Source organism: Cajanus cajan, chromosome 5 (genome assembly GCF_000230855.2).
Source record: "Cajanus cajan strain Asha chromosome 5, NIPB_CcT2T_4, whole genome shotgun sequence".
Lineage (NCBI taxonomy): Eukaryota > Viridiplantae > Streptophyta > Magnoliopsida > Fabales > Fabaceae > Cajanus > Cajanus cajan.
In genome coordinates, this window is record NC_138521.1 from 3,428,719 (window position 1) to 3,572,897 (window position 144,179).

The 144,179-nt window shown below is 36.7% G+C and overlaps 9 protein-coding genes across 12 annotated transcripts; 4 read left to right on the top strand and 5 right to left on the bottom strand.

The window, feature by feature from the left end:
• Nucleotides 1-10,842: 10,842 nt before the first annotated feature.
• ELF7 (hydroxyproline-rich glycoprotein family protein) lies at nucleotides 10,843-15,102 on the top strand. The gene is made up of 12 exons (XM_083074749.1): nucleotides 10,843-11,948; nucleotides 12,144-12,212; nucleotides 12,310-12,417; nucleotides 12,502-12,682; nucleotides 12,762-12,838; nucleotides 12,946-13,065; nucleotides 13,240-13,345; nucleotides 13,769-13,855; nucleotides 13,958-14,026; nucleotides 14,188-14,259; nucleotides 14,366-14,509; nucleotides 14,597-15,102. Exons 1-12 carry the CDS (start codon nucleotides 11,149-11,151, stop codon nucleotides 14,732-14,734), a joined length of 1,971 nt encoding a protein of 656 aa, XP_082930875.1. The 5' UTR covers nucleotides 10,843-11,148; the 3' UTR covers nucleotides 14,735-15,102.
• Nucleotides 15,103-18,194: 3,092 nt separating this feature from the next.
• On the bottom strand, nucleotides 18,195-20,317 carry LOC109809199 (uncharacterized). The gene is made up of 4 exons (XM_020372441.3): nucleotides 19,984-20,317; nucleotides 19,692-19,811; nucleotides 18,860-19,610; nucleotides 18,195-18,561 (listed from the first exon to the last, which is right to left on the bottom strand). The coding sequence occupies exons 1-4, from the start codon at nucleotides 20,236-20,238 to the stop codon at nucleotides 18,341-18,343; spliced, it is 1,347 nt and encodes a 448-aa protein (XP_020228030.2). The 5' UTR covers nucleotides 20,239-20,317; the 3' UTR covers nucleotides 18,195-18,340.
• A 724-nt stretch (nucleotides 20,318-21,041) lies between these two features.
• LYK3 (protein kinase family protein / peptidoglycan-binding LysM domain-containing protein) lies at nucleotides 21,042-29,210 on the bottom strand. The gene is made up of 11 exons (XM_020370818.3): nucleotides 28,202-29,210; nucleotides 26,932-27,009; nucleotides 25,622-25,924; nucleotides 24,791-24,936; nucleotides 24,620-24,709; nucleotides 24,412-24,517; nucleotides 22,668-22,819; nucleotides 22,480-22,577; nucleotides 22,233-22,380; nucleotides 21,794-21,901; nucleotides 21,042-21,514 (listed from the first exon to the last, which is right to left on the bottom strand). Exons 1-11 carry the CDS (start codon nucleotides 28,806-28,808, stop codon nucleotides 21,350-21,352), a joined length of 2,001 nt encoding a protein of 666 aa, XP_020226407.1. The 5' UTR covers nucleotides 28,809-29,210; the 3' UTR covers nucleotides 21,042-21,349.
• Nucleotides 29,211-48,527: 19,317 nt separating this feature from the next.
• LOC145957700 (uncharacterized) lies at nucleotides 48,528-50,150 on the top strand. Its single transcript, XM_083074116.1, has one exon. It carries the CDS (start codon nucleotides 48,528-48,530, stop codon nucleotides 50,148-50,150), a length of 1,623 nt encoding a protein of 540 aa, XP_082930242.1.
• Nucleotides 50,151-61,526: 11,376 nt separating this feature from the next.
• Nucleotides 61,527-65,491, bottom strand: LOC109809283 (auxin-responsive protein IAA18). Of its 2 annotated transcripts, none has more exons than XM_083074750.1 (6): nucleotides 65,359-65,491; nucleotides 64,494-65,245; nucleotides 63,419-63,690; nucleotides 62,638-62,827; nucleotides 61,917-61,981; nucleotides 61,527-61,829 (listed from the first exon to the last, which is right to left on the bottom strand). In XM_083074750.1, the coding sequence occupies exons 2-6, from the start codon at nucleotides 64,865-64,867 to the stop codon at nucleotides 61,810-61,812; spliced, it is 921 nt and encodes a 306-aa protein (XP_082930876.1). In that variant the 5' UTR covers nucleotides 64,868-65,245; nucleotides 65,359-65,491; the 3' UTR covers nucleotides 61,527-61,809. The 2 variants fall into 2 exon arrangements, with proteins under 2 accessions (XP_082930876.1, XP_020228128.2); XM_020372539.3 differs by having other exon boundaries at nucleotides 64,494-64,975; nucleotides 65,062-65,439.
• Nucleotides 65,492-67,003: 1,512 nt separating this feature from the next.
• LOC109809282 (hexokinase-1) lies at nucleotides 67,004-78,568 on the bottom strand. Its single transcript, XM_083074751.1, has 9 exons — nucleotides 77,978-78,568; nucleotides 77,295-77,445; nucleotides 76,975-77,145; nucleotides 76,729-76,803; nucleotides 76,451-76,606; nucleotides 76,236-76,334; nucleotides 76,023-76,153; nucleotides 67,985-68,066; nucleotides 67,004-67,755 (listed from the first exon to the last, which is right to left on the bottom strand). The coding sequence occupies exons 1-9, from the start codon at nucleotides 78,238-78,240 to the stop codon at nucleotides 67,420-67,422; spliced, it is 1,464 nt and encodes a 487-aa protein (XP_082930877.1). The 5' UTR covers nucleotides 78,241-78,568; the 3' UTR covers nucleotides 67,004-67,419.
• A 2,826-nt stretch (nucleotides 78,569-81,394) lies between these two features.
• Nucleotides 81,395-86,532, bottom strand: LOC109807903 (nuclear poly(A) polymerase 4). The gene is made up of 12 exons (XM_020370613.3): nucleotides 86,010-86,532; nucleotides 85,812-85,889; nucleotides 85,199-85,306; nucleotides 84,894-84,956; nucleotides 84,643-84,804; nucleotides 84,344-84,457; nucleotides 84,183-84,245; nucleotides 83,715-84,044; nucleotides 83,452-83,616; nucleotides 82,528-83,316; nucleotides 82,008-82,084; nucleotides 81,395-81,917 (listed from the first exon to the last, which is right to left on the bottom strand). Exons 1-12 carry the CDS (start codon nucleotides 86,121-86,123, stop codon nucleotides 81,890-81,892), a joined length of 2,091 nt encoding a protein of 696 aa, XP_020226202.1. The 5' UTR covers nucleotides 86,124-86,532; the 3' UTR covers nucleotides 81,395-81,889.
• A 36,047-nt stretch (nucleotides 86,533-122,579) lies between these two features.
• Nucleotides 122,580-128,050, top strand: LOC109815506 (uncharacterized). Its single transcript, XM_020380254.2, has one exon. The coding sequence runs from the start codon at nucleotides 122,580-122,582 to the stop codon at nucleotides 128,043-128,045; it is 5,466 nt and encodes a 1,821-aa protein (XP_020235843.2). The 3' UTR covers nucleotides 128,046-128,050.
• An 11,046-nt stretch (nucleotides 128,051-139,096) lies between these two features.
• LOC109808887 (protein IQ-domain 26) lies at nucleotides 139,097-141,919 on the top strand. 3 transcript variants are annotated; one of them, XM_020372056.3, is made up of 4 exons: nucleotides 139,097-139,195; nucleotides 139,968-140,373; nucleotides 140,865-141,071; nucleotides 141,169-141,919. In XM_020372056.3, exons 2-4 carry the CDS (start codon nucleotides 139,993-139,995, stop codon nucleotides 141,760-141,762), a joined length of 1,182 nt encoding a protein of 393 aa, XP_020227645.2. In that variant the 5' UTR covers nucleotides 139,097-139,195; nucleotides 139,968-139,992; the 3' UTR covers nucleotides 141,763-141,919. The 3 variants fall into 3 exon arrangements, with proteins under 3 accessions (XP_020227645.2, XP_020227644.2, XP_020227646.2); XM_020372055.3 differs by lacking the exon at nucleotides 139,097-139,195 and adding an exon at nucleotides 139,209-139,575; XM_020372057.3 differs by lacking the exon at nucleotides 139,097-139,195 and adding an exon at nucleotides 139,595-139,689.
• The last annotated feature ends 2,260 nt before the right edge of the window (nucleotides 141,920-144,179 follow it).

Consider the following 144,179-nt stretch of genomic DNA (forward strand, 5'->3'; position numbering starts at 1 on the left):
AAGGTCTCATACCAATGTAGTATGTATGTACTTTATAAACCCATGGTTCTCTTCCTTTTCACATGATGTGGGACTTTGATTCCACTTTCAACAAGGTTATAGGGTTAAAATAAATCTATGTACAACTACATGTAGAAGGCCACATTGAATGCACATTTTAAACACAATGAGGTAAGCACGTTACACCCATAAATGAAAGTGGAGACTACAAATTAAATGAATTGATGAAAGTTAATTTTCTAAATCCTAAAATTTCATTCTTACCATTATGTATTCAATGAAGAAACAAATTTTGGTTGATGAATATAAAAACAAAATGTTGTTCTTGTACATGGACCCATCATTGATGTGAAAAATAATGACCCATCATTAATGTGAAAAATAATGCAAAAACATTAATGCTAGCAAAAACACTCTAAGACATTCATTTTAATGGGTTGAAATTTATTTGAAAACATAAAAGTTGGTAGGTCTCATACCCTACTTAATGGCACTTTCTTTTGATTTTGTGATTTTCAATAAATTTTAACAAATGAGAAAGAGATTATTAAGAGAAGTTGATAAATGTCCATTTTACTTAGAAATTATGACTATTTTGACACTTATCTAACTATGTTTAAAAGAAATATATATTTTAACCACTAAAATATTATAAGAATCAAAATGATGTATAAAAAGGGTACTTTATGAAAAGTTGATGGATTTTTAATTGATGAACCCTTGTTTTCAGGTAAATTTGATAAAGTTATAAGATCCCAAGATTTCTCAAATCAGCTCAGCCGTTTAGAAAAGGCTAAGTGGATTGGGTTCAAAGAAAAGTTAAAATTTTTATCCTCAAGGACTCATCAAATTGGCATTGACTTGGTTGATGGAGCTTTCTTCACTATACAAAGAATTCAAAAATTTGTTCAACCGTTTGGAAATAGTTGAGCGAGTTTGTCTCTTTCATGCTTGCTCTATTTTTTTTTTTTTTACATATTTAAGGGATCAAGAGAGAGAAAATTAACAAGAGCTAAAATAGAGAACATGGCGAGAAGTATAGCTGAAGGAAGAAACTCTAAAAGTCATATGGGAACAAGGATTCTGTGTTCATTTTCTTCTTTTACACTTTTTATGTACATGGAGATTGCTCTCGTTACTATGAGTAACTAATCCACTCTTTTTGTTGAGATTGAATGTAATTCCATTAAAATTCTTATGTAATCCTTTTGATTTATATATATGATCGTATATTATTTAGTATTAGTGATTTGATTCTATTCTTAATGCTTGAAGTGGATTCATCACTCACCTTTTGATTTTTGATTTAGGTTTTGGTTGAAAAACATTTGTTAAATCCATTTTGAATCAAATCACCTAATAATTCTAAAGGCTAGGAAAAGATTTAAAGTCATTAGTTGAACAAATTCTTGTACTTAATACAATGTGTACTATCCGTACCGCTATGCCGAGCTCGAGCTCGGCATCTCAGCGCAAAGTGACCTCGGACACGCGCTGGGCGACGTCAGCTCGTTATTCAAATAGGTCATAACTGATCTCGGGCCCAAGGCCCAAGAAAATCCTAATTCATACTCAGGTACGTGCATTACTTATACGGGACTCATACATCCACAAACACTAACTTTAGCATCGGAGTCTCTTTTGCAGGTACCACCCCCATCTTGGAGCAACCAACGTACTAGTGAATGAGGCTCATCGATCTTACCCAGCGAATCGTCCCCTACGACCGATCTCCGGTAAGAACATTTGGCGCCCACCGTGGGGTATAATCAACTCAAGGTCGAGTTCGAACCTTGGCATAATCAATCCAAGGTCGAGTTCGAACCTCGGTATAATCCATTCAAGGTCGAGTTCGAACCTTGGCATAATCAATCCAAGGTCAAGTTCGAACCTTGGTATAAACAACTCAAGGTCGAGTTCGAACCTTGGTATACTCAACTCAAGGCCGAGTTCGAACCTCGGTATGATCCATTCGAGGTCAAGTTTGAACCTCACTGCGAAACATCTCAATTTCTCCCAAGGTCAAATTTGAACCTTGGAACAAATCACTTTGCTCTAAAACTAAGTTTGAGCACCACAAAGTACAAAAATACACAACAAGTACTGAACGTGTTTTTCAAAACGCGCAAACAGGAAAAAATCAAGCCTAAAGCGTAAACGCGAAATTAGAGGTCCAAACAAACTCATCAAAAGTGCAAAGGCAAATATATACACAACAATGTTTGCAGAGTTCAACACATGAATTCAAAGAGAAAAATAAAGCAAAGAAAAATAAACTAGGCTATTACAAAGGCGGCCTAGGCGGAGGCATTTTCACTATAGTTGTCCTCGAGGTCGTCCTCCTTCACTAGCTTCCCAAAGCGGACCTCCTTCTCCACGTGCATGGCGGAGAAGTCAAACCCCGGTGCGAGAAGCCTAGCCTGGTGAGCTGCCTTGAGGAACCCCCTCTTGTGCTCAAACACGACGGCCCGCTCAATCTCCTCGAGCTTCCTCTCCAGCCCCGCCTTCGCCTCCTCCAACTTCGCCATGTCCACCTTCAAAGCAGCATTCTCCTCTGCTTGGCCACCGAGAAGCACCTCGTCACAAAGACATTTCTCGGTCATCGCCACCAGCTCGGCCTTCTGCACGGTGACCTCATCCTCCAAGGCGCGCACTCGTGCCCGGGAAGAGCTGGAGAGTTCCTACAAATCACGAACCTGAGCAGCATAAGTCTCGTTAGATCTCAGAGTGATCTCCAAAGACTTCCGAATCCTCTCCACCTCCCTCCGAGTAGCTTGAAGCTTAGCCTCGTTCTGTAGCTTGGCGTCCCTGAGAGCGCCCGCCAAAGCCCGGTTCTCATCCTTTAAGGCTTTGTTCTCCTCCCTCAAGGCCTTGGCTTCTTCCTTCAAGGGCTGAACTCGACCCTTCAAACTGACCAGGTCCTCCTGCTGCTTGAACCACTTATGCTTCCAGTGGTCCACAATGGCCATAGCCCTCTGCAGAAAGACCTGGGCAGCGTCAAGACCTTCCACGGGCCCGACCTCTTCGATCATCCCCTGGTCCTCTAAGCTCAGCGAACCCTTGGGAAAGAACTTTTCAGCGGTCACCCCCACACTCCACAGCGAATCCATGTCAGCTGAGGCACTCACATGGTCCAATCGCACCTCATAGCGGTCCTTCTCGAAGCGGTGGGCAATGTATCAGCTCCGGGAAACCCCCTGTGATGGACCAGATGACGGCGCCGAAACTGCAAGCGTAGCTGTTGGGACCTCGGAACTCGACCCCTTGCCGCGAGCCCTGGCAGCAGTAGAAGCGGCAACAGGCATCCCCTGCTCAGCAACAGGAGCACCTGCCTCGGGCACCTTCGAGCTTGGAGCCACCGGGGTCTCGGCAGCGTCCCTTGCCTGTAGAAAACGACCCTATGTCAGAAGACAAAAGAACAAAAAAGAAGATAGGAGAAAAAACAAAAAGCAAGGTACTCACCACGGCGGCCTGGGTCACCACCTCGGCAGCCTGAGCAACTTGCTCAGCGGCCTGAGCCATCTCCTCGGTGGCCACTTGCGGAGCCTCCTTGGCTGGCAGACTCCCAGTGAGGTCCACCGCGCCAGCATCAGCAGCTTTGGAGGTTACCTCCTCAGCATCCCGAGGGGCGGAGGTCCCCCCGACCTCCTTCCCCCCCTCTTCCTTTTCCTGTTCGTCTTCAGGGGGAAACCTCCTCCTCTTGAGGCTCTAGAACCTCGATCTCGGCGATGTTGTAGCGGTGCTTCAGCTCACGCCATTTGTTTCTGCCCATAATGCCTGCAAACACAAGAAATCAAATGCATCAGCAAAAGAAGCTTTTTCAAACCCTAACAATCTAAGAAAGACAGGATACTCACACTCTAAGCCCCTCTCCTTGTACGCCGAGTTCGCAAGCGACAAGACGAGCTTGCAATCCAGCGGGCGAGGAAGTGCTTCAAGATTTTTAATGGGGGCCGACTAGGGATGGCAAATATACCCGTACCCGCGGGTAATACCCGAACCCGTTCCGACTTTGACGGGGAATACCCGGTTTGACCGGGTACGGGTACGGGTAAAACCCGATATATTAAATCGGGTACGGGTATGTACTTACCCGCCCCGTACCCGTACCCGTCCCCGTTCTCATTTTTAATTTAATATTCACTTTCAATTTAATTATATTAAAAAAATTTAATATTTTTTTATGTGTGATTATTTATTATAACATGAGATAAATAAATAACCTAATTATAATTATAATATAATAAAAAAAATAATTTAAAAATATCATTTTTTTAAAAAAAATAAAAATAAAAAAATTGATGGGTACGGGTACGGGTATACACGATACCCGACGGGGACAGGGATGGGGATGAAAATCTATACCCGACGGGTATGGGGACAGGGATGGGGATGAGTTTAACTTGCGGGGACGGAGATGGGTATCATAAAACCCGTACCCGCCCCGCCCCGTTGTCATCCCTAGGGCCGACTCTGAAGTCGTCAATTGCAACTCCCCCACTCCGTGAAACCTAGCAGGGACCGGCTGCCAGTAGAAGGGGAACTTCGGCAACTCACCGAAATAGAATGCCCCATCCTCTAACGGGTCGACGTCCACAAGCGCCACCCAGAAAAACTCTTATTTAAAATTTTTATACGACTAGGAGTAAAGGGAAAAAAGACCCCCAGCCTTACTCCCATTCAGGGACATCAAGCCATAGGGAGGAACGCCCATTTTTAACTGGTAAAAATGAAGAAAAACGGGCAGAGACACCTCTATCCCCAAGGCCGAACACAGGACTTGGAAAGCCCTCAAAAAACCCCAACTATTGGGGTGCAACTGGCAAGGAGCCGAGTTGATGAAATTCAAAAAGTCACACTCAAATTGAGTGAAAGAAAGACAGACACCCAAATTCCTAAAAAGACACTGATATACATAGAAATGGGGAGGATAGAAGAACTCCCCATATACACACGTTCATCGGGCCGACACGGCTCGAGCCGGATAAACTTGGAGACGGAAGAGTCACAGATCCTATGCGTTCTTCGAATCGCATTGATCTCCAGGAACGACCTGAACACGCTCTGGAACTCCCCCACGTCACGCCTGACCCAGTCGTAGCCAGGAACGCCAGGGATGAGATCCTTGGGCGGGTTCTCCGCCTTCTTCTTTTCGGAGGTCGTTCCGCCTTTCCGCGCACCTTACCCTTGCCCTTGGCAAGCGCGGAAGATCCGACACCACTCTCTCTAGCCATCAAGAATGAAAGAAGATTTGAGAAGAAGGAGAAAGAAGACTACAGAAAGGAAGTACCTGGTACTCTTCCTCAGAAAAAACCCTAACAACAACTGGGTTACCGGAAGCGGTGACGGAGATAGAGAAAATGAAGATGGAAAATGAACAGAGGCGTAGGAAGCAGCATGCGCAAGAAGTCAGGAAAGAAGAAAAAGCGAAAAAGAGCAAAGTGAAAGGGGAAGAGGCGCGAGAGAGAGAAAAGGGATCTCCGAAATTCAAACGGTTATGCCACGTGTCAGAAAGAGAGCAACCTGACCACGCATTAATTGAGACCCACTGTGATGGGTGCGGCCATCATTACGAAAACCGCCAATGCCCATAAACACGCCGTTCAGGCGTTTCAAAACACGAAACGACAGTTGCGACACATGGCAGCTCAGCAGGAAAACGTACGCGAAGAGTCATGACCCCCTCCCGAGCTCGGCATAAACTTTTTGACCCATGGTCTTCGGAGCTCGGGGGCTAGTGTACTATCTGTATTGTCCTACCGAGCTCGAGCTCGGTATCGCAGCGCAAGACAACCTCGGATACGCGCTAAGCGACCTCGGCCTAGACGAGGTCCGTTATCCAAATAGGTCATAACTGATCTCGGGCCCAAGGCCCAAGAAAATCCTAATTCATACTCAGGTACATGCATTACTTATACGGGACTCATACATCCACAAACATGAACTTTAGCATCGGAGTCTCTTTTGCAGGTACCACCCCCATCTTGGAGCAACCAACGTACCAGTGAAGGAGGCTCATCGATCTTACCCAGCGAATCATCCCCTACGACCGATCTCCGGTAAGAACATTTGGCCCACTGTGGGGCCGATCAAGACAGCTCTTATCGGCCACGCTTATGGTTTTCACTCGAAGCCATAATAGACGAGCAACAGACAACGTCGATCATACGACCAACATGGACAACGAAGCAGCATTGAGAAGGCTGATCGAGCAGGTCGAACAAAGGCGGCAACAACACACCGCCGATCTGCAAAACATGCGTGCCAAGCACGAAATTGACCTGGCGGCGCTACGTACCGCTAACGAAGCTAAGCTAGTGGCGAACGTATTCGTGCCCAACTTCCTCGGCGCCCTTCTGATCAACCTCCTCAACTGAGTAACCAACACGAGGAAGAGGGGCATTCGGTTTCTCAGCCACCAACAGCACCTAGGGCACCAACCCCCCGACCTGCTACACACCGTTCACATGCACCGACGAACAGGTCGGCCCATGAAGTCAGCATTGCTCCAGCCCAGGCTCCAGGCAATCGGACGAGCATTCGTCGCCACCCCTTTGTGGACGGCATCATGGAGACACCTCTGCCCTTCGGCTGGAAGCCCCTCCACATCGACCGCTACGATGGCACAACAGATCTAGACGAGCACATCGACTTATACGTCATGCAGGTAAACCTATACACTAACGACGATGCTGTTCTGTGTAGGGTTTTTCCGACTTCGCTCAAGGGGGCAGCACTCAACTGGTACACTCAACTGCTGGTGGAGTCGATAGACAACTTCGACACTCTGGTAAGGTGATTCACGGCGCAATATGCCACGAGTCGACCTCACCATGTCACATCAGCCGCCTTGGCCAGTCTCAGACAAGGCGACAACGAATCACTGAGGGCGTTCATGGAACGCTTTGCCAGTATCTCAGTCAAGATTCAAAACTTGAACCCCAAGGTTTCCCTACACGCCATGCTCATAGTGCTCAAGCCTGGACCTTTCATGGACAGCCTGTGTCGACGATCTCCTCTTGATATGGACGAACTCCGTGCCCGAGCTGCAGAGTACATTCAGATGGAAGAGCACTCTGATTTTCGTGACCAGATTCGCGACAAACCACAAGGAAAGCAAGACCAAGGTCAGGCCACAAACATTTAAAGTTGGCGACCTTGTTTGGTGGGGTGAGAGAGGCAAGAATAGACCCCTCCGAAGGGAAATTCGGAACTTGGAATGTCACCCACCTCAAATTTTATTAACTTGTAAATTCAGGTGATGTATTCTTTTTCCTCCTCAGCCTTTTTTCTCACTAAAGAAAAGGGTTTTTGGCCAAGGAAGGTTTTAACGAGGCACACCTCAGAAATAATCAACAAAGCAACTCCATTCCCATACATTTTCGGTATTGGCACATTAACCGTGACGACTTGCCAAGGTCGAGTTCGAACCTTGATGTTAAGGTCAAGTTCGAACCTTCAAGTACAAATTACGTTGCCAAGGTCGAGTTCGAACCTTGCTATGCCAAGGTCGAGTTCGAACCTTGTTATGCTAAGGTTGAGTCCGAACCTTGAGACTACATTTTCTTAACCAAGGTCGAGTTCGAACCTTGTTATGCCAAGGTCGAGTCCGAACCTTGAGACTACATTTTCTTAACCAAGGTCGAGTTTGAACCTTGTTATGCCAAGGTCGAGTCCGAACCTTGAGATTACATTTTCTTAACCAAGGTCGAGTTTGAACCTTGATATACCAAGGTCGAGCTCGACCCTTGAAGATCACATCTACTTAACAAGGTCGAATTTGAACCTTCAAACAACAAATTTGGGAGCTCCTCAGAAGCCCCTTCGCTCTTACATAACTTGGTGCTTGGGGGGCAAGTGTACTAGCCAGCCGAGTTGCCGAATTTTCCCTCACCAATCTATTGACTCAATCAAGGGTTTACCAGCCTGACCAAGCAGTAAACTCATTATTGCCGAGTTCCTCAGCTCGGCCATGAAACATGGACATCGGAATACCACATGGCCCAAAGAGGCCACGTCATCAAACAGATAAAAATATAATCTTGTCACCGCACCGCAATCACAAGGTAAAATCCTAATATTACCAAGGTACGTCTACATAACCGTCACCTCCCATTAACACGCTGCCTGCGCGTTTCGGGGAGCGAGGTGACACTTATGACACATGGCATCGCGAGAGAGAAGCGTACGCCAAAAGTCACGACCCTTTACCAAGCTCGGTATCAACTCCTCGACCCACGGTCTTCGGAGCTCGGGGGCTAGTGTACTATCCGTACCGCTATGCCGAGCTCGAGCTCGGCATCTCAGCGCAAAGTGACCTCGTACACGCGCTGGGCGACGTCAGCTCAGTATTCAAATAGGTCATAACTGATCTCGGGCCCAAGGCCCAAGAAAACCCTAATTCATACTCAGGTACGTGCATTACTTATACGAGACTCATACATCCACAAACACTAACTTTAGCATCAGAGTCTCTTTTGCAGGTACCACCCCCATCTTGGAGCAACCAACGTACCAGCGAAGGAGGCTCATCGATCTTACCCAGCGAATCATCCCCTACGACCGATCTCCGGTAAGAACACAACGAATTGAATTTAGTAAATTGAGGAATCAATTATTAAACTATAATCCTTAGAATTTATAAACACAAATAATTGATTTATAATGATTTTTGTGATTTCAATGACACTAAGTAATAAAAATCATATATAGATAATTTTAAGAGATCATAAGAGTGAAATAGATGAAATTCAATCCCAATAGCTTTTCTCATTGTTATCCTTCAATTTTATACTTTCTTTTTATTGATATTTTATTTATAAATTCAATATTGAAAATGCACAACAATATGTTTATATTCAATGTGCATCTTTCTTTTGCAAGTTTTATCTATGATAATATAAATTACAAAATATTTTCAGAGTTCTTGTGGATCAACAACCTCTACTTCTATTTATACAATAGCAAATTTGGTGCACTTGCCACAAAATTTTAACAGGAGTGTTTTAGAAAGTGTGTTGCTCTACCATCCATATGTTACATTTCTTTCTTAAACTTTAAATCATTCTAAAAGTATTAAAGAAATAAGAATATAAATTCAATAATCCATGTACAACTACATGTAGAAGGTGCCACATTCAATGCACAATATAAACACGTGGAGGTAATTATGTTACGCCCATAAATACCATAAAAATCTAAATGATGAGCCCTAAATCAAAGTGAAGACTAGAAATTAAATGAATTGATGAAAGTTGTTTTTCAAAATCCAAAAATGTTATTCATTATCATTACGAATTCAATGTGGAAACAAATTTGGTTGATGAAGATAAAAACAAAAGACTGTTCTCCTAGGTGGGCCATCGTTAATGAGAAAATAATGCAAAAACATTAATACTAGCAATATTCTTTATAACACATTCATTCTAATGAGATGAAATTTATCGAAAAACATAAAAGTTGATAGGTCTCATACCTTATTTAATGACACTTTTTCTTGATTTTGTGATTTTTAATAAATTTTAATAAATGAGAAAGAGAGTATTAAGAGAAGCGTGTTAGAGGATATATTGTTTTACCACTCATATTTTATGTTTCTTTCTTAAACTTTAAAATTCATCCTAACGGTATTAAAGAAATAAGAGTATAAATCTATGTATAACTAAATATAAAAGGTGCCACATTGAATGCACAATTTAGATTATGGGAGGTAATAAGCATCAAAAAGAGGTAATTACGTTATGCCCATAAATGATACAAAAATCCAAATGATGAGTCCTAAATCAAAGTGAAAACTAGAAAACCTTCTTTCAATTTGAAGAATGTTTAGATAAAGCGTAAGCCAAACAAGATTAGTTTAAAACCTTCCTTTAACACCATCTCTTAAATATTGTTACTAACTTATTTAACCATTCTTCAATTTTCTTAATAGTATTTTAGTTTGTGCAATGCATAAGTTAAATGTTTATTATATATAACTAAACTTTATAATAAATCATACATACAAATAAATATTATGTTTTAATATATACATTATATTCAAAATTTATAAAATAGATATTTTTAAGTGTATAAATTATATTTTAAATTTGTGATAAATAATTTATATTGTAGTGTAAGATTATTTTTATTAATTGATAATTTATTTTTAAAAAATATAAAAATTTAATTACAAATAATTATAATAGAAAACTAAATTATGTAAGTAGTTAAAAAAGATCCTAAAAATCTTTTCATTAAAAATATTAAAAATACTCTCACAAAATAAAGAAATTTATGTTTAATATGTAAGTGTTGAATCATAATTTTTTTTTTGTTTTATATTCAAGCTAGTTTTACCCTAGATAGGAAATTGAAATATGAAGGGGATTCGAACCTTAAAACGCATTTTAATAAATAATTATTTTATATATTTAAAATACACAAAAATTAGACTAATGAGAACAAATTAAATTTTAAAAAATAATATTATCAAATAAATAATGATATTTTTAATATTTTAAAAATAAATTGAACCAAATACATATTTATTGTTATTTTTTTGGTTTTACAATATTTATTTATATATATTATAAAGGAGATATATTTTGATAACTATCCTTTTAGTCTTCACTTTTTAGTGGATGATTATACTCCTTGAATATAAAAAAAAAATATATATATATATTTTTTAAATAACTATCTATAATTTATAATATTTATTTGTGTGTAATTATTAGATATAGAAGTATCTTGACCTCTCTAATATAAATAAATAAAATTAATTAGATTTATTAACACTGATATTTTATTTGCTTACAATTACCATAAAAATCTGTGTTTCCCCAAAACAAAAGAAAACCCTCCAAGTCCGATGAATGATTAGCGAAATTGAAAAAGGAAAAAAGAAAATTAAGGCATAAAGCAACAGGAGGAGCAGTATTGATAAGCAAAAGAAAAGAAAATCGAGTGTTTCAATTCGGCGTCGTCGTCTTCTCTTGTATCGTATCAGTGTCACAACCTGCTTCTCTGCGATTTGGCGTTTCCACACGAACGACGCGACCATGATTCGTAATGGGAGCTCAGTTTGTTTTTGATTATTTATTGTGTCTGTTCTAGGGTTTAGGTGCTGTGTTCAACTTTCAGAAACGAAACCCTAGCCAATCAGGAATGGCCTCCTACAGGCCCTTCCCTCCTCCGCCATCGAGTCAAATTCAAAACCCTATCGCAGGTGCGAATCATCAGTACAATAATCAAAATTGGGGTGCTTATGGAGATCCCTCCACTTCTTCATTCCCCCCAATCCCTCCAAATTCCAATTACCAACACCAACATCACCATGTTCCATATGCACCTCCGAATCCCCATCATGCTCACTATCCTTACCCACCACCTCCTCCTCCGCCGCCGCCGGAGGCTTCATACCAGCCTCCGCCGCCACCACCTCCTCCCATGTATTATCCCTCCAACAATCAGTACAACAACCAGCCCCCTCCTCCGCCGCCTCCTCCCTTGTCGCCGCCGCCTCCACCACCCCCGGTTTCGCCCCCTCCTCCCCCGGCAACTCAGAACAACGAAGAGCGGCGCTTCAAGGAGCCTTCCACGTCTGGGCGGCGTGAATACGAGCATTCCAATCATGGCATTGCTCACAAACAGCACAAGCATCAGCAGCAGCCTCCTTTGCCGGCGAAGAAGATGAATGGGCCTCCCGGTCGGCATGAGACCGACGAAGAGAAGAGGTTGAGGAAGAAGAGGGAGTTTGAGAAGCAGAGGCAAGAGGAAAAGCTTAGGCAGCAGCTCAAGGAGTCCCAGAACACTGTTCTTCAGAAGACTCACTTGTTGTCTTCTGGGAAGGGCCATGGTATGGTTGCCGGCTCTCGAATGGGAGAAAGGAGATCTACTCCCTTATTGAGTGCTGAGAGGGTTGAAAATAGGCTCAAGAAGCCCACAACATTTTTGTGTAAGCTCAAGTGAGTATGTTGATATCGTTTCATGTTTGAATTTGTTTCTTTCTGAGTTCCCTTGCATCATGTTAGTTTTTCGATTCAAGTCACATTTTATTGGTGTTGTTAATGATATATTATATTGTTGTTATTGGATGATGCATGATTTCGTCTAGTGTTTACTTCTCACACTAACACATTTTCTGTGTGTTTTCGTTTTAGATTCCGAAATGAACTTCCAGATCCAAGTGCTCAACCTAAGCTTATGTCCTTCAAGAAAGATAAAGATCAGTATGTAATCTTATTCTCACTTTACTGTATGTTGCTACGAAATATACGGATAAAGGTCAGTAAGTAATCTAATATGAATTTTATGATTGTTGTTCAGATATGCAAAATATACGATCACATCTCTGGAGAAAATGTACAAACCCAAGCTTTTTGTGGAGCCAGATCTAGGGATACCTCTGGACCTGCTTGATCTCAGTGTTTACAAGTAATGTCCTCATTTCCTTTTGTAAATTTGAATACTTGAATGGATTATGCTGACTGAGAAGGTCTCATGAACCGTTTTATACAGTCCTCCCAGTGTCAGACCACCTCTTGCTCCAGAAGATGAAGATTTGTTGCGAGATGATGAAGCTGCCACTCCTATAAAGAAAGATGGCATTAAAAGGAAAGAGAGGCCTACTGATAAAGGTGTAGCATGGCTTGTCAAAACCCAATATATATCTCCTCTAAGCATGGAATCAACAAAGCAGGTATTGACCATATATATTGATATGATGATGGATTATTACTCTCGCAACAAGCAATAACTTATGAACATGTTATTTCTAGTCTTTAACTGAGAAACAAGCCAAGGAGCTGAGAGAGATGAAGGGTGGCCGCAGTATTCTGGACAATCTTAACAATAGGTATGTACATACCACCCCATACAAAGTCAATTATAGGCAGATAAATTACTTTGTGAAAATAATTAATATCTTCTAAGCTCTTACTATAATTGAATTCTCTCTTGTAGGGAAAGACAAATCAGGGAAATTGAAGCATCGTTTGAAGCAGCTAAGTCTGATCCTGTCCATGCAACCAACAAAGATTTGTATCCTGTTGAGGTTATGCCATTGCTGCCTGATTTTGATAGGTATGGCATCATATATAATATCCATTAAAATATTACTCACCCTGGTGTAATTTATTATTTGGTGTTAAGTTTGTGATCTTCAAGCTTAATCTTTTGATACTAGATAATACAAACTGCTGGACATTATTCATATTTCAAAATAACTGAGCTACCTTCTACTGTCCTGCTTTACAGGTATGATGATCAGTATGTTGTTGCTGCATTTGATAATGCTCCCACAGCTGATTCAGAAATGTATACTAAGTTGGACAAATCTGTTCGTGATGCCTTTGAATCAAAGGTAAGCTATGTTGCAAGGATGAATGTATTAATAACTCAAGTTCCCTGTTTTTCAAAGGTTAAAAGCCACGATCAGGTTAAATGCTTATATGATAGTATTAAAAAGGAAATGTTTTGTCACAAACCGTTTGCAACCTTGCATACATTCCCTGTCATGTTAATTTTCTCTTGTAGTTTTGATTCAATGTGTTGGAGTTATCTACTTTTTAAAAGTTCAATTTAACTTTGTTGGTAGGATAAGGATTGGCTAAATTACCCGTGTCTTAATTACCTGATTGGTGGTCTTTTGATTCTGTGTATGTTTGAAAGTAGCAACTTACGAAATGCATTAAGTGTATGATTGGTGGTTTTGGTTTCTCTGTTGACCAATGGTGCTGATTGCTGAATATTTGTAGACTGATTCCTATCCATTTGTGTCTTTCAGGCACTTCTGAAAAGCTATGCTGCAACTACTTCGGATCCTGATAATCTTGATAAGTTTTTGGCATATATGGCCCCAGCACCAGGAGAGGTATGCATTTTAAATTTAAATATGGATTTCAATTTTGAAACATTAGTTGTTGTACATAGTTCTGTGATAACTCGTGGATTTATCTAAACTCTGTGATGGCAGCTGTCGAAGGATATATATGATGAAAATGAAGACGTCTCATACTCTTGGATTCGCGAGTATAATTGGGATGTATGTAGAAATATTTTGAACATTCAAAGAATATTGCTACCGTAAAATTACATCATGATTCAGTTTTAAATTTCCATAACTAATTTTAAGTCATTAACTTTTTAAATTTAAATTCCCCTTTCTGACACTATTTTGACTTTTTTTTGGTAACATTTTAATAGGTTCGGGGTGACGATGCAGATGACCCTACAACATTCTTAGTTTCATTTGATGAGTCAGAAGCTCGTTACTTGGTATATCCTGGGGCCAATATCTGTCTTTCTCAACTTATGGATTGGAACATAGTTTCTTGGTTACGCAGTGTCAATGTGTTAATTTTATAGTAAATTTCATATGCAGCCTCTTCCAACTAAACTTGTTTTAAGAAAAAAGAGGGCTAAAGAGGGAAGATCGGGTGATGATGTTGAGCAATGTCCTGTACCTTCAAGAGTGACTGTAAGGCGGAGGTCTAGTGTTGCTGCGATTGAGGTGAAGGATTCTGGGGTACGACTCTGAATTTGTCTCAAGTTTGTCATTGCGATTGAATGTATAAAATATTTCTTATATACTATTATGCTTTCAACTTTCAAGGTTTATACAAGTTCAAAGGGCAATTCCTCAAAGAGAGGTGGTTTAGGAATGGATGATGGTCTCGAACACCGACATAGAGTTGCACCCGACCATGACAACGATCAGTATAGTGGAGCGGAAGATTACATGTCGGATTGATTATTTGATAAATACTGCTGCCTTAAAGCAAATTGGTCCAACGAAATGGTGGTTGGACTGGCCACAGATAGCCGAATTTGTAGTGGTCTTTGTGCTTCAATGAAGAATAACCAATGACAAATCCCATATTTTTTTTATGCCCATTTTAACTTAATGCACATACTTTCAGATTGTAGGCAGCTGTTAAATCAATATAGATTTTCTTCCCAATACCATTATATTAGAAAATATTGAAAAATAATGAATTGTAAAAAGCATGTCAGACTATATGGAATCCTGTCATTGCTGTGAATTTTTTTCGTGAACATCTTGTGCTTGTTAATGAAATTACTCTGGTCCCGGTTATCGTTGGCCATAATGTTGTGACATTCTGATTCTGATATGTTTGCATTAATTTACATTATGATGTTATGATAGTTTTTTAATAACGAAATTTAAGTTCCAATTGGTACATTGAGTGAGCTCAAACTATGACCGAGTTCGCTTACAGAGCACTAGTAAAATTTATTGGTACCTTTCAAGATGGCCAAGGTATCATCGTGCCATGAGTTGATGGTTGGTTTTTGGTATAGGAAATCACTCCACTACTTGGACGGTAAAGATGTTGTAAGATGTACGGGAATTAACTCTAATAATTTTAGGTAGCTATTTAGTATTACAAACACGTGAAAAGTTTATAAGTGGCGTTGGTATTTATATATGTGGAATTGAGAGCATGGTTATTATAAAAAATTAAGATAATTACATCTTATTTATTCGAATAGTAAAAACTGTATCATTAGGAGAAATGGAAATAGTGAATATAAATTATTAAGTTCTATTTGGATGATCAAAATTATGTGTGCCTGAGCATGACTTAAATTTTATTTTAACAGTAAAATTTGATTATTGTAAAAAATAAAAGTAAAAAATATGGATTATTAAATTTTGTAAGAAATATAATTAAGATTAAAAAGTAATCCCTTAAATATTGGAAAAACCTTCATATTAATTCCTATATATTAATACAAGGCTATATTACTAAAAAAATATTTTTAAAATCATATCAATCATCAAACCGATTAAAATATTGATTAAAAGTTTAGTAATTTAATCATAATTAAATCATATAGTTAAACTAGTATTAATAAAATAATATTAATATTTAAATAATACATAAAATAATATTACATAATCACAATATCATAATTTTATAATGTTAAAATTAAAATAAAACATTGTTTTATATTTTTATTTTTTAAAGTGTATGTACAAGTTTAAATATAATATTTAAGTTTAAATTCTAATAAAATTCTATATATATATATGAGGAGGGTTACAATAACATTGACGTAACTTTTACTAAGTATTACATTGTTCAATAACTTTATATTAAATATGAATTTTGTAAATCCAACCGTTAGATTAAAAGTTTTTTACTCTTAGATCATATATACAAAATTTTATATTAATCCAAGATGTTTTTTTTGTTCGTCCCTGGAGTATCCACTGCCGACAGCAGTGACTAATCTTCTCGCTACGTTGGAGGCACCTCAAAGGGTGGGATAGCTGGCCCCAAGATTTAACGCGGCTGCATACACAAGGCAGGATTCAAACCCCTGACCTTGCTTAAGCGTGGATCAACCCCTACTGCTGAACCACACGCTTGGGGTTTTAGGGTTTAGGATTTATGTCTTCATTAGCTTATTTTTTAAAAGAGGAAATATTGTTAAAATATTTGTTAGAATAATTTACATTTATAAATATCGTTAAAAATTATCATATAATATTTAACTAAAATAATATATATATATATATATATATATATATATATATATATATATATATATATTCTATATATCTAAATGCTTATTCTTTAAATAATAATAATAATTATAATAATAATTATTATTATACTAATATTATATATATTGCATATGTAATTAGGTAAATATTTTTTTTGGTGGATTGTGGATTTCCTAATCGACGCCAATTTTTAGCTCCATTTCGAGGTGTAAGATATCATCTACAAGATTTTGTAGGTCGGGGTAATGACCCTGAAAATGAGAAATAATTGTTCAATATCTCCGTCATGCGTCTTTAAGGAATGTGATCGAGAAAATATTTGGTATTTTTAAATCAAGGTCCACAATTTTTAAGTCAGCACCTTCATTTTTATTTAAGACACAAGTAGAACTTGTGTTAGTATGTGCAACACTACATAACTTTCTACGTAAAGAATGTCGTTCTGATGAATTTCCAATCGAAGCGGTGGATGAACCTTCATCTTCAACGTTACTAGTTAATGAAGATCATACTTTTGAACCTATTATTCAAACCCAGGAGCAAAAGCGAAAAGACGCTAATGCTTGGAGGACTAGTATAGCTATGGACATGTGAGTGAATGCTATTTAAGAGGATAAAATATTATGGAGAATTATTATTATTATTATTTATCTAGACATTATTATTTTTTATTATTTTTGTCTTCGACTCTTTAAATTTGAATGTATGAAATTTTTTTTAAAATCTTATCAAATGTCAAAAATTCAAGAAAATTCTACAAAGTCCCATAGAATCCATTAAAATCCTGATTCAAAAGTCTTGCAAAATCCATTAAAATCCTGATTTTAAAAGTCTTGTAGAATCCTGCAAAATCTTAAAAGTCATGAAAATCCTGCAAAGTCTTTTAAAATCCGCAGGATTTTTTTAAACTAAAAAAGTCCTTTAAAATCCTAATCCAATCCACCCCCTTAGATGTTAAACTCAATTATATGTTTAAGAATGTATGTTAATTGATACTTCATTCTAATAAAATAAAATTAACGTAATATATTTATTTCAAAATATACTAAAATAAGAACACTTTAATCACCTTCAAGTTGTTCAATTTTAACAAAATTTAATATACACATAAAATGATACAAACTTTCAATCTAATAATTGAATTTACAAAATTCACATTTAATATAAAGTTATTAAGCGGTATAATACTTAATAAAAATTACACCGGTATTATTATAACCCTCATATATATATATATATATATATATATATATATATATATATATATATATTACATGTAGAGTAGAAAAATCTCAAAACATAATATAAAATGTTATAAATTAATATAAATAACTAAATTGTATCTTTTATAAAAAAAATAGTAAATAACATAATTGATTCAAATTTATAATTTTTATTAATATATTTATTTATTTATCATAAAATGTTTTAAATAATTTTAGAAAAATAAAATATACATTTTTTAAAGAAAAGAACCGGTTTAACCCAATTTTTTAAACTGATTCTTAACTGATTTTGAACCCGTTGGTCCAGTTTCTGACCTATTTTTTAGCACTTTGATTTTATAGTTCTTCCAAACTACTAGATTGACCAATTCCCGATCCTGATTCCTATCGCATCATGTGGTATTAATACCAAATAAAACGGCTGAGAAGAGTGATGTAGAGAAGTAACATGAGAGACAATAACAAAATGCACATTTAACACCAATGGAATACACCAGGCCTCTTTGCTAGCTACAAATCTTACAACATAAACCAGCATTTACACTTCAAAATTTTCCAATGAGAGATTATTTCTTGGCAATTTCATATCTTTAATTTATTCATCACAGGAAGCTTCTTCCAGCAGGTCAAGAAACCCTTTCTGAGTATTTTTTTGAACGGTGTGCAACTTGGGTTGACACCCCCAACTGGATGCTGCCTCAAACTTTGTCCATAACTCCTTCTTCAAAGTATTTTCACCAGGACCTTTCCCTGTTCGAAACGAGCTTTCAGGCATGGGAGTGCTCTCTATATGTGATAAGTTGCCAACGAAATGATCTGCACAGGGCAGAAAAATATCAGCTATTTTCATGCATGCGACACAAGTTAACCCAACAATTGCAATAATAGACTAAGGTCATGTTTGAATAAACTCGTCAATAAACACTTAAATAGAAGAAGAAAATAAGAAAGTAAAATGCATCAACCTCCTCTTGCAAGTTAAAATTAACCAGTGCAACTCAACTTTTATAAAAGCTCCTTCGTTTAGATTCCTCAAAAACTAAACTGCATAAATTGATTTTGCTTATTGAGAAATTTATCCACACAGAACCTAAGCAATTACAATTATCATTACCTTGCTTACACATTTTTTTGGCTTGATTATGATCCTTGGAAACATCATCATCATCATCCTTAACCTTGCTAACTTGTTCATTAAGAATGTTGCCAGTTATCTGTACACGTGAGTGACCATCAAACTTTTCATCAGGTGGCTCCAGCAAAACGCAAGTTTTAGGAGGCGAGGTAAACCAATCCGGCGAGGCCTCCACTGTTTTCTTTCCAATTCCCACCTTTGAAACACCGTTTATACCAAGGAGCTCCGGATACATCAATGCCAAACCATCACCACCAGGAGACTCAGAATCCTCAGAATCACTGAAATGAACCCCAACAGGATAGGGAGTGGCCTTGCGAACCTTGTTATCACCCAAATGATGCATTTCGGATATGGGTTCAAGCAAAATGCAGGATTTAGGAGGCGACATTTTCAAGCAAGGAGTCATCATAACAAGGATGGATCCATCTTGATTGCTTGGCATTTGCTTAATTGGGGTTGGTTTCACTACAACACTATTGGTTGATGTGGAGGGAGGAGGGAAAAGTGGTTGTTTTTGGTGGTGTTTGGATGATAATGGAAGAGGTGTTAGCATGAACATTTGTCTACCTCTCTCGACAGTACAATTGGCACGCCATGAAACAAGGGGCGAAGGAGACACCAAGTTTAAGGTTGTCTCTTCAGGACTGTCACACTCTCTGATTTCATCCTCAGAAACTGTGTCTGCTTCCTCAGGCTGAAGTGCATTTTGAAATTTGGGTACCCATGGCTGCAATTGTAACAAAGCAAATAAGTGAAAAACGATAATAACATCTGAAGAAAGAAAAAAGTAGGGTTTTTAGGGTTTGACCTTCAGAGAAGAGAGCATGTCAGAAAGGACACGGGAGAAAGACTCGATTTTTGATTTGCCCTCTTTGCTTACTCTCTTCTTCTTGTTCACTTCAATGGCTTGCACGACAAGCTCGTCAATCTGCGAATCATTTGATTCAATCTCTTCCGTAAAATTGGGCGTTAGGTTAAAGGGTAATAATCAATGGTTGCATTGGTTCACTCTTATTCAACGGAGTGGAGAAAGAAAGCATTTTGCATTTTGCATTTGCGAAAGGGTTGAATTGAAAGAAAGGAAAAGTGAGAGAACGCACCTGATGGAGAAGAGAAGAAAGATCGGAGCGAAGGCGATGAAGATGGTCTTCAACCTCACAACCCAAACCCATGTTCTTCTTCTCTGCAACCTTTTCTTCCTTCGTCTCTGCTAATTTGAAATTTTCGCCAACGCGGGCTTCCATCAAACTACGTCGTTTTTTGTTTATATTTTCTAACAAACTTATTGCCCCTTCGGTTTTGTATTGGACTTCATCGGCCCATATACTTGTCCTTTCCGCTACTTCAAATTCCATCCAATCCCTTTACTAGTATTTTTTTTTATATTAATATGAAATAAATAGAATACAATATTTTTTTTTTTTACCTTTTTGGTCTCTTTTTTAGTAGATGATTATACATCTTGAATTAAAAAAAAAAAAAAAATCTTCTCATATTTTTTCTGAATAACTATTTATTATAAACCAACATTTTAAGATAAATACATCATTCAAATTTACTATCATATTAAAACATCTTCATAATTAATTATTTAACCAAAAAAATTCAAAAATTGAGTCGATGCATTCATTTGTAGATGTGATATGTTGTACACCACTTCTACGATTAGAGTAAAAACAATAGGATTAAAATCATCTTATATTGATGCATTCATTTCATAATATCACTGGAAATATAAAATCAAATGCTAAATAATTATAAGTATGACAATAAAACAAATTAAAATTATGTAAGATATATAATATATTAAGTATCACTTTTCTATCTCAAATTCCGAAAACTTCTTTAAAGAACACTTTGAAGTGACATCGGATACTTGTCTTTTATCCTCTGTAGTATCTTCAAACCAGTACATGAAGTAGCCCTTGAAATAACAAGGTACAACTCTCCTAAATTCTTAAATGAACGATTGTCCTTAATTCTTATTTATATAAAAACGAAAATGAAGAATTTTCAAATATATAGACTAAATGATAAAATTTGTATGGACACCAAATGAATAATTAAATCAAACCATAAAATGAAGTAATAATCACATCATGCCTCAGCATAACTCTTCATGAAACCCAAAAAGAAAATACAACATAAGAAATGAAAGGAATCAAAGAATATAAACATACGTGGATTAATGTCGATTGTCGAATTACAACTTATATCAATACAAATCACAGAGCAATATAATCCTTCCTTAGCTCCATCACAACACACTAAATTACATCCAAAATTTTCTACATATATTAGAATGCAGGTAAACAAAATCAAGGTATAGCTCACAAGATATTCAGAAAAATAAATGGCCAAAAATAGACACTGACCCACCATGTCCCAGCTCCTATGGATCAATCACTATCAACCAACCAAAAAGGTATAGAACAGGATGCAGAAAAAAAGAATCCTGCTGTTTAACTATCTTCCCTGAACAAGGCCACTGAAAACCTGGCTATTCCCAGCTAGAGTTGCTTCCCACTCAACAGAAGATAGGAGAATCTGTGAGAGGGAAATCACAACTTGTCTCATATCAGGTCGTACGATGGGGTCCTCATCCACACATTGCTTTGCCAGCATCGCCATCTAATGTTCCAAAACATCAAATGAAGAATAAGTTACAATAGTAAAACCTCATGCAAGTTGTTATCCCTTTATAAAATATGAGTCAGTTATTTCTTCAAAATAATGATATCGTAATATGAGAAACCACACAGTTGCATGGATGTGTCAGGTATGTAAAAATAATTTTACTTTGATTATGTTTTGAGTTGAACAATCTTCAATTTTTCAGGTTAGTACGTATTCAAGATCCCCAAAACCACATGGCATAAAAAATATGAGAAAATGGAGAAACTAACTTGCCTTAAATACACAATCATGGGGATACAGATCCATCATACTTGGATCGATATAATCTCTCAAACTTGACATGCTCATGGAATCAGGTGAGTTCCTAAGAACTGACAGCATCTGCAATTGGACAAACATCAAGGCAATACCCAGAAAAAACAATTGTTACCAAGAAAAGCATATTATTGTGTGAAAAAATTATCTTTACTTAAAAGATATCTCAGGACTTTTATTATTTATTTTTTGAGGCAGGGTACTGGGGAATACAATTTAGTTGTTTCCAGTCCTACTAACATTCTGAACATTGAATATTAGTGCAGTTATAATGAGACAATCATCACAAGTGACTGCTCAAGTTACTCAAGCCCTTACAATCTTTCCTGTAAATCAAGGGAGAACTATATGCTTGTATAACTGCCATCCAAAACAATGTCTTATAAGCACAACTTACTATGGATGCCAGTGAACGTCTTTCAGGATTTTTTGTCATTGCGCCTTCTGATTGAATGATGGCCTCCCTTCCTGATATAATCTCAAAAAGGACAACACCAAATGCATAGACATCACTCTTAGTGGTTGCAAGACCGTCACTCAAATATCTGCAAAAATATAAGAAATAAAAAATTAAAATATTATCTTATACAGGAGGAATAATGTTTACAAAAAGAAAAAAAAAACTGTTAGCGGACATTACTTACTCTGGAGCAAGATATCCATATGTACCAACAACTTTGGTTGTTGAAATTTCTCCCTCATTTGCTTTCCCAACAAGTTTTGCTAATCCAAAATCTGAAATCTAGAGAAGCAGAAAGAGATCTAAGATCAATGACAAACAACAAATGTACAAACTTCAAAAAGGTGTAGTTGCGTATAAATTTGTTATTACCTTTGCTCTAAAGGAAGCATCAAGTAAAATGTTACTTGTCTTGATATCTCGGTGGACATAATGAGTTTTTGTGTGCTCATGTATGTATTCAAGGCCCCTAGCAGTATCGAGCGCAATCTGGACCCTCATGATCCAAGAAAGTGGGGAATGACCTATAAGCAAGACACAAAATAGACATAAACTATAAATGCACAGCTTAAACTTGTTCATACAATAAAACATGGAAATTAGGCAGTCCTCACACCAATTCAAGCCTCATCTTTGAATATCATGCAAATTTTCTTAGTGCCGTCTCCTCTAGGACTTTTATTCAAGTATTTCAACACATAAGAAATTGCATCATAGAGAAATAGCCGCTAGCTGCCACATCAACTATCAACTTGAATCTGACTCTGCTTGACAGGCTACAACATCCCCCAAACAAAAGATATTGAAAAGAGTAAAATATAATTTTGGTTTCTCAAAATTTCTCAAATTTGGTTTAGCCCCTCGAAAAATGTCATATTTTGATCCTCTAATTTGGAAAAACACCACTTTTGATCTTTAAAGTGATTTAGATAGTTCTCTATAACTGCTTTTAACGCTATCTAAAACACTTTTTTTTGGTGAATCCATCTAAAACACTTTTAAGGACCAAAAGTAATACATTTTTAAATTAGAGGGACTAGCACCAAATTTCAAAAATTTTAGAGGCCTAAAAACATATTTTATACCATTGAAAATAATCAATTGCTCATAGTAAAAAATGGTAGTCTGCAGACTGAGTTGGATGAACCATGAAAATGATCTCTCTATAGTGGAAACATTGGATACAGACAGCAAATTTAAAAAAAACAAAGGCATTCCTTGAGTTGAAAAACTGGTCATAAGGAGGCGGTTAGGCACAAATGCCAATCTTTCACCATCAACTTTCTCAATTATTGCAACATAATATCAAATCACAGTCAGGGACACAATGAACAAGAGGAAAATAGGACAAATCCAGTCTCAAACAATTTAGGCTTCAAAAGAGTGCTCTCAAAATAAATGCTGGTATTATTTTTCTTATTGCACAGTCGCACATCTCATCACAATACAACAATAGCCTTATCTCACAAGGTATATCTCATCACAATAACCAGGCAAAATGCTGTAAGCAGTTAATTTCCAAAAAATTGCACTGAATAAAGCATTGCATTAAATTTTGGCAAAAATATATTTTTCGTCCCTTATATTATTTATTAGTGTCAATTTAGTCCCACTTTAATTAATTGAATCAATTTAGTCCCACATCTTTAAAATGTATCTTAATGTTTGATTTTCTGTCTCTTTCATTTAAATACTTAACAAATATGACACGTGTCATGCCACATGTATGTTGTCATGCCACACAGATGGACATCACGACACGTGGCATGACACATGGCATGATGAATGACACGTGGCATGACACATGATATGATGAATGACACGTGGCATGACAACATGAAACGTGGCATGATACGTGTCAAATCCATTTAAGTATTTAAACGGAAGAAACGGAAAATCAAACATTGAGATACATTTTAAAGATGTGGGACTAAATTGATTCAATTAATTAAAGTGTGACTAAATTGATACTAATAAATAATATAAGGGATGAAAAATGTATTTTTGCCTTAAATTTTCAAAAATGAAAATCTAAATATAAATTTAAAAGCACCAGGTCCACCCAAACAGTGGTGATTAATATTCCACAGACCAAAGCATACATGCATAATCTTACCCTTATTTTGTGGATCATGCAAATGGCTTCTAAGTGAACCCTTCTGAGCATATTCATAAACTAGGAAAAGCTCCTCATGACTAGCTGCATAGCCAATCAACTCTACCTTGACAACATCAATCAAAAGTACAACTCAGTCTATGGAAATGGACCAAGCAATTGGCTACAAAATCAAAGCATAATTTATTTTGATTAAAAAGGAAATTACCAGATTAGCATGATGAACCTTGCACAAAACTTTCATCTCTGACATAAATTCTTTTGTTTTAGTAGCTGTCATTCTTTTAATAGCAACTTCCTACAAGGATTTAATAAAAAAAGGTCAGAGAAAAAAAATACTCACTTTTATATTATAAGACTTAAAGTATACAGCCAAAACCTGGTCGAGAAGGAGGCTATAATAAACAGAACCATATGTTCCATGCCCAAGTAGATTTGAATCAGAGAAACCATCAGTTGAGGAAAAAATATCTTCGTATTTAAAAACTACAGGCTTATCCATGTCAAATACGTCAGGCCCTAGAGCTGCAACCATAATATGAATAGAATATTATGCATATATTCAAAATTTTAAAGGATAAATCATTAATGTTGTTACACAGATGTATTATAAAACTAACAGTTATATATCCAAGTTCAAAGAATAGCATGTATACAGGATTTCATACTGATAATACACATTCATGAATATATAGAATAATATTCAAAATTTATAACCAAGGGATATTTATAAGTTGGTAATAATGCATCTTACCCTGGACTTTGCATCATAACATCATAAAATCCCAACATAATTTAAGTACAATCAACTTGCAGCCAGAATGAAAATGAATGCAAGTTATACAATACCCTCCTATGTGAGTAAAGCTTTCTGATATTCATGTTTTAATTTTTAGAAAGTGCACGACCATATGTTCCATCATGCTCTTCTATATCAGAGACTGAACCATATGACCACCAATCATCCAGTGCAGTATCTATTGGTACTCAACATAATCTGATATAAAACCCAGCATGGCAACAGGCAAAAACCTTTCCCCCTATTCCGGCTTAATCAAAATTGAAAAGGAATCTCTAAACAGACAAGACCACAAAATATTTTTAGCAGTGTGCTTGAGATGATAGAATAAAACATGCAAAACATGATTACTTCACACTGTAATCATAGGTACGATATAAAACTTGAGAATCCAGTAAGTAGGTTAGTTACTTGAAGCTTTGGGAATGGTAATCGTGTGATTGCTGGATTCACCATCCGTTTGCTTCTGGTCAACATGTTTGCCACATATGTACCTTCCAGAACCACAAAAAAAACTTGGGTTCCGAAGAATATGGAATTTATGAGAGATCTTGCTCTCAGCATTTTTCTCATCAGTTCTGGCATCAGCAAAACAATTTGATGATCTCAGACAAATGCAGAGAACCACAGTTAATATTATTAGAAAGAGGCCAACTCCTAAACCCCCAATGATCCATCCGTAGGGTACATGAGCCTTATGATTGACTTGATCAGCTGTAACCAAAAAAATTAAATAAATAAAGTGCACATTCTATTATAACACCAATAACAAGGAAATTCTTTTCCTAGGTTGAGTGTTATCAGAAGAAAAGCTCAAAATGATTAAAAAAGAGAGAGAGAGAGACTAGGCATAATAGAGGGAAAAAATAAAACCAAAAAATAAATACAAATGGGTGAAGATGAAGATATACAAATAACGTGTTGAATTGCAATTCATTAAATAATAGACACAGACCAGTAACTCAAAGTAACATTTTTCAAAATGCTGCTCAATAAAATTAATCAGTTAAATGAGAATATATTTATAACTCCTTTTTATTATCATTGAACATGTGGCATCCCCAAACCACTCTACCACCACTTGAGCTAAACCCCAAGACTACTTATATATCATCTGTCACAAATAAAGCCCCATATACCTGTCCACGTGTTTATACATTATATGTGCAAAATCAAAATGTCTCCTTCAAAGAAACATTTTTTTTATCAGTACCTTCATAGAGATCTACCTAAGTTTACATGAACCTCTTATCTTCACTTCATTTTAAAACCTTTTATTATTTAGACAAAGAAGCTACAAAAATAAATTTATTTTATTTGATACAAGTGAATTAGAAACATGATAATTTTACCTATGCAATTTTGATGTTTCAAAATAAACAATAAGAATCAGCTTAACCTAAAAGCAAAGATAACAGACTGTAGGCTTGAAAACTTGTTTTTTGGTTATTAATACTGAAAACAGAATTTAACCTCTATAATAGGAGAAATTATTAGATAGTCCTGGACCACATGGCCATTAATATCTATATGACTTGTAATCAAGTCTTATTAAATTTTTCTTGTAAACTGAAAATATCAAATACAGATTGGCTGGAACATAGGCACTTGGTGGTCCTAGAACTAATAATTTCTCCTATTATAGACAAATGACAGACAAAATACAAGCTAAAGGAAAAGGAAAAGCTATTTTCCTTTTTACAGCATATGTTGATCAATACCTGAAAAATTATCAAAGGATGGGGCAGGAACAGGAGCTGGTGGAGCTGCATTATTCAGTGGATAAGGATCACCAGGAACTGCAAACCAGTAAAAAATTCAAATTGCAGTCAGGATTTGAGGGTGCCTAATATTATTGCATTTTGCAAATATAATCGGAATATAGGTTCATCACTAAATAATGATCAGGGAATATAGACAAATCTGTTGCATGTAAAACAATGAAGCAGTGGATATAAGCACAGATATTTAAATGAGCAGTGACAGCTAGGTCAATTCAACAAAAGTAAACATCATCCGATGCATATTCTCCCAAATAAACTGCATTGCAGAATATGTAACAAATCCACCTCCCTCAAAGAAACTGATCATATTTGTCCCAAATATGAAGAAACTAAAATATACCCCATAGATAATGTTCCTCAATTTAAGCTCCAGGTCTCAAGACAGATTGACATCAACATAGAAAATAGGATATTCTTCAACTTTCAGACCGCATGGAGAGACTAACATAAACACTGTTTGAAAACAATATCCTGCGAAGATAACACTACATACACTTTACAAGTTGGCTTAATATTAAAATTCAACTCATTAACAGAATGCAACAGTCCTCAGGCTTAAGACAAGATGCAAAGAAACATCTGCGGTTCAGAAATTTATTTGCAGTCAGCAATCCCTCCAATCTAGTTCCTTGTCTGAGTGATCGATGCATGATAAATGGACTATACTCTGTTACTGTTTCAAATTTTTAGCAATTGATAGTAGGTATTTCCCTTTAATGCATGAATTTCTCTGACACATTAAATGCTACCACACATGACAAACCAAGAACTTCCCCAATTCCCAACTACCTCAACTATATCACTTTCACTTCATTATCAGCTCGTTACATGTACACATCATCTTCACACATTTCACTTTTCATTATAAGTTTATAACCTATCTAGAAATCCCCTTTTATCATGATGAAGCATATCTTCTTTGCTTAAGTCACAAAAGAACATCTTAAAATTACAATGCTAAAAAACCACTACACACAATCACTTTTTCCCAAATCAAAATTCCAGAACCCTCAACATCCCCAAGTCTCACACCCCATCCAGATTTTCCAAAATGAACAAGCAGCTGCCTAAAGCATTATAAAACTAAAGCCTAAAGCATCCTCAGCCAAAACTGAATAGAACCAACCAACTAACCAAAACAACCCTCAGAAACATATATGAACATACACACGAGAAAGTTTGAAGAAAATTGGAGGGAAGGACTAACCTGAATCCAATGGTATATAATAGAGTGAGCCAACAGTGACATTATCAGGACTACCAATGCCATTCACAGTCTCAATGCTACCCATACTAACCCCAAACCTACTTGCCAAGGACTCAACACTATCCCCGTCTCTCATCACATAACTGACCAAATAGTTCCACAGTCCACTGGAGCAGCCACAGAACAACCTCAGTGACACAACAGCACCATTCCTGGCCTTCCTGGTGGTGTTGGGGAGAAAAGCAAGGCCGTCATAGGCATCCATCACCATATCATACACCAACCCTTCATTGGATTTCACAGTGAATGTGGTGTTGGACACGTACTTCTTGATACCAGCAGCACAAGAACAGTTCTTCCTTACGAACAGGTAATCCCACCCGTTGCCTTCCACTGTGATGTCACCAGGCAACACATCAAACATGCTCTGAATCAGAGCCAGTGAGTGGTTCGCCTCGGGCTTGAAGGCCATGAAAGAAGTGCAAACGCGGCTTGTGTCCGTACAGTTCATGGGTTCTGTGGGGTAGCAGGTGCTGCAGTGAAGGTGGAGCAGAAAGAGAAGATAGAGAAGCAACCCCCAATGGGATTTTCGCACCAGAGTCATCATCGGTTGGTAATATTTAAGTGACGAGGATTTTGAGCAAAAGGGTCAATGGAAATGAACCAAAAGAGCGAGCTTGAACCAAAGAAAGGAAGCAACTTGATCTGAGTTTGAAGTTAAAGAGTACAGGGGAGTACAAATTCAGGTGGTAAAAAGGAAAGATTGAGCAGAAACCAGAAAGCAAAGTGGTGAGATTTTGATGCTCCAGCTTTTTTTCTCTAACAATTTGATGAAAGAAGACAAAAGAAAAGAATGGGAAGAATGAGAGTCCAGGAATGAAAGTTGAGAGAGGAAAAGGTGGTAGTAAGTAATACTAATAGTTATTAGTTAAGGGAGGAAGAAGAGAGTGTAAACCAAAGAGAGCATTTGTTTTGTTTTGTTAATCGAAACTGTTTTGTAGTCTGATAAACCGCTTAGTGAAGACAGTAAAAAGAGAAAGCGACCTGCAAAGGCACCTCACCTGGCAGAGTCTAATGTTTCCAGGGACATTTTCTCTTATGACACTTTCACCCTCCATCCTCTCCAACTCCAATGGATACTTTAATTGACAATATTCTCAAGTTCCTGTACCAAAGAATGGTTTCAAAATTAATGTCAACTATTCCTATAACTACATTGTGTTGCGTGTTTTTACAGGGTAAAATTGTTATTTAATCTAATGTGATGCAACGTGACATTTCTCAAAACTTGTTAGCCTCTTACCACACTTGAGCTAGTACAAGTGTTAATTATTATTTGCACAAATGTTAATGTATGTTAAAATGTTATTTTCACAACTAAAATAACCCTTTAGTCTTGCTCAAAGCTACATAATCAAAATACATTTTGAACAGACTTTTAGTGAAAAGAATTTGCAGAAAATAAGAAAAGCAATAACTATTGGCATTTAAAAGTTTCCTGAAGAGAATACATGTAAAAATGCACATACTAATGTAATGCAACCCAAAATAGAAAAAGGCATGTATGTAATTATTAGCATTAATGGTGGGAAAAAAAATAAGCAACTAACATTTTAAAGAAAGAAATTACTTTGATAATAAAACGTAGCACAGGAACCCTAACAAAAATCTTGTTTATTTGCTGTGAGATTTTTTTGGGGCGAGGATAATATGGGAATTAAACATATGGTTACGGAAAAAGGAAGGCACTACACAACGAATAGCTGGCAATAATAAGCAAATGAAAAGGACAGTTTTGGGAGTGGGTCCACACAAAAGGAGTCTCCAATGTCACCAAAGGGTGATCATAATCTTCTACTCGTATTAGGGTGAACTAAGATGAAAACACAAAAGTAACAAGAATAAAAATAATATAATAAAATAAAAAATAGAAAATGGATAAAAATGATATTAACAGAAAACATATTAGAAAATAGAATAAAAAATGAAGAAAATTTGGGTGGAAGTAAAATAGAAGAGAATATATTTTGGATGAGGAATTCTGAAATCATGGGAGACTCCTCCATTATAATTAATAAGGTAAGAAATCGTTGACCTATGAGTTGTTTGACTCGCTGAAACCGACACAGAACAGAACGAGAGATATGATTCACTGCTTCTCACTGTAACTCAGAGCTTACCAGCTGGAACCTCAACTTTCACCAGCTGGTTGTAAAGTGGAAAAGGATGAGAATACTATATTTCAATAAACATAAAAACCACTAAACTAATACTCATTAAATATCTTTTAAGTTGATTAATTTAAATGTTTAAAAATTATTTTAACTGCAGGAATTAATTTTGATAATATTTGATTGCCTCAGTTCATTTTATTCATTACAGAATGCTTATTGGCATTAAATTTTTGAAAAATTAACATAGACCGTTTTATTCTTTATTCTTTGCACAAAACCTCATGCATGAATATTCACGAAACAATATTCTTGGTTGATTCTATATTTGACTGTTACCTCTGTGTATTTATATACATGCAAGCAGTGAGCAGAATTGTAAATGTTTATGTACTTGAAGTGTATCACCTAATATAGTGTTAATTGTAAAGACATCAAAGACTATTGTTCTACTCGCACTCATGTATACACACAATTCATTTGGTGTTTTGGTGTCCATAATCTATGAGATATGATAATCAATTTAGACTAAGTCGTCAAAATGCGTTATTGTCTCTTATCAACAAATGCACAAGTCAACGTAGTCATGTATTGGATGTTCTTCTCGCACTTAACTTATTAATCTAGGGCCTTTATCATGTTTGAATGAAACAACACAATAAATTGAAATGTATCATATTGTTATCAAATAAAAGTAAAATATTAATATAAACAAATTCAGTCAAAATACATTAACATCTAGGACTTACACTGGACCATATATAGTTTTGAAAACGTGTTTGGAATTACGTCAGCGATCTACGTATGAACACATTTTCGCGTATAAATGAAAGAAAGATGGAGAAGCTACTCTGCATAACGTTGGTATTGACGTGATTATTTTACGTCCAAAATATGTTTCTCCACACACTATCCGCGTGTTTGAATTCGCGTCAGTAATTCACGTTTTGACAAATTTAACGCGGAAACAATAGTTTCTTATTTTCACGTTTTGTACGCGCGTTAAGTTTCGTAAACGTCAATCCAAACACGGGCTATATATATCAGTTGATCTGAATGAAAAATCAATGAATCAGTCTAGTGTTTGATCTACATAAATCACCAAAATTACCTTGAGAGAAACCTATAGTGAAATGGAAAACTATCTTGTGATTAATATACGAATATATTCCATTAATTATCAAGATACTCCACTAATAAAAACTAATAAAATTTGGCAAAACCTAATATTATAATATGATTTAAAAATCATAAAATTACCTAATATTTTAGCATGTGCATTTTACAAGTCAAATATTATTATATATAACCAAGATTTATAATAAATTATATATAAATAAATAATATATTTGAATATATGAATTATATTTAAAATTAGTATGTATATATATATAAATTATATTTTATATTTAAGATAAAAATATATATTAATTTTAGTAAGCTTTTCCATATTTACCAAAACAAATATTATTTTAATTATTGATAACTTATTTTAAAATTATTAAAACATAATTCACAAATAAATATGATAAATAAAATTTTGAATTAGATAAAAAAAATTGTAAAACAATTCCTCAAAATGCATTTGTCAAAAAATAACTCTTAAAAATGCCCTTATGCAATATAGTTATTTATGTTTAATATATAAAAATTGATTCATAAAATAACTCAATGAAAATTTTTAATATAACATCATTTTTTAATTATAAATAATTAATTGATGGTATTTGCTATTTTTTATTTTGAATCTGAACTTGTTTTTATTAATAGATTGATAAAATTTAAATTCAAGTATTAATATATATTTCTTTTTATTTTTATTATAAAATTATAATATTACATTTTAAATATCATTTTATATATTATATTTTATTATTTTATTAATATCGGTTCAACTTCGAAATGTGATACCTCGAATCATTATCTTCATTGATTTAATAACTAATTCAGTTTTAAAAACCACCATTTTACTATTCCATTGGAAGAAGAATCTTTTCTTTATCCTCGTAATGTCTCTAAAAGATTCAATGATCATTCCGAGGGTTTAGAAAATGAAAAAAGAAAACTATTTTAAAAAGTAAAATAAAAGGGAACAGGAGAAGAGTTAAGAAAAGACTAGTTAGAAAGAAGTCTCACTTTTTCTTGATTGAATGATGCAATAAAACTGACATAAACTCCATTATTGTTGAAGTGCAATGAAAGTGAAGAAAATTCTTAGTTGTTGCCATTAACGAGGGAATGCCTGAAAAAGCATGCGACCCTCCAGTGGAAGATGAAATAGTGTTGGCCTCTACTCTGTAACTAGACCCTACCATTATAATCACATCTTTCAATTCAAGTTAAAGATGGCATTTCTTTTTCTTACCAAAACACCTAATTTTCACAGTTGCTGGTGTGAGTAATTTGTTTCTTTAAAGTCTCGTACTTGAATAATATTTTTAAAAAACATAGTTATTTCTTTAAATTGTTATACTAGACTAGTATATAACTCATAGCTTTGAGGATGAAAGTGAAGGAAGACTTTGTTTGAATGCGAAGTGTAGTGAAGGAGGTGGTGTGGGCTTGTGCAACTTTTAAGAGTGGATGAGAAGGACATGTGGAGTTGAACTAAGGAGCCATACGGTGTCCTATACACATTACTATGTTTTAATTCTTTAACAACATTTTCTTTCTTACATTTATTAAAATATTATTATATATTAAATAAATAGATAGTTTTGTAACATTTTTTTTTGAAAAATGTTACTATAAATAAAGTAGTATTTTATTTTAATATTATTCTTTTCAGTTCTTTTTAAAATTAAAATTTCATATCGAATAAATTATTTTACAAAACAATGTTACTACAAATAAGTAATATTTTTTTATCTCAACATTATTCTTTTTAATTGCTTATAAAATCAAAGTTCTACGTCGAATAAAAAAAGTATATTTCTTTCATCTCTAATTGTTATCCATAATTAAAGTCTCATATCAAATAAATGAATGACTTATAAAGAGTCTATATGATTATATAGTTTTACTTAAGATAAATCAACTTTAATATTTGATATATAATTAGTGGTGACTAATTAAAAATATCTTTAACCTTCTTTTAAAGAACTTCAAGGAGTTCAGGAGACATAAAAATATAATAATTGATAACAATATATAAATTAAAACTAATTATCATTTTATAAAATTAACAAAAACTTAACAACATCATTATGTTACAAAATACCACTTTGATAACATTTAAAAAAATGTTACCTGATTGTGTAAAAATGTTATTAAAAACCTTTAGTAATATGCACTATGCACAACATTTGATAATATGTTACAAAAATAAATTATCAACATTTTTACACACTACAAGAAAATATTAAAATAGTTTTGAAAAATAAGCGTCAGTTAATAGCTGACGTAAATATTGTCAAAAAAGCATACGTGTTTTAAGATGTAGTGTCGATTTTTTTGACACTAAATTTAAATTGAGTTTAGTGTCAGAAAAGCTAACATTATTATTTAAATATAGCGTCAGCTATTAGTATCAAAAAGGTCAACACTATGCCTAACGAAATAGCATCGACTTTTTCGACGCTAAACTCAATTTAAATTTAGTGTCAAAAAATCTTAAAATAGTGTCGGCTTTTCTGATAGTATACATGCTTTGAGAGAGATAAAGATTATTTTTTGAATATAGCATAATGTGTTGTGGTGCACTTGATTATCAAGTTCATTTAAGACGTCAAGGTTCCAAGATCAAATCTCAAGAATGTTAAAAATACGAACGAATAAATGATAAACTAAAAAAAGAAAATAAAAAAAATAAAAAAATAAATTTTGTGTCGACATAGTGTCAGCTTAACTGACAATAAAAATTAAAATAAATAAAATTGTTACTAATGACTTAGTCGACAAAAAAAAAATTATATCGATTAACGATTGACAATATTAATTATGTCAGTTTTTGTATTGTGTACCGGAGAGACCGTATCGGTCACGTGGGCCAACACGTGCCATTTCGTCAGACACCCATGCATAGCCACGAACAAGCATCACCATCAACGTCGGCTCGGCATGAGGCCGAGAACCGACATCAGTCTGGTTAATGCAAATATGGACCATCGTCATTCATCGAGTCGGCTCGGTCAGGTACCGTTCCGACATAGAACATACCGGAAGTATACAGGCTGCCGTATACGGACTAGACGGTTCGGTCATTTGCCGTTCCGACTAGTATTGATTAGCCGGCTCGGCCTCTTGCCGAAGGGTTAAGCAAGTCATAACAAGTAATCACAATCAAGAAAGGTAAGTACATGATTAAAGCCTAAACAACCAATTAGTACCGTATTACCTAATTTGGTAAATATCTGAGAGGGCCCATCACGCTCAGGCCCATGTCAGATGCTATAAATAGGTCACACGTAACAAGGTATGTCACTGTTCATTCATTACCCTAGAAAATCGTGCCCACACTGACTTAAGCATCGGAGTATCTTTTGCAGGTACCTCCCCCTCCGAAGAATCCACCTAAAGCTCTCGTTCGGTCCTCATATTCCCCTGAAGATTACGAGTGTACCCTCAGGCAGGTACATTTTGGCGCCCACCGTGGGGCCGAACCGATAGCTCTCGAGAAAGACGTATCCAGCACTGTTTCGACGTCATGGTGAAGACAAGGAAGACTAACGCTGAACACCAGTCCGAGGAGGAGCATCAGTCCGGGGCCGAAACGGTAGAGGAGACAAACTTGACCGATGTGGTACGGCAAATGAAAGAGGAAATGATTGCCATGAAACAGCAGCGAGAGAGAGATGCCGCCGAAATGGCTGCATTGAGAGAAGAAAATGCTGCCCTGAAAAACCAATACCGAGATCCCACATGGAAACCATCCGAGACGACCCATACTCAGGGGTCGTTTCATTCACACGGACACCACACCCCTGCCAACCACACCTCTATTGCCACCCCAGCCGCTCATGCTTCAGCTAGTAAGCCGATACTGCCGATACCGGCTGGAGCACATCGGCATCCCTTTACATCAAATATCATGCAGACCGCGCTTCTTGATCATTGGAAGTCGTTGCCTCTCGACAAGTACGATGGGACCACTGATCCCGATGAACACGTAGATGTGTTCTTGACTCAAGTCACTTTAAGCACAACCGATGATGCCGCCTTATGTCGAATTTTCCCAACATCGCTAAAAGGACGAGCTCTGAGTTGGTTCACTCGGCTTCCGGCCAACTCAATTGATTCGTTTAGTACATTGGCCTCCCAATTCACAATTCAGTTTGCTACCAGTAGGCCTCACCAACTGACCTCGTTGGCTCTGGTAAGCATTCGTCAGGAGAAAAAGGAATCCCTTCGGACATTCATGAGCCGATTCAACAAGGCGGCACTGGAAATCCGAGACCTAAACCCGGCCGTCGCCCTGCATCATCTGACTACCGCCTTGAAGCCAGGTCCCTTCGCCAACAGTATTTGCAAGAAGCCACCATCCGACATGGATGACCTTCGGCGACGAGCCGATAAGTATATGCAAATGGAGGAGCTAGCTGAGTTCCGCAACCAAGCTAGAGCAGAAGTAGCGGCAAAGCCTGAAAGGCCAGTCGAGAATAATTTCCGAGGTCGCCCGAAAGAATTGGTACCTCGGGAGAGACCCCCTCGTGGCCTAAGGTATTCCCAGTACACACCACTTAACACTAACAGAGCAGCCATACTAGAGCAAGCGCTGGCCTCGGACGTGTTGGCCGTTCCAAAACGAGCTTCTACCCCCCCCAGGGCCGACACAACAAAGTCTTGCCGCTACCACCGCAATCGGGGGCATTCGACAGAAGAATGTGCGGCTTTAAAAGACAAGATCGAAGACCTAATCAAACAAGGCCAGCTACAGGGTTTCATCGACCGACCGCACACAACTCGGCACGCCGACCGGTCAAGACGGCATGACCCTGAGCAAAGGAGAATGGAACCACGTCAGTATAGAGAACGGAGCCGGTCCAGAGAACGACGAGATGTCGAACCCTCGTCACAGCCTCGGCGAGTCATCAATACCATAGCAGGTGGATTTGCTGGCGGTGGCTCATCTTCCTCATCGCAACGGAGGCATCTACGGGCCGTTCGGCATGTTCACGCCGTTAAAACAGTCCGTCGGCAATTACCTACTATCACCTTTACCGAAGCCGATTTCAAAGGCATTGATCCGGAGCAAGACGACCCAATGGTAATCAGTGTAGAAATCCATAACTGCATTGTGCGTAAAACGTTGGTAGACCAGGGGAGCTCGGCAGATATCTTGTACTGGAACACGTTCAAACAGTTGGGTATTCCAGAATCCGAATTGGTCCCCTACAACGAGCCACTGGTGGGGTTCTCTGGTGAGCGAGTGAAGACGAAGGGGTATATCAAGCTGTCCACACGGTTCGGATTTGATGAAGCTGATCACCGCGATATCCCAGTCAAGTACGTAGTGGTGCATGCCAACACATCTTATAATATTCTGCTAGGACGACCGTCCTTGAATCGGCTCGGAGCCATTGTCTCCACTCCTCATCTGGCCATGAAGTTCCCGGCTGAGTCCGGACGAATCGTCACCATACACGCTGACCAGAAAACGGCGCGCGAATGTTATTTTAGTAGTTTAAGGTTGCCGAGAATGGAGGAGCCAACCGAATCGAGAAGGGTGCACTCGGTTTCGCAGCAGTCGGCCATCGACCTCGATCCACGAATCGATCAGGAGGAAAGGGTAGAGCCCATTGAAGATAAACAACCCTTCCAAGTAGGAACGACAAAATCCCAAGTTACTTACTTGGGAACCTATTTAACCGAAGGGGAGCGCCTAGCCATTCAGCGTGTGGTCCTCGAGAATAGAGACTTGTTCGCTTGGCACCCATCTGATATGCCTGGCATTGACCCTAATTTCCTGTGCCACAAGCTCTCCGTTAGCAAAGAGGCTAGGCCGATTGCTCAACGGCGCCGGAAAACGGGGGAAGAAAGAAAAACCGCCATCGAAGCAGAGGTGACCAAGTTGCTAGACGCTCAGTTTATCCGAGAGGTGCACTACACGACTTGGCTGGCTAACGTGGTCATGGTTAGAAAGTCAAATGGGAAATGGCGTATGTGCACCGATTATACCAATTTAAATAAAGCCTGCCCAAAAGACGCCTACCCACTCCCGAACATCGATCGGCTCGTCGATGGGGCATCCGGCCACAAATTCTTGTCTTTTCTGGATGCTTACTCGGGATACAACCAGATCCGGATGCACCCCCAAGACGAAGAAAAAACTGCATTCATCACCGAAACAGCCAATTACTGTTACCGGGTGATGCCGTTCGGATTAAAAAATGCCGGGGCCACATATCAACGTTTGATGAATAAAATCTTCCGCAACCAGATCGGCCGAAGCATGGAAGTTTATGTTGATGATATGGTGGTAAAATCAAGTGATGTATCGGCACATACGCATAACTTGGCCGAAGTGTTCCAGGCGCTTCGGCAACATCAGATGAGACTCAACCCCGAGAAATGTGTGTTTGGAGTTTCGGGCGGCAAGTTCTTGGGATTCATGCTATCCAACCGAGGCATTGAGGCGAATCCGGATAAATGCCAAGCCATCTTGGACATGAAAAGCCCGACAACGTTGAAAGAGGTTCAAAAGTTAGCCGGACGGCTCACTTCGTTGTCTCGCTTCCTTCCCTGTTTAGCCGAGATTGCCGGGCCGATCCTACTCTTGCTGAAGAAAACGCAACGATTCAAATGGACCCAAGAGTGTGAAGAAGCTTTTCAGCAGTTTAAAAACCGGCTCGACATGCCCCCAGTATTATGTAAACCGGTCGTCGATGCAGATATGATTATCTATTTGTCGGTTTCGGACAGCTCCATCAGTGCCGTTATGATGCAAGAAAACCAAGGTCAACAACTCATCTATTTTATTAGTCGGACGTTGCAGGACGCCGAGCGACGTTATCAATTGCTCGAGAAGGTTGCCCTAGGACTCGTCTACGCCGCCCGACGGTTGAGACAATACTTCCAAAGCCATAAGGTTGTCGTCCGAACCGACTGTCCGATCGCAAAGGTCCTTCGGAAGCCAGAAATTGCCGGCCGAATGATGGCGTGGTCGGTTGAGTTATCTGAATTTGACATATCCTTCGAGCCAAGGGGCCCTATTAAATCACAACACTTGGTAGATTTCGTCAACGAGCTCACTCCTCCAGGATCTTTCGAAGACCAACCTTGGATCCTTCATGTGGATGGATCATCTAACGCCCAAGGTAGTGGTGCAGGCATAATCCTCGCTAATCCTTCAGGCATCACAATTGAGCAATCCCTTCGGTTCGGCTTCCACGCGTCCAATAACCAGGCCGAGTATGAAGCTTTAATAGCCGGACTTAGATTAGCAACAGAGATGAATGTTAAGAAGGTCATATGCTGGACCGACTCGAAAGTAGTTGCCGAACAAGTCAACGACAACTTTCAAGTCAAAGATGCTAATTTGTTGCAGTATTATCACCTCTTCCGAAAACTCAAAGATGATTTCACCGAGGTTCAAATTCGGCATATCCCAAGAAGTAACAACGAACGAGCCGATCAGTTAGCTCGGCTCGCCAGCACCAGAAAGCCAGGACAGCTAAGAACAACAATTCACCTCGAAGTCCCCTCTCCAAGTGTGGCCGTCGAGTGCATGGCTGCCGAGGTCGAAGTTCCAAGCTGGCTGACTCCTATTCGGAACTTCATCCTCCAGGGAGAATTGCCAACTGATTCGGTGGAAGCCAGAAAATTGCGAACCCAAGCAGCTCGGTACTCCATCATAGCCGGCGAACTCTACAGGCGCGGATTCTCCACCCCGTTGCTTAAGTGTATTGACAATCTCCAGGCCGACTATGTGATGAGGGAAATTCACGAAGGCATCTGCGGATCCCATTCCGGAGGCCGAACTCTTGCGGCAAAGGTATCACGAGCCGGATATTATTGGCCAACTCTAAAAGGAGATTGTGCTGAGTTTGTTAAGAGGTGCATACAGTGTCAACGGCATGGGAATCTAATCCACGCCTCGGCCGCCGAACTGCACAGTATCAGCTCTCCATGGCCGTTTGCGTTATGGGGAATTGACGTACTTGGCCCATTCCCCATGGCGAGAGGACAAGTTAAGTTCCTTCTCGTGGCAGTAGATTACTTCACAAAATGGATTGAGGCCGAACCACTTGCTTGCATCTCTGCTGCTAACGTCCAAAAGTTTGTATGGAAGAACATCATCACCCGTTTCGGCATCCCATATGCCATCATTTCAGATAACGGTCTCCAATTCACGGACAAAAGGTTCAACTCATTCCTCGAAAACCTTGGCATTCGGCACAGGTTCACATCGGTTGAGCACCCTCAGTCGAATGGCCAGGCCGAAGCGGCCAACAAGGTTATCCTTACCGAACTGAAAAGAAGACTCGGCTCAGCAAAAGGAGTATGGGCTGATGAATTACCAGAAATCCTCTGGGCATACCGATGCACACCACAGTCCACCACTAAAGAAACCCCCTTTCGCCTAACATATGGTGCCGACGCAATGATACCGGTTGAAGTAGGGGAGCCATCATTCAGACGACAACATTTTCAAGAGGACTCCAATGACACATCTCTTCGGGCCGAACTAGATGTTCTTGAGGAAGTACGGGACAATTCGCAGGTGGTAGCCGAAGCATGCAAGCAACGCATGAGTCGGCGCTTCAATTCTAACCTCAAACCAAGAACATTTCACGACGGAGATCTTGTATGGAGGGCAACCGGCTCGGCAAGACGCAACCCGTCTGAGGGCAAACTGGCAGCCAATTGGGACGGCCCGTTTCGACTGCGCCACGCTCTTCATAACGGGGCATACAAGTTGGAGGAGTTATCCGGCAAAGTTCTCCCACGAACATGGAACTCTACGCACTTGAAGACTTACTATAGCTAGTTGTCTATTTCACAAACTTGTAAGCGTTGTAAGGGTGCACTCTTTTCCTTGAACCGGTCTTTTTCCCTCTTAAAAAATAGTGAAAAGAGGTTTTGGCCGGCAAGGTTTTTAACGAGGCATCCATTTATCAATAACAACACGATTCAATCACTCATGCTTTAATTAAATTATTCAAGTCTTCCCTCCCGAGATGTCTCTCGGCCAAGGATGTGGCTTTAATTAAATTCTCCAAGTTTTCCCTCCCGAGATGTCTCTCGGCCAAGGATGTGGCTTTAATTAAATTATTCAAGTCTTCCCTCCCGAGATGTCTCTCGGCCAAGGATGTGGCTTTAATTAAATTATTCAAGTCTTCCCTCCCGAGATGTCTCTCGGCCAAGGATGTGGCTTTAATTAAATTATTCAAGTCTTCCCTCCCGAGATGTCTCTCGGCCAAGGATGTGGCTTTAATTAAATTCTCCAAGTCTTCCCTCCCGAGATGTCTCTCGGCCAAGGATGTGGCTTTAATTAAATTATTCAAGTCTTCCCTCCCGAGATGTCTCTCGGCCAAGGATGTGGCTTTAATTAAATTATTCAAGTCTTCCCTCCCGAGATGTCTCTCGGCCAAGGATGTGGCTTTAATTAAATTATTCAAGTCTTCCCTCCCGAGATGTCTCTCGGCCAAGGATGTGGCTTTAATTAAATTATTCAAGTTTTCCCTCCCAAGATGTCTCTCGCCCAAGGAGACGGCCCACGCAAGTTAAGTTGTTAATCACCACAAAAGATTACGTCAATTATAACATAAAGAACAGAGAAATTTCATTAAAATCGAAGGGTACATTATCAATGGGCGCTATCGGCCCCAGGATACAACACATTTAAGACACTACTTCTGCCTCCCCCTGAACTGGACCATCCTCAGGCGCAGCCTCCTCGTTCAGAGTCTCCTCTTCGTTCGGCCCAGCTGGCCGAGCCGGAGCCTCCTCGTCGGCTTCCTGATCAGGTGGAATGGAGGTCATGTCCACCAACTTCCCTTGGAAAAAATCTTTTGTCATGTCCAGGTGGAAGTCAGGAGGAAAGTCGCCGAAATAGCAAGCCTGCCGAGCAGCTTGAGCAAAACCGGCCTGATGCTGACTGAGAACCTTGGCGCGCGCCTTTTCCTGATAAGCACCAAAGGCAGCCTTTTCAGCATCCAGCTCCTTGCTCAGAGCTGTCACCTTATCAGTCTCGCCCTTCAGAGCAAGTTCGAGACGCTGTACCTTTAAGGCCAAGTCATCAGCGGTTCTTCCTCGGCGATCCATCTCAGCCTGGTACTTGCTACTATCCGTCTGGGCGTCGGTCAAAGCAGCCAGTGTCTCTTGAAGAGACTTCTCCTGCTCAGCTAGCTGTTTGCGCAACTCGTCAGCCTCACCGTTCGGCTGCATGACAATACTCTGTGCCATGGCCACAGCGCGCACTTGGAACTCACAAAAGAAGCTCCATTTCTGCGCCGAACTCATTCGGCTCAGCAGCCCCTGGCCTACCTCGGAGGTCAGGTCTTGACTCAGGAAATCCTGAGCGTTAACATTGCCAGCCAAGAAACTTGGTGCCGACAAGCTTTCGGGAACAGGGGGGCTGGCCACTCGGCGCTGTTTTGCCCGGCGACTCTCCTCCTCGGCCCTAGAATCAGGCCTTCTTTTTTCAGGTTGGGGCCGAGTGGTCTTCTTCGGCCGAGACGCGGGTCCGACCCCGCTACCTTGACCAGTTGGTCGATTCACGCGCGCGGCGGGCGCAGGCCTATTCGCGGTATTCGATGCAAGTTGGTTCCGAAGCAAGTTGCGGATATCCAAATCATCATGAGCCGCCATTATACCTGCACATCATTAGTCAAAATCAATGATAACACTCGAATTCAAACAAGTAGGAAAAATACCATACCGATTAATTCTTCGACCACATCGGCCGAATCAAACAATCGGACAAGAGGACGGCATGGTAAGGGCCGAGGCAACTTGTTTAAAATATCAAGACTTCCTCTCTCCTTTGGGGACATGCGTGACTTGGAAACCGTGTCATACTTGCGCGGCTTCCGGGTCCAGTAGAAGGGAAATAGTGGATTTCCCTCAGCGTCAAAGAAATACTTATTCCCTGGTTCCGGCCGAATCATCACCTTCATAAATCCCACTTTAAATTTTTTGTAGGAGGTGGTGAAAGGTTGTAGTAGACAATCACTGTGGCGAATCAAAGACAGCCACTTGGCCTTCCTCGTCGGCCGAGAAGTATAGAAGTGCAAAAATAGATGTGGAGTAGGAGAAAGACCGAGACCCAGACACAAATGCCTGAACCCTTGCATAGCGGCCCAGGTGTTCGGGTGAAGTTGACTCGGCGCCACATTCAAAAGCCGAAGTATACCCATGAAGTAATCGTCAAATGGGAGAGATATCTTCAAATCCCGGAACATATAATCATACACATAGAAAAAGGGGTATTTAGAAGTCCCCTGACTCAAATAAACAAAATCAGGATTGGACACCCCGTCGCCTCGGCATGGTTGAAAGAAGATGGCAGAAGGCTCCTCATCTTCAGGAAATTCCAAAAACTTCACGGCCGATACAAAATCCACCAGAGATTTTTTACTTGTATACCGAGAGTATACACTACCAACCTCACTGTGCACCCATGAATATCCTGGAGTTGATATTGGAGGGAACACTCTTGATGATTCTCCACCCCGACTAGGTTGCTCATCGGAACCTACAGCCGATGCCGACTCATTCCCGCTTTGCGACCGACCGGACCCCGAAGCCGACTCTGTGGAATCGTCCCTATTTGAAGCTGAAGCCGACGCTACCTCCTGGTTCGGCGTCGTCCTTAACCTAGATTCCTCTTCGTCCCCAGAGGAGTCAACATGAACAATGTCCAGGTTAGCCATTACGTACCTGATGATTGAACTTGACCAATTGCTGTTGAGTACTCAAAACGCTCGCAGATATCTTCGGCTCGGAGCAGCTAGTAAGTTTGCGTGTGGAAATCCTTCCTCCTACACATCTATTTATAGGCGTTCTTAATAGGCAACTGAAGAGACACCCCCTCGTGCCTACCGTTGGATCATTTAGATCCAACGGTCTAGGGCGCGCAACTCTTCATATCCCACCATAACTTCTCGCGTACGCCATCAAATACCCAACGGTTACAACTCTTCATATCCCACCATCAGTTGTAACCCTTAGCTTCTTCTTCACGACACCGACTGAAAAATCCTCTTTTTATTTCATTAGCCTTTCGCGTCACTTCGTTCCTCAAAGGCTGGGGGGCTTGTGTACCGGAGAGACCGTATCGGTCACGTGGGCCAACACGTGCCATTTCGTCAGACACCCATGCATAGCCACGAACAAGCATCACCATCAACGTCGGCTCGGCATGAGGCCGAGAACCGACATCAGTCTGGTTAATGCAAATATGGACCATCATCATTCATCGAGTCGGCTCGGTCAGGTACCGTTCCGACATAGAACATACCGGAAGTATACAGGCTGCCGTATACGGACTAGACGGTTCGGTCATTTGCCGTTCCGACTAGTATTGATTAGCCGGCTCGGCCTCTTGCCGAAGGGTTAAGCAAGTCATAACAAGTAATCACAATCAAGAAAGGTAAGTACATGATTAAAGCCTAAACAACCAATTAGTACCGTATTACCTAATTTGGTAAATATCTGAGAGGGTCCATCACGCTCAGGCCCATGTCAGATGCTATAAATAGGTCACACGTAACAAGGTATGTCACTGTTCATTCATTACCCTAGAAAATCGTGCCCACACTGACTTAAGCATCGGAGTATCTTTTGCAGGTACCTCCCCCTCCGAAGAATCCACCTAAAGCTCTCGTTCGGTCCTCATATTCCCCTGAAGATTACGAGTGTACCCTCAGGCAGGTACATATTGTAATGACAATATCTTCCTGCATTGCACTTAGAGTGAATTTTAATGTTAAAATAAATTGAGTGAAAGTATAAAATAAGGTGATGTGCAAATTATAATATTTGCATGGTGATTATTACATGACAGATTACTTCCGAATGCCAATTTATATCAAAGAAATCTTTTGTGGAGAAAGACATATGGTGTGGAATTAATTAATCATATATTTGTACTATAAATTCTCATAGTTCTCGTAAGTTTGGCCAATTTATCTAAGATTGGGTGAGTTGTAAATAATTTTTTTTTAAAAAAAGGCTCAAGTTCAATTTCTTCGATTTATGGGTTTGTTGGGAAGCAAGGATATATAGATGAGAAAGGAAAGAAGATTTGGTTTATTGTAGTGTATATTATATGGAAAGTTCATATACTATATGGGGGCCGACCTGGCCAAATACTCGACCCCTCGAATACTCGGGCCGAACACCCGATTCCTCGAACACTTGGGCCGAATACCCGACCCCTCGAACACTTGGGCCGGATACCCTCAAACACTTGGCCGAATACCCTAACATACCGATCACCCGAAAATCGAACGGAGTACGTCGGTATGCTCGGCCAAAACCATGTGCTGGCCCCAAGATGATTTCAAAGAGCTTAATTAACGTAATGCATTGGATTAGCCCCCTAATTTCCCGGGGCCCAGTCCCTAATCACGGCCCAATAAGAAGTCCTATAAATAGAGTCCCAACGAGGTACGTAACCAACTTTTCAACCACCGCATTTAATACGCCGAGCACTTACTTGAGCGTTGGAGTGTCTTTGCAGGCACCCCCCCTCATTTCGGACTACTCGGAGAAGGACGAGAAGACCTAGACCCCGGACCCGACCCGCTACAACAAGGATAATTGGAGTGTGTATCCTAACACAGGAACATTTGGCGCCCACCGTGGGGCTCGAACCCACGACCACAAGGTTAAGAGCCTTATGGGGGCCGACCTGGCCGAATACTCGACCCCTCGAATACTCGGGCCAAACACCCGACCCCTCGAACACTTGGGCCGGATACCCTCAAACACTTGGCCGAATACCCTAACATACCGATCACCCGAGAATCGAACGGAGTACGTCGGTATGCTCGGCCAAAACCATGTGCCGGCCCCAAGATGATTTCAAAGAGCTTAATTAACGTAATGCATTGGATTAGCCCCCTAATTTCCCGGGGCCCAGTCCCTAATCATGGCCCAATAAGAAGTCCTATAAATAGAGTCCCAACGAGGTACGTAACCAACTTTTCAACCACCGCATTTAATACGCCGAGCACTTACTTGAGCGTTGGAGTGTCTTTGCAGGCACCCCCCCTCATTTCGGACTACTCGGAAAAGGACGAGAAGACCTAGACCCCGGACCCGACCCGCTACAACAAGGATAATTGGAGTGTGTATCCTAACACAGGAACATTTGGCGCCCACCTTGGGGCCGAAGAGACGTTTTCAGCCCCTTTTTACTCTACGACTGAGACCGAGATATGGTAACAACGCGCAAAGGACAATCGACGACGACTCACCCGATTCCTAACCCCGAAAGCAACCCCTTCATGACCAACCAAGAGCGCTACCCGTACGGGATGCCTCGGACCCAACCGGAACCTGTGATACAGCAAGTCCAGCCGAACACCAGTCAAACTCAACCGAACTTTCAAGACGACTTGTGAGCACTTCGTGAGGAAATGACGGCCATCCAAAGGCAAAGAGAAGCCGACGCCCGAGAGCTGGCCGAGCTACGCCGGCAAAACGCTGAGCTCCGGCATCTGAACCAAACATACGTGCCGTCCACTCCTACGCTCGTGGAAGAGTCCGCCTATCACGCCCCGACAGACCAGGTCACCCGAACCCCAGTCACTTCTTTGATAGCCAACAAGGCCGACACCACCGTTCACTCCCTAAGGCATCCTTTTTCCAGAAGAATAATGGAGGCAACACTGCTGGACCATTGGAAGAGCATGCCGATCGAGAAGTACGACGGATCATCCGACCCAGAAGAGCACTTGAATGTTTTCTTGACTCAAGCAACTCTCTCCACTCAAGACGACTCGGCTTTGTGCCGAATATTCCCCACGTCTCTGAAAGGAAGGGCCCTGGTTTGGTTTACAAGGTTACCGAGCTCTTCCATCGACTCGTTCAACGAACTGTCTTCCCAATTCACTCTCCAGTTCGCAACGAGCAAGCCGTACAGGACGACCTCACTAGCCTTAGCGGGGGTTCGTCAAGAGAAAAAAGAGAGTCTGAGGACTTTCATGGACCGGTTTAATAAAATCGCTATGGAAATCGGCGACCTCAACCCTGCCGTGGCAATGGACCGGCTGAGCACGGCACTCAGGCCCGGACCCTTCGTAAACAGTTTGTGCAAAAAACCGCCGGTGGATATGAATGACCTCTGACGCCGAGCAGAAAAATACATGCAAATGGAGGAGTTGGCGGAGACCCGGAATCAGGCCAGAGCCGAGGAGGGTTATAGCCGAAAGGAGCCCGGACAAGAACCAATGAGGAAGACCAACGCCGAACCCCTAAATACCCGCCCCCCGAGAGGACCCCGCTATACAGCATATACTCCCCTCAATGCAAGCAGGGCCAAAGTAATGGAGCAAGCTCTTGCGTCAGAAATCCTGGCGATGCCGAAAAGAGCGAACACGCCCCCTAGAGCCGACAAGGCAAAGAATTGCCGATTCCACCGAAACAAGGGGCACTCCACCGAAGAGTGTTCGGCATTGAAGGACAAGATCGAGGACCTCATCAAACAGGGTCACCTCAAAAGCTTTTCCACCTCCCAAGACCACGGGTCAAGGGAAAGAGAGCATTTTCGTGAAACTCGTCCACCGAGGGACCGACGCCGCCGATCCCGTTCGGCTGAACGTCGAGACCGATCACAGCGTCCCAGGGAGGACAATGTCCGAACACGAAAGGTGATCAATACAATAGCCGGGGGATTTGCCGGAGGCGGTTCCTCCTCTTCAGCACGAAAGCGACACCTCCGAGCTATCCGATCAGTGAATAATGTGAACCAGCCAAGAATGCCAAAGATGCCACCCATCACTTTTACTGACCGAGATTTTCATGGCGCCGACCCTGTACAAGACGATCCCATGGTAATTTCGGTCGAAATGCATAACTGCATCGTGAAGAAGACGTTGGTCGATCAGGGGAGCTCGGCCGACATCTTATATTGGAACACGTTCGTGCAACTAGGAATTCCAGAAGAAAGCCTAGAACCATATCACGAACCGTTAGTAGGGTTTTCTGGTGAAAGAGTAATGACGAGGGGGTGCATCGACTTGTACACTCGCTTCGGTTTCGACCAAAAGTCTTCCCGAGAAATCAAAATCCGTTACATCGTTGTGCATGCGAACACATCCTACAATGTCCTGCTCGGCCGACCTTCCATCAACGCACTCCGAGCCATCGTCTCGACCCCTCATCTGTGCATGAAGTTCCCGTCGAGAGATGGACAGGTAATAACCGTTCATGCCAACCAGAAGACAGCAAGAGAATGCTATCTCTCTAGCCTAAAGGTCCGTCCCACATCCGACCCCCCGTCAACGTTGTCAGGCGTAAATGTAATAAGACAGATGACAGAGGGCTTAGATCTCGACCCACGCCTGGGTGAGGAGGATCGAATCGAGCCAGCCGAAGACCTCGTTCCTTTCCAACTCGGGCAAACACCCGAACAGGTCACACACATAGGATCTCAGCTGAACGAAAATGATTCGAACCGGGTGAAGCGAGCGGTTCAAGACAACAGAGACTTGTTTGCATGGAAAGCGTCGGATATGCCGGGGATAGACCCTAGATTCCTATGTCACCGACTAGCAGTATGTAGAGACGCTCGGCCAGTCGCACAGAAGAAAAGAAAAATGGGCGACGAAAAGAGAAAGGCAGCCGATGCCGAGGTGCAAAAATTGTTACAAGCAAAGTTCATCAGAGAGGTCACTTACACGACTTGGCTAGCCAACGTAGTGTTAGTCAAAAAAGCCAATGGGAAATGGAGAATGTGCACCGACTATACCGACCTCAATAAGGCCTGCCCCAAGGATGCCTACCCACTCCCTTGTATCGACCGACTAGTCGACGGAGCGTCCGGACATTCAATCTTCAGCTTCTTGGATGCTTATTCCGGTTACAACCAAATAAGGATGCACTCGGCCGGCGAGGAGAAGACGACGTTCATAACCGAGAGCGCCAACTTTTGTTATAAAGTGATGTCGTTTGGGTTGAAGAACGTCGGAGCGACCTACCAGAGGTTAATGGACAAGGTGTTTCAGGGTCAAATCGGCCGAAACATCGAAATATAGGTGGATGATATGGTAGTCAAGTCCAACTCTCTGTCCGGACACTTAGCCGACTTAGCCAAAATCTTTGGTGAGCTCCGCAAGCACAACATGAGACTCAATCCCGAGAAGTGCACCTTCGGGGTCAAAGGAGGCAAATTCCTAGGTTTCATGCTATCCGCGAGAGGCATAGAAGCGAATCGAGACAAATGCCAGGTCGTGTTAGACATGCGAAGCCCGAGCAACCTCAAGGAACTGCAGCGCCTCTCGGGAAGGTTGGTCGCCCTATCCCGATTCCTCCCACGGCTAGGCGACAAGATCAGTCCGATGACAAAGCTCTTGCGAAAGGCTTCGGCCTTCTCATGGGATGAACAATGCGAAGCCGCCTTCGCAACGTTGAAGACAACCCTGGCGACCCCGCCGACCCTCACGAAGCCTGATCCTCTGAGTCCGCTACTTGTGTACTTGGCCGTGTCCGAGGAGGCGATCAGTTCGGTTCTGGTGCAAGAAAAGGAAGGCACCCAGGCTCCTATATATTTTATCAGCCGACAACTGCAGGATTCTGAAACCCGATACCAATTAATAGAAAAGCTGGCTCTCAGTTTAGTACATGTTTCCCGACGCCTACGTCATTACTTCCAAAGCCACCGAGTTATCGTGCATACCGACTGTCCAATCGTTAAGGTATTAAGCAAACCCGAACTCGCCGGAAGGATGATGGCCTGGTCAATGGAACTCTCGCAATTTGATATTACCTTTAAGCCGAAGGGACCGATCAAGGCCCAATGCTTGGCCGACTTCATAAACGAACTTCACCCTCACGGCCAATTTGAACAACACTGGTGGACTCTCCATGTAGACGGATCCTCAAACAACCAAGGGAGCGGGGCAGGGGTAATCTTAGAAGGACCGAGAGGGATAACTTTAGAGCAATCTTTGCGCTTTCGGTTCAAAGCTTCAAATAACCAAGCCGAGTACGAAGCCCTATTGGCCGGATTAAGGTTGGCCGAGGACATGGGTGCATCAAGAATCAAGTGTCGCACCGATTCCAAAGTAGTGGCCGAGCAGGTGGGCGGAAATTTCCAAGTAAAGGACCACAACATGATGAGATACTATCATGCCTATCAAAAATTGAAGGCGAATTTCCAGAAGGTGTTGGTCGAACACATCCCCCGCGAAGACAATACCCGGGCCGACCAGTTGGCTAGGTTGGCCGCAACCAAGAAGCTGGGCCACTTGAGAACGATCATTCAACAAGAGATCGACCACCCCAGCATTGAAGCCGAGATGGTAGCAAATGTTGACGCTGAGCTAGCCGATCGTGACGATCCCCCTGATTGGCGGGACGAACTGAAGGCATACCTCACCAGCGGAATCGCGCCCACCGAATCGACCGAGGCCAAGCGATTAAGAACCCAAGCCAGTAGATACGTTGTCATCGCCGGCCAGCTGTACAAACGCGGTTTCTCTACCCCACTACTCAAGTGCCTAAATCCCGCCGAGGCTGACTATGTGACGCGAGAAGTACATGAGGGTATATGCGGACTGCATTCGGGGGCGAGGACGACCGTCTCTAAACTTCTACGTGCCGGGTACTATTGGCCGACCATGAACACCGACTGTGCAGCGTTCGTAAAGAGATGCCAGCCATGCTAGAGACATGGCAACTTGATTCATCAACCGGCTGAGCAGCTACATTGCATTCCTCCAGCCTGGCCGTTCGCCACGTGGGGGGCCGACATACTCGGACCATTCCCGCTTGCCAAGGGACAATGCAAGTTCCTCATCGTCGTCGTCGACCTATTCACCAAATGGATCGAAGTCGAGCCCTTGGCATGCATTTCGGCTCATCAAGTCCAGAAATTTCTATGGAGGAACATCATTACCCGGTTCGGTGTCCCACACACTCTAGTGACCGACAATGGCCTTCAATTTACCGACTGAAAACTAAATGAATTCCTGAACGGCTTGGGCGTACAGCATAAGGTCACGTCGGTCGAACACCCGCAGACGAATGGTCAGGCCGAGTCGGCCAATAAAGTCATCTTGGTAGAGTTGAAGAAACGCCTTAGAGAAGCAAAAGGGGCATGGGCCGAGCAGTTACCCGAAGTGCTATGGGCCTACCGATGCACCCCCCAGTCGACTACGCAAGAAACTCCTTTTCACCTAGTCTATGGATCCGATGCAATGATCCCAGTGGAAATCGGGGAACCTTCGTTCCGCCGAGCCCACTACGACGAGTCGAACAACGAAGTCGAGCTCCGGGCAAACCTGGATAGCGTGGAAGACATTCGAGACCAAGCACAAGTTGTGGCCGAGGCCACCAAGCAACGTTACAAAAGAAGATTTGACAGCAGGGTAAAGCCTAGAGAATTCCGCGCAGGCGATCTCATCTGGAGAGCCACAGGCGAGGCAAGGAAAGATCCGAGACACGGCAAACTCGCCCCAAACTGGGACGGTCCCTTCCGAATCCGACACAACCTGAACAACGGAGCGTACAAGCTGGAGCACCTATCGGGAGAACCAATTCCGAGAACTTTGAATTCTTCTCATTTGAAAACGTATTACAGCTGATGTAACGGTGCACTCTTTTCCTTAGCCGACTCTTTTTTCCCTAAGGAGGGTTTTGGGTCGGCAAGGTTTTTAACGAGGCACTTCATTAATAAAAGTTCCAAAATCTTATTATATCGTTTGCAATTTTATTGTATGCCCAGGTCGAGCACTACGCGTGGAACCAGTGACACCGACCAACGTTCGGTCGACGACGAAGAACACACTCGCACCCCAGGCCGAGTACTACGCACAACGCGTACTAAAACCCGAGCAATCCTCGGTCAAGTTTGGAATGTGCACTCGCGCCCCAGGTTTCCCTCCCGAGTACCCTCCTCGGCCAAGGATGTGCCTGGGCCGAGCACTATGTCGACGGCGACGACACCGACCAACGTTCGGCGACGACTAAACACACACTCGCGCCCCAGGCCGAGTACTACGCACAACGCGTACTAAAACCCGAGCAATCCTCGGTCAAGTTTGAAATGTGCGCTCGCGCCCCAGGTTTCCCTCCCGAGTACCCTCCTCGGCCAAGGATGTGCCTGGGCCGAGCACTATGTCGACGGCGACGACACCGACCAACGTTCGATGACGACTAAACACACACTCGCGCCCCAGGCCGAGTACTACGCACAACGCGTACTAAAACCCGAGCAATCCTCGGTCAAGTTTGAAATATGCACTCGCGCCCCAGGTTTCCCTCCCGAGTACCCTCCTCGGCCAAGGATGTGCCTGGGCCAAGCACTATGTCGACGGCGACGACACTGACCAACGTTCGGCGACGACTAAACACACACTCGTGCCCCAGGCCGAGTATTACACACAACGCGTATTAAAACCCGAATAATCCTCGTATAAACACAAGCTGAAGCTTCGATGACCTAACGTTCACGGAAACCGAACACACTAGTATAAACAAACACAACGCGCATCGAACCGTCACAAATCACAAAATCCGACCTTTCGGCCACACATACAACTCGGTTTATGTTAATATCATTGAACACGTAAACACGGAAAGTTGAAAAGAAAATTCAATTAAGTATTGTCGACCAAAGCGGCTACTTACAAAAAATTAACATCTACCGGCGCCGATGGCCAAGTTACAAAAGGCACTAACGGCCCGGTTACAAAAAGCAAGCAAACCTACTCTACCAGAATCGGTTCCTACACCGCGGCCGAGACATCCGGATTACCATCACCTACCATGTCTATAGTTGGATCATCTTCCTCCGAAGGCGGAGGTACCGGCCCCTGCGTGGAGATTCCTCGGCGAGGAGCCTCGTCATCAGGGCTGGCTCCCTTTGGGAACTCGCCATAACTGATGTACTTACCCCCGTAAAAATCTCGACTGACGTCAAAGTTAAAGTCAACCGGGATCTCGCAGAAGTACTGGGCTTGCCGGACTGCTTGCTGGAACCCCGCATCATGTTGTTCGAGGATCTTTTCGGTGGCCTCGGCTTTGAGTTTGGAATGCGCCTCGGTCAACCGAGCAATCTCAGCCGCCGTAGCCGCGACCTCAACTTTCATCCTCTGCACCGACAGCTTCAAGTCATCGGCCTCCCTCCTATAGCCATCGGCCGATTTCTTCAGTTCGTCGGCCGACTCTGCAGCTTTAGCATTCGCAGCCAAGGCCTCCTTCACTGTTGCCTCGGCCTCCTTTAACCGGGTCTGAAGTCGCTCAGTCGAGACCGCCGACCTCATCATCACGTGATTGGCCACCAGCGAAGTCCGCACGTCGAGCTCGCAGAAGAGCTTGTACTCGGCCTCCATAGACATACCTTCCAAATACTGGAGCCCCCCTCCGGTAGCGAGGTCCGGGCTAACCAAGTTCTCGGACTGGACGGCCGAGGCCAAAAAATTTGACCCTGCAACAACGGCCGGGATAGCAAACCCCCCACATCCGGAATGTTCCAGTGTTATTTGTTTTTGGCGTTTGGAGGAGGTGCCTGGCTGATCGGTTTCCACGTTCTGGTCGGTCTGACGTGACCGAGAGGTCCCTGTCCTCTTTCTCTGGTCGGCCAACGAAATTATTACAGGCGATGGCTTATCCCTCGTAATCCTCAATGCCGACTTCGTCGGTGGCACCTTTCCACTAGCCTTGGCATCTTTGGCTCGCTTGGCGAGCATGGTGGTCACGTCGAGATCCCCTCCGACCATCAATCCTGCAACGAAAGAAGTTTTAACATCAATTCAAAACACTGCTACACTACCGAAGCCTAAAACACATACCTAGCAAGGCCATCTCGAAGTGAGATGTTTCGAATACGTCCAAGAGGCCTCGGACAGGTAAGCCCTTCGACAAATTATTAAGAAGCTCCACAATTTCTTTATCCTCGGCGGGGAGCTTGGAAAAAGGTATCGCCTCGAAGCGCGTCGGCCGCCTCGTCCAATAGAAGGGGAATAGCGGATTGTCCTCCCGGTCAAAGAAGCAATGTCTCAAATCCGAACCCCAACGAACCTTAAAGAACCCACTCTTAAATCCCTTATAAGAAGAGGTGAATGCTCGGAGAAATCCACGCTTCGGCACTCGAGCTAACGACACCCATTTTACCGGCTTGCTCGGCCGGCAAATATAATAGTAGAGGAAGGCGAGAGGTCGAGGTGTTAGACCGAGGCATAAGCATAGATTACGGAACGCTTGCATGGTCGCCCAAGCGTTAGGGTGCAACTGGGTCGGCGCCACGTTCAAAGCACGGATGACTCCCATCTGAAAATCATCGAAAGGCAATGTCACGCCGAGATCCTCAAACCAACACATGTAGGCGTAGAAATAGTCATCCTCATCGGACCCCCGCTCCAAGAACACGAAATCGGTGTTCGGCCCATCATCCTCGCACGCCTCGGCAAGCAACGAGAACTCGTCCTCCCCACTCCCGAAACATTTCTCTAAAGACACGAAAGTATCCAACAGCTCTTGGTCGGATAACTTTGAAAAATACACACCGACCTATCCGTCTACCCATTCATACCCGGGCATCTCCACCGTGCCGTAATCAATCTTCACCTTTGGCTGAGTCCTCGGAGCGGCCACTGCTTTGCCCCGACCATCGTCAACCACTACCAAAGCATCTTCAATCGCCTCGGCGTGAGTCACCCTCGCCGGAACGCTTTGTTCGTTGACCTGTCCGAAACCCCTTTCGTCCACCTCGGTGGCTCGTGCTAAGGCCACGGCCAAAGTCAACGGGGGTGATACTTCTATCACTTCGTCCCCACTGTCCTCCTGCTCGGCAAAATCGGAAGGAAAGACCACTTCACATTGTAAGGGAGGCAACCGTGATACTTCACTTGAACCCGATTCCTCTCGATCAGACGAACGGACCGACGCCTCCGAAGATGTACAAGTCCTACCCGAGGAATAGTCCTTATCCATTTATTAAGTAGAATAAAGAATACAAAATTTACCTTTGATCGGTTTACTCGATCACTTCTGAAGTCGAGAGCGCTCGGCGAATTTACAGCATGTAAATTCACCAACAGCCCCCCTCCTATTTATAGGCAAGGTAAATGGGGGAGGTGAAAAGACGTCCCGACACCCCAGCCGTTCGATCTAGGTCATCCAACGGTCCAGATTTAGTAACCGTTGGACCTGTAACCGCTAGGGCTAACCTGGCAGGCCACACCCGCCGAGGCCTCGGCACAAACTCTAATGGCTTGGGACCCCGGCATACATCTCTCTCACGTGGAGTCAGAGGTCTCGGCCTACATTTATCTACATGAGATCGCGATATTCGCTCCATGCGTCAGAGGGCTCGGCCTAGGATCTCTCTCACGAGATGTCAGAGGTCTCGGCCTACATTTATCTCACCGAGATCGCGATTTTCGCTCCACGCGTCAGAGGGCTCGGCCTAAGATCTCTCACGAGATGTCAGAGGTCTCGGCCTACATTTATCTCACCATGAGGTCGCGATATTCGCTCCACGCGTTAGAGGGGTCGGCCTAAATCCCTCTCACGTGGTCAGAGGTCCCAGCCTACATTTCAATCACCCGAGGCCCTGACCCAGGTCACGCCACGCTGAGACTTATCAAAACCGCCCCTGCCTATCCGACGACGACCAGGATGTCACACGGTTCTTACCGTCTTCGTCTTTCACATCCTCGACGCTACGGGGGTTGTATACCGTATGGGGGCCGACCTGGCCGAATACTCGACCCCTCGAATACTCGGGCCGAACACCCGACCCCTCGAACACTTGGGCCGAATACCCGACCCCTCGAACACTTGGGCCGGATACCCTCAAACACTTGGCCGAATACCCTAACATACCGATCACCCGAGAATCGAACGGAGTACGTCAGTATGCTCGGCCAAAACCATGTGCCGGCCCCAAGATGATTTCAAAGAGCTTAATTAACGTAATGCATTGGATTAGCCCCCTAATTTCCCGGGGCCCAGTCCCTAATCACGACCCAATAAGAAGTCCTATAAATAGAGTCCCAACGAGGTACGTAACCAACTTTTCAACCACCGCATTTAATACGCCGAGCACTTACTTGAGCGTTGGAGTGTCTTTGCAGGCACCCCCCTCATTTCGGACTACTCGGAGAAGGACGAGAAGACCTAGACCCCGGACCCGACCCGCTACAACAAGGATAATTGGAATGTGTATCCTAACACAATAACAGTTCAAATTATTATGGTGTTTCAAGACAATAAGATTAACTTGATGGATATAATATAATCAATAAAGGGGAAATCTTTAAATTGGTTGAGAGTGCGAAAAAAGAAATTTACTCACTCATTAGACTCTTAGATGTTAAACTCAATTTTATGTTTAAGAATGTATGTTAATTGGCTAAAACGTGATAAAGTATCTAAAAGATAATATTCGATGATTATTCTACTAGTATCACATAAATCATAATTATTTTCTTTGTATAGTTTAAATTTTGTACGTAAACAAACTTTATTTTTGAAGCCATTTAACATATTGTATTAGCTTACTCTCGAAATAATAATAGTAAACTTTGAAGAAAAAAATTCCTCGCATAAAACAGCTTCTAGTGTGTTAGAATTAAAAACTTAATTTTAATAATCTTGATTTTATAAAAAAAATGATTTTAATTAAAATTAAATTTAAAGCAAAAATAAAGTATATTCATAAGCTTTTGTTTTAAAAAAATAAAAAATATATATATAAAAAAAAAACTTCACTAAACACAATTTTATTTTCCCAATTTCCTACTCAAAGTACTTTTGGTAATATTTTTGTATTTAATTTATTACAATTAAACATGCAAACTACAAAAAACACGTTTGTAACGCATCAAACATGCATGAGCTCACCGTTCCCAGAATGACATGAGAAATTGATCAGAAGTTATTTTCTTCTTCTTATGATATCTTCCAGTCAAGAGCTAAAAAATTAATTTCCTAAGTTATAAAGTTTCATTTTAGAGACTAATGATCTTTTTAAAATCCCTAACTATATGTTTATAAAGGTATTATCTGTAATATATTATATCATGTCAGTGATTAAAAGGGCCTTATTCGAAGACTCACGACATTGGCAAATGAACTAAACAAGGAACCAAGTAGATCTTTTCCAGATTTTTTTCCTTAATTTTTTTTTTTAATTTTGAATTTATCCAAAATACTTTTATAGAGAAAAGTTGTGAGTGATTGATTGGGTATAAACTAAAGTGAAATTGGCACAAAGTTGAGACAATAGAAAGCCGACATATTGGAGGTTGGAGGGACAAAAATTGGGGGCTTGGGTAAGTCTTGCACGTGGAGCCTAGACAACTGTAAAATACTATCTTTTTATGTATTATCAATGCTAAACATACATCTCACCGGTCACTGCTGACGGCGGTGGATACTCCAGGAACGAACAAAAAAAAAACATACATCTCACCATGCATCTAACACAAAAAAATTTAAATATGATATTAGTCTTCTAAGTAATTTTTTTCTTAAATTTAAGATTTGTGTTTTTATTTTTTTTAATTTTAATAAATATTATTTTAATTTTTTAATATTTTTCTCTCATATTTAAAATATGTGTTTTTAATTTTTGAAATATAAAAATTATTATTTTAATTCTTCAAATATCTTTTTAACCTCTCTAATTTAAAAAAAAATTATTTTAATCTCTTATAACAATTAATAACATAATTAATCGTGACACTCACAAGTTGAGAGATTTATAATATCAATTTTATTTAATATATTATTTTCACTATAGTAATAGAAGCGATTTACTAATAGAAGACTCAAATAATTATATATATATATATATATATATATATATATATATTACAGATTAAAAAAACATGTTTTAAATTTGAAGGTACAGAAATTAAAAAAATATTTTTTTCAGATTACAGGATTTAAAAAGATAAGTTTTAAATTTAAGGACCAAAATAATAATTTTTATTTTTAAAAACTAAACAACATAAGTTTTAAAATTTAGAGATAAAAAATATATTACTCAAATTTAAAAAACTAAAAACATATAAAATTAAACCCACAAAATATTATACTATCAACTAATTAGAGTTTATAATAACTAAATCTTTTAAATAATTATTATAAGTTATTATTGTAGTTTATCTCTTAAGAATCTAAATTAACACCTCTCTCATCTAAATCCTAAATTAAAATGTGAAAAAAGGATTGACATTTATAAGATCATTAAAATCTTATTTTAATATATATACATAATATGTATATCAACTTAAGGAGATTCCTAGGTGTCAAAATTAAAATTCTTCTAATATCTTTACTTATTCTCAATTTCTCAAGTAAAAGTCTTGAATTAGACTAAATTGTTGGAAAAAAAAATATGTGACTTAGATATATGATTTAATTATCCTATAAATCTAATTAATTGGTTGATAACAAGTTGTTTCAAAATAATAATAATAATAATAACTATTAAAAATCATAATAAATAATATTTTATTAATTTTTAATAGAAGACTATTATAAAAGATAAAAAGTCGCTACTCTTATCTATAAAAAAAGCTTGTTGTATTTCATTTAAAAAAAATTATAAAAAATTTCTTTATTTTTTAAATATATAAATAATATTATATATTTAATAATTTGATAACAATAAGATTTGCGACTTTGTTATTATAAATTATAGATTAGATTTTATTTTTCTTATACATACACTACTGAATATTTTGTGTGAAAATTTTAACATATTTTTCGCTTCTTATCCAATAGTCTTAAAAACATTAGCTTATATATAAAAGAAAATGTAAAATAGAGAGAGAGAGAAGGGGACAGAGCAATAGATGCAGCAAATGATGATGAAAGAGAATCATTTTCAAGTGTTCTTAAAGTATGATGAGCAAGGAGAATAAACTTAGGTGTGTCTTGTTGAATTAATACCTAATCAACCTAATCCGTGGAACATAATACAAAACCAAAGCTTTGGCAAAATAAAGTGGGTCCCATAAGTTACGTCAGCTGCATGTGAATCAATGTCCAAAGCCACAGCATGTCATGTGAATGGAACCATCATCATTCATCATACATACAACTCATTATTTACGCTTCTTCCTAATAAATTAAGCAAAACCCATTGAAGTTTCCCATATTGTTTTTTTCTAGTTAGTAAGTAATCAAATCGTTGTCACACAGACTGGATTTGTCGTGCACAATAATAATAATAATAATATATGCTAATACTTCATCAATTCAAGGTTCAAAATTCACTATTTAATATCCCATGTATAAAAAAATATCATAATTCTTTTTTGGTTGTTCCCACAACACTTGGATCTTGTCTGCGAAGCGTGAAAACTTTGCCCTATTTTAGCATTCCTTAAAATACAACAGAGGATATATGGTTTTGGTATGTTTTAATGACGGAAAATATATAATGGTATGGCTAGCTATACACGCTTAGAATATTTGTGACAGCAAACAGAACTTTAATAAATTGATAGATTGATTGCTTCTAACAAGCTCTTACTGACTTATAATAAAAAAAATATTTTCAAAAGCTGTGTGATTGTTTTGAATTAAAGTTTATAAACTTAAGTTTAAATGAATTTTATTTTATAGACTAAATTTGTAAAAATAACCTCTCACTTTTTTTGCATTTCAAACTAGGATTTAAGATAAAATTGAGACAAATTTTAATTTAAAACCTGACTAAAAAAATATTATAATGTGAAATTAAAAATTCAAATCGACAAAATTGACTTTAATATTAAGATTGTCTTTTATATATATATTATATTTTCTTTTGATTTATAATTAATGTGAGAATTAAATTTTTTTATATACTTCTCACATTGGTGACATTTTTTTAATAAATTCTAAAAAAAAATCTGATACTGTATTAAAATGTGGATTAGATGAAAAGAAGAAAAAAAAAACTAAAAATCATATTAAATGCAATTTATAAGGACTTTTAGAACATTTTCTATTGAAACAAAAAATATTTTTTAATAAAAAATTCTTTAAAAAAATTTCCAGACATGTTCTAAATTAATGATAAAAAATAACATGATAAGAATAAGAAAGGTGTATTAATTTTTTCTTGGTACATGAAAAAATGTATATTTATATAGCATTAGTTTTTTATTTTTATTTTTTTATCATTAAACACACTGATATCTTGCACTTTTACACCGTGAATGTATTGGACAATTAAAATACAATTTTATTCGCAAAATAATAAATGTACCAAGTTAGACGTGTATTTTTTTTTCATCAATCATTTCCTCCTTTTAGACTCTTATTAGAACATTAATTTTAGTGTCTAAAAAATACTTTCCTGAAATATTACTTTTAGTGTTCTTGAAGGTATTTTTTAGAATACTAAATTTAATATTAAAATTTTTAGAAGTGTGGAAGGGAAGGAAAGAAGTGTTTGAAGAAAAAAAATACACATTTGACTTAGTATCTTCATTATTGAAGAAAAAATCTCATGTGCTAACAATATTATTGCACACCAATTTAATGTTTTGAGTGCATATGAAAACTAAAAAATGAGAGGAAAAAATGAGTAATGTGAAAATAAAATAAAAAATTAAAATTACCTATTAAAATAGATGTAAGTGAGAGGAAGATTAGATTTACATGTAAAAACTAAAAGAGAAAAAAATGTATGAAAAAGGAGAAAAAGCTGAAGATACAAAATTAAAAAATTAAAAACAAAAATTTAGACATACTTTAAAATTAAAAAATAATAATTAAACAAATGTATAAATCATGGGCCGATAAAAATGAATATGTGCACCTCGACTCGATTGAGTTGAATACGGCCCAATGTACTCACAACTTATGTCGGAAAAGTTTCAAATATGATTTAGATGAAAAAAATAATCTTTCTTAAATTTTGCTTAAGCTAGCATTTTAGCAATGTCCACGATAATTATTAATTTTATATAGCTAAATTTATGATAAATAAATATTTTTATTATATGTATTATATTATAATTAAAATATGTAATAAATAAATATTTTTAAATATATAAATTATATTTTATATTTATGATAAATAATTTAAAATTATTTTCAATTATTAATAGTATTTTTTAAAAATTGAAATAAATATAAAAATGATAAAAGAGATAATAAGTTAAAAAAAATATTAAAGTTAATATAAAAGTAAGACAAAAGAATAATATTTAAATTTTGAAAATAAAATATGTTTTATTTAGATAACTAGTTACTACTGAGTAAATAATATATTGATAGTTTAAATTTAAAGTCTTTAAGCTTGTTTCTATACAGGCTTGAAGGGGAAAATAAAAGATGAATAGTATGGTGTTTGTTGCTTCTTTTTCAAACTAAACAAATAGACTAGACTAGAGGACCAAATGCAGTAGCCTTAATTAGTTCCTGGTCCACTCTGTTGAAGGCACTGTATATTGTGATAAACAAGTACTTGAGGTTTCAACTTAAAATGCTCCAAAGGACAATATTTAGCATTTAGGTACCTAGGTTTTAAGAAGAAAAGAAAGAGGGGGAAAGGTTTACATCATTAATAAATATTTTCTACTGTTTAGACAACTTTGTCAAATTAAAGAAATAAAATGATAAAATTAATACAAGTTAGTGAGACTCGTGAAAAATATTATTTGAAAGTTTGGAATTACTTTAGTTAAATATATTTTAAATTTATTTATTTTTATATTGATGTTTTATTAGTATATTAAAAACAAAATTACTTTTATTAAAATTACTTTAGTTAAATATATTTTAAATTTATTTATTTTTATTTCTCTAAAATTTGAAATAATTAATTTTGGTTTGTAAAATATAAACAATTGAGTTTATATAAATTTTTTTAACTTTCATCACTTTAAAATATATATAGTTTTGTTATTTTTAAGTATCTAACGTTCATTTAAAAATAAACAAATAATATTTATTTTATAAATTTATAAAAATATTTAGAAGTGTCATATTTTATTTATAATCTATAATCTAGGATAGTTACCTAATCTTCGAATAAACAACACATGAGTGATTAATAACAATAGGATATAATATAAACTAAAAACAATAAATTCAACAAAAAAAAACAGGTTAATCAAAACGCAAAATGTTAATGAGAAAATCATGAGTGGACACATCTATCAAGTTTTTCTTACCCTATTTTTTAAGAGAGAAACAATTGGAAACTTCACTAAAAACAACAACCTCATACAAACATTACTTATAAACTGAACATTTCATTGCTTGATCGAAACCAAAATGTCAAATAAAAACACTCTTCAACTTTCGTCATGGAAGAAGACCTCAAACAACCTCATCTTTCACTTCTCCTTATTGTCAAGTCAAGTGGTGTAGCTAGTTTTGCTTACTACTATCTGAGAACAAGAACGTTTCTTCAATCATTCATCACAACCAAAACAAAACATAAATTCTATTAAATTAAGTTTAAGACTCCAACTCACGGGTAAAAGCAGGAAGATCAGATCTCTTCAACACCCTCAACCTCTTCACTGTCGACACAAACATGCTGCCAAGAAAACACATTAATATGGAATCATATAATAGTAGCAACCATAGATGCTATAATCGCACATTTCTAGCAATAACTAAATTATAAACACAAAATTAAAACAATAACACAGGAAACCAAAAGGAAAAAACTTAGATACAATACTTATAATATTATTATTATTATTATTATTCTCTAATTAAAATTGAAGTTTTAATTAAGTAACATACATAAACATTTAATAAAATCCTATATTATGAATATAGGATGAAACTCTAATTTTAATTGAAAAATAATACCAACACTTATGGTAATTTCATGTAAGTTTTATCTAGGAAAAAAAAACACAATACTTGGATAAAGTACCATAGGTACTTACATACCGTTGTTACTAGACTCCAATTAGAATTGAAAGAGTTATTTACAGTTTTCATGTAAGAAACAGACATTAATCTGCATGGTAATGTAGTGCTAGGCATTTATGCATAGCAAAAAGGCTGAATATATATATATATATATATATATATATATATATATATATATATATATATATATATATATATATATATATATATATAAGTGTATATACCTTGGCTCCAAACTATAGACATGGAAAAAAATATTGAATTGAATAAGATAAAAATGCATTAGATCCACATTGATAAGGTGCTTACTGCCACGGTACATCTCCTACAAGCATCCTGTCTCCTTCATTATCCTCATAAACAAGAGTATATTCCCCACTTCCAACCAATAAACCCGTATTGGCTTTCTTTTCCTCTTCCTTGTTTTGATTTCCACCAGCACAGGAATCTCTTTGACCAGAATAGCAGCTAGAAGAGCCAACGTGAGATAAATTTAACTCTGCATCAAGTTCCATTGTCACAAAAGAATGAAAAAATATGAAAGCTAATTGGTATAAAAGATCAGTATTTTACTTTAAAAAATTTGTTAGGTGAAAAAAGATTGACTATTAGTATAAGCTAGTGACTATTCAATTGCAGTAATCAAGATTGAGATTTAGGCTTAGTTTAGATTAGCATCTAGCTTGAGAGCTTTTTGATGGAGATAGGTATTTGATTCCTTAACTTGCAAAAAATCCCTTGTAACTTTATAGGTGTTTGTGAAAAAATTAAATGAGAAAGTTTGTGAAAAAGTTGATATTACATAAGGTAATTTTGACTTACATATGAGGAGTTTATTCAAATTAGCTCTTCTCTCGAGAGATTAATGTTGAATTATCATATCCAACACAAGAACACATTTTGCCTTAAATTTAATAACATGACTACTAGTTGGTCAAAAGATGTAGCTAACAAAAACATAATGACTAGTTTTCATTCCCAAAGAAACAGATCTCCAATTTCAAACAAATGTAACATATGAATAAACAAGTGTGATTAAATTGAGCACACGGACACAATTATAGGACCAAAACGGCAAGAATAATATTACCTACTAGGAGGCCTCTAAAGAGCTCATCAACAGCAGAGGAAAGTTTTTCATAGCTGTCATAAGCATTGATGTCCACTTTTCTTCCAATGGGAACACCGTCCATATTGATCTTCACAAACAAGCCTTTACCAGAGTTCTTGCCAGCAACCTTGTCCTTAACAACATGTTGATGTTGGTGGGACCCAGAAGGCAGCTTAGAAGTGCTTCCACTTGCAATGTTCTTCCTGAAGGAACGAATTGGAGGCCAACCCACTACTGGACCAGAAGCCGTTCTGTTTTTGGTGGGTCCATATACAAAAAAGTTAGGCATGAAAATGAACAGTGAAAACAGTAAGCACTACACTAAGATGAAGACAAAAGCATATCAGCATCATCACAAGCGTACAACTGAGTTATCATTCAATTTCTCATATTTAGCACTTCTCATTATTCTATTCAAAACCACCACAAAAATACCCTTTAACAAGATGGGTTATTTTTTATTTGTTTTTGAAGAGATATATTTTTATCATAGGAATTTGATATCTTGTTATGCACTAAAGATTTATGAACGTATTTAGATTAACAAGATATTGTCCACTTTCACATTAAATTCTAGTAAATTTATTTTTGTCATCATTTAAAATATTTCATTCTAATGGAGATTTTGTATGTTTTATACATCAATGTTTCTCCTCATTTCGTAAAATGAGGTGAGAATTTGTTTGTATCCAACGTAACCATGAGGGACCAAAGAAGAAAGTGGAAGAAGAGGAAAGAGAGGGAAGAAAATAGAGGCAGGGTGAAATTATCACATGCCATGGCCATGCCAATGTCAAATTTCAAGATTAGATAATGAAGCCAAATAATAAATGACATGCTATGGTTAAGAAAATATACAAAAAAAACCATGCCGCAATTAACAATAAAATGAAGAGCTTCGTAAACAATTCTTCACTGAAAAGTGGTGTATGACATTATTTTAGAAACACATCTTTGCATGAACCACAACAACATCAAAGATGACTTTAGGAATGATTGTACTCTTAAAAAAACTGAATAAATGTATAGATACAAGATAGAAAAGAAAGAGTACCTTTTGGACACAGCTGTATTTGCAGAAGAGGGTGAGAATGTCTTGTTCTCCACACAACAGAGTTGTGGCACATCCTTTCCCATCACTATCATGTTTTTGGGGCATGATTGGAGCTGAAGAAATGAAGCTTTGGCTTTAGGCTGGTGTTGGTGGTAGGATGTGGAAGGCCATGCAGAGGGCAACATAGCCCCACCTGGACCTGGCTTGTCAGAAGAGGAAATTTTTTGAGTTGAGAAGTAACCAAGAGTGAGTGATGATTCATTTCTTTCCCTGTTGCATTTTTTGATGCTTTCATTGGGAGACTCTTCACCAGGTGGACCTAGCCTAAGCTCCAACTTCCTCTCCTCTGAAGACTTATGGTTTCTTTGCCACATCTTGCTTGCAATTATGCTCCTTTCTTACAACCAAGCTTCTGCTTCTGTTTTGAAAGTTGAAACAAAACGAGTAGTTGAAGTTGAACCTTTTGATATCTGAAGAAGAACCTGACACAAGAATCTATGATAACTATGCCACGTAATAAAAGACCAAATCCAAGACAAATATGACCACTGCACAAGAGACACCCCACCAAGAGAAAAGAGAATAACACATTCAAAGGCAAAGCAAAAGGTAGAGATGGATGGAATTGTTGACTTGACTAGCTTTGCTTTTTTATTCACACGCTTGGTGTCTTTCCTCTTTTTAAGGAGAAGTGAAGAGGGGCATTTTCAGAAGTGGCAGTGATCGATGAAACTAGTGAGATTCTCTTTGGCCTAACATTACCAAAAGAAGAGAGGAATTAGAGCATGGCGCACGCAACCTGAAACAACAAAGTTAGGTTGCTTGGCATAGAAAGTAAAGCAAAGCCTTGTATTGCAGCGCTGACCTCTCATAAATACATATATATTCCTCATGCCTTTGACACAGTAAGCTAAGCTACAATGACTTTGCCTTGATGGCACTCTACTTACTAACATAACATAACATGCCCTCAACATCATAACTTTTGCATCTTTGGTTGGAGTCAAAGTTCAAAGTTGGAATAAAAAGAGGGGCACTAGCACACTCAAGTTCCTTCCTTGTTGGCACAAACACAGCCAAAGTTTAGTTACCTTTTGTCAATGATGTTAATTAGTATTCCCATAGCTGTTTAGAAAAGTGCCGGTTAAGTTAGTTAGACCGGATGAGACTTCAGATTGGACATGAACACTTATTAAGGGCTTAATCAAAATTTAATTAAGTTGGTCACCTTTATTTATGTGGCAAGATATTGAATCGATGGATGGGATTGCCACGGTGACTTTTCTGAATTTCTTTCTTTTTACTAAAACTTTTACAACTGAGAGGATTTGCATGATCCTTACTCAGCAATTAAAAAACCACAGATCCCATGATTTTTGTCCGATCTGTAACTCTGACATGTTCTGGGACTTTCACTTTTTTCTGTTTCTCTCTACATTTCCTAATACAATATATTAATTTTGTCTGGACATGGAAACTGGTAAGGGCGTGCGAGCTTTAACTTGAATAGGCTGAATTCATTTTCTAAATATAAAGTCTAAAATTAACTTGCTATTTATTATTTAATATAGGTATTTTTTTAGTCATGACATATATTTTTTTAAAAGTATCATTTAGATTGAAAATATATTTAAAGGAATTATTTGACAATGAAGTTTTTAATAAGTGTTGAGTCGGAATATTTAAATAAGCTAGGAATTCAAGCCATAAAGTAAAAATAAAAATAAAAATAAATAAACTAATGGGTCTCAAATTTAAAATATATATATATATATATATATATATAAATATTTTCAAAAGATAATATATTATTTGTAACAATAACAAAATAACAATAATCTCTTAATCATACTTAAACAATTATTTCAAAGTTTATTTTTATCTGTATAATTGTCAGATTTGAGTCTTATACATGGAAAAAAAAATATCTGCGAGAAGAAATTTAAATAAAAATAATTAATCAAGTACTTTCATAAAAGATAATTCATCAACAAAATATGGGAATATTTATTAGTAATAGTGTGGTAACTCGAAAATTTGACCTAAAAATGTTATATTTCCCCTTTATAATTTAAAAAAAAAAATAACTTTGAATTCGGATCATAACAGCTCAAAGAAGAATAATTTTTGGTGTTTTTTCCTGTTTAAATTTTTTTTTAAAAATACTTTATTATACAAAAACAAATTAATACATTAATGGAAATAAAAAAGAAAAAATGAACATATGTATACCTTAGGGGGAAAAAGGTTTCATTTTAATTATTATTTCATGAATTAAAAATAACCTTTTAACCTTGATTAAAATAAGAAAATACTAGCACAAATGCTGTTATGTTCTTGATGTTTTAGATTAAAGAATCAAAAGTGAAATTTATGAAAAAATATTATCATGATTTTCAATACACTACATTATGATTTTTAATAAAAAAGAATGTATTTACTGATTACTTGTTGATATGATGCAGATTAAAGTCCTTGAAAAGCCAAATAAAAAGGAGGAATAGACAGGCTAGAGAGAATAGATTGCCAAATTGCATATGGCAACTGAAGGTGAAATTGGCCATCAAATTTACCTCAAAAGGCAAGAGTGTCACATGGCTGCTTCCTTGCACATTTGATCCAACAACTCCTACAGACCTATGGCCAACAAAGCCAATAATTTTGGCATAAAAGGTATCCTATCCTTATCCTAACAAAGTATAGAGCCAGGTGATGTGAAATATGATGTTAAGGCTAACACGGCAAAATGCAGAGTTCTCCTGAAAGAATTAAATACATCAACTTAAAGAAATGGTGTTGAGTAAATGTTGCAAAGATTGGCTTAAAAGCTGTGTACAAGTCAACCCTCCCAACTCCCAAGACTGCTGGGGTCATAAATGGACCACAAAAATAATTGATACAAACCCCAATATCATGATCATTATTGTTAACCATCAACTTGGGAGTGAGAGGCAGCAAGAAGAGCAGCACCAATGCCTGAACCATCATTGGAATGCTCAATGATAATACTTTCTGAGACATCTTCACCAACCAATTCTTTAAGGGTGTTCTCTAGGCATTTGCTATACTCGGTGTAATGCTCATACAATCCACCATCCATGGCTATCACACTCTTCTGACCCTCACCATCACTCATGGTATCTTTTCCCAGCTTCTTCAAGATACCCAAGATGCCAGCAGCAGAAAGACGAGCACCACGGGTGGCAACAATGTTGCAAATCTCCACAACCACCTTCCTCACTTGTAGGGAGGTATCAGATATCTAATATTAAAAAACAGAAAGGACAAAGATAAGTTGATTAAAGTTTTAATCATGTTGCAACCTTTAAAATTTGAGAGTCTCAACTTGAATCATATGTTTAGATAGAATTAAAATATTGAAAATTTGGACACTATTATTAGTATATAAGCTTTCTAACGTCAATGTACACATGCTGTAAAAGGCCTTGTTGGAAAATCTTAATCCAAACAGAATAGAGGATTTTATATACCTCGAAAATGTTCTTCAGTTTGCTTCCTACCACATTGAGATCAGCAGATGAGTCATGATGCATTGCAGACATGTCCGGCGTCCTGCACATCCGATGCTGATGGTCATGGTACAAAAACTTGTAGACAATGCCAGTAATTATAAGCAGCGCAGTAATTTTGGGATTTAGGATTCTTATTGAATCATGACCTAGTGTAAGCAATATTAAAATATTTAGTATCTCTGATGGACCAACCAGTGAATGCTCTCAAATTTTACCCTCTTCTATCTTGTCTCATGGCCACTTAACAAAAAGGACAAGTACAGTGAGAATCTCATATCAAGAATTAAACCAATAAAAGAAAAGGCGAGATGCTCAAGCATAAGCATCTTGTAATAATGATTTAGTTTACAAGCCCAGAAACGTAACATTTTTTTACCAAATCTGAGGTGTTGATGGTAAAAAATTATTAAAATAATTTTGGGAAAATGTGATAAAATCATAATTTTAACAGGGGTGAAACTTTAGGCATCCTCTGATGTTAAATTGCAGTACAACAAATTTGTCTTTGGTATTGCTAGTGGAGTTTGCCCCAGATTCTATATTTCTGATTTGCAATATACTAATTCAGGTTAAGGGAATTTAAATAGGAATCTAGCAGGGTACATGATCTTTCTGGCCAAAAAAAAAAAAAGATAAAGCACAACATCACCCATTGCATTTGCTGTAGAAACTTGGCATGTAGAATGCGTAAACAGATCCAGTAAATGATATTAATGTTTGTCAGGAATGAAATAAAACCAACACTAAATAAAGGAAAACAAAAGTTAGGGGACAAAATCGAAGATGGAACGGAACATTGATGATAAAACCGAATTTTGGTAGAGAGAATTTAAAGGATTATAAAATTAGTCAAATCCTTTAGTATAACATGATTTTGAACATTTTTTTTTGTCAAATATACCACACCCTTAATTTCATTTCATTTAGAATTAAATTAGAATGTACTAATGGTGTAAAGACATTTTACATTGTCATGAGTCATCCAATCCCAAAATACCATATAAAGTTTGTTAATTTTTTAAATAACTACATTAAAAGTCATATTATGGGATGATTTTTGAATGATTGATGATATAAATTTTGTACACTATCTAACAGTGCTTGAAAATTAAACTTTTTAATTTATCACTGTTTCAAGGATGGAATATCCATATTCATAAATAAAACAGAGTGAACTAAAGCGATGGTAGCAGACGTGATGATCCTGCATGATGCACAAGACCCATGAAACTATGTGACACAGTCTATTATAACTCTCAAATTAGTATATCAGATGGAAAATACACACATACAAAAAAAAGTGATTGAGTTTATAAGTAATCCAGAAATATTTCTCTCCACAAGTTTGATAAATTCCTAATGGTTAACCAATTTCATGTGTTCCACTGAGACTGATTACCAAAAAGGTACGCGACTTTGTAGTCATAACAAATTACATAAGAAGAAATGCTAAAGGAAGTTAGGATAGCTTCCTTAAACAACAGAAAAACCTTAGTATAGAACATATGGAATTATTCTTCATGTCTCCCATGGAGGAACCCCGAAATAGGCCATTTGGTAAAAGCTAAACGGAGGCACAAAACTATGCATTCCCGGAGCAAATTTATGGTAGACAATTTCCTTTGAATGTCCAAGCATTTTGTGTTGGATAATCTTAAATTTTAGAGATATCCGAGTTAGTTTATCTGTTTTGTTTGTTTTATTTTAGATAAGATAGTTTTTTGATAAGATCTGTTTTGATAAGATATTTTGTTATCGTTTTGTTAATTCGGTACGTTGTACAATGACTATTTAAAGGTCATCTCTTATTCAATGAAAGTACAGTGAGTTGCTACGTTCACACAATTTTTAGTATTACTCGTGATGGAAATCTAATCCCCAAGGATCCATTTGGAAGAGGTAAGACCAAGAAAGGTGAAGGTTGATCCAAGGAGGCTCATCCATGAAGACCATTGGGCCTTTAACTAGGTCCATGGTTAGGAAGCTAGAGGAGACTTCTATAGAGGAGGTGCTTCTTAGACCTTTGATCCTCATGAGCATTGATTATGATTCATCTTATTAGTCTCTTGAGCTTCCATTGTACATACATTGTATAGTTTGATTTCTTGTACCTTGTATATAGTAGATACTTGTATAGGTGTATTTTTGCCTTTGTATTTGTGAGGCACTTTATTTCCTTTTTAGTAGCTATTGTATATTGTTTCTAGGGTAGGTTACTTGGGCACTTTGACTCCATTTAACCTAACCTAGAAATACATTCTTTTCTTAGTTTTCTAGTAGTAGGATTGGGAGTGGCATTAGCAAGCTAGAGAGTGCCATTAGCAAGCTAGAGAGTGTTACTAGCAATTTAGCCAAAAGGTGGTCCTAGGCTAAAATTTACATATTGGACTCATTTTACTCCTAATTTTTCATAGATTTGATTTAGCTAGGTTCCATTCACATTGGATGAACCTAACTAAACCAAATTATCAATTTCAAAACCGGTTGAAGTAAATTAAGTCCAAAGAGCCGCCCACCTAGAGGTGTTCACACTTGTGTTCACATTTGTGTTCACACTTGGCCAAATAGCTTGGTTCTTCTCAAGCTTGGAAGCTTGAAGCACAAGCTTCTCCTTAGCTAGCTTACCAAGCAAGCTAAGTGAGGAGCTTGCTCTCTAAGCCTCTAGACCATGGGTGGTTAGCTAGACCTTACCATGGTTCCTAGTGAACCATAGTTAAGACTAGCTTACTCTCCAAGCTTCCTACTCCTATATTTTCGTTTTTCCCTCTTTGTAAAACACTTTTGGATGTATTGAGATTTCATTTCTGAAAATATTGTTCAGATTACTCTCTCCTAAAAGTCCCTAAACCTCTTTGATATTCATCCAATTCTCTTATCCCTTCATAGAAGAGTGTGGTGAGAATTGAAGTGGTTTATCTCTTCATCAAGGAGTGGCGCCTCTTGGGAGTGTTCTCCACCAAACCGTGGTGGTCCTAAGGTCTCCTCCTCCCTTGGAGACCTTAACCAAGCCTAGGAAGAATTAAGGAGCCAAAGATCTAGGGAGGAACTTGAAGAGGATTCACATCAATCCGGATTCTCCAAGCAAGTTTCCATCAACTCGTCTCTTATTTTCTACAAATTGGTATCAGAGCTTTATGCTCTGAGTGCCGAGTGTGAGAGGAAAGCAGTGTGCGCCTGTGTGTGTTTTGAAAAAAAAAGGAGAGAGTAATGGCGAAGGTTGTTAATGGAATGACCGTACCACAACTGTCAAAGAAAACCAATTATGATAATTGGTGTTTACAGATGAAGACCTTGTTGGGTTCCCAAAGTCTATGGGACATAGTGGAGAAGGGGTTCCAAGAACCCGAGGAGAACGAAGACCAATCTGTGGCTCAGATTGCCACATTGGAAAAGACACGAGTAAAGGACAAATCGGCTTTGTATTTTCTGTACAATGCCGTGGATGAATCAGGTTTCGAGAAGATTGCAAACGCTGCGTCTTCAAAGGAAGCATGGAAGATCTTGGAGGTTGCGCACAGAGGTAACCACCGTGTTAGACATATTCGACTTCAAACTCTTCGAAGAGAGTTTGAGTGTTTGAAGATGGAGGATAAGGAACGAGTATCCGAGTACATAACTCGGGTGGAGAAGTTGGCTAATCAACTCGGAAGGAATGGGGAGCCAATGCCAGCAAGTAGAATTGTGGAGAAAATCTTGAGATCATTAACAGATAATTTCGAGAGCATTGCATGCGTAATTGAGGAGTCAAAGGACTTGTCACTTCTCTCAGTGGAAGAGCTCGCTGGGTCACTCGAAGCCCACGAACAAAGGAGGAGGAAGATGAAGGATACTCTTGATCAAGCATCACAGGCGCAACTTGATTTGAATGGAACTCGGAACACCCAAGGTCGAAGATCAAGTGGTCAAGGACGAGGTAGAGGACGAGATGATCATGAAGGTTGACAAGGACGAGGTGATCGTAGCCAAGGAAGTCAACCAAGGTCGGAGGTGGAATGTTATAAGTGTGGCAAACACGGCCACTACGCAAAGGAATGTGGACAAGGATGAGGTGATCGTAGCCAAGGAAGTCAGCCAAGGTCGGAGGTGGAATGTTATAAGTGTGGCAAACACGGCCACTACGCAAAGGAATGCAGATCGGCAAATTGCTACAACTGTGGCAAATACGGTCACATAGCAAAGTATTGCCGAGCTAAAAGCCGAAGTGAAAACAAAGAGAAGAATCTTCTCACAGAAGAAGAGGACGAGGAAGCAGGAATTTTGATGATGACGCAAAGCTCGGAGACCAAGCTACGTTCGAGTTGTGCCTCCGAGGTTGAGCTAAACTTGAGTTGTGTGGAGAGATCAGCAGTTGAGCTTCCAAGCTCAGATGAGAAGTCAGAGGCCGAGCTTGATTCGGGTTGCTTAAACAACTCGATCTGGTATTTGGACACTGGAGCGAGCAATCATATGTGTGGAGAAGAAAGTTTCTTCAACGAACTCATCAAGGTGAAGGCTGGATTCGTGTCATTTGGGGATGATTCCAAGGTGGCAGTAAAAGGGCATGGAACCATCAAGCATATGCAGAAGGATAGACGAGTTGGAGAAATAAGGAATGTCTACTACGTTCCCGAACTTAAGAGCAACATCTTAAGCATGGGGCAGATGATGGAGAAAGGCAACTCGATTCTGATGAAGGATCGAGTACTTTATTTGAAGGACAAGCATGATCGTTTAGTAGCCCGAGTAGAGATGAAAAAGAATCGGATGTATAAATTGGAGCTGAACATCCTTCAAAATAAGTGCTTGAAGCTGGACGTGAAGGATGAAGCCATGACGTGGCATTTTCGTTTTGGGCATTTAAACTTTGGAGGCTTGACCGAGCTATCAAGGAAGGAGTTGGTGCTCGGACTACATGGTGTTGAGTTTGACAAAAAGTTTTGTGAAGCGTGTGTACTCGGAAAGCATTCAAGAACAAGTTTTCCGAGCTCGTCCGAGTACAAAGTAAAGGAGCAACTTGGCCTGATACACACTGACTTGTGCGGACCGATCTCTCCTGCATCCTTCAGTGGTAAGAAATATTTCATCTCTTTCATAGATGATTTCTCTTGAAAGACCTGGGTATATTTTTTGCAAGAAAAATCAAAGGCATTTGAAGCTTTTAAAAGGTTTAAAGTCATGGTGGAGAAAGAGACTAACAAGCAAATTAAAGCTTTGAGGTCGGACAGAGGTGGAGAATTCACATCGGCAGAGTTTATGGAATACTGTGAAGAGCAAGGTATAAAACGTTTTTTCACAGCTCCATATTCACCACAACAAAATGGATTAGCTGAAAGAAAGAATCGGACTATTCTTGATATGGTTCGAGCTATGCTTAAAGGGAAGAATATGCCTGAGAAGTTTTGGGCAGAGGCAGTGCAGTGTGCTATATATATACAGAACAGGTGCCCACATTCAAAATTGGATGATGTGACACCTCAAGAAGCATGGAGTGGACAAAAATCGAGTATACATCACTTCAAGATCTTCGGAAGCCTTGCTTACGGTCATGTTCCAGCTCAGCTCAGAACGAAGCTTGAGGATATGAGCAAGAAGTATATTTTGATCGGGTATGATGAAAAGGCAAAAGCCTACAAATTGTACAACCCTGTTACAGGCAAAATTCTGATAAGTCGAGATGTCCAGGTAGATGAGGAAAGTGAGTGGAGCTGGAGTAACTCTGAAAAGACTTCAGGGAGCTCAAACTCTGAGAGGGAGAGCTCGGAGATAATAGGGAGAAGCTCGGATAGGACCAATGAGCATTCCAAGGAAGATGATGAACCTGAGCAGCTTAGAACTCGGAGCTTGCAAGACATCTACAACTCCACTGACGAGTTACATGTAGTATGTTTATTGACAGGAACAGAAGATATAAAATTTAAAGAGGCCGTACTTGATGAGAGATGGAAGAAAGCAATGGATGAGGAGATCGGATCAATTGAGAAGAGTGAGACGTGTGAAGCCGAGTATGTAGCAGCATCTTGGAGTGTCCAACATGCAGTTTGGCTTAGAAACTTGCTAAGCAAACTGGAGATTATGAAAGCTGAGAAAGTGTTGATCCGAGTAGATAACAGGTCGGCAATCGAGTTAGCCAAAAATCCAATCAATCACGAAAGAAGTAAGCACATCGACGTCCGATTTCATTTCATCAGGGAGAAGGTGAAAGAGGGAAGCGTGGAGCTCGAACACGTAGGAAGTAAAAAGCAAGTAGCTGCAACAACATTTCAGGAGTTAAGAAAGTTACTCGGAATGAAAGAAGAAGGAGAAACTTAAGCTTATGGGGGAGTTTTGTTGGATAATCTTAAATTTTAGAGATATTCGAGTTAGTTTATCTGTTTTGTTTGTTTCATTTTAGATAAGATAGTTTTTTGATAAGATCTGTTTTGATAAGATATTTTGTTATCGTTTTGTTAATTCGGTACGTTGTACAATGGCTATTTAAAGGTCATCTCTTATTCAATGAAAGCACAGTGAGTTGCTACGTGCACACAATTTTTAGTATTACTCGTCTCTTATTTTCTACATTTTGCTCTGATCATAGAGACCCCAAAGAAATGCATATAAGCAGGAACTGTTTAAGTCTGACGACATACTAAAGATTCGTCAACAACAACTAAGAGCATCTGCAATGGGGGTTGCTTTGGAGATGCTCTAAGAAACCTACTCCACGTGGGAGTGCTTGAGGAGCAATGTTAAAAATTCTCCCTTAATTTTCCATAATTATGGCTATAACTGCCTTATCAGTTGTATGATTTCCTGTGATTCTTGTTAGGATTATTTTGTCGATATTTATTTGAAGTAAGGGGATATTTATAAGGTTGTTATTTTTATAAGGTTATACACAACTTCAAAATGGTGAAATATTGGTCATTATAACTAGTTGGTTATCTCCCAAAAAGTCTCTCAATTATTGGAGTATGTGTAAGTTTTATAAACTATTATTTCTTCTCTTTTTTTCTTTATCAATGTGAGACCTTATTTATATTTCAATTATCCTTCCCTCAAACAAGGGACCTAACCTCTCATTTAGCGGAATGAGTCTTTGTATATCATTTTATCACTTATTACTTTAATTATAACTTGTTAGTTGTCACCAAATCCAACCTGCAACTCTAAATCCTCCTCTTAAATAAGGAATCTAACCTTTTATCACTTTAATTATAACTTGTTAATCTACAACTCTGAATCCCAACAATCCTCCTCTTAAATAAGGGACCTAACCTCTCATTCAGGAGAAGATAGGGTTATTTTATCGGTATTTGTACTCCATAATAGTGAGATATTATCAGTTTTAGGCCTAAGTCCTCACGATTTTGCTTTTGGTCATTCACAAAAGGTGTCTCAATCATTGGAGTATATGTGTGTTTTATAACTTTTATTTCTTTTCTTATTTTATCGATATGAGACCTTATTTATATCCTAACAATTCTCTCCTCTGTACTACCCACATTCGGTATTTCTTTAAGAATGGACAAAAGCCAAAAGGATAATTCTATACCCAGTAGAACAGCACAAGAGAATTCTTTGTATATTCAATAATATGCAATTGAAAACCGACCACTCACAATATAGTTAGTTAGTAACTATATGCAGTCAGTTTACATTCTAAGTGAGGTCATACTTCTTTGATTCAATGGATAAATGTTTACCCCATGGAAGCTAATTCATACAAATAAATAATGAGGCACAAAAGTTCCCTCTCTTCCGTATTGTCTTTTTGCTTCTTCCTTTTTTTCTGGACAATAGAATCAAATCTATACAGGAGCATAAAGGGGATGCAATTCGTGGTCAACATATTTTATGCACATAATACTCCATGGTTCATAGTTATTAGCAATCGATGAAATAAGTTTTCTTCAAATCCAACAACTGTCATAAACAAGTTTTAGGGGGACGGAGGAGAGACAACCGAAAGAAAAATAATAATGAATAAAAAAAAATCACATTGACAAAGTGGCTAATCAAACACCTAACGTTATACCTTAGCATAAACGGAACTCTCAGTTTTGGGGGAACATCATCACCAAAAAAGAAAGCTTCTTCAGCCATCTTGCATAGTACTCTACGAACAATGTCTCCCAAGTACATGCCAGAAATTATCTTCTCAAAAATCTGAATTATGGTAAAAAAAATAATTATGTAACCTCATCTATTAAGGAAGAAAAGATGGAACATAGAACTAACACAAGCTCACCTGTTCACCGGGGTTTAAACTCTCAGCATCTAATGCATAATCATACTCAGTTAATGGAAGGTGAGATGAACGGAAGTTTCCCCACTCCATGTTGATAACCTAGAGTCATCTCATATATCTTCAATATTCTTAATCCATCATTCATATCAAATAATATGTAGCCATTGTTAAGACTACACATTCAACCAAAGGAAAGTAAGACAGGAACTGCTCACCATTTCCCCAGAATTTGGCAAAGGACCATGCCATTTTGGTATTGCTTGAGCACGTTCCACATAAGCTGCATTTGTTCCAGTGCCTAAAATAATAGCAGCAATGACATTGTTGTTTTCATATCGACCTCCTGCTAATGTCCCAACTGTATCATTGACCTAGAATACATACTGAATAAGTAGAGTCTACATTTGGCTTGAGATCTATAAAAACTCTCAAGAGATTTGAAAGCCTTGTGACTTAATTAATGTTATACAAAGGAGTACAAAACTATAATTACCAGAGCTGTTACATGCATATCAAGACCTTGTCTCTGAATAGCTTCTGTTAATTCCGCCACAATATCTTGACCAACCTATTTAAACAACAACTAAACATAAATACAAATGCAAATGTGAAAGAAAAATAGTTTCTACAGTTTAAATCCATGATTTTCAAAAATGATTTGTTTCAACAATATTAACGAGGAGATATTGAGTCTGAAAGAATGTAAAAAGCATCAAAGCAATCGGGAAACAGGATTTACTGCGTCATCTATGCTGAACCCTTTTGTCCACTTGATAAGATTCCCAGAAGCAATTGACGTTTGCATGACAGGAAAGGAAAAGGTAAAACCTAGCTCTCTCTGTCTAGCAGGAGGTTGATTTTCTTGAGCAACAAATTTTCCAAGCTCTGCTGCAATATAGTCAAAGAGTGCCTGAATCACAATTTTTTTAGATTGGTCTTGTTTCTCATATGATTTGCACAAAGATCAACATTTGTTAGGAAAAGAAAAAAAAAGTAAAGAAAACAACTGTAAGCAAAGAAAAGGAATTTCAAATTGAGTGGGAGTAAAAAGGAGCTTACATCTGATGTCCCAACCATCAAATTAGGAGGAATTGACACCTCAGCAAATTCTTGACTAATAATACCACCATCCTTGCCTCCCAATTGCACACGTAACACGCGAAAATTAGTCCCTCCAAGGTCCAATGCATAATATAGTCCTTCCTCGTTCCTAAAAAGGTGATGAGGAATACATAATAGAAACCAAACAGATTCAGTACGGTCTTAGCTTCCTAGCCACCAATTTTAGTAACACAGGCATATCATTAACTATTAGCCGCTGACCGATGCAAGTTACTTACAACTTCCTTTTATAAACACGGCATTTCATTGATTTCAATAATCAACGAGCAGGAATAACATAAAGAATTTTATTTCCAGTTTTCTATCAGTATTATGTACTATTTACACGGTCAAACAAATAGACATCGTCCATAATTATTATAAAAATCATAAAATATATCATAGTTTGTGATTAGACGACAATGCAAAACCTCTCCACACAACACTACCTTATAGTGCATACAGCATTTACTTATAGCATGTAATCATCCATACAAGAAAAAATCTAGCATCTGAACAACACTTAATTATTTTCAAAAAGGAAGAAATGCAGATATGGAATTGGATTTAGATTGATCTAATAAGGAGAAAAAGATCTCAAAGGAAGGAAGGTAGATTGGATCAAGAGAAGAATGCGATACCCGGTGGGGAGATTATCAACGAAAGTGATGAGCATCTTGAGCTTGCTACCACCTTCGGAAGCAAGGCCAGCGTGCATCTCAACGACCATGGCATCGGCAACGAGGTTGAGCTTCCACGTGGGAGTCGCACACTTCTCCTCCAACTCCTTCACAATCTCCATTGCTCTTCCCCATCGTCGAGATTTCGCGACGTACCTCTGCACCACCACCGCGGCCACCGCGCAGGCCGTCGCCGCTCCGATCACCACCACCACCTTCCTCATTTTTATTTTGGGGACTTAACGCACAAGTCACAACCAACAAGGCTTTCTCTTTTTATCATGCTACAGTATATAAATAGAAATTGACCACTGCGACTGCGGCTAATTAGGAAAGCGAATAACCAATTTAATTAATCTTAGCCACGGGTACTAAGTACTCCTTGATTGAATTGACCGTCAAATGTAATAATGTTCAAAATTGAAATCATGTTGGGTGATGCCGACGTGTCTACCGTATACGAGGCCAAGGGAGACGACACCGAAAATTGGAACAGCACTGTGACAAAACAAAAACAAACCAAATTGTCCGCAAACAACCTCCTCTTATCCCATGTTAGAATTGCTTTTCGATACCTGTTGAGACAAAGAGCAGTTGAAGTAAACTGTCTCCAAAAAAAAAAAGCTAGTTTAGGTAAACAAGTACTTTTCACTTCGTGTACCTGTCTATTTCTGCATGCAAGTTTGATGCAAACATGAATGGATTAATGTAGTTTTATTTAAAAAGTTGTTTTCTTCTTTTTCTATTTAGTTAGGATATGTTTAAATAAAATTTTATAGAAATAATTATATAAAAAAAATGAAATCAACATTTCTATAAAATAAATTTATTTATACATAAATTAATTTTTATTTCCCAAATTAACTTCTATAAATATTTTTTATTTTATATATAAGTTAATTTAAATTTAAAATACTTTAGCTTATGTTTAAATAATAATAAAAACAATTTCATTTTACTAATTATTTTTACTTCTATAAATACTTCATTAAAAAACTTATTCATAGTGTGTTTGAAAATACGTTTCCACATATTTAATCACGTGAGTTCGAGATCAAAAACGTGAAAATAAGAAGCAAAAATTTTTTACTTCTCCGTTAACGTGATTTTCAAACGTGTATCCAGACCCACTCTCAATCATGTCTTTAATCAATTTCTTAATCACTTATATAAGAAATATCAATAAATATTATTTTCAACCTTTTATGCATAAAATAAGTTCATGCATTCTATCACCACACAAAAAATAGGTATTTACTAAAAAAAATTATAGGTGCATAATTTCTTCCACCACGAAATATAAATATCTACAAAAATTTGTATCAAAATCAAACTAATTAAACTAGTTTGATTTTTTTTCAAGTGCAATCCAAACCAAACCGATTAAAATTTGATATTGATTAGTTCAAGTATCAAATTTATATATTTAAAATCTTAATCAAATTAATTAAATTATTATTATTTATTTTTATTTGATTAATAATTAATATATATATATATATATATAACGTTTTGATTATTTTAAAAACGTTTTATTGTAATATGTAAGTTTTTTTCATTTATTTTCTCAAATGTTTAAAGAAACTAAGAGGAACTGCATTATAAATTTATTAATTTAGTTAATTTTTAATAATATATTAATTTAGTTCATCTAAGAAAATCTATTTACTTTTAGAAAAAATATTATTTTTTAATTATTTTCTTTTAAGTTCATCTAATATTCTGATAAAAAATAATCTATTAATATAAGATTGATTCAAATCAAATTAAGAGAAAAAATTAACAAATAAAACTAATTAAATTTAATTAATTTATGTTAAATTTTCATTTAAACTCAAACCGATCCGAACATACAAACAAACAAAATTCACCTTAGTTGTTCACTTTCTTATATGGTGTTTTGATTGACCAACCACTCCAACTTTTGCATCGAACATAATAAGTTTATAATATTTGAGATAAAATAAAATTTTAAATCAAACATAATTGCAACTAAAATTTAGAATCAAACAAGAATAATATTTATTACTCTTCCAAGAGAAAAAATAAATAAATAAAAATGTTAATTGATTTTTAATTTGTAAAAATTTATTTTTGCTGTAACCTAAAATATAAAATCATAACATTTAATACTTATACATTTAAAAATAATTCTTAGAAATGCTATCCAAATAATTTCATGTTTAAATCACTTTTAATTGAATAATTTTAAACAATAATTAGCTCAATCAAATTATTTTTAAAATTAAAATTTTAATTCATATCTAAAGATCTCCATTAATAACCCCAAGCGTGTGGTTCAACAGTAGGGGTTGATCCACGCTTAAGCAAGGTCAGGGGTTCGAATCCTGCCTTGTGTATGCAGTCGCGTTCAATCTTGGAACCAGCTATCCTACCCTTTGAGGTACCTCTAACGTAGCGAGGAGATTAGTCACTACCCTGGATACTCCAGGGACGAACCAAAAAAAAAAGATCTCCATATGTGATAATACTTAAAAGTCATATTTAACAAACATTAATTTTCCTTTAGGAGGTTTCTCTCTCTCTCTTCTCTCTTTTTTATAGATTTCGTTATTTTTTAATTTTATCAATTTAATAATATTATTAAAGTCTATTTTATTTAAACATTTTAATGATATTTATTACATTTTTTAAAAAAGTTATTATTAAATTTAATTAAATAATATATTTTTCATCTTAATTATAATATAATATTTTTTTATTAAACTTTATTTAAATTTTTAAAATAATCTAATGTCATATTTATAATAAAATTTTGAGTACATAAATATATTTAATAAATTTCTTTTAATAAAAAATATTTATATATTCAAAAATATATTATTATAACCAAAAAACACCGTAATTCTCTAAAATACTATATGAATATTATTAATAAGAGAATAAGTATCTTCAAAAATCATGATTCTTGAAATTTGTAATGTTCAAGAATCATTATTTCTAAATATGAAAAAACTTCTTTCCAACTAATCACTCCCTTAAGGAATAGTCCTAGGTATGCGCAGCCTAAAAACGATGACGTGCATTAAAACATTCGTCTCAAGATTAAGATAAATTTTGGGATTTTATATTATTCTTTAAATTGGGAGTTATAGTGTAAATAGAATTGTCCAACCTTGTCCGGGTATAACTTCTGAATTATGTGCACTGAAAAGTACGAATTAGAAGGAAAGCAAATTTGTTAGTTTCCAACATGCAACTACACACAATATTGATAATATAGAATTATGATTGATAAAATTCGTTCCGTATTAACTATTGAAATCCACGGTTTTGGAAGTAGCCAGTAAAATTACTAATTGAATAATTGTTTGATGATAAGCAAATGACCAAAAAAAAAAAAAGAAACAGGGCAGATAGTTAAGATCGCATTCGCAGTTGCCATATTATCAAGTTTTATATGGTAACCTCTGAGAGGCAGTACAATATCAGAATAAAGTTGCACATAAAGTCCCTTCTGCTAGAAAACACTAAACAACCCCCCCAACCCTCCCCAGACTCTAACTATAAAAAAGGAAAACAAAGAAATTAAAAGGAATAAAAAAAATACCAAACAATAGCAAAAGCCTTTCAAATATGCCCCTATATCATGTTTAGGGAAAATCCTAAACAAAACTCTAGAGAAGTTAGTTGGGTCAAGAGCAAAAAAAATGCAAACTGTACAAAGGGCTGCTTGATCTTTCAGCTTGATGCGGATCAGTTCCAATTTGCATGCTTGAATGGCCAAGCAAGCCTGAATGAAAAAATTAGAGAATTGAAAGCCAGCATTTAAATTAGTACTTACCCAAATTGCTGGCTCTCCTCTTTTCCCCACTGCACAAATGTCCACTTCAAGACATTGCTACCTATCTCTCACACTGTCGAGGCTAGACTCAATCTCCTATTACACAACAAAAAGCACAAGAGACAGCATAAAGACGAATTTGAGATAGACAAGCTGTAAAAACAACATTATTAAACATGAGCATGCCTTATCACCGGCTCTTGCACAGCTTCTGAATGAAGCTTTCCAGCGGAATCAATAACCATCCCTAGCATTGCATTTGGCTTCACAAAAAAGCACCGGAAAAAGAAACGGTAAACTGGTCAGTTCACAGCATTATCCATAATAGTTAAGAAAATCGAGACAATATAGCAGTAAACGTGCAAAATTCTTGAAATGTACACTATAACCCCTCTATTAGAGGGGTATATTGCTATATTGTCTACTGTTTCACTGAAATTTAGTGAAGATATAATGCATCACTAAAAGCCATAAAATCATTGCAATTTAGCTTTACAGTAATCTTCAGGGAAGACCTTGTACATCACATCAGTGCACTTGGCTGTACAATCTATATACAGGGTTGCAATGAAATGAGGAAAACAAGAAATGATGAAATGGCTAAAAGTACTGCACTAACAAGGCAATGGTAAAATATATTTCAAATAATCAGAAGAAAAAAAAAAAGTAAAACAGTGAATATTTGGAAGGAATTGAAAGCCAAAACCTGCAACTGCTCCTGTAGCTCATTTAATACTTCATTTCCATTTTCCGCTCTGTTTTTCACAGGTGAAACAGAATCATTCCCATAAGTAGTATCCTCAAATCGCACATTGTCGATCATCTCAACACCCCCTGCCCTTGATACATATCCATTGTCTTCAGAAGAACCACCATCATTTGTAATAACACTAGAATTTGAGGCAGGTTCAGGAGACTCTGTTCTATCCAACTCATCTTGACCACTGTTTGACAAATGATTGCTCTCCACATTTCTCAATTCTTGACTATCAGACACAGCATCAACTGAGAAACCACCAGCACCAAGGCTGTTGTGTCTTGCCAATCTATTCTCAGGAGGACTAGTAGATTTCCTTTTCAATAAACCATTCTGCATCACACCCACCCCATCATCATTCTTCCTCTTACGAATTCTCTCATGTACAGCCCGAGAAACCTCCTCTTCATGAAATAATTTATGATTCTCATGTGATGTTGGTCTTGATGGTCGAGATCGTTTATAACCATCAGGAAACACATAGCATGGGATTTGCCGTCTGCGAACATGAGAAACATAAATGCCCATCCCAGGTTTCCAGAACATGTACATATTAACAGAATGCCGAAATTCCTCAACTGTCCCTCGTATATCAAATTGTTGTCCTTCTTGAACAACCTCTCCCTGCTTCCTCTGCAGACCCATAAAGAAAGCACAATGAAAACAGTGCCTTGAAGTATCCATAAACTCACGATGATAGGGATGGCACTGCAACTTCCCAAAGGTGTCACGCTCAATCTGAAAACATTAACCAACATCATCCACTGAGACTAAAAATAAGGTTGATCCTGGCCATTGAGAATTCAAAAAAATCTAATGTACCAATTTAAAAATGTCATAAATTTCCCCACAGAAAAAAAAAAAAGACAATACCATCAAAGTCAGCTGCCGAAGGCGTGATTCCACCCAACCTTTCCAACTACGCAAGTCATCAACATCAGCAGCAACTATGTCAACTTGCAAGAAATTTTTATAGCTTTCAAAGAATTTGTATGGTTCAAACAGAGCCTTCCAACAACTTTTGTTCAGTTCTATTTCCTGGATTTGTTATAGGCAAAAGCAATCAATCATCAATTATTTATAACAAATAAGTATTAATATCCATAACATGAACAAACTCAACAATGAAAGTCTACCCCACAGATCCGGTTGCCATATTGGAACTGTTCCATCATAACACGAAGTGTGCTTGTAGAAACATTATAACTGGAATTCATACAAGGATAGGCAGGAGTAATAATTGGCATATGATGGGAACGGTCTCGAGGATTTTTACGAGGATGCCAAACAGGAAACCCAAGCTCATTCTCCTCTATTGGGCATAACATAACAGGAGTTGGCCACCCCCACTGTGTATACACTCTAAAGAAACGAGAAACAAGCATACTTGGAACTGCATTTGGATAAAACTGGCACACTTGAGCAACAAGAATTGCCAAGTTAACACCACCAAGAAAACCTGTCACCTGAAAATAAACATTGAAAAGGCATAAAAGAAATATTATTAAACAACTGGTAACCATATTAGTAGACATTCAAAGCAAACAAATGAATTAACATGATTAGTGAGGAAGAAGAGGATTAAAAATTAAAATATCACTCACATTGGAATAAATGCCTCGCCTTTTGGCCCAGAATTTCAAGCAACGAAGTGTTGTACGAAAATGCTTTAATTCATGCATGAAAAAGGTATTAGAGGCACCATAAATATTATGAAATGGACAAATTAACACGATAAAAAAACAAGCAGCAACCTAAAAAATACCTGAACATTAGGTACAAGCTTTAGAATTCGATCTGCAACTCTGCAGCCATTCAAACTTCGCACAGTAGGCTCATCAACATTGTGTAGAACAGAGACATCAGATATATCCAAATCCTGTTAATGAATTCAAAACAAAACAAAGTTCCAAAATATGACACAAACTACAAAACCTGCATGATACAGGTCACTAGCACATTATAAGCAAAGATACTGATTATAAATGAAATAAGCTTGCTCCTTTCACTTGGGAGACTCTTTTGATCAAGCAATGAGTAGAAAAAGAAAATGCTTTCACTTACTGCAGGTACAATCAACCGAGAAATACTAGCATAAAGGAGGTCAATTGATATTCCATCAAACTTGAATTTCATAACTGGGACATGAGCATCTGGAATTGGTTGCAATTCTGTGACTTCCTCCATGTTAGCTAGGATATCATGCAATGTGTAAAAAAAATCCTCCTGATGATGAAAATATGAAAAACCAAACAAAAATTAAGAATGATTTTGTTGTAGAACACGGTAAAAAAGATTTACACTCTCAAATGTACCTCCCGGTTTACATAGGAGGGCCCTATGCACAAAGTGTCCAAGTCAGCCCCAGGACCATGAACCTGCAACATAAAAACAATAAAAATGGGTTTTAATTAAAACATTAATAAAACAATCAGTGCAGCAAACATTCAAAAGTAAAAACAATGTTCAGCAACAAAAAACCAATACAATAACTTGCAAACTGGTAAGATTATTGAGTTCCCAAACAGTGTAAAAAGATGCATAAATTGTTGTTTGGGTCAACAACAAATTATACAAAACATGAAGGTGTGCATGTCAAGAAGGGAAGTAAGATACTAACCCCAAGCCGATAAGAACCAAAAGTCAAAATGACAGCATTCGCATCTTCCACCATTTGATCAGTGTATCCCCTTAGGTGGGTTAGTTGCTTCACCCAATTTTTTACTATCTGAAAAACAGAAAACAAATTAAAACTGGATTCTTGTTAAAAAGATCATTTACACAAGCTGCATTAAAACACTACAGAATAGCTTCAATAGACAGTAAATCACGCCATTCAAAATCAGGGCCACAATAAGTGGACCACGTCAACTGATACAGCCCCTACATACATCTACTTGCGGTGGCCACCACAACCGTGTAATGCCCAACACAACCACAATTCAAACTATATTGATAATTATCACCAGCAGGATAAACTAAAAAAAATATACAAACTATAAATAATATTATACATGTATTAACACTCGATTAGACCAAGCCCCCCATAACAATAACAAACACCCAGGTAATTTCAAACATAGTTCCATATTTTCCACTAAAGCTCCTAGTTTGACATAATCATCAATCGATACAAGAATATCAACATAAATGGTTGCCACCGATCAATTAAATCGACTCAGCAACACAACGAGGAATCATGAAAACAAAATTCTCTCTAACTATCCCTTTACCTGTTCAAGTCGGTGAAGAACCTCTTCTCTCTTGTCAGCTTCCTCCACGCTCTCGTAAAGCCCCGAATCAGCGAGAAACTTGCACAGCCAACAAAGAATTTTTCAGATAAATAAACAAATCAATAACCCTTGAAAAATAAAAATAAAAAAGCGTGTTGTGTTTTAACACAAATACACAAAACATTGAAATTAACTAACCTTTTCTAATTCGAGAGTCCTTTGCAAATCAGTAACCGTTGGGCCAGCCATTGATATGGGCTTCGTCACACCGTGTTCCTTCGCCGGCGTTCCCAACCCTTCAGAGCTCCCCATGATCTCAGCGCACAAATATCCCAAAAACGAAATATATTTTTTTCTCTTTTTTTTTCTCAGACTAATGAAAGCATCAAACAATCCGAAACCCAGAAAACAATTTTTGATCTTTTTTAAGAGGAATTGATGGAAAATATAATTGAAGGGGAAATCGGAACCCTAGAAAGGAGAAAACAGAAAAAAGTGAAGCGGTGCAAGTAAAGGGGGGAATTAAAAGCCCTAGATCCTAACACCGAAGAAAAAACAAAAAGGGAAGAAAAATAAAAGGAGAGAGAGGGAGATCTGAAAGGCGAAGGGAAGAAGAAGAAGAAAAAGGGATTGGGATGAGAAAGAGAGAGGGTTAGGAGACTCAGAGAGAGAGAGAAAGCGCGGTGAAGGCAATGGTGGGGTTAGGCGTTTCTTGATTTTTCTGAGATATTTATAGCATCACAATTTAAGGATTTTTTTGGGTTCATTCATCTAATATTTTATATTCACGTGTTCATATTGTTTTCGATTCCCTCCTATATTTCAATGAAATATTTTTACTTATTAGGGAGAGTGAGGTACTCGCGACTCAGTTACATACACATGGATATATTTCTTTATTTTATTCATTATTTATAAAAAAATTATTATATAACTAAATAGAAAAAGAAAAAAAAAATAATTCAAACGAGAAAAATAATTCTATTAATAGTTATTATTAACAGTTATCGATACAATTACAACTAATTTTTAGTCATTATTCTAACCATAGCTTTTGCTCAAATATATTTTATCATAATTTCTTGCTGATTTTTGTTGGGGGATTCCCTCATCTACAGTAATATTCGAATGAAAATTGTTGCGAGATGAATTGAATTGAGATTCTCAAGGATTTTAAAAGATTTTTTATTATAATTTTTTTATATTTAATTAAGATAATTATAATTTTTTAAAATATTCAATTAAGATAATTAAGATTCTTTTAGGAGTATATTAAAATCTTGTGATATTTCATTAAGGTTTCTTTTTACTTGAAAAAAAGTTTATTGATATTCAAAAACATAAAGATTTTAATATATTATTTTAAAAAATAGATTTTGTGAGATTTTTTAATAGAATTTTTATATTATTCACTCATCCAATAATTTTATCAAAATTTTTGAAATTTAGCAGATTTTTTTTCTTATTTTTTTTTTCTCATTTTTTTCCTTGTCTTTTTTCTTCTCTTTTTTCCTCTCTCTCTTCTATTTTCTCTATATTTCTCCTCTCTCTCTCATCTTTTATTTTCTTACTCGTTCTCCCTTCTCTATCTCTTCTCATATCTTCTCTATCTTGTATTTTCTTACTTTTTTGTTCATCTCTCTCATTTATTTGTTATTCTTTATCTCTCTATTTTTTCTCCTATCCTTTTTATGTATCAAAAAAATTAATTGTATTTTTATTTATCAATATTGATGTATAAATTATCAAACATATAACTACAAACCATCTTATCAACTTTCACCATTTTAGAAATGTAGTCCACTATCTAATCCCTTTGTAAGTTTGAAGGTTCCTATTGAAAAAGTAAGTCGTTTGAAGAGAAGTAAATCCAAGTGTGGAAGGAGTTCTAATTCAATTGGTACCAGCAATCATGTCAAAGTTCTAGATACTTTTTTTATTGGCATTGGGACCATCGCTGTTAATTTTGAAAAATATCTAAAGAAAAAAAATAGGAAGAAAGGAGAAAAAGATTAAAAGAGTGAGAGAAAGAGATAACAATTTTTAGGATGTTATAAAAGAAATATCAAATTTGGATGACAAAATTCATTTTATGGTTGCTGATTTACTTGATGCTAAAGCAAAGAAGGATATTTTATTTAAGATGTCATTAAAAGAACATTCATCTTGGATAAACTTCAATTTATGATGATTAATGCTTTGTTGAACAATATTTTTTTAAGTGTCATTTTGATTGTATTTTAGTTCAAGTATTTGGTTTATATTTTGGTGGAACTATAATGGTTGAACTTTAATAATATTTAAAATAAATTTGGATTGCATTGGAGTTATTGATGATACTTATATTCTAACAATGGTGAGGGAATAAGATGTAAACAATTATCATAATCATCATGGAAAGATATCACAAAATATTTTAGTGGCTTGTAAATTGATTTAGAATTCACGTATGTTCTTAGTTGATACGAGAGATCAACTCATGATTCCAAGTTATTAAGCGATGTTTTGATAATGAAAAATGAACTTAAAGTGTTTCAAGGTAAATATTTTTTAATAATAAATAAATAAATAATTTGAGAGAAAGATACACACTATAAGAGAGGTTGAAGAGTGTATATCAAAAACTCGCGCTTTTAATATGTGGTGAAGTAGTAGAAGTTGTGACAGATGAAATATTGGAATTTAATCCGATGAAGGGACACAAATATTTTATATTGATTCAATGATAGCTTCATCTTTTTTACAAACCTCTTCAGACTCAATCCTTACAAATAAATTTTACAAGAGTTACAATGATAGCTTCATCTCTTTTAGATGTGATGTTATGGAAATACAACACAAGTAAATTACAAAGAACTATGTACAAGATTTACAATGAAAAGCTTCTTTGTAATGCTTCAGCTTTGTTCTCAAGATGTTTGATCAGTGTAAATTGCTTAGTGAATGTCGATCTTTTTATGTTCAACACTTTTATTCGTATGTGTATTATGTGTTCTCTTCTTAGTGTTTGAAGGTTTGATCCTTAAATAGTAACTTTAGAGAAGATGATCGTTACAGTAACGTTGAGTATAATCCTAGAGATTACCATTGATAGATTAAATGCAAGCATTAAATGTCTTTCAGTGAAGCATGTATCTCTTATTTGGTCTTGATAGCTACTTATCATCATTTCCTTCATAGCAAAAGTAGTGATAGAGCAGAGTAGTTGAGTTTGGCACAAGTCTTTTGTAGTGTCTTTTTCGTGATATTCGAGATTTTTTTTCTTTTTATCCTAACACAACGATTTGACATTTCCTTTATGCAAGTTTTCATTATTTTTTAGGAATCTTCTTTATTTGATTTGTTAAGGAATAAAGTATTAATGTTTTTTAAAGAATAATTTGACTTTTTTAACGAGAAATGAATGTATCATTAATACAAATTTAATGCTTCGTCGGGTGTATTTCATCTTATAGACAAAATATGATATATGTTCCATCTGAAATAGTCTCCTGAAAAGTTTTTTTTGTTATCATAAAAACTCATAGCTTCTTGAGGAATTCAAGATTGTCTTTTGATTTTACAAGCTTCCTTTTTGATTTTACACAAATATATATATATATATATATATATATTATATTTTTTTTTCATACTAATTTTATGTGTTGTATATGTAATTCGGTAAAAAAATTTATAGTGAACTGTGAATTTCTTAACAAACGTTAATCTTTAACTCTATTTTGAGGTGTGCAGTGTCATCTTCAAGATTTTGTATGTCATGATAATAACCCTAAAAATAAAAATGAAGTGCTCAACTTACATCATGCATTTTTAAGAAATTTGATCGAGATAATATTTAGTATTTTCAAATCACATTTCACAATTTTTAACTGAAGGCCTCAATTTCTATTTGAGACACAAGTTGAACTTGTATTAACATGTGTAACACTACATAACTTTCTTCGCAAAAAAACGTTGTTCTGATGAATTTTCAATAGAATTAGTAGATGAATTTTCATCTTATAATATGCTACTAGTTAATGAAGATCACAATTTTGAACATATTATTTAGACTCAAAAGCATGAAAGAAAAATGTCAATACATAAAAGACTGATATAACTTTATATATGTGGAGAAATGTTAGTTAGGAGAACATTAGAGTCAATTATTTGTCAAAAGATGAAAAAAAATGTGTTGATTTTATTTTTCTTTATTATTTATGTTGTTTTCTTTAGTAATTCTTGTAGCATTAAATGTATTTTACAAATCAATGTTTTCACGTGAAATTCATAAAATCTTTTAAATTTTATGATATAAATCTATTAAAATCGGTTAAAATCTATTAAAATCTGAATTATAAATTATTGATTAAAGTTCATACTTTAAAAGTATTTAAAAAAAATCTTAAAAATCATGGCTATCCTTCGAAATCTTTTAAATTTTATTAAAATTTACAATATATTTTTGTTAAAATATTCTTTCAAAATCTATATATAATACACCGCTTAAAACACTAATGATTTTATTGTCGATTAATTTTAAAGTTATTTTAAATATATCAATTTATTGCTACGTTATGTAAATATTACACGGTCGATATATTCAAATTACATTATATATTTACTTTTACATGTCTTTTTTTTTTTGGCTTTTACTGTTGATTTTTAAAATACATTTGAGGATGGTGGTAAAATAAAATATAAGAACAAAGTAAAATAAAACTTTCTTTATATAAATTAAAATAATTTTATTGAGATTATTTTTAAGAACTATATTTTAACAAGTGGGTTTTATTTATTTTTAAATAATAAAAATTTTTAAAGAAAACTTTTTATCTCTTTTAATTTATAATTTTTATTTTTATTTCAAAATTAAATTTTAATTTTTAAATAAAATTTATATTATAATATAAATTATTTATTATAAAATTATTATATATGTAACACTGTGAATTGTATTATTGTTTAATTAATTTTAACAAGTAAATGATTTTTGTGAATTGTTGTTTTAATTTTTTAAAGTCTAAGGATAAAAGAATTCTTATGAATTTATGAGTGGTTTTGTGTTGATGTTAAAGTTGACAAAGTTTATGAAAATATATATAAGATTTTCTTAAGACTTCAACTTTATAAATTCATTTCCTTAATAATTATAAAAAGGTTGAAAAGATAGACTTTGGAGCCATTAGTGATCTTACTTCCTACTAACTCCACAGTTGAGTTTTGATCCTTCCCCAAAGCTTAGATTAAGTTGTTATATTGTGATTCGAAGTTGAGAAGCCAAGAAAATATAGGACAAAGTTGTTGTACGAGAATTTAGGATTTCTCGAGTTTTCTTTCCTTTTTCCTTATTCTTTTTTTGGAGCAATTGAGGTAATGGAAGTTTTTAGTTTAATATTCTATGTTGTATGAGTTGATTTTGTTGAGTTAATTCATGTTTTTGGATGGTATTGATGTTGAATTTGAGAGATGGAATCTTGATATCTTGTATTTTAGGGTTTTTCTTGCTTAAAAAATAAATTGGTGAATCTTTGATCAGTTATTATTGCATGTTGTATATTTTGATGATTGAGGTTTTTTATAAAGATATGTGTTGATTTACGAATTGCATGTTGAATTGTTGTAAGAATTTGGTTGAATTGGTAGAGAAAAGATGGATTCCAAGGGTGTGAAAATCGCATTCGCATCGAACACAACTTTATGACGTTGAACATGATGCAAGTTAGAGGTTCTTTGCCTCATTGGTGTTGGGCGTTAGTTGAGTAGCGTCAAACATGAGTCAGTTAGGAACTCTCTAATTTAGTCACATTGTGCATGGAATAACGGGTGTCGGGCCTGATTATATTAGGAGCTCTTTAATTTGATGACATTGAGCGTAGTATGAGTGGCGTCAGGTGTGAGAAAGTTAGAGGCTCTTTGCCTTAACGACGTCAAGCTCAAGTTGTGTAGTGTCGAGTGTGAATAAGGTAGTGACTCTCTCTACCTTGGTGATGTTGGCATAGGATTGGTGGTGTTAAGCATGATTTACACAAAGAATTTTTGTCTCATTAACACTAGGCATGGGAAAGTGGCACTAGGTGTGGATGTTGGTTGCAGGTTGATCACGTCGAGCATGAGTGTATTGAATATATGTGTTATGTATTGTTGTGTGTTATGTTGTTAATGTATGAGAAACACTATAAAGTATTGTGTTGTGATATGAATGATGCATGATGTTGAATTGTTTTGTAAACTTAGGACTACGTGAGAGATGTTACTTTTAAAGTTGAAATATCTCATTATGTGAATGTGTTGTAGTGCTCTAAGAGTCCAATTGTTAAAAATCTTTCTTAAGTATATGATAAGATTCCCAATTGCACAAGGGTTGAAGAAGGATCTTTTGGGTTCAATCTTGGACTTAATTTCTGGAATGTAGGTAAGGAAATTAGATGAAGTCCTTTGAGTGCTCCCATCAGATTCACATCAGTATATATATTATTTATTATAATTATTTTTTACTCTTTATTTTCATTTTGTTTCTATCTTTATTTTCGATGGCGACCCCAATGTAAAGATGAAGATGTTTGGGGCAAATGGAACAAACACATACCACATATTTTCTTCTTCTAATGAGAGCTTGACTTCAATCCAACACTATCACACTACCTATTAAAAATTACAAATAAAATTAATATTTATTATAAATATTATTATATATTAATTTTATGTATATAATACTAAAATGTGGTTAGCATTATAGTTTTAATAATTAGAAAGATAAATATCTCACAGTTAAATCAAAATTATAAGTTATACAAAATAAAAAAATTAAAATTATCAATTTAATAGTTAGAAAATTAAATTACAAATCAAAACAATCTTTATATATTAAACATAAATTATTATCTTGTATGAAAATATTTTTAATAACTTTTATTTGATAAAAAAATAAAGATTTTTTAATTTTGTATCTAATTTGATTTTTATTTATTATAATAATCTATAAATTTAGATAAATTTTATTCTTCATTCTTGAAATAACAACATATAAATTATTATTGTGTTGTTTTACAATAAATTATAAATAACACAAAATAAAAGGTAAAATATATAAAAAGTACATAAATTGATTCTTATTGTATTTTCTAAAGTATCTTTCTGTGTATAGTATTTTTTTAAAATCATTTAAAATTTCAAATGATTAACTTTTTCTTTTACGTCATTTATTTGGTTGAATACTTATACCATTATTATTTTCTCCATCATTATATGTAAAATAATTATATTCCCGTCTATAGTTTAAATTTTCTGTAATATAAAATTTAAAAATATTATTGAGGTATATTCATGCAATGCATAAAGTAATTATAAAATATTTTTTTATGACATTTACAAAGAAATAATTTAATTTTTTGCAATAAAATTATATTTAATGAATTAATTATTCTTGTAATTTTTAAAATATTAATCTTATTTAAAATATTACATGAAGACAAATTTTTAATTATAACTGAAAATTATTTATTCAAAAATAGAATGTGGGCAAAGCTTAAAAACCGATAACAACTTTTTCTCCAACCTTAAAATTGAAAGACGTGTGCATCGTACTTCCGCAAGTCACCTCATTCAAAAAATTTATTATAATAATTAGTGGAATTGTCAGCATTACGTGATTTTATATTTTATTTAATAAAAATATTTAAGAATTATTATTAGTTATTAAATTAATTAGTACTGTGTTTAATCTTTAAATCTTAAATTTTAAGTTCAAATTTTGTGTTTATAAATTAATTAATTTTTAATATTATATTTTATTATTTAAAAATATAAAGGTAAAATCATTTAAAATAATGTGTATACAAAATCAAGTTATTATCTTTAAATATATTATAGATTATAGACAATAATAACCGTGGTTTTGCCACTTATAAGGTAGTCCACTTATATTATTTGTGTTTGCAATAAGAATGAAAGTAAAAAGAAATAGAGGAAAATGTGAGAAGAGAAAATAAGTAATTAAGAAATAAAATAAAAATAAAAGTTGTTTGATAGGAGGAAAAATTATTTTTATTGGATTAATAAGTTAAAATAATGTTATATATTAATTTTCAAAAATATATTTTATAATTAAATTGTTGACTTAAGTATTTTTTAATTCTCAATCAATATGATTGGTTATGTTCAACATTTAATCCATTATATAGACTTCCGACAAGCACAAAAATGCAAGAGAGGTCTATATAATTGATCTTGTGGTGAACACAATCGATTATAACATAATAAATTATATGGATAACCTAAATTTCGTAGAGTAATGAAAAACATTTCATAATTGATCATGACAAATTCTTAATCAATTAAGACTACCTTTATATGAAAAGAACTTAGAAAACTTGAAATGTAGTCATAATCAATTATGTAGTTATAATAATTGATCGTTATTGTTCACAATTGACATCGCAACACCTATGAAACTTATTATTTGCTTTCCATAATCAGTTATGTAATTGCCATAATTGATTATGATTGCTCATCACATCCATTAGAATACATTAGTTGGCATCCATACTCGATTATGTAACTACTACAATTGATTATGGCCACTCACAATTGGCATATCAACACCTTTGGAACATATTATTTGGCTTCTATATTCGATTATGGTTGCTCAGAATTATGTAATGGCCCTCGCAAAGAACAATTAGGCACTTGTTTCACATGAAAGATATAAACAAAAAGGCTAAAATGGTAAAATAAATTACAATCCTTACAAATCTCCTCATTTCACCAGTGGTAAAAATTGTGTGTCCCACCAAAAAGATATTTTCTTCCTTATACTTCATTCTTCTTAAACAAGACACAAAGTCCAAGATCTTCATAATCATTCATAATCTACTCAACCCCCTCTGTCCTTCTCCACTTGAATTGTTGCTGCCAAATGATCTATTAAATCACCCACATTTTTTTAGTATTAGTACCATTGTAATTAGGATTTTTAACCCCCAATAATGTCCAAAGATATCTCTCACAAACTTCGATCTTTTGGACTGACTATGAGACTAATTCTCCATTAGGACTAATAGTCACACTTAAAGTTCATTGCTCCTTCCCAATAGTGTGTTATGGAGTATTAAACCCAAATTCTTCATCAACAAACTTATTGTGTGTTGCCAATTGAACTACACCCATCAGGTTTTAAAGTACCTATAGTCAAATCTTAAACATGTATCTTATTTTACTTTATTGCACACTACACTAACATATCACTTAGAGCATGTTTAGAAGAAAAAAAATTCCATGATTTCAATTGTTTTTGAAAGAAAAAAAGTTGTTTGTTAAACAAAATATTTGTTTAGGACAACAACTTAAATTTGTAATTTTTTTTCCTTTTGAAAAATTAGTTACTTTTTTAATCTAAAAATTTGAAAGTTTGTAATTATTTTTTTGATAGTTTTTTCTCTCCTAAACTTATTTGCTACATAAAAGTCATTTTTTGGTTATATCTAAATGAAATTAAACATCTCAAAATTACTTAACATATTTATTCTAACAAAATCTCATTTTGATTATAATGATTATACGCATAATCAATTATTAAAATAATATAATTTTCACTGTTAAATAACCTTTTTGTTTTTACATCGAGATAAACTCGATAAGTATTTATATCTCACAAATTTGACCTTACTCCACTTCATTTGAATGTAAAGAGAAAATGAGATAAATAAATTAAAAAATAAAAAAGCCAAAGTAAGAAATTAAGTGAAGACAACTAAGGTGATTTTTTTATTTATTATTTAGATAAGAATAAAAAATATATTTATATTTCTTTTGCTTCTTTGATTGAAAAGAAAAAATATATCAAACTGTATAATGATACATCTTCATAATATAACAAATTAACAAAACAATACATAAATTAAAAAATCTTCTTAACAAAATTTGTGTAATAAAACATGTATCATATTTTCATTTTAAGCTATTTTACACATAATCATCACTCCTTAGTCTTTATTCTTAAACTACTTAAAAATTAAATTTGTGAAATTGATTATTTTGTTTGATTCAATAGATAAGATGCAAACTAATTCAATTTAATTCCATTTTTATACAGCCATGAATTTAGAAACTTGACAATACTTGTTAGATTAGATCAAATTGACCGGTTATTGTTTATATTCTATAATAAGAAAACTTATCAAAATAAATAAGTTTATTAGTTTTTAAATCTAAATTTCACTATATTGGAATCTCCAAGTTATCTAGTATTATAACTTTGCTTATGATTAATTATTTTAATGTAGAAAATATTATAGTAACGATGGTTTACGATAATTAGTATTTTAATTTAGTATGCTAATATATATGTTAAATATTTATTGTATATAACTAAATTTTAAAATAAAATATTCATATAAATAAATATCATTTGAATATATAAATTATATTTAAATTTTATGATAAATAATTTATATTGTATTATAAAAATTTTTATTGATAATTTATTTTAAAAATATTAAAATTAAATTTATAAATAATTATAATAAATAAAAATTTAATTATATATGAAGTTAAAAGAATCTCTAACAATCATCTCAAAGAAAAATACTCTAAAAACACTCTCATGTAAGATAGTTGTTCATGTTTTATATATAAAAGTTGATTTTGAAGGTCGAAGTTAAAATTGAAAATTAGAAATTAACTTATGTTTAGAAGTTTTCTTCTTAGCAATTAAACATATGTTTAAAAGAAAACTAGAGATAGGATGGAAGACCAAAAGTTGTTAACTCAAGTGATTCACTTATGCTTTTTAATGTGACTATAAGAACCACTTGAAGCGTTCTAGTCTTTGGTCGACTACTAGGATTTGGTGATTAGACTCTTGTGCCACTATTAGAATAAAACTCGATTGATGATTGACTCATTCTCAATAGCAAACAAGACAAGGCGTTCAGACCTACAAGATCACGCATTAATAACATGATTTATGGTATAATGATCCTAATGACATGATTTATAAGATTATAAAGGGCAATAAGTGGCATTTTGTGACATAATACACTATTTGAATGTTCTGGATTTATGACTCTAGCCATTGTTATCTGGAGGCAATCCTTCATACTAGAACACCATTTCACCTCCATAATGTTGATTTAGTAGGAATGGGTTATACCTATTTGCCAAACTAATAAAAGAAATGGGATGGAAGAGTTGGACAAATCTCTCACTATGGGAAAATGTAACTATTATATTTTTTTTTTGTCAAAATTAACATGATTCTTTTTTAGACAAAGATCTCATATGTGAAACCAAACATAAATGCAATATCAATTATTGCACACTTTTACATATAACCAACAAACACGATTTAACACCACATAACTTGACCCAAATCAACATCATTAAAGAGGACTAAACTATGCTCACTTTGACAGTATATTGTTTGTCAATTACATTCTAGTAAAGAGATACATGCTAAGTGTAATGACCCACCAGGTCATTGCACTTTAAGGTTCAACTACTCCCGACAAAAAACATAACTATAATTGCTTAGGATTAATATGTGAACAATATACAGTCAAAACTTTTTAAATTAATACTCGATAAATTAATAAACTCTCTAAAATAATAATTTTGTCCGATCCCGACTTGGGCCAATGTAAAAAATTGAAAAACTCGATAAAATAATAAGATAATAATTTTTCGGGAGATCCCTTTATAATTTTCGGTCCCAAGAAAATCATAAATTAATAATTCATAGAAACTGAAAAAAATATATTACACTCTAACACATTCATGTAATTTATATATGTCAAACTTGCTTAAGAATACATTGAACACATTTGTTCCTCTTGTTTACATTTACTGTACTTCAAAAGTCATTATTGATTTCCAATGAATATGTACTTCAAAAGTCATTACGTATTGATTTTCAATGCATATGTACTTCAAAAGTTACTAATTTACGTTGAGTCTCAAGGTTCGCTACAATGTAATTCTAAGAGGCATAGACTAATTTGCCTTTTTATTTGGTATGTACAGTGTCGTAACCGGGATCACGACGGGATGACGCTACATTTTATTTTTCAATGGAGCCGCCACCAATATTTTAATTTCAGGGAAAAACATTGGAAAACCCTTTAAAGGATAATCTTTAAAATTAAAGTTGGGTTCGGGAGTCGATTACGTGTAAGGAAGGTATTAGCACCCTACAACGCCTGTAAAACAGTACCTTTATTTAATTGCGCAACATTATATAAATTTATAAATATTTAATTTATTCCTCAAAAAAACGTTGCCTCTTTTTTTATTTTTATTAGAAAATTATAGGGATTTGGGTTAGCAAATGGCTAATTAATAAACTCTTCCAATAACATGAAAGATAGAATTGCTATTCAATCCATGTTATTGACTTTTATTTGTTGATACTAAATTATGCTTAAAGTGTAGGACAATGAATAAGTATTATATTAACTTTTATGGTTTACATGATATTAAAGGGTAGAAGTGCTACTCAATTAATATCATTAACCATAAAAATAAGTGTACATAAGAAAATTTATGTTTATATTTTTATTGAAAGAAATAGATTTTGCACAAGGATCCAAGTTAGCAAATGGCTAATCAATAAATCCCTCCAATAACGTTAAAAATAGAAATGCTATTTAATTAACGTTATTGGTTGCAACAGATCTTTACCTTTTAGAAAGAAATTTCATATAAGAGAGTTTAAGCTAGCAAATGACTAGTCATTAAACCCCAGGACCTAATAATGTTAAAGATAAAAATGTTATTCAATTAACATAATTATTGGTCGTATATTAAATATATATATTTTTTAATAATAATCTTAAAGGGAACAAATCGTATTCACTATGTACAAACCATAAACAAAAATAAATAAACAAACAAACAAAAATAAAATAATAATAATAATAAATAAATAATTAAATAAATATAAGAAAAATTAAGAGAAGAAACGATACCAAATGAGTTGAATCTTTGAATATGATCAAGAAGGTGCTTTTTGGCTACCTTTCACACTACAGAGGTGTCTCACAGATCTTAAAAAATACAAAAGAGAGGGGGAAGAGAGAGAAAAAAAATTTCGAGCTCTGAAGAGTACTGGACGAAATTTTTCGGCCTGGAGAAATGAGCCCCAGCTGTCTATTTATAGACTTCGGGAAGGGGTCCAGAACGGCCCGTTCCAAAATCGGAACGGCCCGTTCCAAAATCGGAACGGCCGTTCTGGACATGGCCGTTGTGTGAAAATTTCGTATACTGGAACGGCCCGTTCTGAAATCAGAACGGCCCGTTCCAGCATTGAGAATAACACCCAATTTTTTAGACCGGAACAGCCATGGAACGGCCCGTTCCAGATGTAGGAACGACCCGTTCCAGATGTAGGAACGGCCCGTTCCGTTTTAGGAACGGCCGTTCCAATATTGGAACAACCCGTTCCAATTTCGGAACAACCCGTTCCAAATTAGGGTTTTTGGCCTTTTTGGAGCCTTGGAACGGCCCGTTCTGGACCTTGGAACGGCCCGTTCCGGGCCAAAAAAAAAAAAACTTAATTTGTGCTTTTGGGCCCTCTAAAGTCCTGTCTTCTTGTCGGCATGTTTCGGAAGCTCCTTCCCTTCATAGTAGATGTCTATTTCATCACTTTTGTGAGTCCGGATAAAATTAATTATTCACAGTATCTGTCGCCACCCGCCGAAACGGACATTGGCATTCGCGACGATGGTCGGACTCTTTTTAATGTTTTGAAAAATGATGGATTGTTAGAACGACTTATTCTCAAACTGAGACCTCATCGAACTAACAATTTTATTAAATGATTCACCAATCCATGTTAATCCCAAGCGGGACCCTCCATGGATTAATGGTTTTCGCAAAAAGAAGGGTTCTTGGAGTCGCCACCAATGTTTTACTCAAAACATTGGAAAAAGGGATAAGGCAATTGATTTTCGCAAATCAACCTTGGCCATTACAACCAGAGTTGGGTAAGGGAGTCGGTTACGTGCGGGGAAGGTGTTAGCACCCCACAACGCCCCTTTCGGGTTCCCTATGATGGATTATTTCATAAATAACAGTGTAAAATTACTAAATTACCCCTATTTATTAGAAACGATTATAAGCGGAATATTTACATGATGAAAATTCTAAATATGCAATGCAACAATCAGAAAGCGGTAAAAGAAGGGATTTGGAAAAGAAACCTTTGAAGCGTGCTTTTATATATTTAAACAGACGTTAGGAGGCTTTTTGGCGCTCCTTCCCACTACACGCTCGCTCGCTCCTTCCCTAAAGATTAATTTTTACTATGGAAATCAAAAAGATTTCCCTTCGACTAGTTCGAATCCTCAAGCTAAATGCTCAGAACTCAAGAACTTCGTCGGATCGGCTCTCGGAGAGATTTCTAGGGCAGAACACTGCTCAAAAACCCTAGAATACTCAGCCAGAGGGTGGAGAAATGCTCCAAATGTGTGGAATGACGTCCTATATATAGGAGTGAGGCGCAGTACGGCCTCTGACATCAATACGGCCCGTACTGAAGATTTGAACTACAGTACGGCCGTATTAAATTCAGTACGGCCGTACTGAAGTTTCAAAAACTTCAGTACGGCCGTATTGGTTTGAGTACGGCCGTACTGAAGTTCAAAAACTTCAGTATGGCCGTATTGGTTTCAGTACGGCCGTATTGTAGTTCAAATTGTTCAGTACGGCCGTACTAAACTTCTAGGAGGCTGTATTGAGCTTCAATCCTCCCACATCTTTATTTTAAGCTACTCTAAGACTTCTAAACCTACGAATAATCATCCTAGGGTCTTCCAGGGTCTTCCAGGAGTCCTTCCGGCTGACTTTCCTTCGGTCTTTGAGAGTCTTCGAGTCTTATTTCCGACCCGGACAATTTTAGGGGTCTACAGCTGCCCCCCCTTTACTTAGTCAAACGGCCTTTTGGTGTACCGGTTGACAAGTAAAGGAGTTGACCCAATTGTCCGGGGAATGAGCCATCCTTCTGACTTGTAGTGTCTTCCGGTGGAAAATTGTTGAGTAGCCTCTCCAGGTTGAGTATTAGTCGTCGCCTCTCCAGGCTCGTGCATACCTCGGTGTTTCTGACAACCTCGGTAGCTGAGTACCGCCTCTCCAGGCTTAGCTTCACTCGTCGCTCGAGCTGGAAGCTGCATACCTCCGTGTTTCTGACGACGGGGGTAGCGTGAGTATCGCCTCTCCAGGCTCTACCTTGGTGTTTCTGACAACCTCGGTAGCTGAGTTTGCCCTCTCCAGGGTCTGCGGTTTGCCCTCCCCAGGGTTGCATACCTCCGTGTTTCTGATCACTTTGGTAGCGTGAGTTTGCCCTCTCCAGGGTTAGCTTCAGTCGTCGCTCGAGCTGGAAGCTGCATACCTCCGTGTTTCTGACGACGGGGGTAGCGTGAGTACCGCCTCTCCAGGCTCTACCTTGGTGTTTCTGACAACCTCGGTAGCTGAGTTTGCCCTCTCCAGGGTCTGCGGTTTGCCCTCCCCAGGGTTGCATACCTCCGTGTTTCTGATCACTTTGGTAGCGTGAGTTTGCCCTCTCCAGGGTCTGCGGTTTTCCCTCCCCAGGGTTAGCTTCACTCGTCGCTCGAGCTGGAAGCTGCATACCTCCGTGTTTCTGACGACGGGGGTAGCGTGAGTACCGCCTCTCCAGGCTCTACCTTGGTGTTTCTGACAACCTCGGTAGCTGAGTTTGCCCTCTCCAGGGTCTGCGGTTTGCCCTCCCCAGGGTTGCATACCTCCGTGTTTCTGATCACTTTGGTAGCGTGAGTTTGCCCTCTCCAGGGTCTGCGGTTTGCCCTCCCCAGGGTCTGCCTCCGTGTTTCTGACGACGTTAGCAGTTGCACACCTCCGTGTTTCTGACGACGTTGGTGGCTGAGTACCGCCTCTCCAGGCTCTGCCTCTATGTTTCTGACGACATTGGCAGTTGCATACCTCCGTTGTTTCTGACGACGGGGTAGCTAAGTATTAGTCGTCGCCTCTCCAGGCTCGTTGCATACCTCGGTGTTTCTGACAACCTTGGTAGCGTGAGTTTGCCCTCTCCAGGGTCTGCGGTTTGCCCTCCCCAGGGTTGCGTACCTCCGTGCTTCTGGTCACTTTGGTAGCGTGAGTTTGCCCTCTCCAGGGTTGCGTACCTCCGTGCTTCTGGTCACTTTGGTAGCGTGAGTTTGCCCTCTCCAGGGTCTGCGGTTTGCCCTCCCCAGGGTCTGCCTCCGTGTTTCTGACGACGTTGGCAGTGTGAGTTTGCCCTCTCCAGGGATTTGTGATGATTTTGTCTCCACAGTCCACGATGCTGCTTCGACGATTGTTTTTGATTTTTGTGCCACTGAGGGCTGGATAACGCAGGGATCCGTCTAGGGGATGTGCAGTTACTCATAGGTTCTTGTGTCCCAACTTTCCATTGCGTAGTTGGTGCCCACTGGGGAATTTCTGATTCCTTGGGGGTGCAGACACAAAGATGCTCCTTTTGAGGTGAGCGATGCCTTATGATTGGCTGACGTCCTTTCGACGTTGGTGGAGTATCCCGGTTATCCTTATTCGGGTGACTCTTTTGATTTTCTAGTTTTGTTGCCTCTGCGTAGGCTGTTATCCGCTGAGGGATTCTATTGTGATGATTTTGTCTCCACAGTCCACGATGCTACTTCGACGGTTGTTTTTTATTTTGATGCCGCTGAGGGCTGGATAACGCAGGGATCCGTCTAGGGGATGTGATGGAACTAGGTGAGGAGATTGATGATTCCTTCACTTGCTCCATGCTTAGGACCGTGAATGCTATTGAGGTTAAGACTCCAATGACTCTTTGAAGCTCCTTGAAGTGTTCTTCAATGGAGAAGAAGCCTTGAAGTGGCTCGGTTACTCCTTAGCTTGAGGTAGAAGCTTAAGGAACCAAGGTAAGGTTGAAGCACCTTTGGAGAGAACTTAGGAGAGAAAGTTCTCTTCGGTTTTTGTGACTCTTGATTTAGAGAGAAAATTCAGATTTCATTTCTCAAATTGGTCAAAAGTGAGTACAAGTGTAGGAAAATCAAATATATAGGGGAGAGTAGCTTGTAGAAGAAGTTATCCTTAACCATGGTTCACTAGGAACCATGGTAAGGTTAACTTAACTCCTACGGTTTAGCTAGCTTGTAGGAGAAGCTAAACCTTGACCATGGTTCACTTAAGAACCATGGTAAGGTAGGCTAACCTTACTTGAGTTTAGAAGCTTGCAAGACAAGCTTCAAAACTCAAGAAGGGAACTTAGAAAATTCGGCCAAGTGAGAGCTAAATGGGCTAGGCGGCCTTGAACCAAAAATGCTCCATGAATTAATTTGAAAATCTTTGATTTGTTTTAGCTAGGTTCATCATATGATGATGAGGCCTAGCTAAATCAAATTTATGAAAAATTAGGAGCAAAATGAGTCCAATATGCAAAATTTTGCCTAGGCCCAACTCAGGCCCAATTTCTAAGCACACCCTCAAGCCTTGCTAAATGTCACCCCCTTTTCCCTACTGAAAAAATACAAAATGAAAGTATCAACTAGGGAGGTTAAATGGAGTTAAACTCTCCAAGTAACCTACCTTGAAATCAATATACAAACACTAACAAAAAGCAACTAAAGTGCCTCACAAATACAAAGGCCAAATAACCTATACAAGAGACTAATATATGTACAAACATATGAAAAGGTCTTGAAGATCATCCCATTCCTCTTGGTTCTTTTAGGATATCACCTCTTGGATTCCTTGGCCTTGGCCATAGTCTATCAGGATGTGCAGTTACTCATAGGTTCTTGTGTCCCAACTCTCTATTGCGTAGTTGGTGCCCACTGGGGAAATTCTGATTCCTTGGGGATGCAGACACAAAGATGCTCTTTCTGAGGTGAGCGATGCCTTATGATTGGCTGACGTCCTTTCGACGTTGGTGGAGTATCCCTGTTATCCTTATTCGGGTGACTCTTTTTTATTTTCTTGGTTTTGTTGCCTCTGCGTAGGCTGTTATTCGCTGGGGGATTCTGTCGTTAATTTTGATTAGCCTCTTCTGTTAGGCGGATCATCTTGACGTTCAATGATTGGCTGAATGCCGAATTCCGCTTGGGGAATGGTTATTGATGTTTTTGATTTTTCTCTTTTTGAAGGAGTGCCTCTGAGTAGGCGAATGATCTTGATGTTTGGTGTTCGGCTGAGTGCCGGATTCCGCTTGGGGAATGGTTGTTGATGTTTTTGATTTTTCTCTTTTTGAAGGGGTGCCTCTGAGTAGGCGAATGGGGATTAAGGATCTTATGTATCCCAGAGTATTATTTAGAAAGCCTCTTCAGGCTTAGCTTCACTCGTCGCTCGAGTTGGAAAGCTATCTTCCACTGAGGAAGTCTGAGTCCTTTGACTCGGATATTTCGTTTGGATGATCATTGCTTCCATTGGGGGATCTTACTGATCTTGCTTTGATAGCTCTTACTGGGGATTTGGTCCAAGAGTGTGAGCTGAGAAGTCTCTGGGGAGTATTATTTCAGCAAGCCTCTCCAGGCTCAGTTATTCTGTACGATTTATTGATTTTCTGTTCAGCCCAAGAGTGCAAGCTGAGATGTCTCTTGGGGAGTATTATTTCGGCAAGCCTCTCCAGGCTCAGTTATTCTGTATGATGAGGGGGTATTATTTCGGCAAGCCTCTCCAGGCTCAGTTATTCTGTACGATGGGGGAGTATTATTTCGGCAAGCCTCTCCAGGCTCAGTTATTCTGTACGATGCGGTTGATTTTCTGATTTTTTGCCTTTTTTGTCGTTTTTTGGCTTTTTCTGTTGACTGCTGTCATACACAAGCAATTTTTTTCTATTTTTCTATTTTATGCGATTGCCTCATGATAAGGTCTTTAAATGTGCAACTAAAGGCCAATACGGATGTATCCATTTCAGTACGCCTGTATTGAGTTAAAAATTTGTTCATAACCCTAATTTTAGTACGGGCGTACTGAACATGGTACGGGCGCATTGTTTTTTCTGAAGTTTGATTATTTTTTTTTTTGATTTTTGGTTTTTTCAATAAACAGAGAATAAGTGATCTTCCAGTACACCTATCATCTGTATGCATGTATGCGGTATGATGCACCTAATTCTATTTGATTTATTTTTTCAAAAGAATTAACCGATGCGTTTCTTTGCTTGGATTTTGCCATTCCTCTAGACGGGCTGTGCGCTGCCGATTTATGTAACCGAGGAATGATGCGTGTTATATCGAGATTGGCGTCATCAACCAAGTGATCCTTTCCTTCCTTTAGAAAACGTGTCAACCCTCCTATTGACCACTATATCTCCATGTTTCCACTAGATTATTCTAAAATCGTTTGGGACAAGAGAGAAAAGAAAGGAAAGATATTTTTTGTTCAAAAGTTTGTGTTTTAGAGGGGATTATTATTGTTTTGAAAATGGTTTTTGTAAGAATGGTTGGCCGAGGTAGGCTTATGTGTTTAGGCTTGTTTGATTAAACACTTATGAAGTTAAGAAAGTCTTGTTTATTGATGTTGTGATTCGACAACTTAGATAGCTTCCCTTGAACCTTTTTTGAATTCGGCTCATGGTACCATCATGGATTTCTTTTGCTTTTTTGATTGTCCTTATTTTTACCTAAAACACCCTTTCGTGGCGTCTTAGCGGACCTTTGTTTTTGTTTATTTTTGTAACCCTAACTTTTGCCTAGGTCACCTTTTTGTGGGATTCCTAGCGGGTCTTTTGCTCTTATTTTTGCACAGCCCCCTTTTTGGGTTTCCTGCCGAGCTTTTTTTGTTTTTAAAGGATTTCTTTTTATCCATGATGGCACTTGTCGAGGCCAAGGGAAGGTGCTCCAAGTTGTCACACACACTTCCACATAAAAATGATGCGAGTTTATTATTATTAAGATGATTTTAACCTCATTCATGTTTATTCAAACGGGGTTAAAAATAATGCGGTTTAGAAATTTATTGTAAGCAAGAAGAGAAGCAGTAAGAAATAATAAAGAATGATTTTATTATAATCATAATGGAAACATGTGCCCTATCGAGGCTCGGGGGTCGGGCTGTCCCCGAGGAGTAATCTCTAATAGTCATCAGATCTATACATCCCTATCGGAAGGAGAAGAGCACTTGATGACGACGACCGGCCTTGACGCTTGTGAACCGGCCTTCCTAAAGATCTGGCTTAAAGAACGTCGAGAAGGATCTTGGTTCCTCTTCGTCCTTTGATCTTTATCCTCGGATTCTTTATTTTCCTTGGTTTTTTTCTTTTTCTTTATTCTTGGGAGCTTTATCATGAAAATCTTCGGGAGTGTAGATCCTGCCACTCCTAGTCATGCCCCCAAGTCCAGCGATGTTAGAGATATCGCTGTCGGCAGAAGAATGGATGTCGTATATCCATGGCACAACCTTATTTGATTCGTAGGGAAAAGGTCTTGGAGCAGTGATCCTTAACGGTGTTGGACCTTCCCCTTTGTTTGTCTTGATTACCAACAACGGAGTTGACGTGTGTTCGCTTGGCGCGGTTGTTGGCTTGCATTTAATAACAAATGGCGTGCGATCCATCCTGAACATACGCATCGCTTAATCCTTTCTTTTTATTACTATTATTAATGAATTACTAGGAGAGATGTATGAAATGCAAACCTAGATCCCTCCATGATCTTTGATAAGAATGCATGATATGAGATGATGGCGTTGAATATGCATGCATTGTGTTTATTCAACTAAGCATTATCATGTTTTCAGGATGTTCCTAAGATGATGCATGATATCGCTTGGTTTGGATAAATAACCCTTTTTCTTTTTTGGGTATTTTTTATTTATTATTTTTTTTTTGTATTTTTGGGTGAAAAGGGAAACTACCTATATGAATGTTATGAAGGTAGATGTTAACACCATGTAATGGAAGATTCTTATTCCTATTTATTCTTATTTTAAAAGGGAATGTTGTATGTTTAAAGAATGCAATGTATGCTCAAACAATGTCACATAAACAATGCACAGACAATTCACTCATCCACGAACAGTCACGAGCGAATCACGAGGTAGGGGTATCCTGCAGAAAAGTGCATATTCAAGGTGGTTCTAACTGTTCTCACTGGTCTGAGGCCCCCAAGGTGCCCCCATTATAGGGACCCAATCCCTCTCGTCGTAAGTCGATGGAAAGCTCCAACGCACTGTCGGACTTGAGTTCATGGTTTTCACCTTGAGTGATGCTTTCCGACAACGGTCTACGGGCACCTATAGACCCATTCGACAACCGGCCGTACTAACATCCACTCCCTATGGCTTTCCGCTCATGCCCCCGGGTATAGAGGGAACTGTTGTGTGCAAAGGTTTGTGTGCAGTTTTTATTTCAAACAATTGCAAAAATTTAAACATTCAACAGTTATTAAAAGCCACATAGATAAAACATATTATCATACAAGCGAGGGGTAATGAAGTAATTTTAAACTATTATTTTAGAAATAATCCATCACTAAATGGGACTGACTCTCGAGGCTTCCCCAGCGGAGTCGCCATCTGTCGCCACCCGCCGAAACGGACATTGGCATTCGCGACGATGGTCGGACTCTTTTTAATGTTTTGAAAAATGATGGATTGTTAGAACGACTTATTCTCAAACTGAGACCTCATCGAACTAACAATTTTATTAAATGATTCACCAATCCATGTTAATCCCAAGCGGGACCCTCCATGGATTAGTGGTTTTCGCAAAAAGAAGGGTTCTTGGAGTCGCCACCAATGTTTTACTCAAAACATTGGAAAAAGGGATAAGGCAATTGATTTTCGCATATCAACCTTGGCCATTACAACCAGAGTTGGGTAAGGGAGTCGGTTACGTGCGGGGAAGGTGTTAGCACCACACAACGCCCCTTTCGGGTTCCCTATGATGGATTATTTCATAAATAACAGTGTAAAATTACTAAATTACCCCTATTTATTAGAAACGATTATAAGCGGAATATTTACATGATGAAAATTCTAAATATGCAATGCAACAATCAGAAAGCGGTAAAAGAAGGGATTTGGAAAAGAAACCTTTGAAGCGTGCTTTTATATATTTAAACAGACGTTAGGAGGCTTTTTGGCGCTCCTTCCCACTACACGCTCGCTCGCTCCTTCCCTAAAGATTAATTTTTACTATGGAAATCAAAAAGATTTCCCTTCGACTAGTTCGAATCCTCAAGCTAAATGCTCAGAACTCAAGAACTTCGTCGGATCGGCTCTCGGAGAGATTTCTAGGGCAGAACACTGCTCAAAAACCCTAGAATACTCAGCCAGAGGGTGGAGAAATGCTCCAAATGTGTGGAATGACGTCCAAATGACGTCCTATATATAGGAGTGAGGCGCAGTACGGCCTCTGACATCAATACGGCCCGTACTGAAGATTTGAACTACAGTACGGCCGTATTGAATTCAGTACGGCTGTACTGAAGTTTCAAAAACTTCAGTACGGCCGTATTGGTTTGAGTACGGCTGTACTGAAGTTCAAAAACTTCAGTATGGCCGTATTGGTTTCAGTACGGCCGTATTGTAGTTCAAATTGTTCAGTACGGCCGTACTGAACTTCTAGGAGGCCGTATTGAGCTTCAATCCTCCCACATCTTTATTTTAAGCTACTCTAAGACTTCTAAACCTACGAATAATCATCCTAGGGTCTTCCAGGGTCTTCCAGGAGTCCTTCCGGCTGACTTTCCTTCGGTCTTTGAGAGTCTTCGAGTCTTATTTCCGACCCGGACAATTTTAGGGGTCTACATACAGTATAATTACTTAAAAACTATTTAAATTAATAATTATTAATTTATTGATAAATTAATAACTCTCTAAATTAATAAATTTCTCCGGTCCTGACATTATTAATTTAAAGAGTTTCTACTGTATGGATATATGCACAATAATTATATGTGTAAAAATTTTGTGTCAACAACTAAAGTAATATAATTATTATGAACGTATAAAAATATGTACAATAATCTAGTACTGAAATAATAACCCCAAGTGTAACGACCCGCCTGGCCGCCACACTACAGAACAACACGCAGGAGTAGAATATATATACATATATCTAGCTTGAGGCTCAACAAGTCAAGTATCTAATACTAAGAAAATTCTACACCAAGGTAGCCTACACAAAAAGTCAGCTCTAATCACCACCTATGACACTACCGCTACTCTCCAGCCTATCCTTGCTCTGCTCCCATACACAGTATGATCATCGCAGTCCAAATCACATGAAAACATGCAAGGGTAAGCTAATGAAAATAATCAACATATAGATATAAACAACTTACAACTTCAACAATAGAAATAACATCTTCAACAGTTCAACGTTCAACACGTAACAACACCCAACTTAATCATAGCTTCACAACATCACAACAGATATGAAACTAAATCAACACATCAACAACTTATGCGTCGTCACGCATTTCAACTCGGAGATCTCCTACAACGCAGTGAGTAGTCTAAGTGGCTAGGTCCTACCTAGGGGTGTGCATAGTTTGGTTTTTTAAAAAAACCGCACCAAACTGCACCACACCATTTTAATAAAATAAACTGGTTTATAAATTATGTAAACCACTTTAACAAACCAGTTTAAAACTGAATTACTTTAATAAACAAGTTTATAATCGGTTTAAAACCAGTTTCATAATAAAACCAATTTTTGAACCGGTTTTAAGAAATAAACCAGTTTTAACTGAGAGAAATATGAGTAGTTTCTTGATGGATTTGGAATCTTTCTCTCTTTTAGGAGCTTGACGTGTGCAAACAATGGTTCCCTAGCAAATAACGGCAGCACCAATTAAAGTAGGTAAAACAAAAGTTAAACTTTATAAATAAAAGTATCCAAGTGCAATGGACAAAAATAATAATTCTAAGCCCGTACCCTTTCTTGACGTTGTTTGCAAAGCCACTCAGGTATGATGTTAAGCAATGCCAGTAACTCTTCAGCCACAAAAGAAATTATATAAATTGGAACCTACAAATAGAAAAATTGCAATTACTAAATATTAGAACTTAGAAGTCAGTGAGTAATATCCAAATGTCCTTTTGCCAGATAGTCATGTTTATTCAACTAGAAAATTAAATGATTTCAAGTTCATAAAAGATGGAACTTTGACATTCCCTGTCTTTCCCAAATCCCATTAGAAGCACTGAAACAAAAAATAAAAGGATTTGGTCTGGTCTGTGTCTTGACAAACAAAATTAGAAAATCAAAAGAAGAAAAGCAAACAGAACTTAAAGCTAATGCCACGTATAGTAAAGAGAGGCAGTTTACAAGCAACTAAAAAGGATGAATATGGGGCACTGCAGGACAAGGCTAATTAATAACACCCAAAAAATTATTCCAAATTTCCATCATAGTTTTTCTTGACTTTGATAACTGATTAATAGAAAACATAGACAAAAAAAAAGAGGATACCTTCATATCTGAAGCTTCAAGTAATGTAGTCATTTCCTCCAAAAGAAGCAAAACAGTTCCAAGTCGGTCTAAAGGAATAAGAACTGAACCACCTTCATTGATACAGTCTATTGCACATGAGCATATGAAAACCAGCTTTTTCTTTTCTTCTGAATTCCCATCAAAGTTATGGTTGAATCTAGCCAAATCTTGAGAACTTCAGTAATAACCAACATGGAAATCAATATAAAGACATAAATATTCATTACTGCAACCAGTGGATGAAAACTTGAATAACAATAACTTTAAGTGTCTTGTGGATACAACATAAAATTTGAAAGGGGATAAAATTTCATACCTCATAGGTAATAACTTATCAGTAGTTAGAACATAGTTACTATCCCCATCCTCGCCATCTTGAGTATCACTAAAGGATAAGAAGTATGAATAAATTAATGCACAAGTCCCCTGTAAACTGCGGTAATCAAAAGGCATTGCATGTGCAGAAATGATGTTGGATCCCGAAAGATAAGAAATATCTCCCTTTGGACTATTTAGAATCCAATTACAACTTCCTATTTCTGTAACGGAGCTGAATGCTTTTATAACCAATGTACCATTGTAGCATGCTTCCTCAACATAATTAAGCTTCCTATTTCAATGAACACGCTTTCACATATAATTCTTTTACACTTAAAACACATTGGAATGATTTGAATGAACACAAAATAAATCACAACATATACATATTTGCCATTTTGGAGTTTCCTCTGGCATTTTCATCGATAAAATAGATATTTCTAGATGACATTAGAATGAAAAGACAGAAAAATATAAAAGTGAACACGTTTGTAGTTTCTAAATATAAAAGAAATATATTTTTTATGTATTCTCCTATTGTTTGCTATAGACAGATCAACAATATCTTTTTAGTAATCAAAATTTAAATGATGTACTAAAAGTTAAAAGAGAAAACTGTCCAAGCAAAAGGAGATTACATAAAATAAATATTTCATCCGTGGAAAAGCAATCTTTAACAGAAAAAATGACATCTAATAAAGATCAAGTATTACATTTAGATTGTCCCTCTCACACTGTTAATTTCCAAGACAACAAAAAATTCAAAACAAAACTGGAATAAGGATAAAGGAAGGAAGAATATCTACAAATATACTTAAGGAAGATCAATTCCACAATAACGCATTCATATCAGGGAACCATCACCAAAAGAATTTATGTCTATCCTCCTAAGTTCGAATAAAATCTAATACAAAAGCCACAGACTTTGAGATGTACAATAAAACTAATTGTTTCTGATGAGAAACTAAATTATCTAATTGACTACAATATAATAATAAAAAAATTAATAAGAAAAAACAAAGTTTGGTGTCTTTGGTGGCATCAATACAAAGTAAAATGATGTTCAAATTTCAAAATGTAACTTGATGATTTAACATCAGTGGTCCACCTCAACACAAGAAACAAATAATGACAATTAGACAAAAATAAGAAAGAAAAACAAACCTTTGAATCAAGGTATTCTAATGCTTGCTCTTGCGTATATACCTTACATTTTGTACATTCCTGATTATGGGGCACAACATATTTCACAGTTAATTAATAGCAAAAGTAATAATATAATTTACTGTACATAAACTAAGAATGAACAAGAAAGCATGTAATGTATCACAGAAGTCCCTTGTTTCTCCAATTTCTTATAATTTATTGTTGATAGAAGCATCATAGCATTTGACATAACAAGTATGGATATTAATTACCTCAACAGAGGGCAACAATAGCAAACTATAATAAGGATCTCTTCCAACCATCTGTATAACTTCTTGATCACTCTCCATCCCCATAGCTTTCATAACTACCATAAGAGGAACCTATAATATTACAGGAAAAGAAAATTACAAAAGCCTAATTGATGGAAAGAGAGAGCTAAAGGTAAATTATCCATATTTAAAATGAGCAAAAAGTAAAACCTTCTTAGGAAATTGATTCAATTGTAACCACAGCTTCTCATTTTCCATCCCAATAACAGTTTTTGTTTTTATTTTCTCCGTGCTGCATGTAACAGATGCAGTAATGCTGAAAGCCAAAATAGGAACCAAACACTTTAAAAGTTAAAACAACATAAAACAGAATCATTGGTAATCTATATAGAGGATATGAACGTACAAAATTATGTTTTTCATAAACAAAAGAAAACTCATAAAAGGAAAAAGAGAATAAATACAGCTAGGGGAAGCATAAGATAATATCAGACCAACCAAAAGAAATGAAAGATACTGAATTACTGAAGAAGATGAAATGTATTACAGAGATAAAATCTGCAATACCCATAGAGCACAACTCCTGACCCACTACTAACAAAATTCCCCAAAACTGCCTACAACTCCCATTCCTTCTCTCTCTCTCTAAATGGGATTACACAAAAGCATAACAAATGTAAACTACGATGTAAGTGTTTCTCTAATCATCATCAAGTGTGATGGAGGAGGCTGAATAAGCACCGTCTTGTGAGGGGACAATATCTGCAACATAAAGAAAAATATTCAATTAGTAGCTAGTCATGTTATATTAAGTAGATAATAAAATAATAGTGTAAGGCAATTAAAAAAAATTATTACCTTGTTCAAATTTCTCAAGCTCCACAAAATCCTCTATTTCATTCAAGGACAATGGTGGAAGTCTCCCTTTGAGCCAATCTTGCGTGCAAATAAGTGCTTCCACCATTTGTGGTGTAAGAGAACTACGATATGCATCAAGAACTATTCCTCCGGTACTAAAGGCAGATTCAGAGGCCACAGTAGAAACAGGTATAGCAAGTAAATCAGCAATTACTGTTCACAACAAAAAAATATCCTCCGTGAACAAAAACTAGATTAAAACCCATAAGCTAAAGCTAATCAAAGTAACAGAAGCTAATTAAAACCCAGAAGATACTACAGCAAAAACTAGGGTTCCGATAGAAAAGGAAACGAAAGCTAACCTCCTTGAACTTGTGAAACTACACCAAATATTAGGGTTCTTCCTCTGATTTCACTTGGAAATTTGGGGCTTTGGGTACTGCCATTGCCAACTATTGAGAATGGGTGATGCAAGTGCGAGAGACAGAGAGAGTGCGACCGTCTGAGAGACAGAGAGAATGCGAGAGATAGAGTGAGTGTGAGAGACAGAGAGACTACGATGCGAGAGGCAGAGAGAGTGCGAGTTCGAGAGACAGAGTCACAGAGAGAGTCTCCTCTCCGAGTCCAAGCGAGGAGCGAGCAACAGAGTGAGTGACTGAGTGTGAGTCCGAGCGAGCAACAGAGTGAGTGTGAGAGTGAATGCGAGTGTCTAGCGAGCATCTGGAAATCCAAACATATTAATAAAGCAAACCTTTAAAAAAATAGGTTTATTTTTTTTGTTTTATTTTAAAAAATTAAATCTAGTTCAGTTTTATTATAATTGGTTCTAGTTTTTTAAAAATGGTTCGATCTAGTTTTAAATTTAGTTCAGTTTTTTTAATTTTTTTGAACACCCCTGGTCCTACCGAACCGACAACACAAAACCTTTTTGGGCTTGCTAGGTAAATAACAAATTTGGATAGAAATCCACAACACGATAACAATTTCTCAGACTTTGCCACTTAAACAAGGAAGTATAGTATTCTGTCAGGATAGCCTACCACGACTTAGCTAGCTTAACTAAGCCACCTATGAGATTAGCCTACCGACTATCCTCCAAATACTACAACCCTCCGATACTCGGTTAGGAACTAAGTTCTCGACTTCATACTTTACTCATATTGGCCGCTTGTAATCGATATAGCTCGGCCTGACCCCTATACCGAGGTTGCTTCATACACGTGTGCCTCGACCTTGCCCACACAGGGGACCAACTAAGTCCTAGAGGAGAACAACACATCATCCACTCAGAGGGACAACTTCCCAATGAGGGTTTTTCAACAAATTGGGCTCTCAAAGCACCACAACTATCTCAATTCGCACAATGGGATGAGCAATTTTGAAAACATCTCCTCTAGTCCTATTGATCAACAACTCATCATCATAGCACGATCAACACAGTTTTCAACTCATCATCTCAGTCAACTTTCAACTTCACACGGGACCAACTAAGTCATAGAGGAGAACAACACATCATCCACTCCAAGGGACAACTTCCCAAAGAGGGTTTTTCAACAAACTGGGCTCTTAGAGCACCACAACTATCTCAATCCGCACAATGGGATGAGAAACTTTGAAAATATCTCCTCTAGTCCTAGTGATCAACAACTCATCATCACAGCACAATCAACACAGTTTTCAACTCATCATCTCAGTCAACTTTCAACTTGAACAACATAGTTTATCAACACAACAACTCATCAACATTGTTTAACAACACATTTTAACAACACAACATCTCATTTCAACATTAAACAACACAATTATCATCTCATCAGCTCAACTATCAACTCAACATCTCAATTCATAATTTATAACTCAACCATCACAAATTAATGTCTTTTCAACACAAAGTACAACATACAACTCTCATCTAATAACTTAGCAACACAATCTACTAATAACTTTTGTATCATCTCAACACCTCTGTAAACTTCACACAACTCACAACTTTATCATCATGTACTTCACAAATCTCCACTAGATCATCTCATAATATTTCACAAAATATAGATAGTCAACACATAACATAAAACAATTTTAACAACTTAATTTCAACATGCTTCAACAATATCATAGATCAACACACAACTTGTAAACAACTTCACAATTTAACTACAACATACATCTCATATACATCCCATCTTCATCACAAAAGCATCACTAACAACATCATTAATAAATATTTAATCATATATTAGCAACACACAACATTTTCACCACATAACACAACTCATACTACATGTTTACAACCCATCTATCATGCCAACTTACACACCCAAACAATACCAATCAACCTAAGCACCCAAATGAGTTCTCAACTCACATACAACCAACAAATCTACAATCTAGCTTTCCTTACCTGAATATTGGCTCTGAACAGCCAAAAATTTGGGAATAAGAAAAACTTTCCTCCGAGCTTGACTCCCAAACTTCAATCAAAATCAAGCTTCCTAGCCCGGAGTCCTTCTCTCTAAAGCTTCTCTCTAAAACCTCTCTCTAAGTTCTCCTTCTTTCTCTTCAACTACATGCATGATGCCTATTTATAGAATTCTGGAGTGTCTAAAATGGTCCGTTTCAGATCCAGAATGGCCCGTTCTGCTCTCCTTCATGTGTACAACTCACATGCAGAACAACCCATTCTGGAGTTGGAACGGCACGTTCTCAACTAGGATTTACAGGCCTATTTAGTAGTCTAGAACGATTTGTTTCAGTTTAGGAATGATCCGTTCTGGGCTACTAAATCACCATTGTTTTAGTAGTTTGGAACGACCCGTTCCAAATTTAGAACTCCCCGTTCTAGTCTACTAATTGCGTTACACCAAGTCACCGGTTAGCAACACAATTAAACTAGCTACATCAGAGTAGCCTAAAAGGTCGACGTTTCCATCATCCAATATGGCCTCAAAACAACTTCACTGCCAACCTATCCTTACTTTACTCTCATATAAATATGATCATCGTAGTCTAAGCACAAGAAAATATGCAAGGGTAAGCTAGATTCAAAGAAATCAACATATCTAGTATAGAAGTAAAGTGCAATTATACTACCAACATCAACATATCAATTGAACAACAAAACCCCTCATGGTTTTCAACTTTAACAACACCTCAACTTATCATTCAACAACAAAGCAACTCACTAACCATTCAACATAGCATATGAATAACACAACACAATCAATTCATCATACGCATAACACTGTAACTATATGCATCATCATGCATTCAACTAAAAGATTTCTTACAACACAAGTGAGTAGCCTAAGTGGCTTGAACTTACCGAATTAACTAACAATGTGATATTTTTACGCCAACTAGATCAACAAATAATTTGGATAAAAATCCATAACAACATGATTTCTCGAATTTTGCCACTTAAATTAGGAAAGTACACTGGTGGAAATAAAGCTTTTAAAATCGGTTATTTTCAACTTTTAAAATCGGTTAAATAACCGATTTTAAAAGTTAACTTTTAAGATCGGTTGTTTTATAATCGATCTTAAAAGTCTTGTCTCCGAAAAAAATTAAATTGGAACGAGCCATTCCAGGTTGTTAAAAAGGGCTAAAAAGAAAGTGTGGAACGGGACATCAGAACGGCCCGTACTCCTTACAGTACGGGTCGTTCTCCCTGAAGAACGGGTCATTCTCCTTGCAGAACAGGCCGTTCTCCTTGAAGAACATGCCATTTTCCTTGCAGAACGGGTCGTTCCAGATTCTAAATTTACTCAAAATGAACCTACAACGAAAATAGAGACAAGAGAAGATGAGAAAACGAAAAGAGACATAAGAAGAGCGTGAGAAGACGAAAATGAAAATGAAAACGACAACGAAATTTACCTTATTAGAGACTTTAGAAAATGAGAGCGCTAGAGAGTAAAAAAAGGAATGGAGGAAAAGATTAAAGAGAATGAGAATGGAGGGAAATATAAAAGGTTTCTGACGATACTTTTAAAATCGATTATTTAAGAACCGATTTTATATACTACATACAAAATCGATTCTGAAATAACCGATTTTAAAAGTAGCACTTGTAACATAACTTTTAAGATCGGTTCTTTTGTAACTGATCTTAAAAGTTGTGTCAGACATACCTTTTAAGATCGATCATAAAATAACCAATCTTAAAAGTGTTCATATTATTTACAAAATTTCCACCGCGTCACTTTTAAGATCGGTTATCTTGTAACCGATCTTAAAACTCCGATTTTAAATCTAATTTTTGCACTAGTGGTATAATATTCTTGTCAGGATAGGACAACTTGGGTGTGGATTTACCACAATCTTAGCATGCATAACTAAGTCTCATATGAGATTACCTTGTTGACTACTCTTCAAATACTACAACCTTTCTAGTACTTAGCTAGGGATTTTGGCTATCGACCTTGTACCTTACTTTATTTGGCCGCTTTGTATACATATGGCTCGACCTGGCCCCACATGAATCAATGTTTAGTTTCTTTATAATTAGTATACCTCGACTTAATCCTTATACTATGGTCACTTTATAGGCAATATGACTCGACCTTTGTCCGCATACCTCATCAACTAAGATTCCAGAGGAGAATCATCTATCCACTTCAAAAGTCAAATTCTTAAGAAGAGTTTTCAACAATTAGCCTCTTAGAGCACCACAACACAATATCCTCACAACGGGATATTCAACTTTTAAAACACTTTCTCCTTTGGTCCTAAGTCAATCAACGCAACACAATGTAATGACTTAATCATTCTTAACACCACCACCTTAACATTTCAACCATCAATATACATTATACGAGATCAATGTATAAAAAACTAACATCATACAACATGATAGATGTTCAACAATATATTCGTGTCCTACACTTAGTCAATCATTCAACACACATTCATTAGGTAACCCACGTTGGGGCCATTCTCCCCATGTTAAGCGTGAAATACAACAAAGATCCTCTAACTTGTTTACGCCTAATGCCAACCTATGCCTGACGTGAATGAGATTAGAGCCCCTATGGCTATCACGCTTGGCGTGGTCAAAACCCGCGTCCAACCTTGTTTAGATAGAGTTTTTCCTTAACTCATGTCCAACGCCACTACATTAACATCCAATGTTGTCTAGGCAGAGAGTCTTTATCTTGCTCACACCTGATGCTACTTAACTAGGGTCCAACGTCAGCAAGTCAAAGAGTTTTTAGGGCATCCACGCCCGACGCCATTCAACCCACATCTAATGTGATCAAGTTAGTGAGTTCTCCTCGAACTCATGCCTAATGCTACCAATCCCACGGTTGATGTTAGTGAGACAAAAAGCCTCTGGCATGCATCACGTACCGTTTTAAAGTTGCACTTGATGCGATGATGAATTTTGCACTTGATAGATTCATGAATTGGCTTAAACCACTTGAAACTCAGAAGAATCCAAGCATGCAATGCAACAAAACACATCCATTCATCATCAATAACTTATTTCCCACCACGATAGCAACATGCAACTTCAAATTGGTTGAAAATCACCAAATTCACCCTGACATGCTTCCAAAACACCAAACTTCACTCATGACATTTTCACTTCGTAATCATCAACATAACAACAAATTTAGATAAATTCAAGCACATTAACATAGATAAACAAAAAATGGTGATCTAGTTTCCCTTACTTCTAAACCCACAAGAATTAGAGAAGAAGGAAGAAGCGAGAGCCTTTGGGAAGCGTCACATGACACCTTATAACTCCTAATCGAAGATCTCTAAGTTGGAATCTCAACACTACAACTTTAATCAACTTCGAGGAAGGGATCAAAGATCAATTATGGAATCAGAAGGAAGTAAGGTCACTTATGGTTCCAAAGCTCCTTTCTCTAGACTACCTCTTCAAGTTTTTTCAAGAATAAATTTATGAAGCTTAAGTTTTAAAAAAAAAACCTTATATACCTTATCCTACATGTCAAACTTGACCTTTTCTCAAAAAAACTTCTAAACTCCTAAAACTCATGAGAATTCATAAATTATTCTAGTTTTTTCAACAATAAAACAATAATTATTAGGAAAATATATAGTGTTACACAAACCACTTAAGAATGGTACAAAAGGGCGAAAAAAACTACAAACATAGAAAAAAAGGTTCATAGAATTTGATCCTAAAATATTATCTTACTTTCTAATTTTTCCTCTTTTCATTTATTTTATTTTCTTTATTTTCACTTTCTTCTTCAAAGTGCACAGTATTTTCAATTTTCTTAGAAAACATTATTTTTTTCCCTAAAAAATTACCATTTTTTTAGAGTTTATGAAATGTTTAAAGATATGATTATAGGAAGTTTTGTTTTTGTATAAACTTTTCTACCTTTTTTATTTAAATCATCCGATCATTGCATTCTTTTCTTTTTATTTATTTGTTGTAACGAATAAAATTAAATATACGCATTGATACCAAAATCAAAAGTCGTTAACTTTTGTGGGTTAACATAAATGGTACAAGATTCAGCCCAAACGTGCAATTCCCATGACATGAGTTCGACATCCCATGCAACCATAAAATCCTACTTTGGTGGACATATCTACTCAAGGAGATCTCTTGGTGGCATAGGTGAAATTTCTATGGTGGGTCTATGTTGGCCCTCAAATCGACAAGTAAAGTCTTGGGTCAAATTAAACATTGTTGAACTTTGACTAATCACTAAGTGGAAAAATGCTGCTTGGTTCAAAGATTAGCATGTCATTGGCTTCTTATTCAGTAGTCATAAGGGTGTCACCCCTCTATCATTATTCTTGATAATAAAAAAATGATTTAATATTTATATTTTATAACAAAATATTTGGACATAAAACAATTGAATACTTCAAAACAATAATTAATACCATGAAATAAAAAATTGTAGCAACATTATCCTTTCATAATTAATTAAACACCTAATTTGGTCTCTAAAAGATGGTAGAGATGACCAATCGATTCTTGAAAGTTTTTTTTATGACTAGTCAATAGTTAGTTATTGTACCTATTCTCTCTCTTAGTTGGTTGTTCTTTCTCCTAATCACCTAATATGGACCATAATGCAAAGTTTTGTTACTTTCCAATCAACAATGAACACTTCGTCATGTTTAAATATTATGGCTATGGGTGCTCTAATTAAAATAGGAGGTTGTTGTTGGATTTCGTAGGATTTTCTATAGTTGATTTTTTGTGTGTTAGTCATCCTTAATTTCTTTGTCTGTTTTAGATACAGATTTAAGATTATAAACTCTAAATTATTAAATTTTGAGTTTATCAAAATAAGTTGTCATTCTGAAAGATCTAAAGCATGGATGCGTTAATCAAATATGGGTGCTTCTACTATGTTTAATGAATTGTAAAACTGATAGATGTGAGGAAGAACTTTATGCTTCTTATTTTACTTAGTTAAATTTAAGTGTCATTCATTGGCTTGAAAGATATGAACCCATGAGAATTATATTCTAAGAGGTAAAATAATGAGATGATAAAACACAATTGGATATTAACAAAATAACATGTAAGTGTCGACCATAATTGCATACGCATTAAAGAACACGAGTTTCATATATTTTTGAGAATTTTGAGATTAAATTACATGATAACATAACTCAAAAAAACATAATAACATTATTGAAATTTAAGCTTAAATTATCTAATAATAGAATCCATAAAAACATAATAACAAAACTAAAATTTGAGCTTAAATTACATAATAAAAATTGTATTAAACATAACACAGAAAAATAAATAAACCAATTATTTTTTTTTACAAAAAATAGTTGTGTAAATATCCAGTAAATTTTGAACTCAAATTTTTCCCAATTACACTAAAGTGTGGTCTTCACTTCATTGTTGGTTAAGCCATGGAGTTGGGATGTATTGAATTGGTGACAGTCCATGACTCACATCCTAACTTTGAGAGTGTTTAGAATTTGAGGCAGATTCGGACAAATATATTTTAGCTTATTAGGTTGCTACTTCATGTGGAACTTGTGCTTCTTCTTGTGTTGCTTCAACATCAACATTTTTAGTTCAAACAACTGCTGCTCTAACCTTTTTTTCTTTCTTTTTCTTCTTTTGCATCTTTTCTAATTATGCCTTGATGTCCAAACCTTTGCATTGGACAACAACATTTTATTTTTAGCTTGTTAATTTGAACAATTTTTTTAGTGTCATCTTTCCTTGGTTGTGTTTTGGGCCTCTGTGGATTCCTCTTAACTTGTGGTGGAACTGACCTAACACAGTCAAAATTTTGTCAATATTGAAAACTTTGGGTTGGTTGGATAAAATATTGATATGTTGTTGATAAGTGTCTAATTAAGCTTGATTTAACAACCATTTGAGACACTTATCTAGCACATTTTGTGTACATATCAACATTATTTTGATCTATATATGCTTAGAATCAAAGAGGTATTTTGATTGTGCAAGTACATGGAATGATGAAGCTTTTGATCCATTTTGGTGTGCATTTTGTAGGTTTTGGAACCTGGAGAAGACTGGCTCATCCATTCTAAAGCGCCCAGCGGATTAGCTTGTGCTGGAGAAGGAGTGCTCTCTGCCTCAAATCCGCTCAGCCACTCAAATCCGCTCAGCGGATTTCATCCAGGAACAAGGGGTGCTCTCTGCCTCTAAAGCGCTCAGCGGATCTAAGGCGCTCAGCCATTGAGATTTCTTCAGGGTGAAGAATTCCCAATCCGCTCAGCCGTTCCAAGGCGCTGAGCGGATTTATCTTTTTAGTGTTACCCTGTTTTCATATATATTAAAAGGAGGAGAGAGAAAAGGGGGAATTAGGCTGCACGAAAGAAAAGAAACAGAGGGGGGAGAGAAACAGAGTGCTCTGGAGCTCGTGGGAACGCGAATCTTCAAGGGATCTTCTTCTTCTTCTACCTCTCAACCTGGGTTTTGGTGATTTCTTGTAATATGGAGAGCTAATCTCCAGGGTTGGGATAGATGTAATCATCAAACTCCTATGTATTCTCTTTGATTCATATATATATATCATCCATTACTTGATGTTAGTGATTTCTTCCTGTTCTTAATGCTTTGATAAACTGATCACTTATCCATGCTTTTGGGGTTTGGGATTCGGTCGGAAGACGTTTTGCAAGCCTAGACTTGGAACGAATCACCTATTAGTTTTGAGATCCAGGAATGGTCTTGAGATTAATAGTTATTTCAAGTTCTAGTTCTTAACGCGGGATGTTTAACTAAATGAAGTGAGGGATCATTCATTAAGTTAGATATCTTAGAATTTCTTATGCCAAGGGATTGGGTTGGAATGAATTTAGTGAACTTAATGACAATGGGTAATGGAACTTTTGAAAAGAATCAATAGGAATGCATAGGAGGGAGATTGATGAAGTCAAATCCCAACTGTTTCTTATATCTGTTTTTCTTCAAATCAACTTACCTTGTGGTTTCCTTTTAAATTTGGAAAATCATCCATAAAAACCTGAACATGTGCAATTATTCCAGTTTTCACATTATAAGTATCCATTAATATCATAGAAATCTGAGTTATCTCACAAGTCCCTGAGGTTCGACAACCTTTTATTTATACTACAGAGACTTGGGTGCGCTTGCCTATTAAAAATCCGAACAAGTTTCTTGGCGCCGTTGCCGGGGACTTGTGTCAAGATAGTTGTGATTTCTATTGTATTAGTTGGATCTTATTGTATATATTTCTTAGCTTTTATTGTGTGAATATATTCTTTACCTGTTGTTCTAACTTTTCTGTTTAAGTTAGTCTTTGTATGCGAGGAAAGATTCCTGCTGAGCAGTTGCTATTTGATCCAGAAATTGAGAAAACAGCCAGGAAAAATAATTGTATAAGAAGGCGACAAAGGAAGCTTGAACAGGAGAGACAGGAACAGGAGGGTACTTCCACTTCAGTTGCAGCTCAACACTCTATTTCTGAATCAATGGCTGAGGAAGGACAGGGTGGTGGTGACAGACCTCATCATCAACCAAGGAGACTCTTAGGAGAATACAATCATCAGTTGGGACCTAGGCATTTCTCCAGTATAGCTAGACCAACCAAGGGAGTGGAGATGAAGCCAGCATTATTATCTCTCATCACTGCCAATCAATTTGCAGGAATGGACCATGAAGATCCCTACACACATCTGTCTACTTTCTATGAGCTTATTGGTACTATGGGTGTACCTGGAGAAGATGAAGAAGCAGTTTATTTGCGATTGTTTCCTTTCTCTTTGACAGGTAAAGCCAAGACATGGTTGCAGGCCCATCCGAATCAGAGCTTAACCAGATGGGAGGATGTAGAAAGGAAGTTTTTGGCAAGATTCTTCCCTCCTTCCAGATATATAAGTGCCAAATCAGCAATTGCAACATTCTCTCAAGGTGCTAATGAGCCTTTGTGTGAAGTTTGGGAGAGATATAAATCCTTGCTGAGGAAATGCCCGAATCATGGGTTTGATGATGTGGCACAACTTAATATGTTCTGTAATGGGTTAAGACCACAGACAAAGATGTTATTGGATGCTTCTGCAGGTGGTTCAATGATGATGAAGGATTCTGAGGAAGCAATTACCATTATTGATGCTTTAGCAGCCAGTGACTACCAAGCTCATCATGATAGGAGCCAGCCTTCAAAAAGGGGAATTCTGGAATTGGATACCCAAAATGCAATCCTGGCCCAGAATAAGCTTCTTTCTCAGCAAATGGAAGAGATAAAGAAGCAGATGTCCAAACTGCAAGTAGGGTCATCTTCACGCTCTCAGCAGGTAATGAGATGTGATTTTTGTGCAGGTGATCATCCAAATGGGCATTGCTCTGTCTCTGAATCAGAACAGGAGGAGGAAGTTAATTACATGAGCAATCCAGGAAGGCAAGGGAATTTCTCTGGTAATTATAATCAGAATCAAGGCTGGAGGAGTAATCAGAATCAGTATTCTGGGTGGAAACAAGAAGCAGGGCCTTCACAAAGGCAGCCCCCACAAAAGCCATATCAAAATCAGTCTTCTTATCAGCCTGATAGGTTGTCAAAAATGGAGGAGGCTCTTACACAATTTATGCAGGTTTCCACAACTAATCAGAAGAACACTGAAGCGTCTATCAGAAATCTGGAGGTTCAAGTAGGGCAGCTAGCCAAGCAGTTGGCAGATCAACAAAATAAAAATTTTTCCGCCAATACACAGGTCAATCCGAAGGAGCAGTGTCAGTCAATTACAACAAGGAGAGGCACTGTGATAGGTAAGGGGATTGGTGACAATTTGAGAGACAGTAGTGTTGGGGAAGAAGAGAAAAAGAGTGTAGTTGAGTTAGAAAGTGAGAAAGAGGTGGAGTTGAATAAAGAGGAAGAAAAAAAAGAAAATAATAAAAAAGAGAGTGAAAAAAATGAGAGGAGAGATGGAGATGTGAGGGAGGAGAGAAAGAAGAAAGGGAAAGAAGTCATTAGGCCTCCTCCAGTGAAGAATCTACCTTACCCACATGCTCCGTCAAAGAAAGACAAGGAACGCCAGTTTGCAAGGTTCCTTGATATAATCAAGAGGTTACAGATCAACATACCTTTTGCAGAGGCCTTGGAACAGATGCCATCTTATGCAAGATTTATGAAAGATCTTTTGACAAAGAAGAGAAAGTTGAGTGAAGATGGAACAGTGGAGTTAGAGGCAGGTTGCAGTGCTATAATTCAGAAGTCACTTCCACAAAAGTCTAGAGATCCAGGGAGTTTTACTCTGCCAGTCACTATTGGAAATGTTTCTGTGGGGAAGGCATTGTTGGACTTAGGAGCTAGTATCAATCTGATGCCTTTGTCAATGCTACAGAGGATAGGTGAGGTGGAGGTGAGACCTACTAGAATGACTCTGCAGTTGGCTGACAGGTCCATCAAGTATCCTCATGGTGTTGTTGAAGACCTCTTAGTAAAAGTTGATAAGTTTTGGTTCCCAGTAGATTTTGTTGTCATGGATATGGAGGAAGATTCTAAGGTTCCTCTTATTTTGGGACGACCATTCATGAAGACAGCCAAAGTTATTATTGATGTTGATGATGGGAAACTCAAGGTTAGAGTTCAGGATGATGAAGTGAACTTTGATGTCTTTGAGGCCATGAAGCATCCAAGTGATAAGGCAGGTTGTTTCAGAGTGGATGTGATTGATGAGCTGTGTTTGGAAGCTCAAAGAAATTTCTCAGTAGCTACACCATTGGAGAAGGCATTGATGAGTGTGGTCAGTGAAATTAATGATGAAGAAGAAAGAGAAATTCAGAAATGTCTGGAGGAGTTAGACAAAGCCAAGGAGGTTTCTACTAATCCTGCAAGTGTACAAGAGTTAAACAAAGGGGACAAGTCTCAACCTCAGCAGCTAGAATTGAAGCAATTGCCAAGCCATCTCAAATATGTGTTTTTAGAGGCAAATGGTGGAAAACCAGTTATAATTAGCAATTCTTTATCTTCGGAGGAGGAAATGAAGTTAGTTGAGGTTTTAAAAGCGAATGAAGGGGCTATTGGATGGACATTGTCTGATCTTAAAGGTATTAGTCCTTCATACTGCATGCACAGAATCTTGATGGAACAGGATTATAGACCTGTAGCACAACCTCAAAGGCGCCTCAATCCAACAATGAAGGAGGTTGTCAGAAAGGAAGTGATTAAGTTACTTGAAGCTGGAATGATTTACCCTATTTCTGACAGTGCATGGGTTAGTCCTGTTCAGGTGGTACCTAAGAAGGGAGGCATGACGGTGGTGATGAATGACAGGAACGAATTAATTCCTACAAGGACAGTCACTGGTTGGCGGATGTGTATTGATTATCGGAAGCTGAACCAGGCCACAAGGAAGGATCACTTTCCATTGCCCTTCATGGACCAGATGCTAGAGAGGTTGGCGGGTCAGGTTTTCTATTGCTTCTTGGACGGTTATTCTGGGTATAATCAGATAGCAGTTGACCCGAAGGACCAGGAAAAGACAGCATTCACATGTCCTTTTGGCGTTTTTGCATATAGAAAGATGCCATTTGGATTATGTAACGCACCAGCCACGTTTCAGAGGTGCATGTTGGCCATATTCTCTGATCTTGTTGAAAAATGTATTGAGATTTTCATGGATGATTTCTCAGTGTTTGGATCATCATTTGATTCATGTTTGGAGAATCTCAACATGGTACTGAGGAGGTGCGTAGAAACAAATCTGGTTCTTAATTGGGAGAAGTGTCATTTTATGGTGACTGAAGGAATAGTGCTTGGCCACAAAGTTTCTGAGAAAGGTATTGAGGTGGATCCAGCTAAGGTTGAGGTCATTTCTAAGCTTCCTCCACCATCAAATGTGAAAGGAATTAGAAGTTTTCTTGGACATGCTGGATTTTATAGGCGGTTCATCAAAGATTTCTCAAAGATCGCTAAACCGCTCAGCAATCTCCTTGTGAAGGATGTTAAGTTTAAATTTGATGATAATTGCTTGTCTGCCTTTTCACTCTTAAAGCAAAAGTTGTGTTCAGCACCCATAATTACTAGCCCAGATTGGAATTTTGATTTTGAGTTAATGTGTGATGCTAGTGATTATGCAGTGGGTGCTGTGCTGGGTCAAAGAAAAAACAAAATTTTTCATGTCATACACTATGCAAGTAAAGTTTTAAATGAGACTCAAATGAATTATGCAACCACAGAGAAAGAGTTACTTGCAATAGTATATGCACTTGAGAAATTTCGTTCTTATTTGATTGGTTCAAAAATTACTATATTCACTGACCATGCAGCTATTAAGTATTTGCTAACTAAATCTGATTCCAAGCCCAGGTTGATAAGATGGATTTTGTTGTTACAGGAATTTGATTTAGAGATAAAGGATAAGAAAGGCTGTGAGAATCACATCGCAGATCACCTATCAAGATTAGAAAATGAAGAGGTGACCATACTAGAGAGTGCTATCCATGAAGAATTTCCAGATGAAAAGTTATTCTCTGTGCAGGAAAGACCTTGGTTTGCTGATATGGCAAATTTTAAAGCAGCCGGGGTCATTCCAGAAGATCTTAATTGGCAACAGAGAAAGAAATTCTTCAAGGATTCCACTTACTATGTATGGGATGATCCTTATTTATTTAAGATTGGTGCTGATGGTTTGTTGAGAAGATGTGTTTCAGGTGCAGAGATCAGGGATATTTTGTGGCACTGCCACAATTCACCTTATGGAGGTCATTACAATGGAGATCGCACAGCAGCAAAGATTCTTCAGTCTGGATTTTACTGGCCTTCTATCTTTAAGGATTCTCATGAACACTGCAAGAATTGTGATAAGTGTCAGAGAACTGGAGGAATTTCCAAGAGACATGAATTACCATTGCAGAATATCCTTGAAGTTGAGGTTTTTGACTGCTGGGGAATTGACTTTGTAGGACCCCTTCCATCATCTTATTCCAATGAGTACATTCTGGTTGCTGTGGATTATGTTTCCAAGTGGGTGGAAGCTGTAGCGACTCAGAAAGCTGATGCACGAACGGTGATCAAGTTTTTGAAAAAGAACATCTTTACCAGATTTGGAACACCGAGAGTGCTCATAAGTGATGGTGGTTCTCATTTCTGCAACACACAGTTGAAGAAGTTGTTAGAGCACTATGGTGTGAGGCACAAAGTAGCTACACCTTACCATCCTCAGACAAATGGACAGGCAGAGGTTTCCAATAGGGAGTTAAAGAGGATCTTAGAAAAAACTGTAGCCAGCTCAAGGAAGGATTGGGCTGTGAAATTGGATGATACATTGTGGGCCTACAGGACAGCATACAAGACTCCAATTGGACTATCTCCATTCCAGCTTGTGTATGGGAAGGTCTGCCATCTACCAGTTGAGTTGGAACATAAGGCCTATTGGGCCTTGAAAACTTTGAATTTTGATTTGAAGGCCTCAGGTGAAAAAAGGAAGCTCCAGCTACATGAGCTTGAAGAAATGAGGTTACAAGCATATGAATCTTCCCGGATTTATAAGAACAAAGTCAAGTCTTACCATGACAGGAAGATTGTCCAGAGAAATTTCCAACCAGGCCAACAGGTGTTATTGTTCAATTCCAGGTTGAGATTATTCCCTGGAAAGCTCAAATCCAAATGGTCAGGCCCCTTTGTGATCAAATCAGTCAAACCATATGGGGCAGTGGAGTTGGAAGAGCCAAATTCTGGAAGGTCTTGGATGGTGAATGGTCAGAGAATTAAGCCATACTTGGGTGGTGAGGTTGAGAAACTCATCACAGTTGCTCATTTAAATGATCCATGACTTGAAGGAGTGTCAAGCTAATGACAATAAAGAAGCGCTTTCTGGGAGGCAACCCAGTGAATATGTTTTGAATTTGGCTTTGATTATTCACTTTTTGCATGTTGATTTGATTTTATGTTAGTACTTAGGAGTAAGTAGGATTTAAAACTTAGTAACTTGCTTGTATGCTTGTTTGATATCATACATTCTCCCTTGATGTTTGATGTTTGTTTGCTACAAAATTATGTAGAAGAAGAATTTTAGGAATCCTGGATCAACACTTAGTTAAATTTAGAAACCAGAATTTCTGATCCAGGACTCAGTGGCTCAGCCACTCAGAGGCGCTCAGCCCCTTATATCAGTAAGTAAACCAGATGAGTCCCTGGAGGACAGGCGCTCAGCGCCTTGGAGTGGCTCAGCGCCTTAGATTTGAATTGGCCTCTGGAGGTAAAGCGCTCAGCGCTTGGAAGGCGCTCAGCGCCTGGAAATGAGAAAAAAAAAACCTGGAGCTCTCTGGAGCCAAATGGCTCAGCGGATTTTAGGCGCTCAGCGCCTTGGGGAAGATGAGCTCTCTGGAGCTAAACAGCTCAGCGCTTCCCAAGCGCTGAGCGGATGAGTGTCGGGCATGGGCCTTACTTAAAAGGTATTAAAACATAAAACCCAATGGCCCAAGGAGTAAGAACTGCCTATTCCCATTCTTCCACTTCTACATCCCACTACTTGTAACTGCTCTTGGCACGCGTTCTTATTATTCCCCTTCACGCATTTGCTCTCTAATTTTTTCGATTTTGTGGTTGATTTTCCTGTGTACAACGAGACTACTCTGGTTCAAGGTATGTCCACTCTCACCCCTCTATGGGCAATAGCCCTCAGCTTTGATAGGTTTAGGGTTTGATTCTTGTTCTGCTCTCACCATTTTGGGGTTAAATTTTGTTATCCCAGTGGTCTCGTTCAACAATACATGTTTGGGGTTAAAGTTTGTGTTAGGGTTCACATCCTGTGTATAGTTGTGTGGCTGTTTGATAATTGTACAATGCATGCTCTAGGATTTCAAATTCTGCTGCTTTTCCTTGATTGTCTTTCAAAAATTTGAAGTTGAGAAAAGTTTTCATGAACTAGGGTTCTCAAGCAACCCAGAAAATTCCAGATTTTTTTCAAATACAGAGAACCCTAATTTTTCAAACCTGGAGTAAGGCGCTCAGCGCTTTTGAGGCGCTGAGCGGATTAGGGGCAGAAACCCAGTGCTCAAGGCGCTCAGCGCTTTCAAAGCGCTGAGCGGAAAGAGGTCAGAAACACATCCTTTTCAAAGGCGCTCAGCGATTTTGAGGCGCTGAGCGGATGGACAACAGAGAGTCATAGTTCCTTGTGTTAAATGAATTATTTAACTTTTACCTAACACTTGTGGTTTGCCATTGTTTTTAAATGAATTGCAGATGGGAAAATCGAGACCCACTCATGAGATCCCAGCTAGTAAGAAGAGGAAGGAGGCTGCTTCTTCAAATCCTCCTCCACATGAGTCTGAAACTGAGGAACCTACTCAGTCAACTGTGGCTTCAATCCGTCTGGATAGAAGCAGATTCATGACCAAAACTAAGCAGCAGCGATATACTGAGTTGGAGCCCCGCCAAATAGTTGCTGAAAGACGGGTGGAGTTGGAAGCTGGAGAATATATGGAATTTCAAAGAGAACTGACTCACAGGAAATGGAATAAACTGGCTACTCCTGAGAAGAAATATAATGAAGAGATTATCAAGGAGTTTTATGCCAATGCTCTCCCACTTCAGAGGACTGATAAGAACAGAACTAGCTGGGTTAGAGGAGCCGTGGTCAGTTATTCTAGAGATGCCATTCAGCAATATTTGAGCACTCGTGATGTTATGGGAGGTGATGGTTTGGATGAATATGGCCGGTTGAAGAAGGCCCGAGCTTTTAATGCTGATAAAATGGCCAAAGTGTTGTGTCTACCGGGCTGTACATATACAGTGGGAATCACAGGTAACCCTGTTTCATTCTTACGGAAGAACCTGACTACCATTGCACGTATCTAGCAAAATTTTTTATACTGCAATGTGTACTGCATCACCCACATATCTGATTTGAACATGCCCAGAGCCACACTTCTTTACTCCATTTTGCAAAAGACTGAGATAGATATAGCCACTGTTATTTCAGATGAAATACATAAGATTGTGCTATCCTCTTCTTCTTCAACAGGTGTTTCTAAACCTTTGGGTTTTCCAGGTTTAATTATTGGTTTATGTTTAGTTAATGGTTCTCGTCTGCCTGGTAATTTAAATAAATCTCTTAGACCTCCCATCAATGCTGCATATATTAAAATTCATTGTAAAAGTGAGCCGCACGGTGATGCCTCTCAACCTAGGCCTCCAAGGCAATGGCAAGGATCTTCTTCCTCCCAATTACCTGGCCAAGAGTTCATGGTTGCCCATTTTCACCATATAGAGCAGCAAAATTTGGCTAATCATCTGGCGTTGATGTCTCTCAACACAAGCATGTATCATGCTCATCAACAACAGTTTCATGGAGGACCTCCCTTTCAGTGGCCATCTCCAGAGACTTTCCAGCAACAATTCTATTGGCCTGGGGACAGTCCTAACTTTGAAGGAGGAGAGGAGGAGCAGCATGAAGGAGAAGGTGGAGCTGAGGATGAAGAAGGAGAAGGTGGAGTTGAAAGAGAAGAAGAAGGGGAAGACCATGATGAGGAGGACACTTGAGGGTTCTTTAGCACTTTAATTTGTTATTTTGCAATAGCTTTAGTAGTTGTTCATTTACTTTCAGTACTTTAAGTTGCAGTTATTTTGGGTACAGTAGTTGCTTAGACTTTAATTTCTTGTCTTTGGTTTAATTACTCTTTTGTGGTTCTTCAGTTGGTTGGTAAGTACTTTTTGGGACAACAGTATAAGTATGGTTGCTTTGTTTTACCTTAATTGCACGTTTCAATTACTTAAGCTCATACTTGTCTATTAATATATATATATATATATATATATATATATATATATAAAAATAAAAAAATAAAACACACACACACAAAATTCTTTTTGGGAACTTAACTGAAAAATTTTTCTGGATGAAGCAATTTCATGATTCAAGCTTTCAATGAGCAGTGTTTTCTGATCTGGAAATTTACATTGTTGCACAAGTGGTTGTACATGGTTGATTTTAATTGTGTGCCTCAAGTTTGTTCAAGTGAAGTTGAAACGAGTCTTAAGTTGTTGATGTCTAGGGCACTTAACCAAGCCGTGTGAGTGAGTGAGCCAAACAGTTGAAATCTAATCTCTGAGAGTCATCACTGGTTCATGCGGTCAGTTTTGTTTGAGTCTCCCATGAGTTGTAGTTAAGCTAGCCTGGAATGCATTAAGGCAATTGTTTTACTTAGCCAGGAACCAAATAGCCAACCCTTGAATTATATTTGATCTTTAATCAGCAAATGTGAGCCTAAACAGAACCCCTAAGTTTAAGAAGAAAAACCATGATTGTCCCTAGCCTTTTTGGTAAGAGACATTCTCATGAAACAAGTGGGATTTGAACCAAGTTGGGGGTAGCTTGCATGAAGAAATCATTGGTTGGAGCTGAGTTGTACAGGCAAAGTTTGTTTCTTGGGTGAATCAATTACTTGATGTTAAAAAAAAAAAAAAAAAAAAGAGATAAAAATTTCAAGAGTTAATTTTATGCTCAAAGTTCCTTGTTACCAGTTCATCAAATTGTAAATAGTCTAAAAGGGAAGGAACTAACAAACTTAATCAAAAGAGGGATGAAACAAAAAAAGAGTCAAGAGAGTTTAAACTAGTGCAGGAATTTGGAATTAACACATATGAGTGAGAATGTCTCTTGTCAAACAGGCCTTCAGATTCCCAAAGAAAAACCAAATCTCTGATAGCCAGGCCACACTACAACCCTCTTAAGTCCTTAGTGATCCATGTGTAGTCTTAACAATAGATTTGTGGGAGACGAATAACAAAACAGACTTAGCATGTTTTAGTGCATGAAATGAGAGAAACACTCACCCTTCACAATATATCATTGAGAGATACACTTTGGTGAGGAATTTTAGTGCTCTTGACTGAAAACAATGGAAGATGAGTGAATATTGCCCTTGAGTGTGCTTGAGGTTTATAATTTTTGTTATCATGTGGGCACCATTTGTTGTAGCATGTACTCACTGGATTTGTAAACAAGTTTTCATTGGACTCTTTGAAATCATGTAAGTGCATTAAAATATATTTTTTGGGTGAAACTTTTAGTGATTCACCGGATAGAGATAAGTTAGTGATATTATACTCTCAATTAAGACCTTTTGTTTGAGGACAAACAAATTTCCAAGTTGGGGGTAGCTTGATAAGTGTCTAATTAAGCTTGATTTAACAACCATTTGAGACACTTATCTAGCACATTTTGTGTACATATCAACATTATTTTGATCTATATATGCTTAGAATCAAAGAGGTATTTTGATTGTGCAAGTACATGGAATGATGAAGCTTTTGATCCATTTTGGTGTGCATTTTGTAGGTTTTGGAACCTGGAGAAGACTGGCTCAGCCATTCTAAAGCGCCCAGCGGATTAGCTTGTGCTGGAGAAGGAGTGCTCTCTGCCTCAAATCCGCTCAGCCACTCAAATCCGCTCAGCGGATTTCATCCAGGAACAAGGGGTGCTCTCTGCCTCTAAAGCGCTCAGCGGATCTAAGGCGCTCAGCCATTGAGATTTCTTCAGGGTGAAGAATTCCCAATCCGCTCAGCCGTTCCAAGGCGCTGAGCGGATTTATCTTTTTAGTGTTACCCTGTTTTCATATATATTAAAAGGAGGAGAGAGAAAAGGGGGAATTAGGCTGCACGAAAGAAAAGAAACAGAGGGGGGAGAGAAACAGAGTGCTCTGGAGCTCGTGGGAACGCGAATCTTCAAGGGATCTTCTTCTTCTTCTACCTCTCAACCTGGGTTTTGGTGATTTCTTGTAATATGGAGAGCTAATCTCCAGGGTTGGGATAGATGTAATCATCAAACTCCTATGTATTCTCTTTGATTCATATATATATATCATCCATTACTTGATGTTAGTGATTTCTTCCTGTTCTTAATGCTTTGATAAACTGATCACTTATCCATGCTTTTGGGGTTTGGGATTCGGTCGGAAGACGTTTTGCAAGCCTAGACTTGGAACGAATCACCTATTAGTTTTGAGATCCAGGAATGGTCTTGAGATTAATAGTTATTTCAAGTTCTAGTTCTTAACGCGGGATGTTTAACTAAATGAAGTGAGGGATCATTCATTAAGTTAGATATCTTAGAATTTCTTATGCCAAGGGATTGGGTTGGAATGAATTTAGTGAACTTAATGACAATGGGTAATGGAACTTTTGAAAAGAATCAATAGGAATGCATAGGAGGGAGATTGATGAAGTCAAATCCCAACTGTTTCTTATATCTGTTTTTCTTCAAATCAACTTACCTTGTGGTTTCCTTTTAAATTTGGAAAATCATCCATAAAAACCTGAACATGTGCAATTATTCCAGTTTTCACATTATAAGTATCCATTAATATCATAGAAATCTGAGTTATCTCACAAGTCCCTGAGGTTCGACAACCTTTTATTTATACTACAGAGACTTGGGTGCGCTTGCCTATTAAAAATCCGAACAGTTGTATTGTATGGACAACCAAACATCACAAAAATCCTTTGAAAGCACATTTTTGTATGCTATTGTTGTTCATGAATGTCGACATTATATACCTACATAGTGTGCACCAAAATGTTAATCTATGATTTATTTACACAAATTCGGTTAAATAAAATTATAATTTTTTTTAAAAAATATTAGATATATTTGAAACGTATTAAAAGTTTTTTACATAATATAATTGTTCTATTGTTATTCATATGTGTACTAATGAAAAATAACTCTTATTTTTTATAATTTATTTGCAAAATTATTTTACCTACCACAATCTTAGTGGTTTAAACGGATTCCATGATTTTGCAATTGATAATATTGAATAAATAAAAATTCTAATAACAAAATGACAGTTATATCATGTAGAAATAGATTATACTTGTGGAAATTATATTATGTGCACATATTGCATTATATGACCAATTTAAGTTTTGATCCATGTGTAGGAATCTAAGTATAACAATTTTTTTTATTAATCAACTTAAAAAATACTGCATTTATAATAGAAATAATTATATTGTTAAAAAAAACAAAAATTATTTATAATTGATAATGTTGAATAAAGAAATATTTTAATAACAGCAAGATAATTATATTATGTAGAAATATATTATATTTGTAAAATTATATTACATGCACATATGTATGTGCATTATAAGGACCAATTTAAGTTTTGATTTATGTGTAGGAATTTAAGAGCTCATTTTTGTTTATATTTCAATTATTACTAAAAAAATTCAGTATGTTGATCTAAAGAAGTGTATCAGATAGAGATTTTATAAGATTTTTTTTTAGTACAAAAAGTCTTGTGAATTTTAAAAGATTTTGTAAGAATGTAATGATTTTTAATTTTTTTAAAAGACTTTTTTAATCAAGATTTTACAATATAAATTTTAATAAATTTATATATTAATAATTTATAAGATTTGAAAGAATTTTATTAGATTTCAAAGGATAACATAAAATTTTAAAAAAATAATACAATTTCTCTACATACAAAAATTATAAGGTTTAAATAAAAAATAAAATCAATTTTTTTAATATTTTAATAAACAATTGATTCTAGTTTCATATCATCTTAAGTAACATTTTTCTATATACAACCCTCTGTGTATTTATATTTTTCATTCATAGTATTAAATTTGAATTGTTCAAGTTTATCATATTCATTAACAAGTAGAATTGTCAAAATATATTTTTAATATATATTTAATAAACAATTGATTCTAGTTTCATATCATCTTAAATAACATTTCTCTATATACAACCCTCTGTGCATTTATATTTTTTCATTCACAGTATTAAATTTGAATTGTTCAAGTTTATGATATTCATTAACAAGTAGAATTTTTAAAATATATTTTTAATATATGTTAAAACATTTGAAATTTCAATATGAAATTTTATTGAAAATAAACATTTTTTAAATTTTAATAATTTGAAATTTTAACAATATATAATATTTAATAATTCAAAAATAATTTTAAATACTTATTAATTAAAAAATAAATATTGATAAATTATATATTAATATTGATAAACAGAAATGTAACAAAAAAATATTGATAGATAAAAAATATGATAGAAAAAAATAGAGAGAAAAGTAGAAGAAGAAATGAGATGAGTTAAGGAAGAGAAAGTTGATAAAGAAAGAAAAAAAAAGATGAGAGGGAAAAAAAACAAAAGAAGAAAAAGGGAGAGAAGCAAAATAAGCTAGGGAGAAAAAAGAAAGAAATAAGAAAAAAAAAATCGTACAAAATCTCAATAATTTTGGTGAAATTATTAGATAAGTTAATCATTTTTAAATTCTACTAAAAAAATCTCATGAAATCAATCTATCAAAATAATTCATTGAAATATTTATGTTTTTAAATATCAATTGATTTTTTTAAGTAAAAAAAAATCTTAATTGAATACTACAAAATTTTGATATGCTCTTAAAAAAATTCTTATTATTTTAATTGAATATCACATAATTTTTGATATTAGAAAAATCTTGATTGAATACTAAAATAATTTTTTAATATAAAAAAATCTTTTAAAATCTTTTGAAATCTTAATCTAATACATCCATCTAAATATTAAAGATTTTTTTTTAAACTTAGAGTAGATATTTATCCTCAAGAAATACAACATGTTTGTTGCCACAAACAAAATTATTAATAGAAGCATAACCCCAAACAAATGAAACAAATGTTGTTGTCAAAGCCATGTTGATGTTCAAATTAACATTTAATTTTTTAGTGAAGTTTTGAAACTCACATCTATCACCATCTAAATCTCCTCCTAACCAAATAGGAGTCCATAAACTATTTTTTCTTTTTTCTTTCTCCAGCCTAGTTTATTGCATTGGAACTAAATATCTAGGCCTCCCAGCAAGCTTCATCTTAGTTCTATGTTAAGGTCAGCCTCTAACTTCCTCCAAACAGGTTAAAATAGGTTTTTCCATGTACTTAACAATCTTAACATTAAAAAACTTTACAAAGGTTATTCACTATGTTGTCAACCTTACAAGTCTCTTCGAAGAAGGTCTTTGACCATGAATCAAGCCCTCACCTTTTAAGATAAAAATAAGTAACCTCACTTTTTTCTCTAAACTTTTGCATATGTATTTCAAACTCAGACAAAGTAGTTGACTTTGCACATTAACTGACCAATGCTTTACTCTCATTGTCCTTCCATTACTTACTGAATTTCTTCCACAAATGCTTCACACAAAATTTGTGAGGTATAGCAGACATGACCTCCTTCAAGGTTAGAATCAACCATTGCATGTGAAAAATTAAATGGACAAATTAGTCTTTCATATATTGCAAAACTAGAAATTATATCCTCAAAACATTTAACAAATAAGCAAAATTGTCCACGACATTGCATGTACATGTACTTTTTGCATGTCACTCATAAAATTCCACTTGTTGGCTGCGTGACCTCCAAGGTCTTCTTGTAGCAGAGTTAAAAACCACTTCCATTATCTTTGTTTTCAACATCCATTATAACATAGGCAATTACAAAAAATTGGTTGTTTGCATCTTGGCTAACAACCGATAGCAATTGTTCACCAAAATACCCCTAAGAAAACAACCATCTAGTATAGTGAATGGTCTACACCTTGCCTTAAATCATTGTTTGCATGCATTAGACAAACATGTAACTTTTGAAATTGAGGAGCAGCTACAGGTGTAAGGAAGGGCACTTGCATGTAGAAACAGGGTTGCTCCTAACACCTCGTGTGCATAGTTATACACTTGGCCATATTGTACCTTATAGTTACCCTTAATTCTTTATCTAGCTTCTTTCATAGCTTGAAGATCTTAGTTTCCTCAACATGAATTCTAAATTCCCTTTCAAGGTAGTTAAATACTACTATAGAGGTCATTGTAGGATGTATCTCGAGTTGCTCCTTAATTTTATCTCTTATTCATTTATGTGGTGCCTATTGTATCTTAAACAATTTGTTGCACACGTGTTCTTTCACATATGTCTTTATTTGAAAAATAGTTCTATCATCATTCTTGGCATTAATAAATTGTCCATGGACATTTCTTTTTCTTGCACATGAAGCTCTAACCCTAATCAAGTCCTTTTTCACCCACTTAATTTCTCTACAAATGTTAATTGTGTAATTAGAAGGAACTTTTTAAATACTTGTAGGTTGGAAAATTTCATCTCAACCTCCAATTTAATGCTGTTGAACTGTGCATTTTCATTAAATTGTGGGAAAACAAGTCTTCCTCCTTTATTGGCATCTTCATCCGAACTTGTTGGTGATCTTAGCACCTCAAACTCATATTATGATCATGTGTCAACATGATTAGTGTCATCAATAGCTTCATCTACAAATATAGTTAGTTATAGACCAGTAGGATGAGTCTTTTGTAGTTGATTTTGACTTTCTTTTCCCTCAAATGATGTAGATTGCACCACAATTTGATGAACATTGTCTTCATTTGATGAATTCTCTAATTGAGCTTGGAATGAAAAGTTTTACGGTTCATTAAACATAACAATAATTAAAGATTTACAATTTTAAACATGTAGTCAAAATAGAGGAAAAAAATTAAGATTGTTTGAGATAGAAAAATCCAACTATAGAAAACCATAAGAAACCTAACAATAACCTTCCATTTTAACTGAGTACCTTTGGCCAAAATATTTAAACGTGACAAAGTGTCCATAACTGATTGAAAAATACCAAACTCTTGCATAATGATCCATATTAGGTGATTATGAGAGAAAACAACCAATTAAGAGAGAATAAGTACTAACATAAACTTTGCATTATGGTCCATATTAAGTGATTATGAGAGAAAACAACCAATTGAGACAGAATAAAAACTAATGTGACAATTAATTTTTGATTAATCATAAGACTAACTGAGATAGTAATTAAATATAACAAAAAGACTAACTTGTATATCAGGATTAAAATATAAGATCTCAAATGTTTCAAGAAAATCTTTTAGGACTTATTGATCAAACTCTATCATCCTTCAAGAATCAAATTGAACAACTTATTAAAATCAAAAGTCATTAATTTAAATGATTTAATATTTTAATTATTTAACAAAGTATTTAGACATAAAATCATGGCATAAAAGATACTAGTTTATCCCGATCTCGGCTTGTACATAAAATTGCGGATCGGTGATTTACAAATCTGTTGAATACTTTCAAAACAATAATAGAATGAAAAAAAATTGTAGCAACATTATCCTTTCATAATTACAAACATTTCAATTTCATCTTCCATCCTTATAACCAATGCAAGGAAGGGCACATTGAATTCAATTTATTAGGATTCCGACTGTCTGCCAAAATCTCCGGAGAAAATGTTTCTTATCCCATAGTATTCCCTCACCTCTTTATGGGTTCTTACACTAGAGGTTTATTTTGTCTTTTTATTCCCTTTAATCCTATGCCGGTTAGTATTCTCTCATAAATCAGCCAAAACCTTCTTGCACAAAAGTTAAACAAAAAAAAGGGGTAACAATGCAACCAACCAAAATCTCCGAAAACTCCCCAAGACACTGATTAAAAAATATTTAAATTCAAAATTTGAATCTTAACCCAATAATTAATCACCCAAATCAGATCAAGAGAGAGGCTTAGTTGAAGAAGTAACAATTGATTTGGAGTGTGTAAAGGCACTTTTGAGAGGCGAAAGTGTGGCAGAGAAGGTAAGCAATGGAAAATAATGATGGCGAGGGGAGAAAGTGTTTTCTGGAATGACTGTTGTTAAGGTGATACGGAAACTGAAAAATGTTTTGGCAAAGAAAAACCTCAGACCCAAATTTGGGGTATTATTTGGGACAAAAAAGATTATATAAAGCAGCCCTTTTAGTTGGTGAAGCCTTTAATGAGTGGTACACAACACAGTGTACTATAAATGAGAGCAAGTTTTTTTATTTTAGCCTTTAAAGTGGTGTTATTCGGTTCCAGAACTTAACTCACAGTCCAGTTTTTCTTTCAAATAAAGCAAGGTAATGAGAGGGACTCAATGCCTGGTTTGAACCTTTACTCAATGCCGGGTTTGAACCAAGCTCACGGGATTGTTGTCAGTGGGTATCTTTCACAATATGTACTACACGTTGCTCCAGAAAGTTAGAGAGAGGGTTATTGTAGAATAACATAACATAAAGTCATAAACATAATACAAAGTGTGAGAGAGAATTGGTACTTGGTAGTGTTATTGGAGTGAGTGGGGTGGGAAGGGAATTCGGCGCTCTTTCTCTTTTTTGAATTTAAGATAAGAAGCTGTTTTGGGTGTTGGGGGCTTTTCCCTATGATTATTATTGTCACTTTTTTCATGGGATTTCACCTTTGTGCTTTGTCTGTAATTCTTGTCTCTTTACTCAACCGGGTGAGATTTTGAAGTTTTTTCAACTATTTTAATGTTTTCTCATTTCAGCCTCTGCTAACTTTCTGTGACCGCTTTTTGTCCTCTAATGCACTTCTTCACGAGGTCCTGTCAGAGGTTTATTTTCAAAAAAACGTTCCATCTTTATCCATTTTAATTCTTAAGCCCGTTTTATTAATCTTTTCATCCATCTTTCTCTCATCACTTCTCTGCTAGATTCTTTAACACTCCACCTGTTCCTTTGCCCCTCCATTTTTTAAACCAAGATTGTTTTCTTTTGTTTTCAGTTTTTCACCCCTCCCTTGTGTGTATATTCAAACATCTGGCTTCACTTGGTTACCACACTTTCACACTCTAAATAAAGCACTTATCTTTGGCACCGTTTCTCATTCCAGATCGTGACCCAAGAGTTGTGAAGTTATGGGGAAAGCTAGCAGGTGGTTGAAAGGGTTGTTGGGGATGAAGAAGGAGAAGGACCACAGTGACAATTCAGGCTCATTGGCTCCTGACAAGAAGGAGAAGAAAAGGTGGAGTTTTGCTAAGCCAGGGAAAGATGTGGATGTTCCTGCCACAGATAACACCTGGCTCAGATCCTATATTGCTGAGACAGAGAATGAACAGAACAAGCATGCAATTGCCGTGGCAGCGGCCACCGCAGCTGCCGCGGATGCCGCCGTGGCCGCCGCGCAGGCGGCCGTGGCGGTTGTCAGGCTCACAAGCCAGGGTAGAGGTGCATTGTTCAGTGGAAGCAGGGAGAAGTGGGCAGCTGTGAAGATCCAAACTTTCTTTAGAGGCTATTTGGTATGTGTTTTTGTCCTTTTTTGATGGTTCAAATTCAAATCAAATTGGTGTCGGTGACATGGGTATGTATGTCTGGTTTCTTTGTTTTTTGAAAATGTTGTTTCGTAGATTGTTTTGATTTGTGATTGTGGTGGTTCTGTCTTGGACAAATATATTTGGTTGGTGCAAGTCAAATGCTTTGCTTGATTCCTACTCCTTTGTCTCCTCTCAAATAATATTTTAGATTCTTAATGAAACAGTACATCTACCTTTCTGTTTGGAGGGTCATTGGAACTACCATTTGCACTTTCCATTCTCACGTTCTCCTTGACTTGTCTTGTTATTCAAATTCAAATCCTTATTCTTTTGTTTGATGCTCTTTTAAACCATATTAAATTTTTGATACATTTGAGCAAGGCTAATGATTTTTTTTTTATCTACCTTATCAATTTCATAGCTTGGTTAAGTTCTACTAGCACTTTTGATTTAAACTTGATGTCTTTTGCTTTCAGGCGCGGAAGGCTCTTAGAGCACTGAAGGGATTGGTTAAGATACAAGCTCTTGTTAGAGGGTATTTGGTTAGAAAGAGGGCTGCTGCAACTCTTCACAGTATGCAAGCTCTAATACGAGCTCAAACTGCTGTTAGAACACAACGAGCTCGTCGTTCCATGAGCAAAGAAAACAGATTTCTACCTGAAGTTCTTGCAAGAAAATCTGTGGTAAAAACTGGTTTTTAGTCCCGAATGAATACCAACTTGAATCACTAATCTGTCAACAAACAATGTCTTATTTGCTTGTGTCATTTTTTACTTTTAGGAACGGTTTGATGAAACAAGGAGTGAATTCCACAGTAAAAGGCTAGCTTCATCCTATGAAACATCCTTGAATGGTTTTGATGAAAGCCCCAAGATTGTTGAAATTGACACATACAAGACCCGATCAAGGTCTAGGCGTTTTACCTCAACAATGTCTGAGTGTGGAGAAGACATGTCATGTCACGCAATCTCATCCCCTCTTCCTTGTCCAGTCCCTGGTAGAATCTCAGTTCCTGATTGCAGACATCTTCAAGAATTTGATTGGTATTTCAACGTTGACGAGTGCAGATTCAACACTGCTCATAGCACTCCACGTTTCACAAACTGTGCAAGGCCTAATGCTCCAGCCACACCAGCCAAGAGTGTTTGTGGTGACACCTTCTTCAGACCTTGCACCAATTTCCCCAACTACATGGCCAACACTCAGTCATTCAAGGCAAAACTAAGGTCTCACAGTGCTCCAAAGCAAAGACCTGAACCCAAGAAAAGGCTCTCACTCAATGAAATGATGGCTGCAAGAAACAGCATAAGTGGTGTTAGAATGCAAAGGCCATCATCCAATTTCTTCCAGACTCAAGAATCCTGGAATTTTTGACAAACACAAATTTGTGAGGCAATTAGAGTCTAAATGGTGTTAGTAATATTTAGAATTTGTTTTTCTTCTTGTGCTTATTACAACTTATAAACTAAGGGATGAAATTCTCAATTCTGCTTGTGTACATTCTTTTTAATTAAACAGTTCTTTTTTCCAATCATGCCCTTTCTCTTGTACCAAATGATTTACATCTAGTAAAGAATTTGGCTTGGTTATTTTCAAGAACATATGGCTTTGTATACTAATTGCTGGCTTTGGAATATAGATCCAAGTTCCAACAAATTCACTTTCACAGTGCATGTTGATGTATTGCTTTTGGAGACCAATGAACAGAAAACTTAAAATTGGTTTGTGCTAGTAACCCGTAAAAGGAAAGCTTGGTGAGGGAAAGTTCATTGTTGTGGCTTTCAAAGTCCAAAAGAAATGATGAGTATGTGGGGTATCATATTCCTGACTGGGGTTAGTTTCAGTGACTAGTAATGGTTGAAATGTCTGTGTCACTGAAAAATGTGTTTACCATTGATAGTACTTCATGTGTTGGGCAATGGACAGTGGAAGAACGTTAGTTGGGTGTTCAGAAAAATTATTAGCCATAAATTTGACCAAAATTTGAAACCCAATGCAATGCAATGCATGCCACTAATTTATTTACCAATGCTCCTACTTATTTTGCCAGCTAGTTATGTGAATATCTACCCACTAGAATTTAATTAGTGCCGTTCAAGTGGGAAGAATATGAATATCTACAAATTGCGTGACAACGACACTACTAAATATGTTCCCTTCCTTTGTCTTTTCTCATCATAGTTGGCAATTTATTTCGATACAATTTTCTATCATTAATTTTAGGTGTGTGTAGAGTTTATGGGGTGCCCTTCAATCAACAGAACAGCAAAGATCTTTTCCGAGAAAGAAGAAACTTAATTCTAAAAGGATAAGTGAATTTATCTTATTTTGATTAGTACTAGGAATGGTATTTTTTTTAACCATTGGATGAATAAATATTTTTATTTAATTATTAAAATTACAATCAGATGACATTGTTAACATTAAATGCTGTATTTTTAATAAAAAAACTATTTTATTTTTTTTATCCATTATCCTTGATTGACGTTTAGTAAAGATTTTCCCCCCTTCTTTTTCCCCTTTTTAATTAAATCTACTTGTTTAAGAAATTAACGAGTTTTTAAGGAGCAAGATTATCGAGAAAATTTTCCAAAATATGTGTATTTTGATTATTTTCTAACCTTTTTTATAAGATTAATATATTTACCATCATTTATCATGTAAAAAAAAAGTAACTTCATATTTGTGAATTATTTTAAATAAATTTTACTAATGCGTATAGTTGTTGACTTTTGTAATAAAATTAAAAATTATTTTGTATTAATTAACAATCTTTTTTTTACATTCAGAATACATAAAATTTATTTATTTTATTTAATTATTACGAAAAACATATTCTCACTTATAAATTAATACTTTTCTGAATCTTGTATGAGTAAAAAAATATTATCTTCTACCAAATATAAAAATAAAAAGAAAAATATACTACTTTTAAATAAAAAAAATGTTAAAATGTTTCTCATACTAAATATCATTTTAATCTAAATGAAACCATACATTTCTCGAAAACATATCACAAGTTTCGTAATAACGTTTTTCCTTTTTATTTCACCAACTCTTTCTGTATATTTTTTTCTCAACATCAATCGTGTATTTATTTTCCCAGATCTGCAGAAGCATTTTAAATTCAGGAGTCAATTTTATATTTTAATCCTTGGCGTACCATGCAAATTTGCGTTTAAACTGCGCCATTATAACTCTTTACCCACTTACGCGATACATAATTATGCAGATGACATGATTATATTTCGGTTCTAGCAATCATAAACTATTTAAATTCAGTTACAATGGCACCAACATTTTGAATAGCATTTTTGAAAATACAAATGTGTAAAGTAAAATTACAGTTTACGCAAACCCAATTTCAAATACCAAAGAAACGAAATAATCAGCCCTTGTTGTTGAATGTCATGAACTCATCTCTCATAAGTCTTTAGCAAGAAGAAACAATTAAGGGGTAAGCTAAGGTAGTTCAAATCTAATTCAAGTTTGAACATACCATGTAACAAAACAAATAAGAACAAAAATGAATGAAAATGAAAAAAATAAGATCAAATTTTGAGCACGTGGTCCCCACGCGTTGCTGAAGTGCGTGGAATGGAGATGGAGTTTATAAGTCTAATCGGAAGGCAGTGTTTGAATCTTAAATTTCATATCAGCAATGATTAGGGTTTCATTTGACTGATGGGTTTTGAGAACATTTTTGTTGTTGTTGAATTTCGAGTCTATTCCTATTTCATGCATCAGTATCACATGCTATGATGCCTCACGTGCTTGCGAATGAAAAGTTT

Excerpts from the sequence above, each read along its gene's own strand:
- LOC145957700 (XM_083074116.1), top strand. The coding sequence starts at position 48,528 with ATGGTAGTCAAGTCCAACTCTCTGTCCGGACACTTAGCCGACTTAGCC.
- LOC109809282 (XM_083074751.1), bottom strand. The coding sequence starts at position 78,240 with ATGAGGAAGGTGGTGGTGGTGATCGGAGCGGCGACGGCCTGCGCGGTG. Across the intron at positions 77,146-77,294 it reads TGATGGTTGGGACATCAGAT|GCACTCTTTGACTATATTGC; the intron begins GTAAGCTCCTTT and ends ATTGTGATTCAG. Across the intron at positions 76,154-76,235 it reads GTTTAAACCCCGGTGAACAG|ATTTTTGAGAAGATAATTTC; the intron begins GTGAGCTTGTGT and ends ACCATAATTCAG.
- ELF7 (XM_083074749.1), top strand. The coding sequence starts at position 11,149 with ATGGCCTCCTACAGGCCCTTCCCTCCTCCGCCATCGAGTCAAATTCAA. Across the intron at positions 13,856-13,957 it reads TGGCCCCAGCACCAGGAGAG|CTGTCGAAGGATATATATGA; the intron begins GTATGCATTTTA and ends CTGTGATGGCAG. Across the intron at positions 14,027-14,187 it reads TTCGCGAGTATAATTGGGAT|GTTCGGGGTGACGATGCAGA; the intron begins GTATGTAGAAAT and ends ACATTTTAATAG.
- LOC109808887 (XM_020372056.3), top strand. The coding sequence starts at position 139,993 with ATGGGGAAAGCTAGCAGGTGGTTGAAAGGGTTGTTGGGGATGAAGAAG. Across the intron at positions 140,374-140,864 it reads CTTTCTTTAGAGGCTATTTG|GCGCGGAAGGCTCTTAGAGC; the intron begins GTATGTGTTTTT and ends TTTTGCTTTCAG. Across the intron at positions 141,072-141,168 it reads TTCTTGCAAGAAAATCTGTG|GAACGGTTTGATGAAACAAG; the intron begins GTAAAAACTGGT and ends TTTTACTTTTAG.
- LOC109809199 (XM_020372441.3), bottom strand. The coding sequence starts at position 20,238 with ATGGAATTTGAAGTAGCGGAAAGGACAAGTATATGGGCCGATGAAGTC. Across the intron at positions 19,611-19,691 it reads ACATGCTCTCTTCTCTGAAG|CCATGGGTACCCAAATTTCA; the intron begins GTCAAACCCTAA and ends TTACAATTGCAG. Across the intron at positions 18,562-18,859 it reads CAAAAAAATGTGTAAGCAAG|ATCATTTCGTTGGCAACTTA; the intron begins GTAATGATAATT and ends TGCCCTGTGCAG.
- LOC109815506 (XM_020380254.2), top strand. The coding sequence starts at position 122,580 with ATGCGAGGAAAGATTCCTGCTGAGCAGTTGCTATTTGATCCAGAAATT.
- LOC109807903 (XM_020370613.3), bottom strand. The coding sequence starts at position 86,123 with ATGGGGAGCTCTGAAGGGTTGGGAACGCCGGCGAAGGAACACGGTGTG. Across the intron at positions 85,890-86,009 it reads GGACTCTCGAATTAGAAAAG|TTTCTCGCTGATTCGGGGCT; the intron begins GTTAGTTAATTT and ends TGGCTGTGCAAG. Across the intron at positions 84,458-84,642 it reads CTCGGTTGATTGTACCTGCA|GATTTGGATATATCTGATGT; the intron begins GTAAGTGAAAGC and ends ATTCATTAACAG.
- LOC109809283 (XM_083074750.1), bottom strand. The coding sequence starts at position 64,867 with ATGTGGCAAAGAAACCATAAGTCTTCAGAGGAGAGGAAGTTGGAGCTT. Across the intron at positions 61,982-62,637 it reads GTAGGAGATGTACCGTGGCA|CATGTTTGTGTCGACAGTGA; the intron begins GTAAGCACCTTA and ends TTTTCTTGGCAG. Across the intron at positions 61,830-61,916 it reads TGATCTTCCTGCTTTTACCC|ATAGTAGTAAGCAAAACTAG; the intron begins GTGAGTTGGAGT and ends TCTTGTTCTCAG.
- LYK3 (XM_020370818.3), bottom strand. The coding sequence starts at position 28,808 with ATGATGACTCTGGTGCGAAAATCCCATTGGGGGTTGCTTCTCTATCTT. Across the intron at positions 22,820-24,411 it reads GCATGATCCACAAAATAAGG|GTCATTCCCCACTTTCTTGG; the intron begins GTAAGATTATGC and ends TCTTGCTTATAG. Across the intron at positions 22,381-22,479 it reads TATGGATATCTTGCTCCAGA|ATATTTGAGTGACGGTCTTG; the intron begins GTAAGTAATGTC and ends ATATTTTTGCAG.